A 141,207-nucleotide genomic window follows, 5' to 3' on the forward strand; every position below is an offset into this window, starting at 1 on the left:
TGCATGTGCTTTACGTTGTTTGCATGCGACTTAATTGCATTCAGGTCGTGTTCCTTTGGTATGATGGATTTGGAGAAGAGTATTGATGACTGCTTCTCAACAATCATTTTTCAACAAGTGTACTGGTACGTAATAGTATCAACAAGTGTCGTATCCACGAGAATTTAGCAAGTACATTGGTAGTTTGATTTTTGAGTTTTTGATTTATGATAGAGGGTGCAAGTAAAAATATATATTAGTTATTAGATAGATTGAGTGGAGTAGGGGCTATGAAATGATTTATCTCATCTTCTTCTACTACACCACTACTATCTTGTTTACTTTGGAAATCATTCAATGTCATGGGAGTACTCTTTCTATGTAGATCTAGGTTCATCCCTGATACACTAGAACCTAAGGACAAGGACTCCAAATCCAGTGTGATTCCTCAACTCCTGGTAGAATGAGTCCTTGATTTAATGTGCAAGACTTTCTCCTCCAGCATCCACTCTGGTATGCCATGGAGCATCCAGTACATGTATGATGATTTGATTGGACCACATATTGAGATTGGTTTCCCAACTCAATCCAAGCAAGTTAAATAGATGATTGATCAAGTCATTATTAAGCATAAATCAAACCATAAACAATTGAATGAAAGCAAATATAAATACCCAAAAAGTATAAGTGAATAGAATCAAAATTGATTACATCAAACCTGGACACGAGGGAGTTCAGCTACTCATAGAATATTACAATGCAATTCCAGTAACATCTACACATAAGATCTATACTAAGAGCACCTCCCTCGTGCCTCACAGACCCTATTCTACACTACTGCTACATTGTGGAGTCTCCACTCAATGCCTGAAATGAGGACCCAAGCTATTTATTTATAGGAATTTTTAGGCGATGCTCAACCACATGGATTATTTCACAAGTGGGTTTCCTTCTCATCTCAGCCCCTTGTCTCGGTGCTTAGCATGTGACCTTTTCTTCTTGGAAGGGTTCTTTTGGCTCCTTAGCTTCATGGATTTGGAAGGGTTTCCTCACGAGGCTTAGGTCCATTTCTTGTGTCAAGTCAGAAAGTCCAAATATGGTGTCCTGTCTTTTCTACTTCCATGGCTCAACTACAGTACTGTGGTTCAACTGCATACTTGATATTTTCTTTTATTTTTACTGCAAAACAACTAAATATCATTATAATTCATAAAGCTCCAATTCTATATACATCATTTTGTATCTTAAGCTAAGGAGATTTGTTTTATACTCAAATAGCACCATTTGATACATGATAAGTTTCAATTTCAAATAGAAAAATTACTTATTCTTGACACTTATCAAGTGTGAAGATGAATTTGTGTTGATTTGAGGGAATGAATATGTGTATTTTTTGAGTAGATTTAAAGGGTAAAGTGGATGGATCAGGAGATGAATTTTGTAAAAGTTAATGAGTGATTTGATTGATGTGATAAATTAAAATAAGTTTTAACAGATAGAATTTTAAAATTACCCTTATGATAAAAATAAAACCAAATAATTTTTAAATAAGTTAAAAATATTAAATTTTAATAATATTTTAATTATTATATATATATATATATATATATATTATTAAATATTATATACATATTATTAATAATACATATTATTATTAATTATTAATTATTATATTATATATATTTTTATTATATATTATTATTAATTATTATATTGTATATATTTATTATTATTACACACACAACACTGGTTACCGGAGCACACACACTCACACACATAACATCAATTACCTAATCGGTGCACACACACCATACATTATTCATTCACGCACACAAGCACTAGCGCACACACACAACACCTTCTTTCACACACACACACACACACACAAAATATCCTTGCAATAGATGAACACACACCCCTGCAACACACACTCAACAATACACTCAATCACACACCGCTGCCACACACACTCTGAATAATCAGGGTTGAACTCGCCAAATGCTAAGCAACACCCTCAAATCTTTGCATGCATGTCGTGATCAGATAGTGGATGTATCCCGCTTTTCTGCGCTCGAGTATCCGTGCAAATCAACCCAAGAGAAAACACGAAGTTATTACTATCCGTCTTCATAAATTCTCTTGAACACATGCTCAAGGTGAATTTATACTTGCTTAAAATTGTTAAGATGTGCTAAGATTATTAATTTGAATTATTAGTGTACATATATTACATTCTCTTATAGTGAAAAGCTATTAGAGCTATTTTATAGTCATGAAAGTAAATAAAACTACTTTAGCTATGATAATATTATAGGTTGGAGCATTTGAATTTAGAAGTGGAGTGGTCATAGATTGTTGGATTTTATGACGGTTTGATATGTTTGATTTAATTTGATATGTTTTAACTTGAGTGTTGTGTGATATGTTGAGTGTCTTCAATACTCTAATTTTTGGTTAACTAGGTTAAATTGGTTGAGGTTAATATTATTTAAAAAGTCTCTTATTATGTAAAATTGTTTAAAAATATGAAGGAACTTTCTTATATGTTAATGGATCGTATTGTGCCACATTATCATACATGTAGCATACAAATTAAAATGAAATGAATGGAATTTTACTTGCAAGTACCACTTACCATTTTATGTGTATATAACGAAAATAATAAGATAAAGACTTTTGTAAAAATCAATACGATATATTACTCATAATTTATGTTTATTTGTGTATTACAATAACATAATATTATTTTTAATAACCTTAATTCGACACATTCTTTAAAAAAGTATAATCGGACATGACAATTTTGTAAACAAGAATTCACCTTGAAACACATTATCACGATCATGTGGCAAATAAAAAGTTAATTATTAAAAAAATCTTAAACATAAACAAACCGAGGAATTAATAGGTTTTTCCCTTAATATATCAAGTGCGTGAGGTCGGGTGTTTGAATAAAAAGGGTATGGTGTGTGTGAGAGGAATAGGAAAATTAAATAATATTAATAAAACTTAAATTGTTTAACGTTAAAAACTAAAGCACCCAATTTATAATTATAATTTTACAATCGCACTTATGAAATTTAACCCTAGATAAAGAAAAACGAAGATAGCCTTTTAAACCTAATAGTTTAACAAAAAAACATAATATTACAAAATATAGTTATCACATTAGTGTATATATCATGAGTATATATTAAAGTCCTGCTGCATTTTCAACGATGAAAAAAAATGAGCATTTACTATTTATGGTTAATGAACTGGGGTAGGTGTACCTTGGTAAAAGAAAGCACAACGCTACCATTGTCACTGTCAACGCGTCGGTTACAGAGCGCAAGAACCTGGGTTGAGTTGAAGTCGTGCGCTTTGAGTTCTGAATTCTGAATCTGACCACCAAAGTACACAGTCTTTAGGATCCGAAGGACAACCACAAGATCCTCACTTTTGTATCCTTTGATTTTGTTCAGACAGCGACATGTTCCCTTCTTCTTCGTAAGCTCTAGTAGTTAGATTATAAATCTTAAATACATAATAAGAAACATAAAATCATTCGTACAATAAGTTATTCCCAAATATTAAGAACGGTTCCTAATAACAATAGCTAATAACAATAGTAGAATGTGAAAGCGTACCTATAATTAGAAATAATATAGATGAAAGAGTGGTGGTACCTGATCTTCTAAATAGAATCAATGAAAGATTAGAAATTGTTTACTTGTGAGACTATACTGCTCTCTTTTTGGTAGGTTTTTTTAGAGCGCATCTTTCAAATGTATTTTGATGTCGTCTCGTTTAAAATTGACTAATGGAATATCAATTTTATATCCTTACCAGCAGAGATCAGGGACCTCTCAACAAGTTCCTGAATACTTAAGTCTATCATAGATCATTCATTCAACAATGCAACCCATCACAGATCATTCATCATAAACCTAATATATATTATCCATAAATTAATAACAATTGTGCAATATAATTGATATTTATAAATAATATAATTTATTAATTAATGTCAATCCACAATAATAATATAGAGTAATAATTTTATATAATAAAATTATATAAAATACAACAATCTCCCACTTGGATAACATTAATAAATAAATTAATTATATCAATTACAACATAAGCACAAATACCAATTAAGAAATATAAGCATGAATCACAAAGATAATATCCGATAGGGATACATATCATATGCTTAGATTTAAAAAATAATGGATAATAAATAAAATAAAAACAAACATAATAAATATGTGATCCCAAAATGGTTCATACATTTTATATGCCAAAAGAGATATAATAAACCTGACGTCATTTATAAATTTACATCTCATGAAAACCATGATAATATAAAGGGTACATTTCAGACTCCCACTAACCCAGTACATCAAAAGACTTAACCACAACCATATGAGTTACATGATTTTGAAAAAACTCCATTAGCTAAGCCTTTAGTTAGTGGATATGCTAACATATCTTATGTAGCAATATGTTCAATCCGAGTTCGAAAATCTAAAATTTTCTCTCTAACAAACATAAATTTTATATGAAGATGCTTTGAGCATTAGAACGTATGTTGTTTTGAGAGAAATCCTAGGCAGTAGTATTTCCACAATATATTACAAGTAGCCTAGAAATACTTTCAACAATTTGAAAGTCAAAAAAACAAATTTTAGGCCACATAGTTTGACAAGTGCTTCATAACAAGCAACATACTGCCTTCAGGAGTAGCTATATAAGTTCGTTTAACCCTCTTCCAAGAAATAGCTTCTCCTTTCATCATAAAACCAAAGCCAGAAATAGTCTTTCGGTCGTCAGGGCAACCAGTAAAATCAGAATCAGAATAACCAATGACCTGAAGTTGATCAAACTTCTTATAGGTCAACATGTGATCCTTGGTTCCCTGCAAATATCTAAAAACCTTTTTTTAACGGCTTTACAATGACCCAAACTTGAGTCACTCAAGTATCTCCCTACAATACTAAAGCAAAAGATTTAAAGGGACGAATACAAAACTTGAGCATACATTAAACTATCAACAACGGAAGTAATTATGGAACTTTTTCAAATTCAACTCTATCATTGTATCAATTTTGAGGACATTGACATTTAGAGAGCTTGTCACTTTATTGAATAGGTGCTACACATGAGGAGTAAGAATGCATGTTAAACCTTGAGGATCAATATATCCTCCTTGAGACCATCCAAGAATGCCACATGACCTGTCACAAAAAACTGAATGCCTAAAACAACAAAGGCATTGCCAAGGTCCATCATAACAAAGTGGCTATTTAACATAAATTTTTTTGTCTCAGTTAAGTTCAACCCTTTTACTAGAAAGAACAATATCATTAACATATAAGACAACAATGACGAATTGACTCCCACTAGCCTTCAAGTAAAGGCATTGATTTGTGGTATTTTTCTTGAAGCCAAAAGAAGTGACCATCCGGCCAAATATCAAATGTCATTGTCTAGAAGCTTGTTTAAGTCATAAATAGACTTCTTCAACTTGCAAACTAAATGCTCTTTGCCTTATTTAGCAAGAGCTATTAGGTTGAACCATATAGACTTGCTCATGGTGTGTTTCAACACCGTCAAAGACCCTTTGTTTAAGTGTTCCAATTTCTTACAAGAAGCTTTCTAGACAGTAGTGGATTGAGGAGTATGAGCTGGAGGCTCTTCTTCTCTCAAAGAAGAGTCCATGTCGGTATTTGCCAAATATAAGTCCAAAGATTCTTTCCAGTCCTCAATATTTGTCTTATTCAAAGTTTTTACCGAATTCAATTACATAGGAAAGAAGCCAGTAACAACAAATAAACATCTAATATGCACAATTATTGTGCAATAAAATGTAATGTTTCTAAATACACAGTCAAACATGCCTATAATACCAAATTTCTCATCCACTATGATCCCGCCTGAGGGTCCCGAATCATAATAAATAAGAAATATAATTAAGAAATAAAAGACAATGTGCAACTCATGTCATAAAGAAATCTAATACCGATAAGGTACAAGACAAATAATTGACATAAGATAAAATTCAAAGTACATCATATCACCTGAATCAAAATAACATACGAGCATGATTGACATTAATGTAATATAAAATTAATTAATGGGATAATTAAAATATCTAATTAGCACAAAATTTCATATAATTGTACTCACGATAGGTGAGTTCACAATCATATAAAATTATATCACCCATGCTTAACAAAATATAATAAAATTATATTATGCATGAACAATCCCTTAAATAATAACATTTCCAAATAAGGGTCAAAATTAATTCAAGTATAGTCATGTTAACTGGAGAGCAGAGTATACTAACACGTCACCAAAATAGTAGAGAACTTGTACAAAACATTTCATACCCAAAAGTCGAGAGAATGATATATAAAATTAAGTTGTATTCATGAAATAATTAAGATTAAATTATTTCATTCACACAAAATTTTATATAATTGTGCCCACGATAGGTGAGATCACAATCATATAAAATTATATTATTTTCACATGCAACTTATATATATCATAAATACATAATTTTCTTCCTCTAAATCCATCACGGATTTCACTATACAAAATGACATTCAAGTGAAAGTAAAAGGAAAACATTTTATAGTCCAAAACCAAATGAAACTTGGAACAAAACTTTCTCGTAAAAGTTGAAAAAACTTTCCATAGAAAAAAAAAAGCTTTATGAATTTTCCAATCACTTGACAAGGTATTAAACTTTCAAATCACATAACAACAAAAAAAAAAATTTTTCCCAAGATAGGTTCGTGTTGATCATAACTCTTAGATAAACGAAATATCACTATCATTACGACTTGTCCAATTTTTACTGAGTATTTAATTAAATAATTCTTGAAAACAAGGTCATTGAATATGAATGCCCACAGACCTTTTCAACCTTTTTACACAATGTGAAAGTAATGTAAACAGAAAACTTAAGAAAAGCCCACATATATGTCATGGCTAATATTGATTTGAAATTGAATCTGTCATCAATTGAAAATAAAACCATTTAAATGGTTTTAACCAATCCTCTCCATTATGATCACGATTTCAATCTAACCTTTTATATGGTGAAATGAAAATAGTTCAAAATGAGTCTACTCACACATGGCTTAACAAGAGAGATTCTAATAATAGTACATAAGGGTATCATGTTAATTGATTTCTCTCTGATGCTAAATCACAATCAAGTGAAACCTTCAGGTTTGTGATTATTAATTTAAAAAGTCAAGAAATGCACCTCACCATTGTAGGATTTCATAAAGTCAAACAAACACACTCTGGTGGACAGAGAAAGGTTACTTCCATGACTAACCAATGACCATAAGTCGTATAACAAGAAACTTATCATTGAGGCAAGCCTCGTGCTCCTCGATTTCACCAGTAACCACTAAATATTACACAAAAGTTTCACAGACCAAAGGTTTGCTGAAGATACCAAGAGGATGCAACAAGACGTATGATGTAATTACAACACCCAAAGCAGCCACAATAACAGATTGTTACAATCATGGTTCCCAAGAGCTCAACATCACAGTAACATTATAATGGCTATTTAACAACATAGAGCAATGCATTATGGTAACAATTCAGGCCACCATTGGAATAGAAAAGACCATCAAGCAACCACATTGCAGAAACACCACAACCAATCTTATGGAAAACACAAATCGCGAAACGAAAAAAAAACTTCTCAAACCATATCACGAACCATCACCCTGAAATAACATAGGGACGCCAACAGATCCACCGCCGGTCCCCATTGTGACAAAGATGGAGACCACCGCAGCAAACCAAACGAAAATCGCCCCTACTGCAGAATGTGCCTCATCTTTGAGACCGCAATAACAGATCAGGGAAAACATCTTGCCGTCGTCGGTGACGAACCAAATCTGCAAGAGCGCCTCTCAGCAGCCACTGCAAATTGCGAAGCATCACAGGCGACGAACTAAAATGTCACTATCGTTAATCACCGCACCACCGTGAACCTTGGACGATGAAGTTAGCGCATCAATGTCGCGAGTCGCAGATCCTCCTTGCGCCACCACTACAGGAGATTAAACCACCACTGGTGATGTCACGATTTCGCCGCCGGAACGAACACTGGACGAACCGTGCACACCACCACACGCAAGAAGCGAGATTCACAAAACGAGTGTGGAAAGTCGCCGCGAACCAACCTTGATTGGCACTGCGAACATTGACGAAGGGGGTTCAAAACCGCGCCGCTGCTGGAATGCGAGAATGCAAGGAGAAGGTCCGAAACTAGATTGGCCACAAAACGCTCTGGATTGGAGATAAAACCAGGAGAACACATCGCGAGAAAGAGATCGAAGATATAAAAGACCCGCGAGGAAGATGAACAAGGTCGTGTGCAAAAGGTTTTCCAAAATTAGGGTTTGAAACCTTTTAATCAGGGATTTCCACGAAAAAAAAAACATTCGAAGAGAAATCCCTAAACCTGATTGTGAGAGAACAGTTCGAGAAACTGCTAAATTTTCTATTAGGGTTCGTCATAAAATTGGGAAAAACAAATTAAGGTTTATGCAGAAAAAGAACAAAATCTTAATCATAAATCTAAATCTAACATTGCTATGATACCAATTGTTAGATTATAAATCTTAAATAGATAATAAGAAATATCAAACCATTCATACAATAAGTTATTTCCAAATATTAAGAACGGTTTCTAATAACAATAGTAGAATGTGAGAGCGTACCTATAATTAGGAATAATATATATGAAAGAGTGGTGGTACCTGATCTTTCAAATAGAATCAATGAAAGATTAGAAATTGTTTACTTGTGAGACTATACTGCTCTCTTTCTGGTAGGTTTTTCTAGAGCACATCTTTCAAATGTATTTTGATGTCGTCTCTTTTAAAACTGACTAATGAGATATCAATTTTATATCCTTACCAACAGAGATCAGAGACCTCTCAACAAGTTCCTGAATACTTAAGTTTATCATAAACCATTCATTCAACAATCCAATCTATTACGGATCGTTCATCAGAAACTTAATATATATTATCCATAAATTAATAACAATTGTACAATATAATTAATATTTATAAATAATATAATTTATTAATTAATGTCAATCCACAGTAATAATAGAGAATAGAGAGTAATAATTTTATATAATAAAATTATATAAAATAACACTAGCATCATCTTCATGTCTATTCTGTGTCTCCCTGCAGAGTGAGAAACCCAAATGGCAATTGTAGTTGAAGACTTCTTCAAGGAGAGGAAATACCCTTTCATTTTCACTCTCTTAATCTTGTTCATTTGTGTCGCGTTCTTCCTCTTCAGCTTCTCCAACACCACCTCAAATCCTGTTGCTTTCTATTCTGTTATCCAACACCAAGCACCTCCTCATCATGCTTCAAAACCGAAAGAGCAAGAGCTTCCTCTAAAGGTGACCAATGTCACAGCTGATGAAGACCAAGGTTTGCCCCCAGAGGAGGATGCTGTGACCATTGATTGGAAGCTGTGTGAGGACCCGCAGAATGTTGATTTTATACCATGTTTGGATAATTTTGTGGCCATTAAGGCTCTTAAGTCGAGGAGGCACATGGAGCACAGGGAAAGACATTGCCCTGAGACCAGTCTTCACTGCTTGTTGCCTCTCCCCAAAGGGTATAAAGCCCCGGTTCCGTGGCCTAAGAGCAGGGATAAGGTGAGATTCATAGAAGTTGAATGAATTGTTATTGTGATACTCTTTAGTCATTTACATATTGTTATGCAGGTTGTTGAAGAAATTGTTGTACTCTTAGCTTTACTTGTATTCTGAACGGGTTTTGCTTTATGATTTGTCACATACCAATTTATTCTAATGAAGTAATGAAAATAGTGTTGAGTTGTTATTTGTTAAGTACCATTTGAGTCTTTTAACTAGTCTTGAAGTCAATGGAGAAGGAATTTTATATTTTCTTTATTTTCAGATTTGGTATGATAACGTTCCTCATCCAAAGCTGGTGGAGTACAAGAAAGATCAGCACTGGGTAGTAAAGTCTGGAGAATATCTGGTTTTTCCAGGTGGTGGTACTCAATTCAAAGATGGAGTAGATCATTACATTGAGTTCATACAGAAGGTATTTTTGCCATGTGGATTCACATGATTAACCATGATTATGATATATATGTGACTTTTATATACACTGATGAACTTTAATCAATTATTGAAAAGAAGAACCTAAAAATTGGGAGGACTCGGAGAGTGACTGAGAAGAAACTTACTACTTTTGGATCTTGCTTGGTCTACATATTGATATCAAATGAACACATCAAAAAGCTCAGAGCTTATTTGATTAGGAATTTTAGATGCAATGCTTTGTTGCTTCTTTCTAGTAGGATTGATGGAAATGTCTAAGATTTCATATAAAGAGTTGGCATTCATATATTGTTTTATCCAATAAAATCGATGACATTTTCTTGTAATGAGGGCATAGCAATGTTTCGTTTTGATTTATGAATGACTTCAAGAAGTACATTTATGGTGGTAGCACTAGTTTGCTAATTTTTTGGTTATATACTAGACATTACCAGCAATTAAATGGGGAAAGCATACCAGGGTTGTTCTAGATGTTGGCTGTGGTGTTGCTAGCTTTGGTGGCTATTTGCTGGACAAAAATGTTATTACTATGTCATTTGCCCCAAAGGATGAACATGAAGCTCAGATACAGTTTGCCTTGGAACGAGGAATCCCTGCAACTCTTTCAGTCATTGGAACACAAAAGTTGACTTTTCCTGATAATGGCTTTGATTTGATCCATTGTGCACGGTGTAGGGTTCACTGGGATGCAGATGGTACTTATCTTTTTTTCTTGCTTCCACTTTCCATATCAGGACTTCCTTCTATGTTCCGTTTATACCAATATATGATAATGATGTTTATTCACAAATACTGTCACAAATTTAGGTGGGAAGCCCTTGTATGAGCTCAATAGGATTCTTAGACCTGGTGGTTTCTTTGCATGGTCTGCAACACCAGTCTACCGAGATGATGAAAGAGATCAGAAAGTATGGAATGGTTTGTCTTTCTCTTTTTCTCTCACCTTCATCCTCTTTCTCTGTGTCATTGTCTTTCCTTCCTCTTTAGTTATAATTTTTTCATCTGTGTTGAGAATGTATCTTATTTAATACACAGAGAAGTTGAATTTTTGTATGAGCTGACCTTGATGTCCCAAATGAATTTGTTCTGTCTTCTCAGCTTTTATGTTTAAGAATTTTATTTTTTTGTCAAACTGCAGCCATGGTGGATATAACAAAAGCCATGTGCTGGAAGGTTGTGGCTAAGGCTCATGATTCTTCTGGAATTGGACTTGTTATATACCAGAAGCCCACCTCATCTTCTTGCTATGAGAAACGTAAAGAGAACAATCCACCTCTATGTGAAAATGGAGATGGGAAGAACAGCTCATGGTAGTTTCTCCTTTCTTGGGATCTTATTTCTATTATGCTTATGTTTCTATCAATTTATACTTCATTATTCCAACACAAAATAAATGAATATTACCTCTAAGAAAAAGGTCAGAGAGACTATTGCGAGCAATGCTAGATGTTAGTACCCTGTTCTCGTTTGAGTAAAGATCACCCTTTTTTCTTGAATATAAGCAAATTTGCCAACTTTTGTTTTATTTAAGGATATTTTTCCTAAAATCCCTTAACTTTAATTAATGTGTAACTTTATATTAAGATACTAATCAAAATTTAATGTAGTAAACTGATTTTCTTAATTTGTTTGGAACTAGTTTCTGTTTAGTTTCTATCTTTGCTAATTTCCTCTTCATGCTTGTGATTATGTTTAGGTATGCGAGGCTCAATAATTGTCTTACTCCTCTTCCGGTCGATGATAAGGGTAAACTGCAGAGCTGGCCCAAGTCTTGGCCCCAGAGGCTTACCAGTAAGCCACCTAGCTTACCTACTGATTCAGTTTCCAAAGACAAGTTCTTCAAGGACAGCAAACGCTGGTCTGAATTAGTTTCAGATGTTTATGTGAAAGCTCTTCCTATAAATTGGTCAAGTGTTCGAAATGTAATGGACATGAATGCTGGTTATGCAGGGTAAAGTAACATTTTTTTCTCAAATTCTAGCTCTTTTGCCCATACATTCTTGAGGGCATTGGTAGTAATAACCGATATCCTTGATTTTCTATCAGACCTACTCATGATGTAACAATGGCATGTTATTGACAGTTTCCTCCAAGTTTCTTTGAGACTGATAGCACGTCTGTTATATTTTGCAGATTTGCTGCTGCTCTCGTTGATCTTCCAGTGTGGGTGATGAATGTAGTACCTATTGATGTGCCTGATACTCTTAGTATTATAATGGACAGAGGGTTTATAGGAATGTATCATGATTGGTGCGAGTCCTTTAGTACCTATCCTCGCACATACGATCTTCTTCACTCTAGCTTTCTGTTCAAATATCTTGAGCCAAGGTATGGTTCTTGAAGAAACTAATATCTATAACATCATGTTATTCTAGGACTCTGTCACTTATGCACAACACAGGTAAGTGTATATGATTCTGATAATGAACAATTTTTGTCAGATGTGACATTTTAGATGTGGCTGTGGAGATTGATCGCATACTGAGACCAAATGGATATCTCGTGGTTCACGATTCAATGGAGATACTTAACAAGCTCACTCCAATTTTTAGTTCACTTCACTGGTCTGTAACGTTGCATCAGGATCAGTTTCTTGTAGCTAGGAAGGGTTTCTGGCGACCTACGAGCTCTTCAGACTGAATGTACATTGGGTTATGAACATGAAGAAATCTTCAATCACCATGGATTATATATATCAGTATATTCTGGATAAAAGGTTGGTGCAAAATGAATGAATTTCAAGAAAGGAATATTGTATCCGACAAGTAATCTTGTCCGAGTGTGAAATTTGTTAGCCATACATTTATTTATAGTAATAGTAATACGGAGGACTTTTGTTTTTCTGATATATTTTCTTTTCCGGATACTCATGCTGTGATACGAGTTTACCATAACTTTGGCATGCACAGTTATGTGCAAGCTGTACTCTGTCAGGAATCATATACTAATGCTATGATCCTTCTGTGTCTAGATCCAGGCACGGTGGCTGAATGCAAGCAATACATACATACATGCAGATTCAAAAGACACTACACATTCCTCTTCCTAGAAAAAATAAAACTAAAACCCTATGCAGGAAACTACATAATACATGTACGAGAAAAGAAACTACAAAGAATCTTCACAATTCACAAACAAACGTTGAATTGTCCAAGACAATCCTTCCATTAGACGCAGCAACATTCCGGGAGTAGCACATGAACCCATCAACATAACTATAATTCTGCGTGGTGCTTGCCTGACCTGACACAACAGAGTGACCCTTCACATCGATCCAGCCCTTGGAATTCTGGGCATTGGTAATGGATTTCGAGAAGCACCCACTTACATGCTTCTCATTGAGAATATGAGAAAGCTCGGTGACAAGCCGGTATGTGCCATCGAGAAACTCCTTAGTGGTGGTGACAACCCTTAAAGGGTACCTTCGTCTAACCTTCAACCTGGTGATAGATTCACCTTTTCCATCGATCACCTTAACTTTTTTCTTTGCCTTGAACTTCTGCTTAACGGTCTTGATACTCCCATTGTGTTGGAACTTTATGAAGTTCTTGAACGAGAATCCCTGAGAAACCGTGGTGGTGATGTTGCCGGCACTGGTCATGACCCACCCTGTGATGTGCGTTTCCTGCTCCGCGTCCACGTCAAACGACCCATCAAGCCCTCGAAACCCCTCTTGCCGTTCGATCGAAGTTTCAGGACTGTGATGAACCACGGGATTAGCATGAACCACCTTTGATTCGTGGTCCAACCAAAGATGCAAGTTTGCGTTCACCAGCCAGTAAGATATTCCCTTCACCACTCCTATTCCGAACACGTGCTCCTTCCCATCCAGAACTTTCCCCAAAAACGGCGTCAAATCGATGTCGTATGAGGGAAGGTTAAAAGCCCCGATCGCCACCATGGGCTCCCAGAACAAAGGGTTGATCCCGCCGGTGAATATCACCGGAAACGGAACCTCCGACCCGACAACCTGCCCGTCGATCGTCGCGTAAACTTCCCTGTACGCGCCGTTCCCACGCTCCGTCGCCAAACCGTTCGCCGTGATGTACGAAGTCGGCGGGTTCGAGTACCAGAACTCGTCGTTTCCGTGAAAAGAAACGTATAATTCAAGCACCGCGCGATAGGTGTTTCTCGGAATTCGAACTTTCCGGGAGAAGGAACTTTTCTCCTCCTCCAACTTGAACCAAAACCCTCGCCGCCCATCATCGGATATCGGAATAATCAAATCCGCCGGCGACTCATTCACGCCTCTGGAGCCGGGATCCTGGATAAGAGATCGAGATGTAGGCAGAGAAATTGGATTGAAAGTAAGCTCCTCGGGGCAGGGGACAAACGGAACCCTGACGGGGGCCTTAACGGCGTACTCGTTGTAGTAGAGGAGAGTGACGGTAACGTGGTAGACGCCTGTGAACTCTGTGTTCACGATGTTTTCTAGCATCATGGTAAGGTCGAGGTTGGATTTGGCGAAGAGGGAGGAGTATCTCGTGACGTCCTTGCGGACGTTCCAGAAGATGCCGTCGGCGGTGGGCTCGGCGGTGCTGGTGCGGAGGATCTCGGCGCCGGAGATCCAGATGGCGGCGATGCGGTCGTACTGCTCGCCCTTGCAGCGGGCGTGGAAATGGAGCACGACGCGGGACCACGGGGCGGGGCAGCGCGGGGGAGGGCTGTAGGAGGTGGTGTACGGAGGAGAGTCGATGGTGTGGGCGAAGGAGTGGTGGAGGACACGGTGGCTGCAGGACGGAGTGGGTTCGTGTGACGGCGGCGGGTAACCCACCTCGAAGTATTCACTGTTACTCCCACGAAGGGGTCTCATGAAACGGTCTGGTTGGGAGTTTGACAACGTTGTCATGAAGAGAAGCAGAAAGAAACAGAGGAACGTAACAAACCTCTCGCTCGCAGTATTCATGGCCAGGAAGTAGAAATCATACGTGAAATGAAGATGATTCAGGTTAAAAATTAAAACTTTGGAGAACTTTGGATACCTGTGAATTACCTTTGCTTCATTTTCAATCCACAAAAATGGCACTGTATATATATAATAGCGTTGGGTACTACTGTCTCAGGAAATTTCTTCCTCCTGTTTTTCTTATCACCATCCTACACAACACTAAACTCCGCGTTCATTCATTCAGTACTTCTTTTATTTTTCATTCCATTGCAAACTGTTGCCATGTCCAAAACAAGAAACTAAACTTCAATCATGAACTTTTTTATTGTATTGACCCTGTTTAGTTTTCTTTTGATAGTAATAGTTAGTGAAAAATTCGGGACTACCACTGTTTATGAGGTATAATCTTTGATCTTTCTCTGTTTCGTACTTTTCCTTGTCATATTTTCTTAGCTTCTCTAGTATTGCTTCATCAACATGAACGTTATGAGACAACTTAGTGGAATAATTGCAAGTAGGCAATTTGAGGCACTATTAACATTATGAAAGAGTATTTCATAACAACACCTGAAAAAACTTATAATGCAGGACTACGGTGAATTTTTGACAAAAGTAGACATTTTTTTATTTTATTAACTTTAATATACCTCCATAAATATTATTTATCCATAAAGACCATTTTATTCTACATGAAAGGGATTCGTTTCCCTGGCAAACCAAAATGCAAGGTGTTTTTTTATTTCTGTTTTGCAAAACCCCTCTTAGGATTCAGGTTCCCTTAGAAGACGAATTCTAAAAAGGTGTTTTTTTAAAAGAAAAAATTAAATAATTTTTAAGAACTCTTTTTTTATTAAAAATTAAAAAATTTTGATTTATTAAAAATAGTTTATTATACATTTAAAATTTTGTTAGTTTGATGTGTATTTGAAATTAAAAAGATATATTTATTTTGATTTTTATAAATAAGTAAGGAATAAATAAATTAAAGAATAAAAATAATAATTAAGATAATTTAAATATATATATATATATGGTAATTATGATAATAGTAAAATTATGATAATAATATATTATAATGATGGTTGTTTTATGTAAAATTAAATGTGAGAGATGTATATTTATTTGATTAAAATAATTTATGTAATAAAAATTTGGTGTAATGAGTTAGAAAAATAAAATAAAATAATAATATTATTGTAAGTAAAATTATTTAAAAAGAAAATTAATGTAGAGTAAAAATTAGGTATATAAATATGTAAAACATATAGGTTTATTTATAAAAAATATTTACAACAACAATAAAATTTAAATATATATAGTAAAAAAATATTTTTTATATATTTTAAATATAGAAATTTTTAATAGAATTTTAAAAAAATAGAGAAAGTATAAAAATTGTCAAAAAAAGTTATTTTAGACAAAAATATGATAAAGTATAAGTTGAAGATGAATACAAAAAATATGATAAAGTTATTTATGAACATGCATGCATTAAATACATTAAGTAAAGGTACATGGAATACATTTTTCTAAATAAAACATAAATCAATGGTGAGAACATTTTATGTCCTGATGTTTAATAGTATGAACATTTTATTGATCGACCATGTTGTTCCCTTATGTCCATCTTTGTTCTTATCCTACTTAACTTAGGAATTGTGGTGTGCATATTTGCATGCAGCAAGCATATGTGAACATGGTAAGTGTAGTTTTTTGAATTTATCATAGTTATACCACAATTCATCTAAGTGGCAAAACAAACGCCCACCGTGGGGCTCGAACCCACGACCACAAGGTTAAGAGCCTTGCGCTCTACCAACTGAGCTAGACGGGCTAGATGAAAATTTGATGTGCAACCCAACAAACCTAGACATGAATCAAGTAAAAAGTGTTTTAAGAGAAAAACAAAAACGCCCACCGTGGGGCTCGAACCCACGACCACAAGGTTAAGAGCCTTGCGCTCTACCAACTGAGCTAGACGGGCTCAATGGCTTTCCAAATAATATTACACATTATTATGTGTATAACAAATTTCTCTCTAGTAATAAAAAGATCAAAGGAAATGTTTAGCTCGTCCATAACACGACCATTAAATTTTAGGATAAATGAATATGAATGTCAAAATAGGTTATACTCGTTCGCTTAAACTCGACCTATTTTTGATTCATCAAAATTCGGTCAGATCGAGTCAACCTAACATTCGAAAATGAGTTAGAAGCTTGAACCCGACCCGCAATGAGCGAGCTAGCCTGCCCTATTTTGTGACGTTGCATCCTCCATGATGTTGTTCAAGATGGGAAAAGTTATCATGCAAGTGGAAAGGAAAATGTTATTGAATCGAGTAATAAGGTTGCATTATTTGTATCTCAAGTTATTTTCTACGAACAAGTTCGAAAACTACAGACATCTCCATAATGGTGCATAGGTTAGCAAAATTGATAAATAAAACCAACATTAATTAGTGCAATGAATACGCTGTAAAACTTGTACATTTAGCCTTTGACTTCAATAATAGACAACACTAACCTCAAAATCAAAAGGAAATTACAGATACAATGGAATTTGAAAAACAAGGTTTAAACTTTCAGAACCCAAATTTTTAGAAAAAGAAAAAGGGGATCTTAGAACTTGCAATTTCATATATTTCCTATTCAATGGATCGGACAAAACATGTTATAAATAATAATAACAATGATATATATATATATATATATATATATATATATATATATATATATATATATATATATATATATATATTGAGAATAAAATACATATTTCAGGAAATGTGTACTTAAAAGTAAAAATTAAGTATTTGGTATATTGTTATATCATTTTGGTTTCCTTGTCACAAAATTAAAACCTGTTAGTTTGATGAAATAAAATAAAATAAAATAGAAGTGTATTCTGTAACCCGTTTCAAACCTTCACAGTATATTAGAAACTAATGATTGAAGTATATATAAAAAAAAAAAAAACATGTTCATGAATCATAGTTTATTTATTTTTAGATACTTATAATCTATTTATTTTATCCTCTTATTTTTGTTCTTACTCTAATTATAATGTACATATAAAACATATTGTTTTTATTAGATTAATTGACCATTCTTTTTATCCTCTATTCCAAACTCATTTTTTGTCACCATCATTTTGTCACGTATCCTCTAGTTAGAGACCTTCTTCTACCATCCGCACCTTCCTTCTTATTGTCAAAAAAAGTGAATTTAAATTTTCTAGATTGTAAATCAATTATTTACGATAAAAAGAATTACCACAATTGTACCATAGTCAGCAATAAAAGGTGAAATTAAGAAGAAAAAAAACACACACACGCACACCAATAAATAGAAAGAAAACTTATTTAAAAGAAATACGTAATTCTAAAGAAAAAAGATATCGAATAAAACATTTAGAAACTTAATTAATTAGATATATAAAGTCTCAATGTTTTGAAAAAATCACAAAATTTTTGTAGAAGTCCTTATAAAGATAAATAAAGTGAGAGACAATAATTTTTTGACCCATTCTTAATCCATCACTCTAATTACTTTTAAATTATTACATCATATTGTCAAAAAATAAAAATAAAAATAAAAAATTTAAAATTAATTAAAATAATGAATTAAAAGTCGTTCATTTCCTAAAAACAAGACATGTTAGATAATAGACAAAATACTGAATTATTGTTTTTTTTTTTTCACAACTTCTCCTTCGACATGTCTCACACCTTCTTCTTCTTTCGACATGTCAGGTGCTGCTAAAACTATGAGCCGTAACGGAGCTCCTCCGTGAAACTGAAACATGATCCAACTTATTACAGGAAAATAGTTCGCCATTACTAGAAAAAAAAATGATTTAAAAAAAAAACTGTTATTATTTAGATATTGTTACCTGAGATATTAAAATATAACATTATTAATCTCACCGTAATTTGTTAGTAAGGTAACTTATGTGCGTGGGACTCTTCTAAAACGATACCCTCCAATGCACTAGTAGGCACCATTTCCGTGTAACAGTCCAAGCTTGAATGAACGCGTCGCTTTCACACACTTCAAAATCCCATATGCTATAGCAGAACCCAAAGAAAATAAAAGTTTAGATCTCACACATTGTTTCCCTCTATCTATTCTCCACTGTAGACAAACAGAAACAAGAAGAACAAACAAAGAATTCAAGATGGAGGACCTAGCGCAGGTTCTAGGGTTGAGCGCGACGAGGGTGGCGAGCGCGGTGATATCAGCGGCGCATAACGCCAGTGCGCACCGCCGGAACTGCGAGCGCATGGTGGAGCAGGTGAGGATGATAGGGAACCTGCTGGTGACGCTGGAATCGACGGAGGTGGCGCGGCTGCCGGCGACAAAGGAACCGTTGGACGGTCTTCAAGAGGCTCTGCGGAAAGCGTTGGAGTTGGTGGAAAGTTGCAAAGACAAGAGTTACCTTTACATGCTTGCTATGGGTTGGAGCGTAGTGAATCAGTTCCGCCACGTTCAGACGCAGATCGATCGCCACCTCCAACTCGTGCCCCTCATCTCCGCTGTTCACGATTTTCGTATGCAGGTTCTTCACTGGTTAACAGTTTTTTCTATTATTATTTCTATATTTTTAGATTTATTATAATTAATCACATCACACTATTAATCATTTTTTTTTATATTTCTCTTGCGTTCAGTTACACTTGCTTCGTTAGGAAAGTTCACTAGACATACTTGTTAAATTAATAATTATCCTTGCATTTGATTTACATTTTCATCGCCTAATTTATTTTTTAAGATGATATCGTTCGCGCCTAACATGCTTATTGTTCACTTTAGATCTTTAATAAAATTTATTGGAGAAAATCATTTCTCGATTCTCTTTTTTCATTTATTTTTATTTTGATCTTAGCTAGCTTCAACGGTTTTAAAAATAAAATCAGCTCGAACAATACTGTGTTTTCCTCACATTTGGTGAAAAGATTGTCGGTGGAGATAAAGTATAATATCAATACCAGTATTTCTACTTTTTATTAATTAATGAATGAACGTAATTAACATCCACTGTTTTCTGTTGTTTTGTTTTACCACGTCATTTATTATTATTATTATTATTTTTTTTTTTTTTTTTTTCTCTATTAAATTTGGTCAAAATTTTCAAAAGTTATAAAATGTCAGACTTTACTGTTAACTTTTTGAAAAGGTGGACGAAAACGAAGACTCTAGAGTCTAGAGTAAGGAGTGTAATGTAAATTGCTCTGTACTCTTCTCTGTGTTCTGGGCTACCACCGGGAATAACATGGATCTCCTCCCGAAAACGGTGGCAACTTTGAGCTATTATTGGGGTATATTAATTAATTTTTAAAGTTATACAAATATTATTAATTGATAATTAATAATTTAGAAAAAAAATATATTGAACTTTGTTGTTAAAAAATGACCTTGTCGCCTTTGAGACATGGGTGGATATGTGTATAAGAACATTCTTTTAAATAGTAGCAAATCTTTCCTGTTTTTAGAGGAAATTTTCCTGTGTAAAATACATTTCAAATTAAAAAAGACAAGTACGATGAAACAAGTCACTTTTGACTCTTGCGAGTTAAGAAGCTTCCAAAATTCCAAACATAAGAACTCCACACATACACTGTGTTGTTCTTAATACTTTTTCAGTGCATCAATTATCAACCCTTAAGCTAAGCGGTAAAGTTTAATACACATTTAAGTTACGTATGTAGTTTAAGAGTGATGCCTTTCAGAAGTCACAGAGCAGTTAGTCACAGAGCTATATATTATTTGCAATGTTTTTAGTCACGATAGATTTGGACGTAAAATGAAGAGAAAAAAAGAAAACTTAATTTGATTTCTTAGTTTTCTAAGATTTTCTTGAGTTACATGTATAGCCCAACCCTTAGATATTAAATGTTACACTTCCAAATTCATGAACAAGTAATTAATCAAGTTTAATTATTTGTTTCAATTTCAATCAATAGATTTTTGTCATCTATCTTTCCCATTCCATTGAAACGCATCTACCTCTGACAAGATTCGGTATTTGAAATGCAGCATCTCGGAGAAGAGGATCAAACGGAATACACCCTGGATGAAGAAGAAATGGAGACCCAAAATGTGATACTAAAGACTAATCGATCTAAGAAGGATGCAGGTATATTGGAGAAATCCTTATCTCGTAGGTACCCTGATCTGGGGTTCCACGAGGCCCTCAAAGAGGAGAAAGAAAAACTGCATATTGAACTACATAGATCAAGAACCAATAATGACCCAGACCAATGCAGGGTAATTGAACATCTTATTGAAGTCACAGAAAATGTTGTCAGCGTGACACCTAACGAAAAGGTTGCAAAAGTTATTTTCAACGAACCAACTGATTTGATATCAAGGTAGTTTTATGATACCATTAAATGATTTTATCAGGTAACCATCTTATTACTGAATTGTTAATTATTTATACATATATCTTGGTCTAGGAATATAACTAACAATGCAATAGCATTCGAGGACCTCGAGTTGGAATCTGGAGATAAAAGTCAATCAGAATGGGAGACTGATCTCTTTGGTTGCTTCAGTGAGCCTTGCTTATGTAAATATCTGAACCCCTCGTATAGATTCTACATACATTTTTCAAAAAAGGTAAATGGTAAACTTGTTCAGTGGTGGCATGCAAACTGCAATTCAACAATCATTACCCCTGTTCTTTTACTTGTCTAGTAAAACCTTTTCAATCAAATGATAGCTGCATATAATGCAACACATGCAAGACCTCGATAAATAAAGGTGCTTGGTTCATACAAAAATGTATGGAGCGAGAAGCAACAAGTATTAGAACTTCGAAGTGTATGAATTTTTCTTAAAGTCTATGAGGAAATTTTTCTTCCTACTTTTTTTGTGTAAGATGCAAGGGTGTTTCTTGTTTACGATTTCCTTTTAAGAAAATAATAGTATTGTTCATTACAGGCCTAAAGACCTGCTTCTTCCCATGCGGAACATTTTCTTGGATAGTTAATGTGGTTACCGGGGGAGAAACTTGTAAGTAAATTGTGAGTAATGCGATTTTAATGGATATGATTTACCTAAACAGTTGACGATAACATGCATCATGAAGTTCTGAAATCAACTCTAACTGGTACACAATAGTCCAAACTCTCTGACTTGAAATTGTTACAGCTCGAACACGTGCAATGACTAATCTTATGGCTTACTCCATGTTCTGTGTTTGCTGCTGTTATTCCTGTTGCATAAGAGGGAAATTGCGTAGCAAATTTAACATTGAGGTTGGTTTCCATTTCACCCTGTCCACTTAAGTTTCATTTCATTATTAACCGTTTTTGTTTTTTTCGTAGGGAGGTCTGTGTGATGACTAATTGACACATCTAATGTGTTGCTGTTGTGCAATGGTTCAAGAATGGCGTGAACTTCAGCTCAGGGGTTTTGGAGGTAGGTTCATCAAAACTTACCCAACAAAACTCAATTTGATTCTAAATAATTTTACTTACTCCAAATAGATACAAAGTTGTTTGGTTAAAAACTCCAATTTTTTTCTTGGAAATCATTAATGAAACTGATTCTAAACAAGTATGTCGGCCAGAATGACTGATAAGATAATCAACCACTGCTGCAGATTGCAGAGAAAGAAGGATGTTTCCTCCTCCGAACCAGCACATGGAGTCATGAATTTTCCTAATTTCTCTTTTTTCCTAAAGATATAGTCAATTTCTGCTGTCAGGAAATCAAACGATTTACTCAGTCGCTTGAAGTCATTACATGAAATTAGAAGACTCAGTTTTCTTCACGGCAAATCAAGCTCAAATACTTATTTATCTTATTTGATTTATATTTTTAAAAATATTTTTGTCTCAATTATCACTTTAGAGTATTTTTCTGATAATATTCTTAGAAAAATGATATTTTAACCTACTTTTTTTATCCACTTTTAACTCACCATTCTTATCACCCTTAGATCATTTATTTTAATTTTTTGTAGTGATGTGATGTGATGATCTAAAAGTAATGAGAGTAGTGGATTAAGAGTGAGTCAAAAAAAGTGGATTAAAGTATCATTATCCATATTCTTAATATCTTATCTTGCAATACACTTTATTACTCTTTTCGTTATTATCTTAGTATGAAAATAATATTATGAATCTTATTATATATATTCTCATCTTTTATTTTTTCTATGTAAAATTTAATGTAGACTATTAACTAATGTAGCATTGTCTTTTTTTTAAAAATTAATGATTTACATTAAATTATGTCAAAGATTTAAATTTAAAGATAAAATTAAAAAAATAAGAGTCTTAATATCTTTTTTCAAGTAGATATTTAGTATTTTTTTTAATACTCATTCTGTTTTTGATGCGAGAAAGAGAATTATAAAAGGTAAATAAAAAAATGACAAGCCATACCTCTATTCGGTACATACTTACATCTCCATCTTCGCTTTTGACATTTATTTATTTTTAACCAATTGGTTAAACTAATATAATGTTTTCATTATTTTAGTATAATTGGTGGTTAAATTTATGTCTGTACCAAACTCTCAATTGTAATATATTTAAACACTACATAACTATAAATTCGTATGAAACTTTTATAATTATCATTAACTTTAAAAATCAACTATCAATATATATATATATATATATATATATATATATATATATACTAGCGTAAACAAAGGCGCTATCGCGTTTGTGCGTATACATTTTTTAAATATGTGTGTTATTATATTAGTAGGTGATAATATTGTAATGTTATTAAGTTAATATATAAATTAAAATTAAGTAATGATCAATTTTCAAAATTTTAATAAATTATTATATTTAAAAGATAAAATTGATATTTTGAAATGTTGACATAAAAAGAAAATCTTCTTTATATATATATATATATATATATATATATGTGAATCAAACATAATTAACTTAACTTGAATAAACATTTGGTCCATATTTTCATTATAATATTTATTTAATTTGATCTTCATTTTCGTTTTATATTTAATTAGATTTTTATTTTGATCAATTTGATTTTTTTTGTTAACTACATTTAAAAAATTAACCATGCATGTTACGTGTCAGTTGATTTATATATTTTATTTTATTTTAATTTTTTTAAATTTATGATTTTCTAATTTTTAGGTTTCAAGCATGGAGAAAAATAGTTTATTAAATTAAAAATTTGCCGTAATCATTTAAAGTATCACTAAGAAATAGTTTATTTAATTAAAATGTTAAGATATATAATTTATCAAGATATATCGAATTTAAAACTAGATAAAATTATATTTAAAAGTATGTAAAAATTTAAATAAAAACAAGGCCTCGAAAAGTATTTATATATTTTATAAAATTTATTAATAAAATTTTTTTGTAAAATTTCATGCAAAATTATTAGTAGAAAAAAATATATTTATAAATTCATTTTCATAGGAAAAACTACTTACGATATTTTTTCAAAAACTTATTTATGAATTTAAAATATACAAGAAAATTATTTGCGAAAATTTAAATTTGCAGTTAAAAGTATATGTTGTTTTTTAAATTTATATTTTCACATAAAAGTTGTTGTAAATTTTTTATAAGAAAAAATGCTATGAATAATTTTCTTAAAATTTTTTAAATTTCACAGTAAGTAAGTACTCACGAAAGTATTATTAGTAAGAAAAATGATAGCAAAATCTTCATAAAATATAAAAAATTTTAGTAACGAAATAACACTAAAACCAAAATAATTATTTTCCTTAATCGTGAAAGTTAGTATTTTATTTATTATAAATAAAATAATTACAAATCTTTTTTATTTTAAAAAATAGTAAAATATTTTGATTACAAGACTAATAATAAAATATAAAGATTAAAATAAAAATTACAAAGATAATAACAGAAAATAAAGATACAAAGATAATGCATACATATCTAATCTTCCTTATAACTATATATAAAATCTATCATTTTCTTAATAAGGTTTAAACTAAATATAAGATGTATTTAGGCTCAATTCCTAAACTCTTTTAGACCAACTTTTAGATATCTTGACTGTCTTAAAAATAAAAAAAGTAAAATAATGAGTTATTATTCTAATGTAGGAAAATGTTAATATTTCATTAAATAAAAAACTTATATTTTAAATGTGTAAGTGTTTCTTAATCTATATATAACATTTTACAAAAATGTAAAGAAAATAAGAGGACAAAGATTTTTGAAGAAATAAAGAAGAAAAAATGCGCACAACTCATATTTATTTATATATTATTTCTAACAACTTTATTTTCATACATTGTTTAAAAAAATTATATCTTGCTGCGACATTTTTGTAAACAAGAGTTTATATCAGCGGTCACAACAGCTCGATCACCTGATACACAAAAGTAAGTTATTAAAACGATGTAAACATGTAACAAAATTGAATCATAAATAATACATATAAAAGATTAAAATAAAGAATAATGTTGTAAGAAAGTAAATACCTATTGTAGATTTGGTCATGCCGCATCCATTAATGCATTCATAGTAAACACCGGGAAGAGACCTATGATTACATTTTTCCTTGCAATCATGATAACATGATAGATCTTTTGATGTTATACATTCAAAGAAACATTTCACACTACATACTTTGTCCGGAGTTCCTGTGCAACCCAACATAATCATCATCATCATAATCACAACTCAAATACTTTGCATCTTCTATTTGTCATTACTTTTCTTTCCATTTCTAAAACTATCTTAGAATTTTGTGCATATGTTAAATCTTGTTATAAGTTCCAAGAAAAACTCGATACGAAGAAGTCTCCACTGATATTAGTGATTTAAATCATATCTATAATATTTCAAGAGTTGAACCCAAATTAATAATATAAAAAAAATATTCTCGCATTAATCAAATCAAATTAATAACTCTCAAATCTATATAAAATCAAACTAATAACTCTCATATCTATGATATCATATAACATTACATAATAAAATATCACAAAATACTAACTAACATAATATATATGTATAAGAGATTGATGTTATAAAAAATTGAATACCTGTTTCACTGAAAGTAGATGTTTTCTCAGGTGTAATGGGAATGGCTTGTGTGCAACCCAAGATAACCATCATCATAATCATAACTCCAATAATCTTCATCATTTTATTTTGTATAGCTCTCTAAAATCTGTTTTTGTGTTTCAAGAAAAAAAAAATACCAATTTATAGAAGAAAATTACAATATAATGAATTTAAATATTCTCTAGTCCATGATATGAGTCATTCTTTTTTTAGTAAATTTGACAAAAATATTTTAAAGTTCTAATATATTTAATTGTTCTTCTTTTATGTCTTTTATATGTAGTTAAAAATAGAAAGAATTGAACTAAAAGTTAGTAATTAATGAATTATTCTAGTTATTGGACTCCTCATCTTTTCAGCATATTGGTAAACTTTGTATATTATTTCCTTTTAATTGTCGTACTTTTAAAAATCATAAGTGTATTACAATTAAGTAAGTAGAACAATATGTATTAGCAAGAGTATAAGATTAGTAAAAACAAGTCTGATCTGATAAGGTAATTAGATTTATTGGTATGTGTATTAAAAAATGTTTTAATAGTTATGATGGCGGTCAACGAAACTTTTAGTCAACATTAAATTAAAGGTTTCTATATAAACTAATTAATAATTATTTTGTTATCATTAATTAAACTTTCATTATTTATTTAATGAGTAAAACTTTTAGTCAACATTAAGATTAAAAGTTTTACAAATTAATTAAGAATTATTTATTATCATTTACTAAATTTATATTGTTTATTTAATGAGTTATTAAAGTTTTACAACACATGAAAATAGGATTTTTTTGAATATCTAAAAATAGACTATTTAAAAATGTAATGAAAAATCAACAGTACAATAATATTAAGGCATCCTAATTTTATGCTCATATATCTAAAATCATGTAAAATAATGTAGTGTATAAAATGATTATAAATAACAGTTACCGAATGAAATTACATAATAAATATTTTAAAATACAGTTTAAAGAAAGAATGCATAAACAATCACATATAAACTTAGTATTCTCTTTATTGATATAATAAAACATAATCAGTCAATTTTACATATTGAGACTATTATATAAATGATTCATAATTTTAGTTTTGGTGTACGTATTTATTCTTCATTTTTATCTTTTAAATAATTATTTTTTATAAATAAAATAATTACTTCGTAACCGATCACTTTTTAAAATTTATATTTTTATTTAATACTTTTAAAATTTATCTATTTTTATATTAAAATTGTATAAATTATTTATATTTGCTTTTATTATTATAATAACAATTATTTTAATCATAAATATATATATATATATACATATATATATATACATATATATATATATATGTATACATATATATATATATACATATATATATATATATGTATACATATATATATATATATGTATATATATATATATATATGTATACATATATATATGTATATATATATATATATATATATATATATACATATATATATATATATATATACATATATATATATATATATATATATATATATATATATATATATATGTATATATATACATATATATATATATATATATATATACCACGTATATGTTCTCTAGCCTATATATCTATACTTATATATTAAGATATTTATCTTTTTGATGTCCATGTTTGTTTTGCAAAATTATCCTTTAAATAAATGTTTTTTAAATTATAATAATTATTTTATTAATCTTGCATTTTTAGTGACCGTTTCTTAAAAGTTAACCCGTTTGTTTTTTAATTTAACTGTGTTTTAAACTAAACTATTTTTTAGTTATACAACTACCTACAAAATAAATAAAGTTATTTACAATAAAATTATTAAATTATATATTTTTTATAATTATAATAATAGCAATAATAATAATAATAATTTTACTATTCTTTGTTATTAAAAAGTGAACACATATTTATAGCTAAGAAGTCGTGATTTAAAAAAAAAACTTAATTATTTTTTAAATTAAAATAATTATTTTACATATTATCCTTTTAAATTATTATTTAAAAAAATTTAGTTATTTTTTAAAATTAAATTAAATTTTCTACCATATAAAAGGACACACTCCATATTTTTTAAATAATTATATTATTTATTTCATCTTGCTATAAAAATATGAGTTAGAAAATCATGTGTTTTACACTTATAATTAAATTCATATAAAAAGAATATTTCATATTTATCTAGATGCATTGAAAAATAAATAAAGTAATTTTAAGAAATATTATAACAACGTGAAATAAAAATAAAAGTAAAAATTGGTAAGAAAACAAAAAAAAAATAAAAAAAAATATATATATATATATATATATATATAAATATAAATATATGGGTAACATATGGTTATTGTATATAACCTTTGACACGAAATTAAAATTTGTTTTTATATAAAACTTTGACACATCTTGATCTCCACTTCAGACTTTAAGAATGAATAAATATAATCTTTTTAACTTAATTACAAAAAAAAAATATGTGTTAACGTGTTTCATACTAACATTTAAATTGTTTACATCATTTGACACGTTTTTACTTTAATGTCAATTATAAAAAATACATTTGTTAAAAGCATTATTTATTTATTTTTAAGAAAAGATATAAGAAGAAAAAACAAAATAAAGATTTTGAAATAAGAAGAAACAATGTTGCATTTAATGCATATATAATGATTATTTGGAATTTTTGACTTATGATTAGGTGAATTGGATGACAAGGTGCATAACATATAGAAGAAAAGTTAAAAAGAGGAAGAGAAAGCCAAAGAGATGGGATTTGAAGCAAAATAATAGAAGAAATATTTGTCTTCTAAAAGAATTTATAATGTATCACTCAAGTGAATGAGGTAAAGGGAGAGTGTGTGAATCCTAAAAATGTTAATAATTAAAAAAAAAAGTTTAAATAGTGATTTGGTCATAATTTTTGTTATTTTTTTTAATTTGGTCCATTTTAGGATTTTTCTTTTTAATTTGGTCTTAAATTTCGAAAATATCATTCAATTAAATTCTTTTACCTAGCATCGTCTCAACTAGGGATGGCAACGGGGCGGGGCGGGTACGGGTATCATGATCCCATCCCCATCCCCATAATAAAAATTCATCCCCATCCTCATCCCCAAACCCAACGGGTATACAACTTTTGACCCATCCCCATCCCCACCGGGTAACGAGTATTTTCTTATACCCATACCCATTTTTTTATTGTTCCATATATCAATTAAATACTTTTTATAAAAAGAATTTAAAAATCACACCAACGGAATCATGATACTATCAAAATATTCAATATTAAAATAACATACTCTTTTTGATTTTCATGATGTCAAATATTAAGAAAAATATTATAATAGTATAAATCTCAAATTAAAGTATCAAATAACAACTAAATAAAATTCAAATAATTATATAAAAGCTAAAAAATTACACATTACTAAAATTTTATAATAACCAAAATATTTATTAATTTTACAAATGATCAGTGGTTTCATTTGCATTCGATCCACCTACACATAGAAAAAAATGAAAAATTAGATATGATATAATAATTGAAATTGAAAATTTTAATTACTAGAATATAATGTACCTTCTTCATCAGATTCATTTTCACTCATGAGAACATCTTTTCCTTTTAATTTTTTAACACCTACAAACACCAAATGTAGAATATTAGATGAGAATTCACAAAAAATACTAACAAAAAATATTAATAAATTTGAGTAACTTACCTAGATGGTTTGAGTTCCATATCCAACTTCTTGTACACATCAAAGCCTCTATAGTAATATGATGAAGTCGACTACGGTGAGAAGTTAATATCTGACCACCAGTACTAAAAGCAGATTCAAAAGCTACAGTTGTTATTGGAATAGCTAAAACATCCCTTGCAATTGCTTGAAGGGTTGGAAACTTTAACCCATTTGTTTTCCACCATGATAGGATATCAAATTCTTGTGTAACCGGCAAATTATCTTCTTCCAAGTAATAATCCAACTCTGTTTTCATAACTGTAGTTCTAGATTTTTTCTTTTTTGCCATAAACTCTAAAACTTCATTCGCATCATTATCAACATCCTTTCCCAACTCCAATGATGTAGCTCTATTAGAAGAAGTTTCATTCTTTTTTGATTGATATTCCAAAACCAAATCATAGCACATTTGACGAATCCTACTAAGTTTCAGATCAAAATCATTACCATACAATTTATAAAAATAATATTCTAACATGTCCATCTTGTACCTTGGATCTAAAACTGAAGCAATTGCCAATATATCATGAATAACACTCCAGTAACTTTCAAATTTCTTTAACATTTGTATTGCCATATTTTGAATGGTTATCTCAGGAGATTTAACCCAATCATTTATTGCAATTTTGATCTCACAAATCTTTGGGAAAAAGATGTTGGCAGTTGGGTATTTGGAGCCAGAAATGATTTCTGTGATGTCATTAAATAATTTTAGCCTTCGACAAACATCCTTTGCAAATTCCCACTGCATATCAGTTGGCAAAGAAGTGTATTGAGCTTCACGTTGCTTTAACCTAAAAAACACATCCTTATAACATATGGCAATATCAAGCATCTTGTAAGTAGAATTCCATCTAGTTGGGCAATCCAAACTTAACTTTTTAGTGAAAGAAATTCGCAATTGTCTAGCTGTTTCCTCAAATTTTTCCATTCTTTTAGGAGTTGCTGTCCAATATGCTACACTTTCTCGAATTTTTTCCACCCCTTCTTTTAGGACGGCTAACCCTTCTTTCACAATCAAATTAAGGATATGTGCTGAACAACGCATATGAAGCAAAGACCCTTTCTTAATGAGTGTGTCCAACTTCAACTTATCCTTAATTTTTTCAATCATGCTATCATTTGTGCTGCAGTTGTCTAAAGTGATAGTAGACAATTTTGTATCAATATTCCAATCGAACAAACAATCAACTAATACATTGCAAAGTCGATCAGCTGTGTGAGGTGCGGGAACATAAATGAACCTATAAATTAAGCAATATTTTGTAAGACATATAATCTTTCTAGAGGTGCATAAAAAAATTACTGGAAAATTTATAAATTAAAAAAGGTGTACCTCAAAATTATATTTTGCAATGTCCAATTGTCATCAATATAGTGAGCTGTGATAGACATATACCCTTTCTTTTGATTGCTTGCAGTCCACATATCCGATGTAATTGCTATTCTTCCTTTATTTGTATCTATCAACTTCATAACAACTTGTTTTTCATGTTCATAGATGCCGAGTATCTCTTTCTTTATCGTATTTCGTGAAGGAAGTTGAAATAATGGTTGAATTGTTGTCACGAATCTAATAAAACCAATATGGTCCACTATTGACAATGGATATTCATGCAATATAATCATTGTTGCAAGTTCCCTCTTGGCATTTTCTTCATTATAAGCTCCACAAGCCAATTCTTTTTTGCCACTTGAAATCTTAGAAAAAAGTGTTTTTTGTCCCCCTTTTCCTTTTGCTAAAGCCTTCTTTTGAATACATATGTTTGTATGATGGTGCAAGTGCTTTGTTCCATTCTTTGTTTCTCCACCAAGCAGTTTCTTGCAATAGTTACATTTAGCTTTGTATTTTCCATCAACTTTTATCTTTTCAAAGTGTTCCCACACAACACTTTTCAATTTCCCTTTCTCAGGCTCTACTTGTGTTGTTGAATGTATTTCATCATGAACTTCTGAAGGTGTTTGCGTAGATGGATTCAATGGAGATTGACTGTCATTATTGGAACTTTGAAAGGGAGTTAGTTGTTGTGAACACTGTGGTGGACTTGGTACCTGCAAATCTTGATCTCCTGTGCTCATTTTCTCTAGAAACTAACATACGTAACAAAAAAAAATCAAACAAAGTAAAAAAGTTAATTTCTTTTTTAACAAAATATAAAAGGAAAACCAATAATCAAGTTTAAAAATATTTCAAATATTTTTTATACTATTAAAAATTTATATTATACCACTTAAACGAAATAGCACAAATAACAAAATTAAATTAATAATAATTCAAATTTAAACATAGATTCTTCATCTTTTGATCTTGAATTAAATTAAGGATTTATGCAATTGAGCACTTAAAATTGAGAATTAAACATTATCATGAAACAAAAAATAAATAATAAATAAAATTATCATAAAGGAGTAAAGATAATTAAATGTGTGACCCAAATTTGAGAATATCCATTTGAACATAACATAACGGAAAAAAAATGTATAATTAAGATTATGATAAAAGGAAAAGTACCTTGAAGATCTGCTTAAACCTTAAAGAACAAGCCAAACAATTAAAAGAGAGTAAAAAAGTGTATAACCAAAGTAACAAAAAGAAGAGCTACAAAATAAGAGTCAAACATTTTCATGAAAATAAATAAATAAATAAAGATAATCAAATGTGTAACCTAAAAATTATTTCATAGAATGAAATTGAGGAACACCTATTTGAACATAACCATGTACAGAGAGTAAAAATTATGTAATAAGAAGAAGAAAAATTACCTTCAAAATTAAATCTTGAAAAACAAACCAGACAATTGAGAGAGTAAACAAAGTGTATAACAAAAAACAAAGAGAATGAGAAATATGTTATATATATATATATATATATATATATATATTATATTATATTATATTATATTATATATTATATTATATTATATATTATATTACTATGTATATATATATATATATATATATTATATGTGTGGATATCTTATGTTTATATATATATATAATTATTTATATATATTATATTATATTATATATTATATTATTATTACTATGTATATATATTATATGTGTGGATATCTTATGTTTATATATATATATATATATATATATATATATATATATATATATATATATTTATAGATATATATTTATTTTAAGTATATATTATATTATATTATATAATAATATAAATATAATAATATATATTATATTATTATGTATATATATTATATGTATATGCGTAGATATTTTATGCTTATATATATATATATATATATATATATATATATATATATATATATTTCTTTTAAATTTTTATAAATTTGTAATGTTATAAATTTGTTTATAAAAGATCCCACTAGTTAAATGATTAATTTGTTTTATACGTATATATTATATATATTATATTATATTATTATGTATATATATTATATGTATATTATATTATATTATATTACATGTATATGTGTAAATATATATATATATATATATATATATATATATATATATATATAAGTATATTTTATTTATATGTATATATACTATATTATATTATATTATATTATATTATATTATATTTTATGTGTAAATATATTATTTATTTATATATATTTTTTAGATTATTTAATAAATTATAAATAGTTTAGTAATTTAAGCGGGGACGGGTATTTGGGCGGGTATATATATATCTCCATCCCCATCCCCATCCCCAGTTGAAAACCTTTCAATCCAATTTCGTCCCACCAATGAACCTTCTCCAAATTTCCTGCCAGCAATGAATCCTGATTCCATTTTTCTCTCATTCGTAAACCTAATTCACTTCCAATTAAACACCATGATAATTGTGTCACAGTAAATAAACAAGATCATGTCACTATAGAGTGTTCCAGGTCAGTGGAGCAGTGACACGTATACACTATTATGTTAACAATTGTAACGGTGTTAATTAAAAGAACTTAATTGAATGATACTTTCAAAATTTATGACCAAATTGAAAACAAAAATCCTAAAGTAAAAACAAATTGAAAAATCCTAACCAAAATTATGACCAAATGACTATTTAAATCTTAAAAAATTATACAAATATGGTTAAATATCTATTATATAATCTATTATCTGTTATAATTTATTATAATATAAAAAAATAAGATACTAGAAAATTACTTTATTATCTATTTTATTTTGTTTCCGCTTGTTTATAACTATTGCACATGGAGTAAAAAAACAAATATAGATAAAAAATTTTAAAAATAGAATAAATGGTTTAAAAGCTAAAATAACTTCGATTGCATGTGTAATAACAAATAAGTATAAATAAAAAAATAAAAATGTCAAAAGAATTAAAAAAAAACTAACTTTTAGGACATAAATAAAATGTATAATAAAATAAATTTATATTTATTAAAATTAAAGTAAAATAATGAAGAAAAAAATAGAAAATAACATTAATGAATAAAATAACTGTTAGAATAATTTTATAAAAAACATGTAAATATAATTTTACTTTTTTAAAAATAAATAAATAATTACATTATAAAAAATAAAAGAAATAAGTTTATGCAGAAATAAAAGAAAATTTTTTATATATAGTTATAGATAGTATAACAAAATAATATATTACATAATTTATTTTATTACTCATTTCATTTTATTATCACGGGAGTTATTTTACCTTCTATCTATTTATTCTATTTTTACATTTTTTTATTTATATTTATTTTGGGTTGTATGTCTATTGAATTTATTTTATTACTTTTCATCCATTAATATTATTTTTAAATTAATTTTCCTATTCCATTTTTTAATTCTTAATTTTATCCTTTTGTAATTTATAATTAATTGGTCATTTAATAAATTATTAAAAAATAACTTATATTTAAATTGTAATTTTTTTATACTATTTTTTCATTTTTAATTTTGTTAATAAGTGTCATAAAAATTGAATTTTTAGTCATTTTTTATTTTTTATTTATTTATATTATTTTGCTACCACATGTATATAAAAGTTATTTTATCTGTTTATCCATCTATTTTATTTTTTATTTTTTATTTATTTTATCATCACATGTACATATAATTTATTTTACTTTTTATCCATTTATTTTATTTTAAAACTATTTGTGTGATTTTATCCAAACAGAAACTCTGTATATACATATTCTTTGATAATTTTAATTATTTATTTGAAATCGATTATTTTTCTCTGAATTATATGTTTTCAATAAAACATCTAACTTATAATGTCAAGAAAAAACTGGTTATTAGAAAAAGAGTTGTTACTGATATGGCTGAAAATTTTATTTCAAAAAATTATAGGCCACCCTACAGAAGTAATAAAATGAGTCTTAAGACTATGATCGATAACTCTACCAAAACTTAGGGTTTTCTTTCTCGAATAGTGTCGCATCCAACTTGTGTTCAGTTTCTAAAATAATTTTGGATGAGTTACGGATAGACACGTTTTATATTTGTTTTGTTACATCTTTATATATATTTTAAAAATTTGAAAAAAAATGAGGATCGAAATAGATACAATGATGATAACCCTAGTTCCTAAAGTAGAGAATCCTATCTCTTTAGTAGGATGCATGTACAAAATAATATCAAAAATCCTAACTAATAGATTGAAGAAGGTTTTATATAAAGTAATAGACGGGTCCCAATCTGCATTTATATCAGGGAGAGGATTGCTTGATAACATACTTGTAGCCAATGAGGTGATGGAAGAGATCAAAGGGAGAAAAAAAGTGGGGTTATATTGAAGATAGATTATGAGAAAACATATGATTCGGTAAGTTGGGAGTTTCTCTATTACATGATGGAAAGATTAGGTTTTTGTAGGTAATTGATAAGTTGGATTAAGGAGTGCTTAATGTCAGCCTCTATCTCAGTCTTGGTAAATGGTAGTCCAATGAAAGAATTTAATCCATTAAGAGAACTGAGACAAGGTGACCCCATAGCACCTTTCCTGTTCCTAATAGTTTCACAAGGTCTTTCTGGAATGGTAAATCAGGCTGCTAGAACACAACTCTATACAGGCATAGAAGTAGGGTACAATAAAATCAAGGTTAACTTACTACAATTTGTTGATGACACTTTGTTTCTCTGTGAAGTGAATAATGATGATATTTTGGCAATTAAAAGTATGCTTAGATGTTTTGAGATGGCTTCAGGGCTTAGGGTTAACTTCCATAAAAGCAAGGTTGGGGTTTTGGGAGTACACAATAGTGTAACACAAGCATTTTCTGAAATATTGAATTGTAATACTACGGAAGTCCCATTATTTAAGTACTTGGGAATGATAGTGGGGGGAAATCCTACAAAGCAAGTCTTTTTGCAGCCAATTATCAATAAAATCCAAAAGAAGTTGTCCACATGGAAAGGGAGGAACTTATCATTTGAAGGACGAATATGTCTAGTAAAATCAGTGATTACAGCTGTACCCCTTTACTATTTTTCCTTTTTCAAAGCCCCTAAGGGTGTGTGTAAGACTATCAGGAAATTACAAAGAAACTTTTTGTGGGGGTGGAAGAATGAAGGTAGGAAAATAGCTTGGGTTAGGTGGGAGGAATTATGTAAATCAAAAATGGAAGGAGGAATGGGTATAAAAGACATTGAATTGTTCAATAAAACTATGTTAGGCAAATGGAAATGGAGACTAGGTAAGGAAGAGCATGGTCTTTGGAAAGATATTTTGGAATCAAAATAAGGATCTTGGAGAGGTCTCATTGGGAAAAGTAATCAATATATGTCTACATGGTGGAAAGACTTAAGGGAGGTATGCAGGGAAGGGGAAAAGGGGAGATGGTTTGACCAAAATGTAGAATGGAAAGTAGGGTCAGGTTCCATTATAAAATTTTGGGAAGATACTTGGATTGGATTAAATCCCTTGAAGCTTAGATTGCCTAGGCTATATGGAAATTCCATACTTAAGGATAAAGTTATAAAAGGAGTTTGGGAAATGGGAAAACAACAAATGGGAATGGGGAGTAAAATGGAGAAGGAAATGGTTTCAGTGGGAGTTGCCTCAAGTAGATGAAGTTGAGAACCTTATACAACAAGTAACAGTAAATAAAGAGAGTGTGGATTCTTGGTTTTGGAAAGATGAGGAAGGTAAATATACTGTTAAATCTGGGTATTCAAAAATACAAAACTTTCCTAGTGGGAAAAACTCAAATTTATACCGTATGTTATGGACTGTAAAGGTAGCTCCCTCTGCACAATTTTTGGCTTGGAGGGTAATCATGAATAAGGTGCCTAAAAGGATAAATCTGAGGAGGAGAGGAGTACAATTAACTGATGTTTCTTGTGTATTTTGTGGGTTAGAAGAAGAGACTAATACACACTTATTCTTCACTTGCAATGTAATAAAAAAGATTTGGAACATGTGTAACAGGTGGGTGGAAGTGAGTACGACGCATCATAATCAACTTAAAGCTCATTTTCAACAATTTGATATATTGACCCTTAATAGTAATGGAAATATGTTATGGAAGGGTGTTTGGGTTTCAATTATAAGAAACATATGGGATCATAAAGAATAAATTTGTGTTAAGGCAAGGGAAAGTAGATGTAGAAGAAATATTTACTATGGCACAATTAAATGCTTAGGCTTGGATAAAGTATAAAATTGATAAGGTTAATTTCTCTTATTCAGACTGGATTCTTTGTCCAATTCAGTGCCTCTATTATGTTACTTAGAAACATAATCACAATCATAGTGCCTATGAGGAAACAAGAAATATGATTTAGGTGCTTCGTCTTTTCTCAAGACATCCTAACCATGTCAGGCTTTTAGTCTGGTGCTCGTTTTGTCTGTGCAGGAAATCAGGGAAGATTTGTCTCATGCAACCTTTATCATATTTAGAGGCAACTTGGAAATACCAAGATCAAATGCAGAACAAAGGTGTATCATTAAATGGATATCAAGGACTGAACAATGTATTATGGATTTGTTAGAGTACGATGTTTGACTACAAACCCAAACTTTGGATCAGATGTAGCTTTGTAGTCACTCTATATAAATGTCTAAAGGGAGAGTTAGCTGAATTTTGTTAAATTTAAATGTATGATGTCTACAATAAATAAATACTTTTGTAATAGAAAAATACAGTAAAAAAATCTATAATCTTTTATATTATTTATATATATAATTTTTTGTTGATAAAAAAATGTAGATGATACAAATAGATAGAGATTTATCTTGATATAAACAAATTTACGTATATTAATATTAATATTTTAATTAATATAAAAACTCTTCGTATAAAGACAGATAAATTTGAATTATACTCGTAATAACGACTTTATTTATCATTCTAAATAAATAGTTAAATGTCAAATAAAAAAATTCTAGTATCCTAAAATTATTTGAGTTACTAAAATAATGTTTTCATGCATAATTTTTGCATTAACAGTTCCCAAAATTAATATGTTTAATACGATAATGGACTGTTTTTAGAATGAGAAATTAAAAAAAAAATTTATTGAATATTTCACATGTATATATTTCATAGGTTTAATTATGTTTAGATCTCTAATAAAATTTAATTTTTTATTAAGTCTTTAATCAATTTTGATGGCTTATTAATCATTCTTTCGATTGAGTTTATTAAATTTGTTTAACCAAATGACGTTAAGTGACTTAAGTGGTTAGTGTTTTGTTATTTTACATTTACAAAGTGTGGATACATAAAATTTTATTTTATTATTTAAAATTTTTATATATTATAATATTATAATTTATAATTTTATGATTTTAGAATTCTATAATTTTATACATATCAATAATAAATATTGTCTAATATATATATATATATATATATATATATATATATATATATATATATATATTTATACGAATTAAATTCAAATTAAATTTTGTAAAAATAATTTTATATGCTTAAATTTTGTTAAAGTCAAATTAAATTTCATTTCATAATATATTATATTTTGTACACTTAAATTCAATTAATTACAATTCGACTCAAATAAAATCTAAGATATAAAATTAGAGCCAAATAAAATCTAAGATATAAAATTAGAGCGTACAAAATCTCGAAACATACAAAATTATGATATATTTCTTAATTTAGGATTAAAATCATAATTTAATGTTCGCATTGTCACTTTGTTAATAGAAAAGTCTAACCGCTCAATTGAAACCAATATTTTTTTGTAATACTCAATCTACCGTAAAAATGGATTAGAAACTTAGTTCAAATTTATAAATTTATTAGATAATTAAAATATAATTAAGTCTATATTTTATTATGCATATCAAATTTTGATTATTGAAACAAATTTTAGTATTTTATAGAATATGAAGTGACAATATTTATAATTTAAATATATAAACAAATATTAGTATGATGAATTATTAATTAGCATTTTTATTTGCATAATGTATAATGTTTTATAATGGTGGGTTAATTTCTTTCTTACCCCAATACTAATTATTTGAGTCTGCTTATTAGTTGATAAATCCTGAACAAAAATATTTTTTCTGAAAATCAATTTTAGATAATCGATTTTAACTATCAGTTATATCTATTTATATATAAATAAAGAATTTTTTTAGTACTTATTTATTTTATAATTTTATTCTTTAAATAAATATTTTTTAAATTAAAATAATTAGTTATTTTATATTAAATTTTTTAATAATTATTTTTATAAATTTGATTATTTTTTTATAATTTGATCCTTCTTTTAAATTTAATTATTTTTTAAATAAAAAATTAAGTACACAATAAATAAAAAATATTTACTAAACATACTAAAAATTATTTATATTTAATTTTATAATTATAATAACAATAATAATAATTTTAGTTTTCATTATCTTAAACAAAAGTAAATAAAGCTGATATAATTACTTTGTTTTCTCAATGTTACACCTTGAGAATAAAACATATCTCATAATTATCAATTAAATTTGATCCTATTATTATGGTATTATGGGTCTAGATAAAATTTTAGGTTAACATCCGTAGAATAAGATTTTTATTTTTCTAAATACATATAGACTAATTTATAAAAGAAATTGTAAAGACAAATATTAGTTTAAACAATTTTTTTGATTGTGCTTATATATTTTTTTTCAAATAAATACTGTGTATATATACATATTTTGTATGATATGATCCCCTCAATTATAACATCAACATCAAGAAAAAACATAATGTTATGAAAGAGTTATTATTAGAACATTTCATTTAAAAAAATACGGGCCCATTCTAAAAAATAATAATATGGGCCTCAAGCCCATGGTCCAAAACTCCACCACAAATTAGGGTTTGATGTAAAACCCTCTTCATAAGTGCGGCAGCTGCGTGTTGAGTTTCTTCAGTTTAGTGTCGTAGCAGTGGAGCACTGGTTTCGTTTGCAATTCCAAAATGGTTGGTATCCTCTTTCTGCTTTTCTCTTTCTGCTCTTCTTTATGATGTTGATGCATTCTCATCTCCATGATTTTGATGCATTCTCATCTCCATGATTTTGATGCATTCTCATCTCCATATTAGGTTTCGATCTGTTCCATACTTTTCTATGTTTTCTGTTTGTATTAAAGGGCGATAGTATTTTAACTAATTGGGTTCGTATTGATTTCTGTATACCGAGTCTGTCTAGGTTTAGGTTTTATTCTGTGCCTGCAACGGAGGAAGATAAGGTTTTAATATGATATTTTATTGGAGGATCCATTGATATAACCCTAACTTTTATTTATTAAGTTTAGGTGTGCTCAAATTTAGGTTATTAAGTTTAGGTTTGCTCAAATTTAGGTTTGCTGTTTGAATCTCTCTTAGATTGTGTTTTGATTTTTGTGTGTATTTGTTATTGATACAGGCTAGGGGATTGAAGAAACATTTGAAGAGGCTCAATGCTCCTAAGCATTGGATGCTTGACAAACTGGGCGGTGCATTTGTAAGTGGAGTTTTCTTTATTGTCTGATCACGTTTAAAGGAATTATTTTTATAGACTAACGTGTAATTTTTTTTTTCTTGCACAGGCACCCAAACCCTCATCTGGACCCCACAAGTCGAGGGAGTGCCTTCCCCTCATACTCATCCTGCGAAACCGGTTGAAGTATGCTCTGACATACCGTGAGGTCATTGCTATTCTGATGCAACGACATGTTCTTGTTGATGGCAAAGTCAGGACAGACAAGACATACCCCTCTGGTTTCATGGGTACGTTTGTGGCACGCTAATTGGTAGAATACTTGTTTGAATGATTTTATAAGGCAAAATTTATGCGGTATTGTATTTTGGGTTGAAGCTGTAGTGGTTAATAACATGCTATATTGTTTATGTATGTGTTTTTTATGTTTTCTGAATTTGAATTATTTAAAGAAATCTCTGTAACAGGTTGTTGAAACCTATAAAATTATATTCATGTTGTTGAATAGGAATAAAATTATGTTTTTGTCGTTGAAAACTAAGTATTTAGTGAACTAACGAGATTCATGCCCATAATATGGACGCTGAATATACTCTCACTCTCTGTGACATTCATAAATATTTTAAATGTTTGCCAGAGTTTCTTGAGTCGTCATGTTTTTTGATTTTATTATGCTAAACCGTGATCTTGAATTTGATGATAATATTAGTCCATTCTCGAGTCATTGAAATTTTATTTCTCTTTGCAGATGTTGTATCCATCCCCAAAACAAATGAGAACTTCCGCCTGCTTTATGACACCAAAGGTCGCTTCCGTCTTCATTCTATCAGGGATGATGAGGCAAAGGTACTTTATACACTATTATTTTGAACATATTTATTATGTTTGCCATTTTTTCTGAAGTACTTATTACGGTTATGTTGAATATTTTTTATTCATTAACCAACCTTTTTTGCCATATACTGTTCCCATAAAGTAATTAATATAGAAGACTGGCTTCACAGTGTTAAGGTGTTGCATAGGCAGGCTAAGAAATTTTGAGGCTAATGAACTTTTAAGAAGTCAATTTCTGAACTTGCATAGTTAGTTGTATGCGTCTTCTTGGTTCGAATTTTCCTACATATTAATGGTTTAATGTGTATTTCTTCTTGTCTTGTGTGTATATGACAGTTTAAGCTCTGCAAGGTTAGGTCAGTGCAATTTGGGCAGAAAGGTATTCCATACCTGAACACCTATGATGGTCGTACCATCCGTTACCCAGATCCTCTGATCAGAGCCAATGACACCATTAAGCTGGATCTGGAGGAAAACAAGATCGTTGATTTTATCAAGTTTGATGTTGGGAATGTTGTTATGGTTACTGGAGGAAGAAACAGGGGGCGTGTTGGAGTTATTAAGAACAGGGAGAAGCATAAGGGTAGCTTTGAGACAATTCACGTTCAGGATGCCACTGGACATGAATTTGCCACTCGTTTGGGAAATGTGTTCACCATTGGTAAGGGCACAAAGCCATGGGTATCACTTCCCAAGGGTAAGGGTATTAAGCTATCCATCATTGAGGAAGCTAGAAAAAGGATTGCTGCTCAGCAAGCAACTGCTGCTTAAATATTCCCCTTCTGAATTAAAAGACTTTTTGAGTGTTTCTTAGTTTAATTCAATGTTTTTGATTTTAATTTCTTTTGTCCAAGAGATTTTAATCGTTGAATTTTGACTCTTGCTCTATACAATTTTATTGTGGATGTTATATTCATGGTGCAATCGTTTCATTCCTTAGTATTTTTCTTGGTTTCTGGATGCACAAAATCGTTGAATCCATTTTATCTAAGCAGAAGAATGGTGTAGTTGTTGGATTATTAGCGTGCTATATATTTGATGAATCAATTCTTTATGTTAAAGGAAAATGATTTAAAATGTATCTATGTTCATTTTGATAATTATTTATATAGTATTTAGGGTTTAGGGTTTAGGGTTTCATTTAAAACATTGAAGGTCATTTTTGGTATAGTAGTTTTCATTTAAGAATTTGTTTCAAATATCGAATCAGAAACAATTTCTTAGAGATATTGTTAAAACATTGAGACAAAGTAGGTCATCTTGTTTACTGAAGTTCTTTTTATATAATAATAGTAAAATTTAACGTAATTATGAATTTACTATTCGGTAATGTTACTGTTGAAATATTGACTTAATGTTTTTCTATTTAGATTAGTTTTAGGAAATGTTTTTATTTTTAAAGTTATTTTTTAATTTTAAAAGATTTTGGAAATTTGAGATTGTGTAAATAATTTATATCTTATTATACATTTTGTCTTATAGGAAATTGGAAAGAGAACAGGATGGTTAGGGTTTGCCTATCATATCTCTTTTTCTTTATAAATTTTATTTCTATCCTAACAGATAATTAGTTTGATATTTCTTTTTCATCCCTATCTTCGTCCATGAAATAATATTATGAAATATTTGATACTCAAATGATATTTTTTTCATTAATATCAAATATTAAGAAAACAACTATAATTATATAAAAATATCAAAATAAATATTAAATGATAATTGTTAAATCAAATTTAACATGAAAAGATTACAAAAGTGCAAACTAAATAAACATCTTTTTACCATGCTGAATAATAAAAAGGTGGTAATACACAAACACGTATATTTTCCTCGACCTCTAATCTAAAACCTATAAAATAATACTTTTATTGAAATATAAAATGATTTAAATTTCAAAACCCTATCATTTTCTTGTTGGATCATTTTATTTAATTGTACTTTTGTTCTAGAGAGTCTTATTTGAAACTTATCTATGAAGGAACACTGTTTCCGAACTAGAAAATTATTATTCTAGAATGTTAAATTCGAAAGTGATTACAAAGAATGAATTCCGTGAAAAAAGTATAATTATATTCCAAAAAGGTAAATCCCAAAACCCTGCATGTTTTAATGCAATATGAAACTTTCCGAATTATAAATTCAAGATTCTTTTCTCTTAAATTTGTTTTCAATAATTGGAGTTCTGGGTAAGCATTATTGAATGTTGACATTTGTTTTTTTGCAAATAAAAGTGATATTGAAGGGATGGATGTTTATAGTTTTCTTCACATGGTTAAAGGTTATACTGACGAGAAAGAAGAAACTGATACTTGTTTGGGTGAAGAAAACAATCACTAACCAACTTCTTCAGTGTTGAAAACAGACACCCAAGCCGCACGCCGCCGCAATGGTCTTTTTCAATAAAAAATAATGTGTTGGTGAAGGAAAAAATGCTTGATGAAGTCCAGAGAAGACTGGATGGGGGATGCATAGAGGAGGAAGAACCGTTTAGGTCAACTTAAATTAGGTCAATGTCATTTTTGACAATTTACAATTTCGATGAAGTGCAGAATGAAATTATAGGTGCAGGACGCAAAAGCCATAAAGTTCCATGACTTGGCCCGAAGCTCAAAATGCCGGAAATATTGCCCCATTTTTTGAAAATAATGGCAACAAAACTACCCAACAAAAACATACTCAACTCAATAAAATGAACAAGGAAACATTGCATCAATTATAAAATATAAATTGCGTTGAAAAAGCTATATCTAATCTTCATCATCACATGGTACGATTTATTATATACTTCAATTATTGTTACAACACTCTGTTTTTAAATGTATAACTAGAAGTAAAGGTGAAAGAAATAAATTAAAAGCTGATTTCCATTTGATTATAGAAGGACCGGATATCCCCGCTTATAACGTGATATTGAAATTGAGACAATTTAATCTCGCATCGGTGAATTCATGGATATTAGTTTAGGGAGCATATTTTGAGAAAAAAAGTTTTTTTCCCTGATCAAAAGTAAACAAACTACAAAACATTTATTCATCCGTAGTTTCAGTTTCACCTTCTCTAGCACAAGACTCAAACATCACATAGACGAGAAAGATACAAATAATAGAAAGGGGAAACAGTAACCATCAAGCTAAGTGCCCTCCTTCGTGGAGTAGCATCTGATCAAAGTGCCACACACCTGAAAGTTCATCAAGGAAGACAAATAAGATACAACGATACCTTTCTTTGATCGTCGAAACAAAAAATGCAAATACCAGAGTTTGAAATTCTTACCATGTCCTTTGCCAACTCTTCTGAGCTGAGCAACATACTCAGATATTCTTTTGATGGATTCCACCTAAGAAAGAAACCATTTAAGATTAGACTTATTTTGCCAAATGCAATGCATAAAACACAAATAAATATGCACAATATCTCACTCTTGAAAAATGGTTGCAACACCAAATTTACATTGCATTTATACCTGTTCACCCAGAAATTCGCTTTCGACGAAGTCTGCCAACTGCACGTCACCGTTCTTCGTGGCAACCTGCCAAAACATGCATCAAGTTCAAAATAAGGAACTTCCATTTTAACAAATCATTATCAACGTACACAAGACCAATGAAACAAAGCAGCAAAACCAGAACTAAGATCCAATACAAGGCGATCCAATAAAGGCGGCTTACACTGTGCAAGTGAAGGAGCTTTTCGTTCGTTAGCTTCTCTAATGACAGAGCGAGTTCCATTGCTGAAATAAGAAAAAGAAAACATGTTTAACCCTGTCAAATAATGAACCCAGTGGAGAAATTCAAGAGGAAAAGCCGAAAGAAGTTCAAAAATATTGAACAAGTTGAAGTGTTCATTTGTATTTATCATTTTCGTAATAAATATTGCATCTCTACATAGTAATAGTAGAGCAATGATATACAAATGTAACATCAATCACGATTTTATTTAATTAAAATAACATTAGTGGCCAGCAAACTGGCGCGTGATTAAATTTATCTGTAAATACCTTTTAGAAAATAAAAATAAATTATCTAAGATAACTTCTATAAATTAATTTAATTAGAACAAATTAATTAAACATTTTAAATTGCAGAAAATCACATTTCGTTATTTCTTCTTATTTTTATTTCATTTCATTTAATTTTTTCTCCTAATTGGAAGGGTTTATTATATAGTATAAATAAATATTTTTTGGTATATAAAAAATATTTTTAATATATTTTAATACGTCAAAATTAAATTAACATAATTGTATTTTAAAGAACACAACAGCAAAAATCTAAATTCGCACAACCATAGACGTAAAAAAGGATAAAATAGAGACCAATACAAATAGTGAAGATAAAATCGTAGTTTCATGCAAAAGAAAAACAGAGGTCTGTGTCTAGTAGTGCTCCTTAAATTCCTTCCCATACAAAAACCCATTCCTATAACTTTTCGATGGCAATAATTTATGAGGGTAAATAAAAAAAAAGGTCTCACAACAATGTCTTGCATAATTTCAAATCATTAATTATTCATCATAAGATGCTAACAATAGTATCAAATTGAGGAAGTATTATATTAAATAAGAATTTCAAATCTAGAGACGATGTTAAAACTTAAGATTTCAACTATCAAAACCACATACCACACATGTCACACTTCAGATGGGTATAAACAGAGAACAAGTGAAAAAAAGAAATCTAATTACAACATACGATCTGGACCGAAAACACTAAAAAGAGAAATTATAAGGCCAGAACACTAACCGTGCAGTGCATCCCCTTTATCTGCATGATCAAACTCAGAAAGCGGCATCACAATTGACTGCAACTTCACTTTGCCACCTCGCCTGTTCTGAAAATGAATAAAACAAATACATCGAAACAACACAATCGAAATTCAGAGTTCAACATCAACGTCAGTCTATCGGCCGAAATATGTAAAATAAGTCAAAGTAAAAAAAAACCTGATACTCCATCAATTTCTCAGCATGCTCTCGTTCTTCTTCACTCGATTCCTTGAAAAACCTTTTTCAAGACAATAATCATCAATTATAGAAAATCACTCCTGATTAGTATCAGTATCAAATAAAACGACAGATTAAAAGATTAACGAAACCGTTACTTACTTAGCAAGACCTCTTAGCGCAACGTTATCCCTATCGAAGTAGGCAAACAGAGCATGATAAACATACGAAACATTATACTCCACACTGCATCCAAAAACAACAATCAGAACGATACAATAACAAAGTGAGATGAAACCGATGAGAAAGAGAGAGAAGAGCAACTTGATTTGTTCGTTAACGGCGGCTTCAGATTCGTCAACGTATTTTTGGCGCGCGAGAGAAGCTTGCGGAACGGTGGGAACGAGATCGAGCTCCTTCTTCACCTCCTCGAAAGGTTCAAAAATCACGCCAGTTAGGGCGCGGTGGTTCGTGGATCCTTTCGCGGCGCGAACCACCAAGCGGCTGGCGTTGTTCGCCAGAACGGGAACCGAACGCGAAGGTTCAGCGTTGGGGTTGAAGAGGGAGAGTGACGAAGCAGCAGCGGTTCGGAGAAGCATGGTTTTGGTTCGGAATTCCGCGAAAAGGGGATTTGAAAAGCAGAGGAAGACGGAACGGAAAGGGTTTGTTTTGTTGGAATGGTGACAATGCGTTGATATTGTGAGTGTGCGGATAGAGATGGGTGTGTGAGAGTAAATGGAGAAGTTGGTGAAGTGAGAACCGTTGGATGTCACTGAACGTGGAGGGCTGAGATGTAAAAGTAGGATTGGGCGCGTGGTATACTCGTGGTCTAGCTGGGTATCATTATCGTGTTGTCCCCTCGAAATATCTAGAACGAGAATCAATAGTTAACTCTTATCATTTTGGGTCCATTACACTTTTTTATTTGGAATTTCTTTCGGGTTTGCCTTTTTTCCAGTTGTATTTTTGTGTGAACATGACATGTATATCAAATTATAATGAAAACATATATGCCGACTAATATATTATGAATTATTATACTCATAAAATTATTGAAACAGCTTAACATGTAATTTATTCTAATGTAAATTTCAGGAAGTGTTTAATATAAGATTATTTTCATATAAACAATTATCAATTTTCAAAATATAATTATAACTATTGAGAATAACTAAAGTATATTTAATGGAACAATTTATATATACATTTTAGAATTAAAATAATAAAACTTGATTTAATTTGTATAAAATAGAAGTAGATTACGTATGAGTATGAGTATTGTATTATTGATGTTACAAAAATTATGAATAAGAAAATCAATTATTAAATCTTTTGTCTTTTATTTCATAAAGATGATTGTCTTCTGAAATTTTTGTTTATATATTTTATTTTTAGATTTGTAAAATAGCTGATTATTCCTTTATCTTAAAATTTTGGCGGATAATTCAATACTTTTGATGAAAAGTTAATTTTAGTAAGTTATATATATATATATATATATATATATATATATATATATATATATATATATATATATATATATATATATATATATGTTTGGTGCTTTTATAAAAAAGGCTTGCGAGTTAGGTCTTTGTAGGTTAAGTTTTTGAAACAGAGATGAATTTATATTAAGTTACAAAGAAATATTTAAATTGTTAAGGAAATTTTATTAATTAAAAAAGTTGTTTGTAAAACGAATTTTATTGTGATTTTAGGAATTTATATTACTAACAAATATTTTTATTAATAACGATTTTTTTAGTAAAGTAAAAAACTTATTATTAACATATATTTTGTTTGATAATATTTGTAGGTAAAATTAATTAAAAATACATAATTTTTATTGTCGACATATATTTTGTCAATAATGAATGTGACTGTAAAGTTCGTCAATAGTTGAATGTTTTAAGAATTTGTTGATAAAGTAGGCCTCAAAAAGAGTGATATGAAATAGACAAAAAAAAGATGGTAGAATCATAATAAGCAATAGTGATATGAAATAGACTAAAAAGAGTACAGTGTTTAACTAAAACTTTTTGATTTGTACTTTTAATCCTGCACCATTTTTAACCCAATGCCAATGTAAAGCCAACAAAACTACTAGATTATTCCTTGTTTGCGTAAAAGCATTGCATAATATGAATTCTTTATGATTAAGGAGAGAAACAAAGATAAGGAACAATAAGCCAGAAAAATAAAGACGAGAAATAACATCAAAGAAATTAACCAAAATATTAATTAAATCCTAATTTACATAGATGAGATAATGAAATATATTAACTTTATCATACAAGAATTTATCTATGTTCAATCAGAAAAGAGTAGTGTGCTAACATAGATTTTCAAAATTAATAGATCGATGGTTTGTTGAAATTGGAATGTTAGAGATAAATGAAAACAAGAGTAGGCATCACAGATTGAGAAAAATAACAAAAAAAGTTAGAAACCATAGAACGAGAGAAAAGGTGAAGTTAGAAACTCCACTTACCAAGGAGACAGAAGAGAGAAACACAACAATGAGAGGTGTTGAAGATGAAAATGGGAGACGCACCAATGAGCGATGAAGAAGACCTAACGATGAGTGGTGAGGCAGACACATAGTGGGCGATGAGGAAGACACAACAATGAATTGTGAATGAACAACGAGCCATATTACCATGGAGACGAAACAATAAGCCACAAAATAGATGGGAGATGGAACACAAAGGAGATGCAAGGAGACTACTTCGTAGTGGACACGAGGTTTAGTAGGTGACACATCTTTTTCAATCAAAATTAGGGAGGGAATGAAAAAAATTATTTCTCACAATTGTTTTGCTAGGTTTAGGTCACGTTTATGAAAGACAACACTTGTAAAACTGTGGGCTTTAATACTTTTTATCCCACATTTATGAAAATGTTGTTTTTATTGTCTTTAGGCAACACTTATTTACATGTGGTTTAGTTTAACATGACCTAAAGTGTAAAATGGTGCAGTGAGTAGTGGGAAACCAATTTTTTCACTAAATGAAATTTATTTATTTGAAAACCTGAGTGATGTAGTCATTGATCAACCATTTGTTTGTTAAGTGAAATTCATTTATATGAAAATCCAAGAGGATTAGTCGTTGGGGACCATTTGATCAATGGACAAAATTTAATTCAATGGACAAACAAATCTTTAGCTAACTATGATGACTACATTTTGACACATGAAGAAATGTCAATGCTTGTGTAAAACATACCAATAACAACGATTATAGATGTATTACTAAGCTACCTTATGGAAATATGTAATTTTCAAATTGTTTCTTGTATATTATTATTGAATGGGTTAAATTATTCACCAACAACTAAATACATATTATCACAGAACAAATGTTCAGATAAACTCAACTCGATTCTTCAACCTAGGTTGACTCAGTTTTACCTTTGGCCCTAAGTGACTTGGTTTGACCTTCGTCGCAAGTCAATTGGACTAAATTTTATGGCTAGGGTCATCTTAGCCTAATCTTTTGGCACATGTTGATTGGTTTGACCTTCAACCTGGTTGACTCAAATTGACCTTTAACACAGGATAATTTGGCTAGACGACATACTTGACTCTATCTAGATAAATTTGACTCAATTGTCATCTTGGGATGACTCGACTCAACCTTCGATTTGATCTAACTTTATTCAATATTTGACTCGAACTAACTTGATTTGATATTGTCGTCAACCGTTTTAGCTAAACTTAATGTACATTAGTTTTTGATTTTCAAAATCTTATTCAATCTAAATTTGATCCAATTTGAAATCCAAAGATATAGATGTTAGAAGTCCCACATCGATTATAGATAAGGCCATTTCATAGTATATAAGTGAAGTGCAAACCTCACTTTACAAGTCGGTTTTGTGGGGTTGACTTAGGCTTAAAGTCCATTTTTAACAATAGATTTAAATTTTAAAAAATACATTTAAATAGATTTAAAATAATATATATATATATATATATATATATATATATATATATATATATATATATATATATATATATCATTCATTTTATTCGAATATAAAAGTAAGTTATCAACTAAAATCCTTATATTTCATTAAAATTATTTTAGAATAACCTGATTTTTTTCATCTATATGCAAATGTATTAAAATAAAAATAAAACGATATCTATAACTACTAGCAAATGAATAAAAAAAACCCGAAAAAAAAAAGAACTGGGCACTTTGCCAGCTCAATACTGTAAATATTTAATAAGAATAATCAAAATTAATATTTACTTGTCGGCATTATATACAAAATAACATATTATTAGTAAACTTATAAATTATTAAAAGTAAGAAAGAATCGTAAAAGTTAAATAATTGCATAGGATCTATGCTTATCCCGATCAGTGTCACCGTAAAAGCTAAATCAGGAAGTATCAAAAGAGAAATCAAATCAAATCATTATCACTTCCTATTTCTGGCCTTGACAGTGAGATGCATCTGTATGATATGAGATAAAGCACGAGATTTTTTTTTTTCAATTTCATTTTTTATGCATATATTTTGAGGAAAATAAATTATATTTTGGTTGTATGTTCCATTTGTTTATTAAAATTGTAATAATAGACATAAAAAAAAGTGAAAAAGGATAAATTATTCATTTATCTTTTGAATGTATAAACAGATGATGGGTGGGATATGGGATACAACCCAAGACTTTGATTGGGCTTTCTTGTACGAAAGTTTGGGTCAGAAATGATACCAAGGTTAAATTATCGAAACTATAGATGTTTTAAGATTGGCGTAAGAAACGGTGACAAGGGATGTGAAATTAGTACCACGATAGATTAAGTTAAATTAAAATTCACTTTTTGAAGTGAAGAGTAATATATTATTGTTTGATTATTATTTCTAATTAAAATTTTGGATTCGTTTTTTTTCTGTGGCTATTAGAATTTAGAATAAATAAACTTAGAGCTTAAAGTCTATGATCTTAAGATAAACTATTAAATAGATTTCCTCATTACAAGTTTTAAATTATTATATTTTTTAAAATTATATTTGATTATTAAATTTAAATGAAAATTATGACAAAAAGTATTAAACGTTTTATAAAATTTTGTTAATAAGTTAGCACACAAATTTAACCCAATTCAATGTCACATTTCAAATTAAGTTTACTCGAAAATTTCAACTCATAAAATCGGTTAGAGCTAAAACTAATTTATTTTTGGAGAAACTAAGTATAGATCGGTAACTAAAAGAAAGCAAGAACGTTAAAATTATAAATTTTAGCAGTTAAAAATCGTCAATGAAATTTTTGATAATTAAAATAATTGTTACAATTATACATGTAAAAAATGGTTTGTGACAAAAATATTTTAACTATTGTTATTATTGTAAAAAAAAAAGAAAAAAAAATAATAGCAGTAAAAACTACTACAAAATGTATTCTAATTTGATAATATTTTATTATATTTTGACGGTTAAAAACTGTCACAAAATATATAATATTTTAACGGTTAAAAATCGTCACAAAATATATCATATTTTGATGGTTAAAAATCGTTATAAAATATATCATATTTTGACGATTAAAAACCACCACAAAATATATTATTTTTTATGGTTAAAAATCACCATAAAATATATAATATTTTCACAATTAAAAATGAAAAAAGATTGAAATATTTTTAAAATTTCAAAAAATATTTATTAATTAAGTCTGGTAGGAGGACACCTTGGGCCTGAAGCATCAAATCTAGGACCAAACCCTGGGCATTGATAGGCCTAATCCCTGAAGCAAACTAAACATAATTTTAAAAATTTCTTCTTCATTTGAATCATAACAAATCTAAAAGCCACACGGAAAATAGAAACTTATATTTTACATCAGCATACAACAACTCATTCATATTGTATGCACACATGTCAAGAATATTCTTATGTCTAAGCTCCTTATATAATATAATTCAAGTACAGAATAAAAGAAAAATTCCTTCTCGGCAAGTTGAGGAACAAAAGGTAAACAAGTGTCAAGGAAGAGTGAACTTCCAAGTGAAAAACACAAGGAACATGGAAAAAATTTTATTTATAAATTTTAAGTGTAAGACACAAGAAACAAGGAAGAATGAACTTCCAAGTGTGAAACAAGTGTCAAATTTGTTAACCGGTTAACAAATTTGATGTTTATATATATATATATATATATATATATAAATTATAGGGTGTAATCTTATTTTATAAATTCATTTTATAAAATTAAGTTAGACATTTTTCCTTTAAGATTAAATTTCAACATTAGAAAATTTTATAGAATTGCAATCAATTGAAACGAACCAAGGCATTCAATATGTATACAAAAAATATAGACTCTAACTAAGGACTATGTCTGAGTACTTCATACTTCAAAATAAGTGTACAACCCATATGAATCGAGATCATCCCACATTTGATGATCGATATCATTATGATATGCATTTATTATATAATAATAGGTATGATATGAAAATTAATGTAATGTCTATGTCTCTAAACATTCCTAAAATAGAGGATGTATCTAAATCAGACTCATCCACATAAAAACCCAGTAGAAAATATTATTTATTAATGTAAGACTTTCTTTGATATAAATATATAACATATTGTACCATTCACCAACTTAAGCGTCATAATATATTTATAGACACCACCACCTAATTTGGAAAGGAAACATCTTGGACAGAGGAGCAAGAAGAGAGCATTGCAAATAATAAGGTAACAATGTTAAGGTCTTGTGAGAACATCTCGATCTTACATAAGAATAAATAAAATTAGTTATTGGGTTGAGATGAAAAATAATACAATACAATTACAACATCTCATATAAATAATAGTATTCATGCATATTTTAATAATGAATAAAAAACATTTAGTCATATGTTGTATTTTCTTGGTTTTGTGAGAATTTATATGTTTGTGCTTAATTTATTCTTAACATATTGTTATCTAGAGTTTGTGTACAAGGAACATTTCTGAATGACATATCAACCTTATTGGTGAGTTGAAGGAATGATGTGAGTGCACTTCCTTAACTATGCAAGTATTATACTATGATGCACCAATACTCTAATTTGGATCACTTATCTGTATTTTACATGTATGTGTCCGATACTTTAGGATAATTTACCGATACTTATTAATGAAATATCTATCTATAAAGTATTAGTACTTTTATAATGACAATAATTTATAATTTTTTATATTGACAACTTTCATACATATGTTTTTAATTTGGATTCATACAATAACAATCATATATTTATCACGTTTTTAAGAATTATTGTATACTTTTCAATATGCATATATCACATATCATATCTTATTATTTTCGAAATAAATGTATCGGCGTATCAGATAGTGTCATATCCGATATAGTCACTAACACAAAAAAGTCTTTTAACGTCCGATATTTTCGATCCTTGACGTCTGCCCAAACACCGACGTCGTACTGGGTGACGTTAAAATAACGTCGGAAAACAAAACAGACGTCACTTAACGTCGGGGCAAAAGGGGTCCGACGTTATCTAACGTCGGGGCCAAAAGCAGCAGACGTCAATTTTTGCGCTAAATGGAACCAAAAAACAGAGCAATTTGACTTCTGTTGGGCTCTGACAGACGTTAAATAACGTCGGCCACAGTAAGCTCAGACGTTAAATAACGTCTGTCAGAGCACCACCAGACGTCAATCTGCTCTGTTTCTTTTTAATTTGGTTGTTTTTACAACATTCCCACACCTGAAAATCAGCAAATTCCCATAACAGTTTCATAATAATTTCAGCACAATTATGGAGTTACAGTTATATCTAATAACACTTAAGTTTCAACATATATTCTAAACTAATATACACAATTCCCATTAATCTTCTTGCTTGTTACACTAAACATTACAAATAAAATAAACACATATCAAAGTCATAAGTTGACATACAAAAATTAATAACTTTAAACTAAATGAGTTCTAATCTTTGAATATAATACTTTAAGTTGTTGGCCTCTAGGCTTACTCACAATTCTAATGAAATTTTGGAAACATAAAACATATGTTAGTTTTTATAACTAAGTAGATACATAAGTTATTGAAAAAAATTAATACTTATACTTGTAACATGTTTTTCAAAGCATATGGAATCTTCCTATGGCATAAATAAAACCATACAACCGTGCATTGTCTTGGAATGATGACACATAGTTGCCAATGATACCTACCGTCAATCACAAGTACTTAGCAAAAATAATTAATAATACTTCATAAAATATTACTAGAAAAAAAAACATACGCATCAATGTATGGCGCAAAGTAGATCTCTCTATTTGACTCAACCATCCATGTTTGCAAATAAAGTTTGATGTGGTCATGTGAGTTTCCCGAAGGTTGAATGGTTTGAGGTTCAATGAATCCATATACGGCAGATCGACCTTGGTCCACAATGAATCTATAATAAATCTACATACATAAAATAAAAATTAATGCAACAACAATATTAAAAAATCAAATACAATTAGTCCAATTTTACAAATAACAATAAATATAATTTTATTTCGTAATTTTACAAATATTATTATAAAAATTCAATTAAAAAAAGAAATAGGCCAAAAAAACTAAAAAAAAATAGTCTAAGATAAAAATTATAATTGCAAATAAAAAAATACAAGCAATTACATACATACAATGAAAAAGAGATAACAAGCAAAATAATCTCAAAACAATGCAAATGGGGATGAAAACGCATAATATTCGATTGAAAACGCCTAAAATCAATCCACAATCAAATACCAACTAGTTTGGTGGTGAAAAATGTTCGAAACTCACCTAGAGGAGGTCGGAATAATGGTCACCGACGGGAAGGATCGCGAAACACTGCAAATGAGGATGAAAACGGAAAATATTCGGTTCAAAACGCCTAAAATCAATCCATAATCAAATCCCAACAAGTTTGGTGGTGAAAAACGTTCAAAAATTACCTGGAGGAGCTCAGAATGGTGGTTGCCGACGAAGAAGTTTCGCGAAAAATTGGTGGCGCGACGAAACAATTAGGGTTTATGCGTTTCGCGTAGAGAAAACCCAAAAATTGACGTCGGGGCTGCGTGGTCAGACGTTACTTAACGTCGGTGTAGAGGGGGTCAGACGTTAAATTAAGTCGGGGCAGAGTGGGTCAGACGTTAAATTAAGTCGGGGCAGAGTGAGTCAGACGTTAAATTAAGTCGGGGGCAGAGAGCTCAGACGTTAATTTTTACATAACGTTGGGGTACTGTGGGTCAGACGTTAAATTACGTCTGTGTTGGAATGGGCAGACGTTAAAAAAGTCAAATAATTTACAAAAATGCCACCGGTCATTTTTAACGTGGGACTTTTTCTAGACAGACGTTATATGGGTGACGTTATAGGGCTTTTTTGTGTTAGTGAGTATCGTATTCGTGCATCATATATTATATTTATGAATCTCCTTAATTCACTGGAAAAAAAATGTGGATTGATGCAAGAAGATGGATGTTATTATTGGGTTTCAAGAACCTCCCTAGACTACCTCAAAAGAACAAAAGGAAACATAAAAGGAGAACAAGAGATTGGACTACAAAGCTTAAGTTTAATTGCATTAGTTTGTTTTTACATTCATTTTTGAAATAAAAATAAAATCAAGAGTCATATTATCAAAGCAAGTGCAAATATTCTAAAACAAGCTTATGTAAAGCTACAATATCTTTGAAGTCAATGTGAACTACTATCCATGATTGAACAAGACTCTATTATAAACTATTTCAACAGAATCCAAGTTGTGGCTAATTCATGCGAGTTTGTGATAATAAGGTGATTTATTCCAAGATCGTTGAAAAATGTACTTAGAATCCAAATTTCTCTATTTAACCATATTGTTGTTATAAAGGGTGCTAAAGGAATTTTATTTAGAAAAAGGATGCAATGATATAACTATGATAATTTTGGCCATAACTCTTGTGAGTTATGGCAAGGTAGTAACAACAATGCCAATATCAAAGACAAGAAAACAAGTTAGTGGCTGCCTCTTTCACATCTTAACTTATGGTGCCTAGTGATACTAAGACGGCACTGAGCAATAGTGGTGTTGAGATATGAAATACAAGTATTTAATCATGCTATCTACAAGAGTTTTCATTCACTTCTCATCTTGCACGATAGAGAATTGCCTAGGGTGCTTGGGAAAGGCCTTTGGAGGCTGCTGGGTGTTGGGAAGCTCTTCCTTCTCCTCATTGGGTCTCCTTCTTCATCCATAGAGGTTTTTCCCCTTTGTAACCTATAACTGAAACTAAGTACCTAATGGAGTTTGTATCTAGGAATAAAACATGATTCATTAGTAATCTTAAGGCTTTGACCTCATGTTTTGCTTGTTGAGGATTAATTGGAACTTAATGAGTAGTGATAGTTTCAAAGTTGTTAAGGATAGAGTTTGAGTATATTTGTGAGCTGATTTTAACTTGAATATGAGATTGAGATATTTGGATATGCATGAGAGTGAACTGGATGAAATATAGACTTGACAATTATAAATACTTTATGTTAAATTTCAGTTGCACGCCGACTGTTTGATAAAATATCAAATATAGTTTTTATTATGTTTTTGGTGAACATTATTATCTAATTGAATTATGAATTACAAAAGTTGTCATGTGTTGCACAAGTTTCTTGAAAGAGAATGATTACTTGTTATGTGTAGTCAGTACACTTATCATCTCGTGCTATAAGTGAACATGCTGAAATTGAGCAATACAAAAGAAGGATTAGGTCAAAATTTGAAATGTTTGTCTTGACAAATTCTCAAATACCTTCTTAACATTAAGTTTATGGACATCAATAATGGAATATTGAAGTATTTGTACATTATAAGATATATACTAATAAACTATACGAAAAGTTTAGAAATAAAAAATTATAATAAAACACCTACTATTGTGATAGCAAATTTAAAGTTGACTAGATTATTAGATTCTTTAAATTATTTAAGAAAATTATTAGATTCTTTAAATTACTATCTAATATAACAAGCTTGACATTATGGAGTTCATTGGTTAGTAAATTTATGAGTGATGTGTGAGATAGACATGTCTAAGCCTATAGTTTTGAAACACTGATGAAAAAACTAAAATTAGAGTGTGAAAAATTAGTGTAATTATTTTCTTTCCAACAAATCAGTTATATGTTTTTCTAGAAATCATATATGTAAAATGTAAAAATCAAACGTATAAAAAATAAATTTAATTTTCTAAGGGTTTGAATAATCCAGGGAAGACAAGAATTGGTCTAGAATAATACAGGTTGAGAATTTAAAAAATGTAAAATCCTTTTTCCGATAAATAGATAAATTCACTAATAAACAACAACAAAGCAGTAATCTATATCTCTCTAAGATTGATAACTTTAGTACTTCTTTACTTATAAACACAAATGAAAATTAATAAAGATAATTTTTAGAAAGATATATAAAAATTCTGAATGGGTGAGTAACTTAATAGAACGAAGAATATAAAGGTTTCATACTTCCCACATAGAACAAATTTCACTCAAACTTAGAATTATATTTCTCTTGTTTGATTTTTTTTCAATGATGAACTCTTTAAATCTCTAATCAATATAAACTTCAAGAGTATGATTATTCTTTCGTATAATCTTGAATAATGGTTTCTCTTTATACTTGATAACATTTATACTTAATAACATGATTGCAATCTTTTCATAAAGTTACATTTTCTTCTAAAATATTGTATATATAAACAAACAAATAAATAATAAATAAATATCTTCAGAATAATCTTCAAACAAAAATAACAAACAAAAATAATCATGTTCATTTATAATAATTTGTTTTCAAATGTAATATTTTGTGTTTTATAAAAATTGTTAATGCCTTTCTATGTTAAAATAATAAAACACTACATTATTTATATTATTTTTATGTAGAAATAGTAGTTAGGTTGTGATTACGGTCTTGTGAGATAATCATTGTAACTATTTATAAAGATGAAATAAACTTTAAAACAATCATTTTATAAATCCATAGAATTAATTATTGTGTTGAAATGTAAAAATAGTAGAAAGAAAAATTCATTTACAACCTTTTGTATAAATAATTGTACTCATGTATCTTTAAAGAATGAATGAGTAAACTCTTATTTTCATTCTATTATATTCTCTCTCCATCTATTTTATGTGCATATATGTGCATGTATGTTATTTGTATTTAGTTTATTTCAAATATTATACATTGAGATGGAACCCATTTTTCGAATAAGGACATACACTGAAGATGATAAATTTAGAAGATTAGTAAATAAAATTCAAGGAAATGCGCGATTAATTAAACGTTTCGATTCTAACGCTAGCTTACTAATGATATTTTTATATGAAAATTCATTTTAATAATAATAAAAAAACATGACTTGCACTATTTACATATAAGTAAATCCTATATGAAATATTGTTTTCATTAAAATGTTCTGAATATATTGTTTGACTATTCTGTGTAAAAGGAAATTGAAGAATTTTGATAAAGTTGATTTTTTTATTTTAAGGTGGTGTTTACCTTTTATATATTTATTTATAAATCTTTGACTTTACTCCAACACATTTTTTTAATAATTTTTTTTATCATTGATTAAAATTTAAAATGTTAAATTTTGTATAATAATTCATTATATGCAAGAATTGATTTTTTTAAATAAATTTAAGACAATAAATAAGATTTATTAAAATTGCATTTGATATTATTACAAACATGCTTCAAATTTTGTATAAGGTTTGTGACAAAAGGAATGCTACTATGCAAAAAACATTTTCTTTTTCATTTAATTGGTTTAGTTTAAAAGTCATTCTATTTATAAATCTTACTACCTTGATTTTGATTATAATCAAATCAAAATTATATTCATTAAGAATAATAATTAAGTTCATTTAATACTTTTATTTCATATAATAAAAATGTATTTCTTCTAAATTATTCTCATACTTGAGCATAACATAACCTTATGATTAAGATAATATATATAAAATAATAACTTTAAATACTATTTGAGGAATTAAAATATATTTATATTTAAGTATATTAAATATCACTTCTTCTTTATATTAAAATCCAAATGAGTAATTCATATTAAAAAAAATTATTCAAAATTTTGTAATTTTTGGTATATATTTTAATCAATAATAATTAATATGTTAAAAAGTTTGTCCATATTTGTAGTGTAATGGTCATTAATGTTTTGTTCGATCTTCTTTTAGTAAGTTGAGTTTTTATGTAACTTTTGAACAAGTTCTTGCTAAACACACTTCCTTTTTATGTTACCAATATTCTTCTACTCTAGAATTATTCTTGAAAATTAGAAAAAACATGCATCTCGAAAATGAATCTTCATGGGAACTATGCTCATCTAATGTTGCGTAGGAGGTCTCATGTTTTTTCTTATAACGTGGTAAGATGTCTGTTCCTTCTGTTCCTTTAACAATAGTATTTTATTGTATTCAAAGTCTTTGATTTGAACAAACCAAACGACAGGTTTCTCAGCTTCAGTTTCCACTTCCACGGTCTCTTCTTCCGAGGGTTGAAGTTGTTTAATTAAACCCTATCTCCAACAATTAGTTACTAATTTATCTACCTCTGCACTCACATTTTAAAATAAAATTAGTTTTAAAGTGACATTGAGCAATTAGAGCTATTTATAAATTATAATTGAATAATATAAATAAAATTTAATTATATTTAGTTCATTAAACTTTTTTTTTAAATTATTTCACCTCACTCCTTAGACATTAATTTGTGATAATAAAAGGCTCACACATTTGGAAAGAGAAGATATATAGGAGACAGTCACACCATGGAAAAGAGGTATTTGCAAACTTTGAATGATGTGAGGCAATTAATGCAAGAAAAGTTTAGGGTTTCTACCATACTAGCTAGACCACTACGCTTTCAATAGTAATCTCCATTGAAATGAGCTTCATTTATAATAATTCCTACAACTTAATTACATGTCAGGAATCTCATTAATAGCTTTCTGGGGGTTCTGTGTTTTCTTTGCTCTCCAACTAATTAACATTCACATTTCTGCCATCCTTTCTTTATTCAAAATTGATTATTATTAAACAAAGTGATTATACTTCTATAATACAATATATGACACACACAGCAAGATATGAGCTGTGCACATTTTCTCGATGAATTATATTTATTGATTTTATAGCACATTGCAGAAAAGTTATTTAACTATATAGTAAATGAATTCGATTGTTAACCTATATACATACACATCCATAAATTCACATTATAAGAATAGCTTATTGAATTCAAAATTTGAAATTAATTAATTGACTATAAATCTGATACATGTATTTGTCACAGATAGATAGATATTGGATTATATTCTTGATTTGTCACTAGAGAAACGGTTCACGAGACGAATCTCTTCCACCCAATTTGTGATATGAAAAAAATGTGTTATATCATGGTTGCTGATATATATATATATATATATATATATATATATATATATATATATATATATATATATATATATATATATATATATATATATATATATATATATATATATATATATATATATATATATATATACATCTTACTTTCAAAGATGTTTGTGTGATCTTTCACAGTAAACGTTCAACGATCATCATTATATGTTATGATTTGGGTCCCATGTATATTCAAAGGAGAAAAAAAAACATTACCATATATATATATATATATATATATATATATATATATATATATTTTCATTGCATTGCATGGTGTTGTGAATAACAGTGGTATTGATAAGATAAGATTAGTATGGTAGTGATTGATAAAGGGTGCGTGTGAATTCACGTGAATTGATGTTTTTTTTTATGTGTTAACAAACATTCATGTGATGAAAAGCTTCACATATGTTAGCAAAGACTAGGTGGTGTGTTTTTGACTGAAATATGAAATATGTGTGAGCGATATTGTCAAGTTGGTGGTCACAATCCACAACTTTTATTTGGCAGGGTCTCAATGATAGTTGTTGATTTTGTTCCCTTTTCCCTCCATAGGGACCCAAATCACCTTAGCATATATTCACCATTTTGTTTCCTAGCTTGGCTGCTACAATATCCATATCATAATTATAATTTAAATATATTTTGTTTCTTTGAACAAAAAATTTTAGAATAAAACTGATAAAAATTTCAAATTCAAAAAAAAGATAACAGTAATTATTAAAGTTATTTTATGTAAAAGTTAATTTTTAATAAATTATTTTATTTTTAGGTAAGTGTATAGGAAGAAACCTGTCTAAACATCATAAAAGTAAGTACGAGCAAGAAACTATTTTTGCTAAGATTTGCTTGATCTGTCACACATAAACTACTACGAGCAAGGTGTTTTAAATGGAATTCATGATTACAATTTTGTTACTGTTGCTCTATTATGGAATGTTATAGATAAATACAATGGATATATCTATAATTGCATTTCACAAAGTAAACACTTGTAAGAGTGGCTAAAATCGTTGTAATTAAGGTGAAGGGCAATTATGTCATACGGTTAAAATGATGTGATACTAATCGAGGTTTTAATCAAGGTTTTCTTGGTATATTTAACACATAAAATTATAACTTATTTTCTCAAGTAAAAATTATAACTTATTTTCTTGAGAAAAATTTCTCATTCAATCAAATGAGAGTTTCCTCACAGTAGAGTTTTTGTGGTTAAGAAAGTATTTTTTATTTTATAGTTGACATATTTTAGAGTTTAGTAGTGCTTATATTTACATATATTAGACGAAAATATTTAAAGGGGATATTTTATTAAAGTAGGCATTGATATGGTGTTAAGATATTATGTAGTGAAGTCCTAATATAGGTTTTATATAGAAGACACTAATACTCAATTACATGTCAGAAGATATTAATACTTAAGTAAAAGTATAAATATATCAATTGTAATTATTCAAGAGTAAGAGAAATTGTCGGACTTCTAAATTTCTCCACAAGTATATGTGTATTCAAATCTAATAATATTTTGAAAACAATACATCTTTATTCAATTCATGTAATGTTTAATGTAACTTAAAATTAAAACTTTTTAATATTATTTATATAATTAATTAATTATTTTTTGTGTAACAGAAACATTAATTTACCATTTTGTTTTATTTTATTATTGTAATCTTATTGTTACAATGCTGAAAAAAAAAGTTTAATAGAAGAATCTATTAAATTTAAAGAAATAATGAATAGCTATTTAATCACCCATTAAATAAATGTGTAGATATGATTTAATTGTTTTATTTTTCTATTTTGTGATTATAAAATTTGATGGATTTATTTATATACAGAAGGAACGGATAATAAATAACAATTTGTGAAATAAAATAATGATGATTATGATGCCTCTTTTCCTCTGATTGCTTTCCGCCACACATTTTCATTTTGATGAACTTATCAATTATGGACTAGTTTTTTTTTCTTTCAAAAACTTAGTATTACTGAAATATACAATATCAAACCAAAATTTAAAATTTTGCATCAAATCCACATTCTGACTATTTTACATGTGTAACTATAAAAATATTTTGATGCTCAATAATCATATTTATTAGGAATTAAGAAGTCTAATAATTATGATTCTTACATTAGTGTCTAAATTGTTATTTAATCTGTTATTAGGTTACATGATCTAAAAAGAGTAATATAATATTATTTTCATAAAAATTATTTAAATTTGAAAAATTTAGATTGACACCCTCTTTAAGAAAATGTTTTTATGAATAATTTGATAAACTGTATTTTTAGAAAATATTAGTTTCTAAGGAAGTTAATTTTAAGAATAGACTAAACATGAGGACATATTTTTCAGTTTTGAAATTTTAAAAATTTAAAAGTTTAAAGATGGGATAAATAAAACTCTTATATATTTTTAGTAAATTACAATTTTGTCCATTGATGATGCAAAGACAATTATTATATTAGAAAAAAAGGGAGATTAGTCACTCTTAACTGGCTGGCAGCAGCATTTCTATGATAAGACAACTTTTTTGTTCAATTAATTACAATCAAGTCACTGAGAAAATAAGTTTCAAATCATAAAGTTATATATTACCTGTGTTTTAATAGTATAAATCAAACAAGATAATTCACTTCATTGTAAAAATCTGTTTAGATAAATCTATCATCAATAAAAAATATCTTTTTATAAATTACCACTAATTTATGTATAAATTAGTTTATAAATTGTGAAAAATTATTTTATATTTTATATAAATGCTTACCCAAAAAAAGCTATACCAAATTGAAATATAGTATCACAAGCTTCCCAAATTTCAAAATATGAATTCTTCTCAGAATATTGATAAATTTGTTAAGGTACGAAATCAACTAAATGAAAAAGATAGGAGCGGAAAAATTTCTGGTTATACTTTTCTTTTACTACAAGTGCTTCATATATTTATTTGAATGTCTAAATTTACAATTGTATTATATTTAAAAATTTTAAAATAAAAAAATTTGGTGAATCACTTACTCTTTATTTAATTATAAAATAAAAAAATTTAGTAATTGATCGTAATTGATACTTTTGATACTTTATATAATTATACAACACTGTAGCAGATTTAGTTAGCAGGTCTTTGCTATCCTCAACCCCTGTATCCATTATAAATACACCAATATTTTCATTCTCAGTCTCATTATATGCAACTTTTTTATCTGTGCTCCATTGTCTTCCTCTGTCTTCATTCTTTTTTCTTCTTCTTGTTCAAACACAACTAATTCCCTCTTTTCTTAGTTTTTGTGTAAAAGATGGGTGGAAGTTCTCCTTGCGCCTCTTGCAAATTGTTGAGACGCAGGTGCTCAAAAGATTGCATCTTCGCTCCGTATTTTCCCTCTGATGAACCTCAAAAGTTTGCCATTGTTCACAAGGTTTTTGGTGCTAGCAATGTTAGCAAAATGTTGCAGGTATTTCTTTCTCACTCTTCTTTTTGCATTCCTTTAGTACTGAAATAAAAACCCTTTTTAGATATGAGAGATTCAAGTACTATTTGCTAATATAAGTGAAAAAAAATACAACCTTTAGCATTTAACTGTATCTGTTCTTCAGAGTTATCAGAGTTATCAGTGGTGAAAAAGGTTTTTCAGAAGATTCGCAGAGAGTTCTAAATGGTTGTTTCTTATGCAATGTTTCAGGAACTTCCTGTTCATCAAAGAGCAGATGCAGTGAGTAGTTTAGTGTATGAAGCAAGTGCAAGAGTGAGAGATCCTGTGTATGGTTGCGTTGGAGCCATTTCCTATCTGCAAAATCAAGTTGCTGATCTTCAAATGCAGCTTGCAGTTGCTCAAGCAGAGATACTCTGCATTCAGATGAAAAATGAATCACTGATACCACCCTCAGAAACTGATCTACACCAGAAGTCTTATCTTCTTCAGAATAATTTCCCTCACTTACTAGATTTTAACACTTCCAACAGTGTAGTTCACTGTTCCCCTAATCATGTTACACAATGAAATTATTTCTGGAATGAAAATTGTTCAAATGTTTGTTTGTTTCTTTGTCTTTTCTGTGTATTTTGGAGACAGATTTTTAAGGACCAAAGTTGACTCTAGTACTTAATTAAGGTGTTTTTATATTAAGTTGTTAATGCACCAAGTAAAGACAAAGTGCGTGGTGGCTTGTAGAATTGGCAGACATTCTTATCATTTTATATACAGAAGCTACCTTACTATCTGGAAACAAAAACAAAGTTCTCATATACATTACAACCTTTTGTTTTTCTCATTAGAAGCATTTAGGTTTCTTTAGATGGAACAAGTATTGCACAGGAATCATTTTAACAGGAAGAATCTTTGATTATTTAATTCCTTTTTAATATATATATATATATATATATATATATATATATATATATATATATATTTAATTCTTCATGTATATAGTAATTTATGTTTTGTCATACTGAAGTAGAAGAAAGAAGATGGAAGGAGAGATAGAAGGAAGGACAGTGATCTATTAGGTTTAGGGGTAGAGAAGTGTTCTACCTGATTTTTTTTTCCCCATAAGAATAGAATGAAAAGACTTGGAAATATATTATTAAAAAATAATCTATAAATAGTGCATATAATAATATATTTTTTATAAAATATTTGATATTTTTAAACTTTAATTTTATTATAAAAGATTCATATTTTTTGTTTATTTTAGTTTTAAATAAAAAATTCAAAATATTTTTTATTTTATTTTATTTAATCATACTTTATTTTATTATTTAATTTTTATTCAAAACATAGTTAAACATAAAAATGTTTATATTTTACATCATTATATGGGTTGGGTTCAGGATATGTTTCATAATTTTTTTAAGTTAAGTTAAATTATTATTTATTTATTTCTTAATTAGTTATATAAACAAGAGAATTTTTACTTCATAATTTCATTAACATTTGAATATTTTTAATTAATATTAAATATAAAAATATTTGTAAATTAGTGTGATTTATATATAACAGATTAATTTTATTATCACTAAAATATTTTTTTTTCAAATTAATTAATTTTATATAATATTTAAAATTTCATTTATATAATTTTGTAAAACATAATTATGCATTATATAATTATTTACAAGTTCACACATCTTATGATAACACTTAAGTTGTTTATACTGTTTGACACATATTTTTGCTCTGATGTCGATTGAAAAAACAGTTTTGACAATAAAAATATTAACGTAATTAGATTAAAAAGAATATATATTTTAAGTTTGAGAACCAAATATATTATAGTATTAAAAAATGAAAAAATTTAATTTTGCTTCAAAATTTAAGGAATAAAAGCATTAATTTTATAATTTTATCTTTGTACATTTGTTTTCTTAAGATATTTTTTAATTGGGTAATCTGGATTTTAGTTTTGTACAACATTTTTTTGTATTAAATTTTTTTATTTTTTATATGATAACATCTTATTGTGTTATAACACGGCAATCTAATTCATTGTTAAACTTGATAGTAAATGTTTAACAAAAGTTTATTAAAATAGAATTAATTAAGATTTTGAAATTAATTAAACCTGGTTGTAGCTGAGTGAGTTTTATTTCTGGTTGGGGTTCACTAGACAAGAAAGAAATTCGTTGGATGAGTGTGTGATGGTTGAATGATATGTTATAATGAAAATATATATTTCATTAGTGATTATGATGTTAATTGATTATAGTATGACTTAAATGTTGATGTAGTACAGAAGGAAGATGATTTAGTATTAGTGAAGAATGTAGATTGCATAGAGAATGGATTTTTATGCCATGCAACTATTGGATTGATTGTTTTATTTTATGAATGGACATGTTGTATGAATGAGAAGGGAAAAATTGTTTCACTGATGATGATGATAATTTTCTGTTTGTTGAAAGTTTCACATTAACTAAAGATAAGACCAATTCACAATATATAAGTGAGTATAATTTTCACCTTATAAAATCGGTTTTGTGTTGAATTATATATATATAATTCATATATTACTACTCAATACATAAATTCAATCAATTGTTTACCTATCATCACTTCAAATTTCATGTATTTCATTAATGATGTCATTTAAATCATAAAAAATATATTGAAAAGATTAACAATTCATCATTTATCCCATTATAATAGTATTTCAATATAATAGATTGCTAAAATATAACAATTAATTGAAATGTAAACTATCATTCAGAGACAGTTGAATATATGCCATTTAAAGTCTAGATGATATTGTCACTGCTCAACCACCCTCTCTTCAGGTTGTACAAATTATTTAACCACAAAAATTAATACATCATCGTGCATAAATGTATAGATTGTGCCAAAACTTAATATTCTATGTGATTTCAAATACTTAACTTCATTAAACTACAACTTAATATTATAAACATTGATCATATAAAATATGATTTACACTTCAAAACAAAATAATGAGTTCTGAGCCTATAACACCAAGGTTCAGTTGATATTATACAATATTATATTCATCCAATTATAAATCTTATAACAAATAAAAGCACGATTCCCACCATTTTCTTTCCTCCAACATAATTTTTCAATAAATTCAAAAATTTCATCAAAATTATCTCAACCTTAAGTTTTGTAAGTTCAAAGAGTTCAAACAAAACACATGACTCAGCTTTATCATCAAATTCAACTATCTGAGATTCTTTGTTCAAACTTAATCTACCATTTATTTCAAATTCCACAATCAGACAATATGCAATTAATTATTCCACCTTTTCAAACCACTTTAAACACAATTCTTAGGACTAAATTATCATTTAAATCTTACAATACTAAAATAAGGCATTTTCCCGTTACTTAGAGAATCGTTTGAGCTACAAAGAAACATCATCAATAAAAATTTCAACGTTCTGCATATCTAAATTACATAATCAAATACAACTAAATTTCAATAAAAAAACAAGTTAATAGATTCACTTTATTATATTAAGCAAACCAAGATAGATATCTATCCTAAGTAAAAAAGATGAATACTAGATTCTTAGAGCAATATGATTTGAAAGTTAATAACATGGTAACATAGACACCATTCTCACTCACCAACTACTACGATGTGGAGTTGTAACTAAAAAAAGATAAGAACTAGAATGATCATTTAAGAGAGATGTTAGAGAGAAGAAAAACTTAGAAAGAGAGAAAAATTACATGCACAAAGGAGAGATAATATGAGAGGGATTTACAAAGGTTTTTCACATAGTTGGGAAGTTTTAACCTCCAATATTTTTGGATATTTAATTTGTTTCCAATTTTGTCAATTATAACGAGAAGTTGTAAAAAATGTATAGTGTGGTATGATGAAAGAGAGGGGAACAAATTGAAAACTAAGAATACTAGTTTTTCATACTCAATTATAAAAGAAAATATTGATTTTGGATTAAATAATTGTAAGCCCCTTTTTCAGTGTTATAAAGTTTTGGGCCTGGCCTTTTCGGAGGCCCAAGGCCAGCCCTACAGTAGGACCCCTATACCCTATTCTGTTTACTCATTTTGCTCTGGTCTCTCTTACAGAAGTAGCTCTCTTCTTCCTCTCAAATCCCCAGCAAAGTGCTCTGCTAGGGCACAACTCTCGTTCATCTTCGAGCTAGCAGGTCCTTCTCACCTTCAACCTTCTGCTCTAGCCCCTGGAGCTGACGTACTTCCTAGTTGCGAGTCTATTGTGTTTTAGCACCTAAACAAGGTAAGGGGAGCTAGATCTGTGGTCTTTGTTGCATGCATTGGATTTCTTCTCTATTTTTCGCTTGAAATGGATTAAATGTGCTTGGGCTCGTATCTGAATGTTTGGTATGGTTATGTTTGGCTGATTTTTGGTTTTGCATGCGTGGAGCAGCGACGAGAGCTGATATTCTCGCCCAAGCGAACTTGTTTCGCCTAGGCGAGAATAGCAGAAACTCGCCCTGGTTCTGCTTGAGCTCCTCGCCCAGGCGACCAAATATGGTTTTTGAGCGATGCACGTCTCGCTCAGGCGAGAACGGCTCGCCTAGGCGAGTCCTCGAGGAGACCAGTGGTGCTCTCTTTGGAAACTCTCGTTCAGGCGAGAGGTTTTAACTTTGGGCGAAGAGTGACCTCGCCCAGGCGAGAGCTCGCAGAGGCCCCTGTTGCAGAGCTCGCTCAGGCGACCTTGCCTAGCTTAGGCGAGACTGTTGTGTAGCTTGAGCGAAGGCATTTAGCCTAAGCGAGAAAAAGGGTCAGATTTTGGATCTATTTCCCTTGTTTATCTGTGGTTTGGCTATATGATTAAATATGCATGTTTACCTGATATATATATACACGGTAGTTGGTCTGTTTGGTATGAGTGATGGCATGGAATTGTACATGATGGTTGGGTGAAATGAAAATTTAATGTATGAGATGAAAATGGTGGTTGCGGTATGGGAAACATGAAATTTGTATGTGATAGGCGTAATTCCATGAGTCTCGTGGGGAGATCTCATGGTGGTGTGTAGTGTATATATTAAGATATGGATTCAAGTAAGGATTGCATCCTGAAACTCTAAAGGGCCAGTGAGTCTCAAGTAGAGCAAACTGATCCAAGTGGTGAGAGTAGCGGTAGGCCCTAGTCTCTGGCAGGATAATGGCCCTAGACATTTAAAGGCTAACCGTGTGCGTGGTAGGGTGAAACCCATTGGCAATGGCTCTGCAGAGCAGTAGAGGCCACCACAAGTGCAAGCGTCCAGTGAATCCGATCTTAGTATATTTATCCGGATAATTGAGTCATAGTGTCCTGCTTGTTTGCTATAACATGATGTTCTGTGCCTGTTGGGTTGCATGTTAAGGAATGTTTAAGTACTTGTCGGTTGTATCATGATAAGATTAAATTACACTAGCTTACCCTTGCATTTCTGTTTATGTTCCTGTTGTGTTTTCTCTTTTGCGATGATCACCCTTGGTGGGAGCAGATGGAGGAAATTCTGGGAGTAGACCCGGTGGTAGCAGTGGTGCAGCTTAGGGGATCTGTCTGTGTGACTCTCAGAATCAGTCTATGGCCCTAAGTGCCTTTTTGTAATCTCATGCTCTAGAGGAGCATCACCTTTTGTGAAACTGTTAACTTTCTCTTAGGTTGTTTATAGCATGGTGGTATGCCTAAATTTGTTTTCACAATATACTTCTGGATGACTGTAACAGTTACCTTTTCTACGTTTATGTTCATCTGAGTGCTTCTCGTTACTATAATTTTGTGATGCTTTATTTAATAGTTTAATCTATTGATAATGGGATGTCACAATAATAATTTATGATATTGACATAATTTTTTTTCAAGACTATAATTTATTAGATGTCCTTTATAATATATTAAAATTAAATATTTATATTATTTTAATTATTATAACAATAAATAAAATATTAATATTGCTCTTAACATTAATAATAATTTGTTCTGTCTTAGATTTTTTATTAATTTAAAATCATAATACATTATAAAACAACAAAAACAATAAAATGTAATTAATAATACTATAAAATAATAGTATTATCAACAAATTTGTCATGACATAATAAATTTTGTTAAAATATATGATCTACCTATGGATTTTTATTGATGGTTGTTATAGGTAATTTTAATATTACATTTTTACTCACAGAATTATAATAGTAATTAATTTTATATTACTGACAAATAGTTTTGTTAATAATAATATCTACATTATAAGCATTCATCAGTAACATCGTATATATTTATATATTATATTTTTGACGAATATCTCGATCAATAAGGTTTAAGTCAAACAAATTTATTGGTAAATTTGTTGGAAATACCGAATAACATTTTATACTTTTACTAATTTGGTACTAGTGACATAAATGTTTATTATGGTGAGACATGCATTTTTTAACATCAAGAAAAAAAAAAGCTTAATAGAAGAAAAAAAATGAACATTTAAAAATGTAAAAAGTTAAATTTAAAATAAGCTTGCATAGAGTATACAAAAAAAATGTTCTACAAAACAAAAGCAGTAATAAATTTATTTGATGAAATTCAAATATTGGCGGATTTAAATTAAAATAATATTATAAATGAATAATTAATGAAAAAATAATGTCGATTATTCTAGTGTTGGTTCTTGGTTGCACATGTACAGAAGACATTTAGGTCGGTGACTATATAAAATATTTATATGTGAATGTTTAGATGTTTATGTATGGTTTAGTTATTTAATAAGGTAATTTAAAAAGGTTCAATTAAAAAAATAAACCAGTAAGTAGTGGGATTTACTTAACTTTTGGTGCTTAAAGATGAAACGGAAAACACATGGATAATACTTCCTTTTTAAAAGTAAAACGTTAGTTGAGTTACTTTTGATTTTAAAAGATAAAGAAGGTTAAGGCAAGTAAGAGGGCATGTAATTGTTATTGTACATTATTATAGTACATAAAATATTTCTTTAAATAAATTGTTTTACTATTAATATAAAATAGTTCAAACACTTATATTTTAAAGAAAGTATTAAAGTAAAACTAAGTTGAAAAACTCGAAATACAACCTCAAATTGACTTAAAATATCCATCAAATTTTATTTTAAATTTAAACACGTCAACATCAACTTTAGTTTGGGTAACTGAAATTGATCGTTGTCACCCCCAATTTCTTAATTTATTTATTAAAATATTTTTATACTAAATAATTTAAATTTATTTCAATTTTAATACACTACGAGTGTACACATTTTTACAAATTTGTTATAATATAAATTTTAAAATACTTATAATGGAATTTTTTTTATCAAACATCATATTACTGCATTTAAACACCTCAATAGTAGAAAATTAATATTTTATGAACATTTTTATATCTTAATTCAATAAAATGTTTTTATAGAAAAAATGTTTATAGAAAATAAAGTTTTTGTAATGTTGTTAAGGAGGGGACTTTATTTTTATATCTTAATTCAATAAAATGTTTTTATAGAAAAAATATTAATAAAAAATAAATATACTTTGTAATGTTATTAAGAATATAATTTTAGATATAATTCAACTTTATGCGGTCCCACATTAAGTGATACGATAGATTCTATTGTGGGTGATATAATAGATTTAAAATAATATATTTCAATAGAATAAGTTTAAATTTATGACTCTTATATCATGTTAAAAAATAAACTTTAATATATTATTGTTATATAATAAATAGTAAGATATTTTTATGAATATGAAAATTTTGGTGTAGGATTAGAATTTGAACTCTTCGTTGATTTTTTTATTATTATTCATTGTATTTTCAAAATGTATTGAACTGATTTTGAAATTTTAAAATATATTAAAAGAATTAAAACATTAATATAATGTATTTTTAGTACTACCAAAAATTTCAATAAAAAATATAGATTTGTAGGATTATATTTTAATAGTTTCTTCTTCTTTTTTACCTTCATACTCTATTATTTCAATGAAACAAAAACATTAAATTTTAATAGTCAGTGATTCACTATTTTTTTCTTTTCTTTCATCTATAACTTATTTATTTTTTTCATAAGATGCAAATATATAAGCTCAAAACTCATGATAGAATACCTAAAGTAAAATAAGAATGCCATAAATAAAAAAATAAAAATTAGAACATACAATGACTTTACACCTTTTATTAAAAGTTAGATATCATTTAGTTCCCACTTTTCTTTTAAACTTTACCGTACCATTTAGGTAAGCTGACGAACACAAGCAATCACAGACACAGTGGAAGCTGGTGCGAAGTTTAAAATTAGATTAACTAATATTTCAGCGTGAGTTCCAGAAAATAATGTGAATTCAAGCGAACACTAATATAATAATTTAAGTATTAACTACTTGATTATAAAAAGGCGAATGCTTGATTCAATGATTGAGCTACTGATTAAAGGTTAAACACATGATTTTGGTTAAAACACGTTATTAAGTGCCAACAGCTTTAAATTAAAACCAGTTGGTTTTGGGACCCTTAAGGATCTTAATTAAGATTCAATTATTTGTGACGCATGTGAAAATAAAGCTTTACTGTAGAGAAAATAAAACCTAATTCTTGCTTCAAATAGTTCTGTTCCACCACCAAAATAATGAATTTTTTTTTTTTTGAAAACGGATTTGTTTTAAGTTTCAGTAAAATTTGAAATTAGTCTCTCTTAAAATTTTTTAATCAATTTAGTTATTCATCTTTAAAAATGCGTGAATTTAGTCCTTTTAACCAAATTTTGTTAAGTTCTTTCAAACGCATTTCATGATAGTATTTGAATTGTTTACACCATTTGACACATTTTCGCTTTAATGTTAATTCAAATATTATCATAAAATGCGTTTAAAATGTCAAATAAAATTAACAAAATTTGATAAAAAGGATTACATTCACGTATTTCTAAAGATAAAAGACTAAATTAGTATAAAGTTTCGAAAAATGATTTAATTCCAAAATTTACTGAAACTTGAGGAATTAAAAACATATTTAACCCTTGTTTTAAATACGTAGACAATGTAAACATAAAAATTATGCAGCTACTTAATTATTTCTTTTAAAATAAATCTTATATATTATGAAAATTTTAAATATGAAGCCTCACAATAAGACTACATAAGAGAAAATGCAAACTCTAGTTGTTGACCTTGTTTTTTGGACTTTTCATTATTCATGGAATTAGACGGAGAAATTTGTAGTAAGAGTTAAAAGATACTGAATTATATATGACAGAAGTTGAATGCAACACCATGAAAAGAAATTTAAAATACACAGTAAATGACAAATATGTATAAATATGAAATTCTTTCTCTTTGTGGAGACAAAGAAAGTGATGCTGAACTCATAAAAAAAAAATAACAGTGGGAACCACATTTATATTTTGAGGGCTCGAGGACAATACTTCCAAAACAAGTTTTTGTTTTAGACTTCAGATGCCACTAACCTACCACCCTCTTCCCCAGTTACCTTATCTTTGACTTTCTTTTTTATTCTTACACTAATTTAAAGTCAAAGTAAGATTTTATGGAACTGTTTCATCACCAAACAAATTACCATTATGCAAAGAAAAGGCTACACTATATTGAACTCCAAGCTATTCTCATACCTATTAATTTTTTTTTTTGTGGGGTCGCCATATGTTGTGAAAATTCAAATGTTTAAAGTTGTGCAGCTTGGAGCATTGAACCTCATGGTTGCTGTTTTCTAGTCTTTGGGAAACCATTGTTACCCTAATTCTGATGTGTATTATGCTATGTTAACAAAGTTGAAAATTGTAGGATAATAGTGTTTTGAGTCTTGTTAAGATTGACCTAGGTTCTGGTTAATTAATTACTAATTGGAAAGTTTCTTATCTTGTAACAACTATCCTTGGAACACTAATTCGTGATTGTCATTCTTTTATAACTGGAAAATGCACACAATATCCGACTAATCTACTAGATTAAATAAATAAACAAGCACTCGGCATCATAAACAGTTTCATTGACTTCAAAGGTATCACTTAAGTATACTCTATATTGTGTTGACCGGTTGGAGGGTTGGGTCATGATTAGACCTACCTTGATCAAAGTCTCATGAATCCACCGATCAGTTGACGAACAAGAACATTGAATAAGGAGCAATACAGGAAGGATAATTGACTTTCGTATCATGTTGAGAAATGAATTTTAAGTCTAATTCGATCTAACAAAACTAGCTTGTAAGGTACGATTTGTACTTTTTTATATATTATAAATTGACCTTATCTCTAGTCGACGTACAAGACCAATAAACTTTGGATGACTTTAATATCATCTTAAGAAGTGAACTTAAACCTAACCTAACCTTACAAACCTACTTGTGAGATGATTTTTGAATTCACTTTTTATCTTTGGTGGGATTTCCAACCATTTGTACAAAAATTATGAACTTGAAAGTAGCAACTTATGCAATGCCAAATCCAAAATACAAGATGTATAATTCCTTGATGACAATTTGTTGACCTTTTATCTCTTATTCTGGCATGTCCGAAATACAAGATGTATACTTCCTTAATGACAATTTAGGGACCTTTTACCTCCAATTGATAAAATGGAGACTCTGCTAAATTTTGATTTGTGCCATCAAAACCGAAGACTTGTATGATAAATTTGAGACTAGAAACGCTAGGAGGAACTTTGAGCTCAGAAACATAGAAACAGTTTACATGTGCTACCCCAAGATACTCCTGCACATGTTCTGATGCTGTGCTTTGATTACCATCTGCTACCTTTGGCAGTTTCTGCACATACACATTGTAGTGTTGAAATACAAACTTTTTTCCTTCTTTCAGCTTCCATGAAATTTTAACACTGAGGATCCTTGAATCCTGAGGAGGATGAGAAGTCCAATTGATGAATTCACCATCAACTAGCCATAAGGAAGAAACTGGAAAATCTGGCTTATAGTTGGAAGTCTTGACTGTGACATGACCAAGAACAGCAAAATAATCAGTTGAGGAAGCCACAGCAGCATGATCAGGACCTAATGGTCTTGATTTCAGTCCCATTTCTCTGGGTGGAACCTTTGGCCTGTAGCACAAAGCATGGATTTCTGTCAGAACGTATCCCTTCATTTCAATGGCACCTTCATTTATAACCCATCCAGGGGCCTTTCCCTTGTGTTCATTTGTTGTGACTACTTTGGTAAATGCACTTGACACATCATCCATTATTCCTTGTGAAGTGAGTAGCACAGACATTGATTTGTTCACAGTAGAGGTGAACTTGAGCACGATTCCCAGAGAAGAATTGCTATCAGATTTCACCTGCATTTGCCACAGACTTCATCTGTCAACTTGAATTCAAAGCAAGCAAGTTATATTTCTTTGTGTTAATCTTATTTCTCTGTTAATAAACTGATTCTTGAGAGTAAAAACGGTAATGTTTTTAATTAATAATACGTTTTTTCTAACAAATTCAAAGATAGATTGAGGAGCAGTTTGTTCAACAACAGGTGAAAGATGGCTTACAGAATAAAAGAAGTGGATGAGCGATTCGCTTAAAATGAACTCTCCTTCATAGATTCTCCTCATGAATTTAGTATCCTTTTCAAGAGATCCTTTGAATGTAATGTTTCCCCCTCCACTATATGATGCTTCTTTCAAGCTACATTATAAGCATCACAACAAATACTTGAGATGGTGTCTTAGTCTTTTGTATGGTTTGCCAATGACTCGTTAGTGTTCAATCTCCAATAGAAAACTCGACATTAATTATATGAAATATTCAATATACAACTGGGATTTCTAGCTAAAGAAAATTATAAAACATCACTTACTCTACAAGAAGTTGAATAGGATTTGTACTAGAATCAGCAAACTCAAGGAGTGGCTGCACACAAATTTGTGAGTTAGGGTATAACTAAAGTAAGTAGTACTATAATAGTATAAGAAATGAACCCAATGAAGCATCATGGTTAACAAAAATGGCTGATATATTGTATGTCATTACAGGAAAACAAATTTGTCATTCAATCATGCATTTCAAATGTAATGTTTAGAGCCAACAAGAAGAAAATGTCTTAATGAAATGTATACCTGAATGCCTTGGGAAGAAATATTACACCAAGTAGCCTCTGATATTTGATCTCCATCAACTGAAATATGAAAACCGCGTCCCTGAAAGTAAAGAATGGCAAAATAAGCTACAGCCATTGTCTACTCAGTTAAGCTAAAGCCAAAAAGGTGAAAAATAAAGAAAGCTCCCTTTTTTATGATGTTAAAATCACCATATTCATTCATCATCTGCCTCTGAGAGTTCACATTTTACTCTTAGAATTCTTTCTAATGAAATCAAATAACAAGGAAATCCGAGCAACTATTACAGTTCTTAACCTGATCAAAATTTGTGTAGAAGGGTAATGTTCTAAGATACTTTCGCACTATGCCCCAAGATTTTTCCACGAGACTCCACCAACTGCAATGCCAAATGCATGGCCATGATTATGGTGTCAATACTTTACCATTGACATAAAAGAAAATTAGCCTATATGAAACAGAAAGAAAACTACTTGATTTGTTTCTTAGTAATGCCTGAGTTTTGGTGAATCCTGTAAAGAAAGGGAAACAATGTTGGCAAATTTATATTACCGATTCTGTGCAGTTTCAAAATCTGGTGCTTGCTTAGTCTCGTAGACCCATCCAGGAGCAAATATTGCAGCAGAAACATCACCTTTTCTTACTACATCAAGAGCTCGGTTTGTCTGTCATGTCCGTAATATAAAAAATTGAGTTCCAAAGAAGTTTCAAACTAGGACAATGAAACATAACTCGCAGCTATGAAATAAAAATGTATCATACATTCCACTGTCCACCACCATATGTTCCCCTTCCAAATACATCAATCCCCATGTACACATCAAACTTTCTATCACCAGCAACAGAACCAGATCGACTTGGATAGTTTTCCTGCATGGTATTCATATAATAATAATAACAAAATTAACACCAGAAAGCATTAATCGACTAAATAAACAACAGTAGTGCATTATCATGCCAGGGGAATATAAGCAATACCTCCCATTCATAGTTTGCAAATAGCCCATCACATAGATCAAAGAAAGGTCTATTAAGTTCATTTAGTTCATTTTGATAATATAGATCACCTTCGATAGTGACACTGTCATACCTGCATGATCAAGCAAGTACATAATAAAAGTCAATTTCTTGAACCTTCCATTTCAGTAAAAAAAGAAAATCCGCAAGAATTGTTTTGTGTCTTCATATTCTCACCATATCACTAGCGATCCAGGCACTGAAGAATGTGTTGTTAATGATAAATGGCTGATAAACTCTTTCAAATTAGGAATCTGTTTTGGTTGCAATTCTACCTCCATATTCAACTGCAATTGAGTAGTAGTATTTGAATCGTTGAAAAGAACAACAGAAAAAAAACATTGCTGCAAGGTAGCAGACAGACTAATTATGTATCTATCTTTAGTGTGTATAAAAAGTAAGTTATTACAAGCTTTATTTACAGCACAAACACTATATTTCGTTGCAGCAAAATTCATGTATTGTGTTCCAAATTCATAAATATTAAAACCTAGGCAAGAAAAAAATAGTCAATAGATGTTTATACAAACTCAAATAGTACCCAACAGAGATGAAAACTTGTTTACCAGCCACCCATCAAAGCCTAACTTAAAAGCCAGCTCTGCCAAGCGTTCTGCATACATTCGAGCAGACTCCTTTGTTGAAAGCAGTTTTTCACAGATAGCACTTCCCTTCTCTGACTCAGTGATAAAACTCCCCAACACCTAAGAGATTAAGGGTACAATTACAACAAACAAAGTTCATAACTCTGATATCATGTTAAGAAGTAGATTTCAAGTCTAACTCAACTTTATGAATTCAATTTATAAAGTGAAGTTTGCAACTAGTTATATATTATGAAATTATTTTATGTTTAATCGATACAAGATTTTCAACTATTGTACCTTAACACCATGACGATGAGCTGCATTAGTCCAAGAAGGAGGAGGGAGTGTGACAAGGTTGTGAGAGAAGTAGACGAACACATCTATCAAATGCCAATGCCATATGGCATATGCATCTGCATTGGTTCCTCCTTGGACCCATTTATCATCCAAGTACCCTCCAGCCATATCATGGCACACAAGTATTCTTCTTCGATCAGGTAATGGTGCAGAATAGCCAGTTTCGATGGGAACTGAAGCTTTGTTAAAAGGGTAGTGAAAGGATTGATAGTAGGAGCCTGATTCCAGGTCCTGGAGTTCATGGATTGGATATGATATGGGCAATGAGGGCTGCTTAGGATCAAACTTGGACTTAGACATTGTTAGATAATGGTATGTTGTTTGTAGAAGAACGGAGTGTGTTTGGACTAAGAATGTGGACAAGTTATGTATGGAGTCGAAGAACTAAGTTATCAACACGGCAACACCAAGTCAGTCACCGTTTACTTGCATTGACTCCATGTGTCATGATGTTGATAACATTTATAGTCAATCTACAAACTTCAAAAGTTGCCTAATAATTTCCATATACCAATCTTCATAGCAATCACTACTTAGTACTTAGTAGTACGCTTCTTAAATTTTCCTACTTTTAATAATAATAATAATAATTAAAAAGGAACTGGGTTGATTTATTCCTTGGCATCCGAACAACACACCCCTTTTGTCGGACCTTACCTTTTAAGTACAAGGGGTTAGAGTTACAGATACAGAGAATTTTAAAAAAGAATCGCTTACCTAGTAAAGCACAATCCGATAATATATTTATAACTATTAATTTATTTCATATGACAATAATAAATACATAAAAATGTATATTTTATACGTTTATAAGACATTGTATAATTGAATGGGATTATAATTTTCTTCCATTCAAACAACTCCACTCTTCATTCTATTGTTTCTCATTTCCTTCCCTTTAACAGAATGGAAATTAAATTTGGGAGTGATGCAAACATTCTAAAACAAAATATCAAATTTCTATATGATCGTAAACCTGATGCATTAGCTATATATTTTAAAGTAATTATGATTAAATAATAAAATGACAAATATTGTCATCTACCAAGCAAGATTAGAAAGCAAAAGATAAATAATGGTGATTCTTCTTTTAAAAGGCAAAAAGATAAAGGAGAAAGCAAAAGATAAATAACAGTGATTCATCTTTTAAAAGGGAAAAATAAATAAAGGATTAATTATACATGTATATTTTACTTTAAAAACTTTATGTTAAAGTGACAAATATTGCACATGTTTATTAATAATAAAAAGAAGAAGAAAACTATTGTGAGCAACTCAACTTAATTTTACATATTTTACACAATTTAAGTGTTTGATTTCATATTTAAAATATGAGATTTAAAATTTACATATTTTACAATAATTAGATTTCGCGTTTAAAGTCTTGAATTTAAACTTGAGACATAAAGAGTAAAAATCATTGAATCAACTAGAAAAGGAAATAAAGGAATGAAAAGAAAAAGATTGTGAAATAAAAAGTTAAGAATAACTAAACCCAACCATATCATTAGGAAACAGAAAAAGTTAATAAATAATCTTAGTAAAAGAAAACGACAAGAATATAGTTAAAGTTATCATAGATTTTTTTTTCTTTTTTCTACTAATTTGTTTATTTGGAGAAAGATACAGACACCATATTCAAGCATGCACTAAAATTGGAAATTACAAAAGTTCCTTTAATTACAAGGGACGTAATTAACATGTACAATATTTAAGAAACAAATTAATTATCTCTGACAATTGATAAGGAACATGAACATAAAGGGTGGAAGTTGGAGTTGTAATCAGTTATTATTTTAATTAATATTTTAGCTGAGAGCAAGATCAAAACAAATTGTATTTGCATTCTTTGATGGAATTTTATCTTAGTTGAAGTAAAATAATTAAAATAAATTTTAATTAATTAATTTTAAAAATATCATGATAATAAAGTAGGTTAGTTTAGTGAGTGGGCCAGGTGAACAACAAACGTTTAGTACAACAAAATGGGTAAGCTTACAGATATATCTCTATATTTTGGTCCTGCAATCCCATAAATAAGGAAGTTCGTATTTTGCTACTTTTAATTTAAAAGTTAGAAGAGATTCTCATTATATGAAAAAAAAAATCGATCATATAATTCACAAGCTATTTAAAAGAAATATTTTAATCATACAATTTTAAAATATAAAATAACTTTCAAATTATATAATCTCATAGTCATATATAGATTGGAAAATTCCAAAAAGACAACACAAATTTTCACATTGATGGGGAGTGCGAGACTAAAATATGGACGTGTAATAAAACATTACCCTTTAATTTTTTCAATTTATCTTTTTTAGTGGGCTACGCATTTTTTTTTTTACTCTCTCTCAAACCCAATTAATTGTTGGGTCATGAATTTGCAGCAGATAGAGAGAAATGGACTGGGTCATCATTGATGTTGGGGGGCTTCTCCCTGCACCCCAAACCCTTTCTCCTGTACCCCCAAAACTTTATATATTTCCAGCTTTGCCTACAGTAAAAAGGTAACGAAGAAAGAGAAAACACAGTAAAATGTCTTGCACCCCAGGGAAAACCACCTGACGCTCTGCACCCCCAAAACAAACCCCAGCAAGAATCTGATTCCCTCCACCCCATCAGGAATCTTTGACCTAGCGCATCATCTCTTCTCCCTCATTCTCCTCTTCTCCCACACAGCCTCCACACAATTCTTCTCTGGAGCGTCCACACAGTATTCATTTGTGGCCTCCCTTTTCTCGTTTTCTCGCGCAACTCCATTTGGCCAATTAAGTAATATTTTTTAATTTGTAATTCATTTTAGGAATGGTTGTGTGTGTATTTTAATTGATTTTAGTAATACATCCCAAGATCCATTTCATCAAAATTGAGAAACGTTTTTCGTTTTAAGAGTGCACCGAAACAACGGTATGTGAAATCCGTTTTCCTGAATGCTGAAATAGAATACACATTCTGTTTTTTTTTTAATTTTAGTAAAACGGATTGTGGAATCCGTGGCGGTGGACGATGAAACGGAATACACATTCCGTTTTTACTTCTTTTTTTTTTGAATTTTAGTGAAACGGATTGTGAAATCCGTTTCGTTTTTTTTTTCTGATTTTTACAGAAACGGATTATGGAATCCGTGTAGGACGCTGAAACGGATTTTAGAATCCATTTTGAGATGTGAAGGGGGAGCCATGTGACTCCAGAGTAACAGTGCTTCCGTCCCTTAGTGCAGTCCTAAATCACAAGTTTGAAATTCCGAGCTTAAAGCTACAGCTAAGAACCAAAAGGGGTTTGTATGTGTAAGTTGCAATGATTCCATTCAACAAACTTGCATTTGGTTGTTGGCAGCTTCAATTGGTTGTTTAATAAAAAAAACATGTGGTATTCTACATGCACTCCTTTTAAAAAAATATAAGATATGATAAGTGTTTTATAAAATAATTTTTTTAAAATAGATATCTAATTTATTTTTAAATTTGTAAAATTCTATAACTAACTTTATACAACCTTTTAATCATGTACTCTGATAGTAAGTGCCATATATTGCTTATTTGTATTTATTTAGTTTTGCATGGTACGAGTATCTATCAAGCTTTTTTTTTCTGACAGATTAATGGTCCATGAACAACCCCGTAAATTTGCACTACTACTATACAGCTAGTTATTATTATTATTTTTTTAATATTTTAGTATACATTTTAATTAAATAATTTAATTTTACATTTTATTGCTATTTAAAGTTATTGAAAGGTTGGTGAAGCATAAGACATGGAACGGGAAGAGGAACTACATGAAGCCTTCTTGAGCTCAAGCCATGATGATGAATCATCACACGTAACAAAATCCCGTCTGGAAGAGGTGCTATCGGACACCACCATAGCCTTCTCCAAGCGCATCCTCTCAGCCACATGGATCGAATTCGACCTCCTATTTCTCCTTGCAGGACCTGCAATCATCGTTTATGTCATCAACAACCTCATGTCCCTCGTCACTCAAGCCTTCGCCTTCACACGGATCACCATTTACAAACTTTCTCTTTTCTACTCATAAATAGTTGTGATTATGTATTTCTTTTTGTGTGTGTAATTGATTTAGCTGGGTATGGGAAGTGCTGTTGAAACTTTATGTGGACAAGCGTACAGAGCTAATAAGCATGAGATGCTGGGCGTGTACATGCAGAGAGCAATTATTGTTTTAGTTGTGACTGGGATTCCATTAACGGTGGCATATATCTTCTGCGAGCCTATTCTTCTGTTGTTGGGTGAACCTCCTGAGCTTGCTTCAGTTGCGGCGGTCTTTGTGTACGGTTTGATCCCGCAGATCTTCGGTTATGCGGTGAACTTCCCATACAGAAGTTTCTGCAGGCGCAGAGTGTGGTGGTGCCAAGCACTTACATATGAAACGGATTTTAGAATCCGTGTAGAATGCTGGAAACGGATTTTAGAATCCATTAACACACAAAATCTAAGTATGAAATTCTGATCCGTTTTACAAACATATTAAATGGATCTCAGAACCCGTATGCAAAAAAAATATGTAAAAATTAGACATTTTTGGAAAACGGAATACGAATTCCGTTTCCTGCAAAAGTGAAACGGAATTTGAAAACCATTTTTTACTTGGTAGATCACTTGAGAAAGTGACAAACAATAACAAACTCTTCAAACTCTACCTATTATTATATTTAAATCACTAATGAAAAGGTTCAAACGTATTTTGATGAATGATCATGCCTTATATCAGGTTCTCCTAAACAGTATCTATATTCCATACATGAAAAGCATACGCTTAATTAACAGTGGGTCGATGTGAACGTACGCTTCAGAACTTGTATGTTTTATGTTGTTAGATATGTTTGGTTTCTATTTTATGTTTTGGCTATCTTATTCACAACTTATTTTCTTTGCACATTGTGTTGTCGGAACTGGAAATGGAATCAAAAACAAAGAAAACTGACTGTAAAAAAGATTAAAGTGATGAATATGCATAATCGAAGAGATTATGATGCAAAGTTTATTTACCAAGAGGGTGAAAAGAGTAAGGTTTAAAAGTAATGGGGTGGGGTGATTGGAATTTAAGTTGTTTCGTGTTAAAATGTATGGGAAACAGATTACAGAATCCGTTTCACAATTTTATGAAACGGATTCTGTAATCCGTTTCAAAAAAAATTGATTTTTTTTTTGAAATGGATTACAGAATCCGTTTCATAAAATTGTGAAACAGATTTTGTAATCCGTTTCAAAAAAAAATTGTAATTTTTTTTTGAAACGGATTACAGAATCCGTTTCATAAAATTGTGAAACGCATTCTGTAATCCGTTTCCACCAGAGACAATGAAAGAATGAAGGATAGAAAATTTAAAGCTCATGAAAGACAACCACGAATGAAACTGAGAAAATTTTAAATGAAGGAGGGAGAAGAGACCGGAAAAGATGAAATAGTAATCGTATGTTTTGGGGGTGCAGGAAAGTTGACGACGCAGTAAATTTCATTTATTGCGTCCCAAACCACTTTTGCCAACTTTCACCTGTATGTTAAATAAGGGCAAAATAGTAAATTTTGGGGGTACAGAAGAAGTGTTGGAAGTGCAGGGAGAAGTACCCTTGATGTTGAAGAAGAAAAAGCCTCTGTCGGGCTGTGATTTCGCTGGGCCTTATACAAGACCATAATAAAATAAAATGAAGTTTCAACAATGGTATATTTGTAGTATGGATTTTATAAATTTTTGAAATGTATTTAAAAATTTTATATTTTAAAATACACATTTTTAGAAATATCTTTAAAATATATATTGCAATATATATTTTTTAAAATATATCCTGGATTATCTAATTTAGAAAATATTTTTGAATCTAAAAATATCATACAGATTATACAATTTAAAATAAATTTAAAAATAGAAATGCCAAGATGATTTGTACCTTTTCATTATAATTTTAATAACAAGTAATTTAAGATTTATAAACTTATGGGAGTAGAATAAGGAAAAAGGAAGGTATTGTAGGAAACAGCCGTACCTAATTTGGGAAGAAAAAAAAATTCTAAACATGTATAATACACACGGTAATAATAGTTGTAATAATAATAATAAAATATAAGTAATTCCAATGTTTTGTAGGTTAAAAGATTTTGATCATGTAACATCCCAATTTCAGCAGTTTAAAACTAATAAAAATAAGGAGTTTCATCATAGTTCCAAAACAGATAATCCAGTGTATACAATATATTAATACAGTCTTACAAAAGGTATGACTATAAAAATATATCACTTATACACTTAAACTAAACTAATAAACTTTGTACTATTGACCACTGCTAAATCTCCCACTGGAAACCTCTCCTCTTCAACACTAACACGATGGCTCTTTATCCTCCAGAAGTGCCTTTGACACTGCAACCACATCTGCTCCCACTGAATAGGTGATCATCGCAAAAGTAAACATACAACACAAGACAGGAACACAAAAAGCAAGGGTAAGCTAATTTGATTAAGGAATCATGCAGTTCAATTATAAACAGAAACCATGCAATCTTTCTCATTATCACCAAAATCATATAGACCACCACAACACATATACATGACTCTAGACTCAATATCCGGATTATGTAAGCGACATCGGATCTCTTGGTGGCTTGCACCTGTGACGGTTCCCAAACTCTGCAGAGTTTGGACACAAGGGGTTATCACCCAACCACTCCCAAGGTAAGTCCCATCATATCTATGACGGATCGGGTCCATAGACCAGGACCTCCTGCTACTCCCCCCGACGTAATCCATCATACTCTACATGAGTCTTAATGGTTACTAGGAGCGTCAGGATACCAACCAAAACTGAGTCCTTATGTCCTTACATACACTAAAACATTCCTCTTAGAATTTTCCTTGAAATCCTAGTTCAACCACTTCTTCTCATATTCCAACTTCATGCAATTTCACCACACATATTACTAGTCATAACAATTCATGCATATCATAACTAAGTTCATATTTTAACATTCAAACATAGCTTCATCCATTAGAAACAAAGAAATAACACTCAATTGCAGGGGTTCTCGCCCAAGCTAGAAGGTCTCGCCTAGGAAAAAAAGCTCTCTCGCTTAGGCAAGTCATTCTCGCCTGAGCGAGGCTCAAAACAGAGAACAACCCAAACTCTGGGCAAATTCTTGCTCAGGCTAAGCTGTCTCGCTTAGACGAGAGTGACTCTCGCTCAAGCGAGACTGGCTCGCCTAGGCGAGATCTCGCGCAGAGACAAGGGATGAGTTTCTGGTGTTTTCGCTCAGGCGAGAGCTGCTCACTTAGACAGAAATACCAAATTCACAATTTATTCTCACATGCAACAGTAAAGAAATCTAGCACAATCCAAACATACACTCAATTACACAATTCAAGCACTCATACAACAATCAATCATGCAATTCAAAGTCATCAGAATGATTTCTAAGTGAAATTCAAGTAAAACAGTTAGCTTCCCTTACCTGTTATCCTGTTTAGACAACTTTATAAATGTCAACGCCTTAAAAACGTCAACACCTCTAACTCCATAGGATGCTCTATCTACACATAGAAACATCACAAGAACGATCAGGACATACCGTTATGATCACTGATCAGCAGAGACTCATACTGATGATTAAAACGTCGCATGCAAGCGGAAGAGGGCTTGCATGCAACAGAAAACAAAAAAAGACTAAAAAAAAAAGCGGAAACTCAACTTACGCGAACGGAGAAACTGATCGGTCGATCCAATTTGAAGAGCTCGCCGAGAGAATCAATCCTACGGTCTCAGTTCTTCAATCAGACGATCAGAGAGACAGAACCTCAGAGAACTCTAGAAAAGTGGTTTCTAGAGAGATGGTGTGTTTTAAAATAATGAAACTCGTTTATAACAATTCTATTTATACTAAAACCTTTTAATATTAAAATAATCGAGTCTCACTATTTTTAAACCACTATCACTTTTAAAACGTCATTTTCTAGGATCTTACAAATTAAATGAATTTATACACCATAAAACTTAAATTGCAAAAAAAAAAAAAAACTTACATATATTGAAATCATTTTTCACTGCCGATTAAGATATAGATTATATAAAATGTGAAAATTCCTTACATTGAGTATTAAACTGATTTGAAAGTTATATTTTGTGTTCAGATACACCCAATAAATTTTACATCGCTTAAAAAGTTGAGATCAAACAAAGTTTAAATACTTCTGTCTCCTTTCATCTTTTGAGATATTTTTTAAAGACAAAACCATTATAGAGTTTAAATGTCTAAATGTTTAAATGTTTCATGTTTCAAAGTGATCAATATTTCATATCGTAAAGGTAATTACATGTCAAAATTGGAACATTTTGCATTGGTCATATAAAACGTGATTTTGAAAAATATGTTCATTTTCTTTATTTTACTTTCCATAATTCGAAAGCAAACACATAAAAGTATTCTAAGCATACATCCTAAAATAAAAACAAACGTATAATGTCTTCTAGCCTATCAACATTCTAAAGAAAGTAAAAAAGGTTTAGTAATTGCACTTTTGAAAGATAATGTTGTCCAACAATGCCAATGTCTTAATATCCCTCTTAGATAATGGATCCACGTTCAAATAGCGTAGCATAAAACATTAGCAGATAAACTAAAATAAGATATTAATAACTTGCTAAAATAATTCATGCCATTAGTTCCAAAACTATTAAAGTATGTTTTATTTTAAATATTGATTCTTACTCAAACATCGATCATGTATAAACAAGTATATATTAAAAATATTACAGACACTTACGTATTAACTTCTTAATTACAATAATTACGATTAAATATGTTTTCAATTTTTAAACTTTAACGTGAAATTAAAATATGTTTTTATTTAAAATTTTAGTTTATTTTGGTTCCTAAATTGTAAATTGAAAAAAGTGAACGAATATAATTTTTTTAACCTAATTAAATTAAATTTGTTTGATTTCATATTTTTTATCGATACTAAAATAAAAATATATCAAACAACGTAAACAATTCAAACGTTAATATGAAATATATTTGATATGTAAAAAAATACTAACATATTTTGATTAAAAAAATTAAATTTATGTATTATTTAAAATTTGGAGATTAAAATATATCAAAATTTCGTATGAAAATAAATTTTAATTATGTATTAAAGTTCAAGTAGTAAAAAAATATTTAATCAATGATACAGGTTACATCCATTTTCCTGTTGTACTTTGCTTTTCTTTTGTGCTTAGGTGATCCATCGTTCTAAATCTTTTCTTAATGTCCAACAAATGAAGGCAGGTCCATAATGTGTACCTGCAACTTCGAAATTTCTTTGTTTTGGTGAGAATGAGAGCGACGACGCAAGCAAGTTCCAAATGATTGTAAAATGTGACCTAATATATACCTAATCACACACACTCCACCCATAATGTCCAAAACCAAATTAATAAACAAAAAGAAAAAGCATATTTTGTACTTTTTTTTTGTGTGTGTGTAATTGGGTACAATCATTTTATGTAGAAAAATGAAGTGAAGAGGGTATAATTTTCAATCTTCCATGCGCCCTTAGCTTTGAAGGCAAGCAATGTTTACAATCTCCAAACTTAGTCTCTTCTCACTTTTGCACCACATGGATCCCACACAACCCACCATATATTTTTTCAAATGTTTCTTAATTTATATTATCTATTTTTGTTTCTTGTTACACCATTTGTCACATCTATAAATTTATCTGTTTTTTCTTTATTTTTCTCTCACACCTTCAAAATAAGCCAATCTCTTTTTTTCCTCAATGACATTAAAGATTTTTATTCCTTAATCTTATAAAGTTTGGAATTAATGTCAATGTCCTGATTTATGTATAAAATTAGCGTCAAAATATGGCAATCAGCTTTTATCATAATAAATTGGACTTAACCTCCTTCAAAGCAAAGCAAAATCAGATAGAAGATGGAGTAAAATCATGGTCACGGATTTATTTAATTTTAGTATACAAGAATCATTAATGATGCTTCTAATTTAGGAAGTAAAAGAATTTAATATTAACAAAACATATTTTTTTCCACTATCGGTTGGAAAGAAAATGAACAAGTCGTCGCAATCACCCTATTACAGTATTGCCATGTGGTGTGGTATAGCTTTCACCTACTACTGGGACACTATTAAAGTATAATTTACTATCCTATAATTGTGTATTAATTTTAAGAAAAAAATATATATATAACTTTTGACACGTTTCTTCCGTGTGTCATTAAAATATATTAATAGTCACTAAAATTTTAAAATATATTAAAATTATTTTTAAAATATTAATATAGTGTGTTTTTAATTATCGATCAAAAACAAAAGACAACACAATAATAATGTGATAAAAATTTAAAATTTCAGTTGAATTTTTTTTATTGTACATTCAAAATATATTAAAGAACACTTATTTCGATGTTTTAAAAGATGTTATAAAGAATTTTAAAATATCAATATCAAGATATTTTAAATGGTCAACAAAGACAACATCAAAATTTCAACAAGAAAATATAGACTCATTTAATAAAAGCTTAATAGCAAGCAACATGATAATTAATTAAATAATCTCACTTAAGAAATCAACATTAAATCTAACATAATTATACAAAACCTACTTTTAAGGTAAAATTTATAATGACTTATATTTAGTCAACATTTGAGTCTTTTGATTCACAAATTTCATATCTCTCAATTATATATTTACTAATTTCTACTTGCATTCTATTATGTTGACTCATGATATTAAAATAATCTAATTTCTTAAGTTTAGTATTACTTTGTAACTATAATTTGAGTTTAATCTTTCTCTTTTACGTAAAATCATCAGTTGTACAAATAACATTTTTTATTCTGCATGATACGGACACTTAATCATTAACAACAAATATACAACCTTTGTACTAATCTGTATATATATATATATATATATATATATATATATATATATATATATATATATATATATATATATATATATATATATATATATATATATAAGACACAAATTCAGGTTCCTTCGTTCACACATTTCCCCTTTTATGTTTTCTTAGTTTTCTGTTGTGATGTTGTTCAGGGAAAGAAAAAATCGTTGGCTATATTAACGTAAAAAACATCGAAAGAAAGAGATTTAGGTTGAGTGTGGTGAAGGTGTTGGTTACAGATGAAGGCACCATTATCAGCTTCTTCTTCCCTTCTGAGAGGAAAGGGTCGTCTCTCTCCATATCTCTTCACACTCATAGCTTTCATTCTCTTCGTTGCCATTCTCTATGGCCAAGACTTCATGTGTGTCTTCGACGAACACCTCCAAAGCTACTCTTATTCCGACAAACTCTCCTCCACAACTCGTGAGTTCTTCACACTTTTTTTTCTTCACTTTTTGATGTTTCATCGCAAATTTAGTTCATAGAATATTGGACAGATTTTTTCTTTCTTTTATATGTGTTTGTTTGATGTTTAAATCGAGAGGAATGTTTAGTGAAAAAGTTCCTGAACATATCTCCAAACTTCCTCTGTTAATGTCAATTCAAACTGTTTTCGATATATATGAAAGTTGATTTAATTATCAGAAATTGTATTTATAAATATTTTTAATTATCAAAATTTACAATTTAAATATTCATAGAAGTTGTGCTTTTTTATAGTGAGTCATTTATTGGATTAATGATATTTATAAAATAAGATATTTTTTAATAATAGATTAATTATTTGGCTTTAGATAATCTTGACAACTTAAATATTTTATATAATCAGTGTATGGAAATTTGATCATAAATAAACTGAATTAGCTTTATATTAATGGTTTTTCAATGATAAGACTTAATTATATTAATGGTTTTTCGATATATTCATTTTAGTCTCTATTTTCTTTTGATGTTTTCTTTTTGTAATATAAAATTTTATTAACATATGTATGATGTCCGGTGATATGCATTAGGACACAATATTTTATCTTTTATAGGTTATATCGTGATTTAAAACTAAAGACCGAGGAAAATACTAAATTAGTAAAATTAGTTTTATATAGAAATAAAAAAATTGAGACTTTATTTAAAAAGGACAAACATAATAAAATAGTATATATTACAAAAGTAATCGGAAAATATTTTTACAAACTAATAATTAATACTTTTATGATACTTTTGAAATACTAGGTCATTTATGCTTAATTTATTAAAAATTATATATTTTAAAATTTATACCTAATCTTGCATTCATTAAGAATGTTAGTATGAGTTTGTTTGTTTTTTTATTTATTTCATGAAATCAATAATTGAAATCATGGGAACTTTCTACCTATTTATAGATTTATAAGTAAGGATATTTTTAAATAATAATATTAAATAAAGTATTTACGGAAACACGAATATTTATTTTTCAATTTATATGTTAAAGTTTGCATTAAATTTACAAAAAAAAAATGTTATGTATCTTTAAATCGATTTTGATTAGACATGTTAAAGTGAGTCAATCCAGTTCATACTGATTGGCTCACCATAAGCTGGGTTGTAAATGAATGAATCCAATCTGACTCATCTTATGGTGAGTCAGAAATTTTGTAACCCAACTCAATCCACCATGGATTGGTGTTAAGTGGGTTGGCTCACTAACACACATAAAAAAATTTATTTATATATTTATTTTTAAGTATTTAAATATTTAAATATTTTTTTAAGCAATCCATGAGATGATATTCACAATAAAATCAAGAACCAATGTCTTCATTATGCTCACCACTAATATATGATGAATTGTTTCGAAGAAAGTGTCCATATAGTTCAAGAAAACATGGCTAATATTATACATTTTCTGTCATGCTATTCAAAAAAATATAAATAAAAAACTACACATTTTTGTCATACTAATTCATACTAATTTAGAATAAATTGTTTAGAAGACGGTTTCTTGAGTAATTTACTATAAAGATTAGAGTTAAAGATGAAAGTATCAATGTATATAACTTGACAATAAAATTAAGTAAACATTCAAACTATTCAAATATTATTGAGCAACATTCTAACATTTAAAAACATGAAATTGTGAACCAATATAATTAGGAGTAATAAATAATTATTAAAAAAAACATTGTAAGAAAATATTGGTGGGTTAAGTGGGTCAACCCACCCTCAACCCAGTTCAGACCTGTTTAACCCGTGGGCTAAGTGAGCCGGGTTGAGTTCAATCCACTTTTAAAAAATAAATTTTCTCAACCCAATCCCGCTCAAACCCGTGATGAATCGGTTTAGTTCATGACTTGAAATCCATTTTAACCTCTCTAGTTTCGATTTTACTTTTATATAGCTTAATAATTGAAGTAACGTATATGATTGTTTTTTTTTTTTCAATTATGAAAAAAAGAAAGAGTGAAACAACATAAGGTGCCATTTGCGGTGGGAAAAACAGAGGAAGGATGTGACATCTTCAGTGGAAGTTGGGTTCGAGATGAGTTGAATCGACCATTGTACGAGGAATCAGAATGTCCATACATTCAACCACAATTAACTTGCCAAGAACATGGACGACCCGACAAGGATTATCAACACTGGAGATGGCAGCCCCATCATTGTGATCTTCCTAAGTAAGCTCTTTTTTTTTTCTTTTGTGTTTTTAAGTCATGAATATACAAACAAATTAATGATTCATATGTTTCATTGAAGACAAGTTGAGAATTAAATTTCATTTATTTTACTAAATGATTGAACCCAAATTTATTGTAGATTCAATGCTAGTTTGGTGCTCGAAACACTTCGAGGGAAAAGGATGATGTTTGTTGGTGATTCTCTTAATCGTGGTCAATATGTCTCTTTCGTGTGTCTTCTCCATAAACTCATTCCTGAGGATGAAAAATCAATGGAAACCTTTGATTCACTTACAGTGTTCACTGCAAAGGTAAAACACACTTAAACTTGAACACTTTGAAATATTTCTAATTCTAGTTTTATATTCATGCCTCTTATTTCTTTTTATTGATTTTGTGTGTTCAATTAGGAATACAATGCCACAATTGAGTTTTATTGGGCACCTTTTCTTCTTGAATCAAACTCAGACAATGCAGTCATTCACAGAATATCTGATAGGATTGTTAGAAAAGGTTCGATCAATAAGCATGGTAAGAATTGGAAAGGTGTTGACATTGTAGTATTCAACACCTATCTTTGGTGGATGACTGGCTTGAAGATGAAAGTACTGTAAGTTTTTTTGCTCTATTCAAACAATCTTTTTTTTATGAAGTTTTAGAATAATACTTTATTTGTTCGTGTAATCTTCAGACTTGGATCTTTCGATGATGAAGTAAAAGATATTGTTGAGCTCTCAACAGAAGATGCATATCGTATGGCTATGAAAAGTATGCTTAGATGGGTTAGGTTGAACATGGATCCAAAGAAAACTAGAGTGTTCTTCACAAGCATGTCACCTTCCCATGGAAAGTGAGTATTATTTTTAGTATTATTGTTACCTCTGAACGAAATTTAAACATGTAAATAACATGATGTTTTGCAAATAAATGACAGGAGCATAGATTGGGGAGATGAAGAAGGAGGAAATTGTTACAATGAAACAAGTTTAATTGATGATCCAAACTATTGGGGCTCAGATTGCAGAAAGAGTATAATGGAAGTAATTGGAGAAGTGTTTAGCAAATCTAAAGTGCCTATTACATTTTTGAACATCACACAATTGTCAAGTTATCGTAGAGATGCACACACTTCAATATATAAGAAACAATGGAGTCCATTGACTCCAGAGCAATTAGCTAACCCAGTTAGTTATGCTGATTGTGTACATTGGTGTTTACCTGGCCTTCAAGATACTTGGAATGAGCTTTTGTTTGCCAAGTTATTTTATCCCTGAAAACATTTCAAATATAAGAGATATTTTTTCATTCTTTCATGTCTTTGTTTATATTTTACACTTCAAATGAAATTTGAAAGACATAACAAGTTTATGACAATCATCCCTCGTTTATTTCAAGTGATGTTCAAAATGATACATACCATAATCAAAGAAATGAAAAATGGATTTTATATATAGTATTAATCATTGTTTATAAAATATGACAACAATAAAATAAAGAGAACTCCTTTCATTCCTTTTTTGAAGCACTAGAATGAGAGAAAATGATGAGCCTCAATCATATAAAATTATGCTAAATATTGGGCCTGATTTCAGCTTTCAAATTATTCACTTTTAAGTGGGCCGTTCTACTATGTGTAATTGAATATTTCTTTTACACTCTTTTTTGCTTATAATAAAAGAACCCTGGATCATGAATTTTACAAGACGTGTTCTTGTGTAATGTGAACAAACTATGATTAGGCCCAAGATAAATTCCAGCCTAAGTTTGGGCTCGTTCATGCTGTTATTCCTTAAAAAACAAAAACTATTTTAAGCCCATGATATGATATTTATTCAAAGCCTTCCCCTCTTACCTATTCTACCCGTTCTATGCATTTTAGTTCCTTCTTCTCTCCTACAATGATATGATGTGATTTTATTTTTTGAATTTTAAAAATACAAAATTTAAATTTAATTTTCAATTTTATATATGTTTTAGTTTTTAACATTAGTCTAATTGTGTTCTCGACATAACATATTTATTTTAAGACACCGTACAATTAATTTTATTAATTCAAATATGAAATAAAAATCACATGTAAGAATTATACTAGATTTCATATATTTTAAAATTTATAAACTAAAATTAAAAAAATAAGAATCGTGAATCATTAATTAAGAAAGGATCAAAATTACAATTTAGTTAAAAATAATTTTGTTCGTGCAGATACACAATAGGAAAATTCTCTTTTGCTGAATAAGATTTTAAAAATATATATAAAAAAACAGTCGATTAAATATAATAAATATTGGCATGTTTTGTTTTTAGTTTAATAAAAAAGCTTTACAATTTTAGTGTAAATTTTTTTACTTCATTAATTTGTATTTAGTTTCTAATCATTGTTATATATGTTTATTATTTGAAAATTATTGTTATTACGTAACTAATTAAAAAATACTTATAATTTCAAATTTATAAAGAAAAGAGTATACATTCCTTCAATATGGTTAATAGCATTATAATATTTTTTAACAAATATATGTAATAATTACTAAATACTAAAAATATATTTAAATATTTTAACTATTAACTGAATTCAAATAAAATTAATAACATTAAATTTTTTGTAATAATTATTTTTTATGCAAGACCCACTATCAAAAGTATATTTTTATCTAAGAAATAAAAAGTAAATAACTGTGGGGAAGATGAACAAGTCAATATCATGTAACTGTTTATGCATGAACAAAAACAACACAACACATGGCCAAAAGGAGGTGCATGATTATGATGTTAATTTTTAAAATTTAAGTTTGAATGAAAATTCTTAAATAACATTGGTTATTCTAAAAAATGTATATTTTCCCACATATCAACATTTTTATAGCAAATATAAAGTTACATTTTATTCATTTAATAAATAGTGGACATGAAATTGTTAACTTTTTTTTTTATTTAAACATGTCCATGGAAAAGTGTAAGTTGAAGTGAAAAGGTAGTGTTTAGTGGGAAACAAAGAGAAACAAATACCCAACAAAATGGGATAAGAATGGCCTCTTCACTCTTTTTGGCACATTAGTGTCTCGGGGGAACAAACACATAACACACAAGGGGGGAAAGGATGGGACTGAACTTTTTCATATTTATAATATTTGTTTATAAATAAAATAGTATTTCATATTTTATTATATTATATTATATTTTAATAAACTCCATTTTTTATTTTATTTCAAATAATATCTAAATTTGAAAATGCATTTGTGACAACATACTTATTTGTATAATAATGTCAATATGACACTTATAGGCAAGAAAATAATATACTGCTAATTTCTCTTTGGTTTAATTTTATTAATAAATGTTAATTTTAAAATTAAAAATGACATTTAATTCAAGGATAATTTTTCTTATAAATGTCAAATGTATATTAATTAGTGAGCTTCATATGCAAATAGTTAATAAACTTTAATTTGGTGAGAAATTAATTATTTCACCAAAGTCGGAAAAAAAAAATTACCGTCAGAAATCTTTTTCAGAAAAGTAAAAAATTTTGTAATTCAAATTCGATTAGGTTAAGTGTGTTTTTTTCTCGCAATTTATTTTATTTATTTAGAGTGAATTGATTTAACTTGTTTATTTATATTAAAATAATTAAATTATTTATTTATTTCACCCTTTTTTAGATCAACATATGGTTTATTCGACTGTTAGAGGGAGATGAAGTTACTAATTACATTTCTTGGAGTGCTTAATTTAACATATCTTGAGAAATTGCAATCCAACTATTTTAACATTTTTTATCAAAGGTGGTTTGGAGTATTAGAGGGAGATTATGTAAGTGTTGGAGTCTTAGAGAAAGATGATTGAATGTTTGTATTTCTATGTAATTTAAAGTTTCTCATATTTTTTGTAAATGAAATTATTGGGTTGATAAGTTAACTAATTTAGCTTTCATTCATAAAGAACACTATAAGTGGTTTAATATTTTATTTTTATGTATTTATTTAATTTTTTTTGTAACAGGTATAATTTGTCTATGCTTCATGCAGTATAAATTTTATCATGTATTTGATGTGGTCCTCCATCTTTGTATTTTATTTATTTATTTTTTAAAAAATTTCATGTAATACCAAATGAATGATAGACTTTGAGGTGTTAGTATAGTTGAGATGTCAAAGTTTATGATGTTGTTTGATATAATCTTATTTAAAAAAAGAAAAAGAAATTATTGTCCCACATAATTGAAAATAATAAATAAAAAGTGATGAAAAACTAATAATAAAAATAATAAAAATTATTTGTTATAAGTTATAAATCAATTTATCATAATTTTGTATGAACTTCTTTAACATGTGGATTAACTAAGCCGAATTTATATCCATTCAAATATAAAAAACAAATTCATTGAATTCAAATCGATCCAATTCTAAAAAAAAAAAAAGTCATCATTGAAACTTCAACCTCTCAACCCGTATAACTAAAATGACTTACTAGTTGAATCTATTCTAACTCGTCCTCTATTATTACAAATCCTTGAAACACTTACCAAAAATAAGATTTTGAATATTGGTTTGGTAAGGAATTGTTGAGATATGGTATTCTCTATACATAAATCTTTCCTTTGATTGAAATTGTGGTAGGAAAGGTTGGTTATAGTGTTTTTAAAATTGGTATTCTTTACATGTGTGATATCCGAATATCTCATTTCACTTTTATAGTGTCCTGTGCAATTATGAACCATGATGTTGTAATTGCGAATGTAATTTAAATGCTTTTTATGTTAATTATTTCAACCATGCCTTGCAAGTATACTAACAGTTGATATTTAATAACATTAACTTGATTGTTTTTCGCTTAGTACAATGTACAAATTTATATTTATAAGAAAATCTCTAATAAATAATTTGTATATAATTTCTAATCATTTTTTTGTGAATTTTATTTCCAAGAACAAAACTATAACTAACATTTTTCTTTGAATTTTGAAATTTTTGATAATATAATCTTACAAGTGGAAAAATTTTCATAAAAAAGTCACGGGTATTTCCTGTAGAAGATGTTTGACATAATTTCTGCCGAAATTTTTCAAAAAGAAAATGCGGCTAATAAATGTTTTTGTAGTACACAATGATATCATGTAGCTTTTAGTGACATCAGCCACATGCTATAAAACAGAAAAAAGTATTTAAAAAAAAGGTTTAAATATTTTTTTATCTTCATTTTCGTAGTGTTTGTTGCGAATGATCCTCATTTTCACAAAATGTTTAAAATGTTCTTCATTTTTACCGAATGTTTTAAATGGTCCTCATTTTTACCGAATGTTTAGAATGGTTCTCATTTTCGCAATTCGTGCTTTATTTGGTCCTTTTCTGTAACGCCGTTTAAATCATTAACGGAGCATTGTACATGTGGCACGATTTGTATTAGGGTGTATTGTACTATACAGGTGGCTTAATTAGATATTTGGGGATAAATAAGTGAACTAGGATTTTGGTAGGGAATGTTTGGACAGTTGGTGAGTTTTGGCAATCTTGTTCCTCCATTCCCAATTGGTATTGCTGCAATCTTCTTCTTCCTGCAATCCCATTATATAGGTATGTTACGGTCCCAATCTTCTTCCTTTACCTCTGGTTGTAATCGTTGGAGACAACCGTGTTGTATCACTTCGTGCACTATTGGTGGTTCAACGAGAAACGAATTAACTCCGATTTGTAGTTGCAGAGAGATGACTGCTTTGAGGATGACAAGAACTCTATTGGTAGAAAATTTTGGATACAATCTATTTTTATTTTTGTGTTAATAATAAATTGGTTTTAATTTTTAGTTTATTGATTTACAGAGTGGTGGTTCCAATAATGTGGGCTGCAACTTTTTCAAATGGTGGTGTTGATGAAAAGGATGTCGTCATCATGACACAAATGAGGCATATTAATGATTTGGAGAAGTCATTGAAGGTTGCTGGGAAGAGGCTGCAATTAGTAATAGGGTTCACTTGAGTTGTTATTGTATTATTCGTACTGCTATTGTGTGTAATCTTTTAAAGTCCAATCTATTTTGTACTATTGTTAGATGAAGAAATGAATTAGTTTGATTATGTTGATATTAGTCCCAACATGTTCAAAATGACATCTTAATCTGAGTATTGAAGTAAGTGAAATTGATTTAAGTTTGGGAAAAATTAAATTGATATCTGGAAGAAGTTAAATTCATAACATTAATTCATCCTCATCAAAATGCACTACATCAATGTTTGGCAAAAGTGAAACTAAACGAAGTTTAAGGAAAGTCAAAATGCAGTACATCAATAATGAATTCTACATCAGAAATTCTAAAAAATAACTAAGACGTTTGTAGCTGCTATCATGGCCTCCTCCTAATCTGTAATTTCATCTTAAACTGCTGAAATGGTTCTTATGGTGTTGGTAGTGATGTTGCTTGACTCTCCACTTCATTCCTTGGTGGTTGAGTTGTTTGAGTTTCAGCAGTTGGTGCATTCTCAACAGTTTCAGGCATAGTTTCCACTTCAATTTCACCTTCCACTTCAACATCACTATTCAGACCATTGGCATCCCCAATCTCTACTTCAACAGCCTCTTCATGGGTCTCTACTTCACCACCGTGGTGGACAATAACATTGAAACTATCATCACTCATTGCCCTAAAGTAAATTAAACAGATAAAAAGATGTATTATTAAGCCTACTTTAACGCAATGGGGGACCACTGCTACAATCAATTACAAATAAAATAATGGGAACCATTACACCAACATCGACAACCGACAAACAAACCAACTAAAATAATACCCCACTGAACCCCACCTACAGACACAAACTACATAAAATCATGGAAGTAGTTTAGAAACCATGCAGAACATCACAACAATCGAAAGACAAACAACCCAAAAATAGAATTACGAAAACCCTAACCCACGAGCAAACACAACCCAGAAAACCCTGAACCCACTTACCTTGTTGATGATTAACTAGAAAATTGAAATGAAGAGTGCAACTGCAATCTAATGATGAAATGACAAGTATTAGCTGCTTCCTTGGCAAATCTGAACTCAAGAAAGACGAAGATAAAGAAATTTTCCTAATTGCAAAATTTCCCCTAAATTGAAAAATTAACGTTAATTAGCCACCTGTACAGTACACGTAACACACCCTAATACAAACCGTTTCACATGTACAATGTTCCGTTAATGATTTAAACGGCGTTACAGAAAAGGACCAAATAAAACACAAATTGCGAAAATGAGGATCATTCTAAACATTCAATAAAAAATGAGGACCATTTTAAACATTATGTGAAAATGAGGACCATCCGCAACAAACACTACGAAAATGAGAACCAAAAAGGTATTTAAGCCTTAACAAAAAACATTATCAGTAATTTATGCATGTTTCAAAACAAAATTGTAATCTCTCTTTAATCTTTGTTCATAGCACCCGTATGTAATTACTAAAAATATCGACGTAGGTAAAACATGTGGTTGATAATGAACACAAAAATTGGTTCATGGTACTCTGTTACACACGACAATTCTTGTCATGCATTTTTTTTTATTGTGGTGCAAAACAAAGTCTAAAGATAAGAAATCTTAGAAGAAATTGTTGGTCATGTGTTCGTGATCTCATCACTCTCCCCTCAATGTAATATATTTTAAAGATTTTTAATTTGTAAAAGAAAAAATATCGTATTCTTTGTCACACATTCTAATTCCAACAATTGTGAATATTAGAAGATATTTTCACCTCCAAAATGAAACAAATTAAAATATGTAGCAAAACAATAACTTAAGATTGTTGTCATAACTAAATGTCACATTAAAACTATAAGAAAAGACGAGGTCTAGTGACCGAATACTGATTTAAATTTATAAGATATTATATGGCAGTTATATTTCGTATATAACACAAAAATTTACACCACTCAATAGTTATTATTCATAAATTTTACTATCAACTAATTTTTATTCATTCTTCCGTCATGTTTATACCTTTTAGATATTCTTCTATTTTATTTTATTTTTCTTCTCAATTTTACACATTTTATCATCTTGTGAGCAATGAACGGATGATATTTACCTTACTTATAGGGTATGCAAACACTTTGTTGTACATTTAACAGAATGTACAATATCTTATGATGGTAAAATACATAAGCAAAAACTTTAGTGTTATAAGATTAACAAATTAACGATAATTAAATAATAAAATACATGGTTAATTATTATGCATTATATTAATTAGTGATATGGAAATATCTGATTAAGTCTTGTATAGCATGTCAATGGTCGGTTGTATTGAGAACTTTAGTAACTGAATCTATAAAACCGTATCAAAGATAATTTTGGAAGTATTTAAAAAAGTAAATTATATTATTTAAACTATAATAGAAAGGATTAAATTTTAGTTTTCTCTTAATAAACTGTAATATGCAACTCATATATAAATAGAAGATATAAATAGAAGAGTCCACATCTTTAGACACTTTAAATAATCTAACTTGAATTTACTATTACTTTAAACCAAAACAAATTCAAAACAGATTTTTAATTTAACTTAAATTGATTGCTTTAGTTTCATTTCATGATTAACTCAGTTTTACATTATTTTAGAATTACTCATGATTACTACAAATAGTGATGTTAAAGAAATATTATTAGACCCTTTACTCGCATCTTTCATTAGAAGAGTTTCGTTGGGGACTTTTTGAAAGTTTGTCGTTTTTGTTATTCTAAATGATGGTGAAGAATTTTATAATCTAAAAAAAGAAAAAAAAATGTTTTGACTAGATATAAGATTTGTCCTTAAAAGATTTTCAAAAGATGAAAAAATAATGAGTATTTAAATTGTATTTGATCTCGACTTCTAAATAATATGAGACGCAGTAAGTGTAGTGAAATAATAAATGAGGTGAATAAATTTTCAAGATACTATGAATTAATTAAATGTCTCAAGTTTAATCTCATAATTTCTAAAGAATTGTGACATTGGAAAGCAAGAAGAGCAACAACCCTTGAAAAAGTGACTCTCCAACCACACAGAGAGATAGGAATATTTCTTTGGGATTAACGAGGTTAATCGGATTAAGAGATGGAAGAAAAATGTTGTGCTGTAAAACGACCCAATGGGACATTTCTCTTATAATTGTAAAGTACAGACAAACTAAAGTTATGAATAAACAAATTATGAAACCCACTTGCAACCCAACTTGCCATTGCAACGATAGTTTCCACCTTACAGCTCACGTTTTTATAATCATATATAATAATAATAATACTAACAAAAAAAAAAGAATATTACGAAGGAGGCAAAGATTTGCAACTTGACGTTTTTTACGCACCAAGTTGAGTTCAACAAAGCCAAGTTGCTCTTCAGAGGTTGGTTCGTATCCACCATACAAAAATTAAAACTAATATAACGTCGTAATCGAAACACATAGTACAGAACAATCCTTATTATACGCCAAAAGTCCAAGTCACGTTCCCTTTTTTCGATTTTATTAATGTACGCATCGGGGTTTCAATTCTGATGTTCTTTCTTGACTAATACGGAGTTAAGTACTGTGTATATGTTTTAGCTAATTATAGTTATAGGGGGATATCAAAAATGATTAAGAGAAGCTTCAACGAAACTTAACCAACAGTGCGCACCGTCACACACCGACTCAGAATACGGATAAACTCAAAAATATTATATTATATATGTTCCAGGTTTATAAAACTTCAGGATAATCAGGTTTCGGTTTTTACTTAATAACGTGCTTTTGTTGTGTCTTCAATGTGACTTTTCCTTCATGTGTAAGATTCAAACAGGAATCTTATTTGAAAAAAATGAGGTTAATTTGATTGGTATAATAAATCTCAAAGTATTTTCTTTCAGTTATTAGTTACTGCTCAAACTTCACAACGCTATTTTCGGCTGGGATAAATATATGAACGAAAAATAATGTTTGCTTGGGCGATGGAATAGTCAAAGACAATTAGTCTAATTGGAATGGCTATTTATTTATTTATTCAATTTCTTAATCTCCAATAGGTCACGTCCCTATGGGAAAAGAATTTTTCTTTATTCAGAAGGAGACTAAAACTTTTTTTATTTTATTTTAACATAATATGTAATTTAATTATTTCTTCGTTTCAAAACAATAGTATTTTAAATTTATGACACGTTGATTAAGAATCATTAATTGATATAAATTTATGTTTCAATTTTTTTTTTCTGAATTATTCTTGTTTCTTTCTTTTTGATTTATGTGGTTAACTATTCTTAATTACATGTACGGAAATTTGGAAAAATAAATTAAAAATGGAAATAAAAAATAAAATTAGGAGTTTGTATGAAAAAAGTATTTCAAAACATTGACTACAAATATAACTAATATATGAAATTGAATTTCACTGAGCTTAGTCTACGAAATTATAAAATATTTTAAACTCTAAATTAAAGGATTGATTGGCTTGGCTCTACCACAAAAAGGGTTAGTGATTGACAAATGGTGGATAAGTTTATCGAAAGAAATGTCAATATTTGGTGTTTGATTACATTTTAAGCACAATTATTTTCGAAGAAATATACAATCATGGAAATCAAAATAATTTATTTGGCCAAAATTAATTGTTTTATTAAAAAAATTGAATACATTTAATAAAATATATTAAATATTGTTCAACGATCAATTTGTTTTCTTCAAATCGCCAATCAATTTTCTTAGTTAAAAAATACTACTTCTTACAAGCAATAATTTCTCAAATATATGTCGAAATTATGTCCGTGAGCGTAAATGTTCCTTTAAATTTCACTCTAGTGATCACAATATAAAATAGATAATAAGAAAAAACAAAAATTAATAATCTAAGATCAGAAATTTGATTTTGTTTAGTAAATATTTAGAAATACATTTGTTGTATAGTGAATCTTCGTAAATTTGGTTGTGCACTCTGATCAACGAGTATTTTAAACTAAACAGTGTATTTTTAATCTAGTAATAATGATTGAATATTTGTGAACTTCCTAACATGTTAAACTGTCGTATACTTATTTTGAATTAGGTTATATTTGAAATCAAAGGTAAATAAATAACCACATGTGTATGACATAATCTCAAATTCAACTAGAACCATTCTCTTCTACTACATGAAAAAGAGAAAAAAAAAGGATTTACATTACAGAAAGAAGATGAAAATTGAATACAAATTGAGCACACCATAGATTCGGTGCAAAAGAAGCACTCGCAGTCCTCGATCAGAAAAAAGAGGTAGTAGAATGAAGAATGAATAAAAGAAGAGATGGAAAGAACGAAGGAACCATATAATATATGTATATCATATATTATATATGTCACATTCATTTCAACCATCGCAGTCTGATCTTGAGTTCTCCAAAAACAAATCTTAACGGTGTCGGTTTCCACCAATTTCAAACACGGAACGGAACGTGATTCGAAGCCGTGTTCGAAACAAAAATAAACGATGAAAGAAAAAGAAAGAAAAATGTTTGTTTGTTCAGTGTTGTTGACTTGCCATGTTTTCAGCGATCTGAGCGAGGGACTGCAGATTGCACCGTACGATTGTGTCCACGAAGACGCAGGTTTCCTCCTTGGTGTTACCGGGAGGTACGTCAACCACGTACGACTCGATCACAACCGTGCCTCCGTTGCCGTCACCGTGGAGCGTCGTCACCGACCGGTAGTTTCTCAGGCGGTGGTCGCCGCCGATCACGCTGAAGCTCATCACGTGCCTTTCGTCGTCAAGGATCTCGAGCCGCTCGGTGCTCGAAACGGCGGGGAGGCCGGAGACCACGCGCACCTCGCGGAGTGCGCCCACGCGAATGCCGTCGCCGGCGACCACGTGGCAGCTCTTCACGAAGTGCTTGTACCCCTGCGGATTGTCGAAGCGCCGCACCACGGGCCACACGGCGGAGACCGGCGCCTCGATCGCCTGGATCACGACGGAGCAGCACTGGCTTGGCCCCACCGCGTGCGTGTGGTGTCGAGCCGCCGCCTCCGGCACGCTTCCTTTGGGCAATAGACGTCGCGTTGACGGCGCCGTCTGCGGCGGTTTGGGACAGTTAACGCCGTTTGCTATGGCGGTGGATGCGTCGGTTGTAGGGTTGAATCGGTGGAGTTGAATAGGGCAAGTCATTTGTAGTTCATGTAATAGATATATGTTTCCCTGATTTCTCTTCTCCCACTCCACCAAACAAAGATCTTTGCTTTTTGATGTTATGTTAAAAGGGTTTTTGCACAAATGGTTGTTGTTGCAAGAGCAAGAATATATATTTAGAAGATGTAGGAAGATGAGAGACTAGTCTTGCTTTGTGAGGTTTTGGGTTAATTAATACTTTTGTAGTTCAAGTTGGAGTATTTTTTGTTTCTTTTTCTTAAATCATTAATCTTCCTAAATATTTAAAACTCCTAATCACATACACTGAAAGAAATATTAAAGTATTAATCACATAGTTAGATGAGAAATTATGATCTTGTTAACAATAATGACGCCATATTAATGAAATTGGAGTGGTTAGAGAAAGAGAAAGAGAAAAGGGGGTTACCTTTCTCTTTTTATGGTTGTTTTTGGTGACAAAGAAAGAAAGAGAATAGAAAAATGGTAGTATTGAATAGTAGGAGGCAAGGGTGTGCAAGTGGATCCTCAACTTGCAACTGTCCTTGAGACTAGGTTTTGTCAATTGTCTAATTTCTTTATCCAAAACTCCAACTTTCCCACTTCATCTATTATTATTTTTTCTTAACTTGCTAAAAATTATTGTTTCTTAAACAATCAAACTTTTCCTTGGCCTCATCGTCTTCTTAAAAGTTAAAACATTCTTATTCAAATACCAACTTTGCATTTTTATTGCCATTTTCGTTATCCTTTCTTCTTCATGTGTTTTTTTTTTTTTGGTTAATTTTCCCTTTGTTTATAAATCAAAAGGCGTGCACGAATTTCTTAGGGTATCTTTGGAAATAGAAGGAAGAGTCTAGAAGCTCCGGCGTATGAACAAGTTGATAGCGATATTGTTCAAGTGGTGATATATTTTTTTTGGTGCCGATAATTTTAAAATGGGATGATATTTTTCTCGTGTTTAGTTTTGACGTAAAGAAGCTACTTGGCGTGATCGCGAAATACATAAAATATTCCATGTTGTAAATGTGGTTATAATTGTCTTTTAAAAGAGTTGAACTGAGATTTCATTATTTTCGGAAGAACTAACTCTTTTTACCACAGTTACATCTCAATAACAGTAAAAGTGTCCAAGGTAAACTCAAGTTAGTAGACACTATTTGAATTTTAAAAGTTAATTTTATATATACTACTATTAATAGAAACAAGAGATTCATTCTATATACACTTTTGTTTCCAATTTTAACATTTTTTTTAATTTAAATAATTATTCATAATAAAAAAAATATTTTTAGTTTCACTCTTTTAGTAATTTGTTTAAATTTAAATAATTAATAATAATCTAAAAACCATTTTAAAAATAAAAATATGACTTATAATAAATTGTAAAAGTTATTTAATTTTATAATCATTTTTTCATACAACTTATGCTATAATTTATTAATATTTTTATTTCTATAATTAAAATCATTTTTGTAAATTAATCAAAAAATTCTATAATAAAAGAAAAGTAAACACTAATATTTATGAAAGTAAAGTTATGTTAGAGATGACAAAACGAGTCAGTCTAACTCGTTTTGGGTTGGAAACTCGTAAAAAATGGATTGAATTAGGTTAGTCCGTTGCACATAAAAAATGAGTCAAAAGTTACAACTCACCTTATCGTTCTTTTTTTAATTTTTTAGCCTTTTTTATTTTATTAAAATTTTTTATTTTTAAAATTTATTTATTTATATACTTGTATTAAAACATATTTAATCCTATGAATATTTTTTAAGCTTTTAATTCATTAATTAATATTTTAAATTGTATAAATTAAAATAATTATTATATTTACATGTTAAATTAATTATTACAATGAATGATTATAATTTAATATGTAAGTGTTAATGAATTAAATTATAATAGTATTCATATTTATAATTTTACAAAAATATAATATAAAAACTTTAATATTTTAAATTATTTTTGTTTTAATTTTTTATTTTAAATAATAAAAAATAAAAAGGACTAATGAACTAGTTGCCTTTAACCCGTCAACTTAAAATGTTGGTCCACAGATCACGATCCATTTTGCCATCCTTAGTTTATGTCATACTTTTTTAGTTATTCTTTTATTTAAATATCTTATAAAGTTTTGAAACCTATAAAAGTTGTTTTATATGAATATAATTATAATTTTAGTTTCTTTAACTACGTACAATATACTTATACTTATGAGTTTAATATACTTGTGGTTTTTTCACTGTGTCGTTGCATGATTGTAATTTTGTTGTACATTATTTTATCCTTCTTTTTTTTTTATAAAACTCTTCATATATATTTTAAGGTTGATCATTATTAGAGATAAAGGGATAACACAGATTGGATCGAGCACAAATAATGTCTATTCATTATTTGACCCACAAAAAAATTATCAATTATCAATTATCCACAACTTAAATGATTAATATTTGGATAATGAAAATATGATATTGCAGCTACAAGTGAGAACTAAAAATATAGTTTGCTTGAAAAAAAAAAATATATCAATCTCGACCATAGACGTCAAATATTCTTATTGGACACTGGAATATCATGGGAAAGAGTTGTGAAAAGATAGTGAAATTTTCTTTGAACAAAATGAACTTATTGAAGATAAATTTTGATTGTAATAGCGAGATACTTTGTAGTTTTTTCTCTTACACTTAAAGTCAATGAATACTTTAAAATAATAAAAATGTAATAATAAAAGAAATTAAAACTTCTACTTATATTAAACATTATATTTGATTCAATTTCGATAGTCATACAATATTTTGCTAATTGAAACATTTCAAAAGTGAGTAAATACATTTCTAAAGTAATAATACTTGTATAGTAAATTCTAAAAATAACTTCAAGATATACAGATAAACCATTTGGTACAAAATGCAATATATATTTTTCAATTTATGTTCCGCTTGGTGGGATCATTCTGATCTTTTCTTAAGAAAAAGTATATGATTTTCAAGTTAACCAATAAAGAGAGAAAATAATATTTTTATACTATACTTGGATATGGAATTTTCGATTTTATAAAGATGTATTGTTTAGATAAAAAAGAGTTAAAAAAGTGAAAATTTTAAAATTTTTGTAAGAGTAATTGAATTATTTAAAACTAAATAATTTCACATTTTATTTAAAAGATAACAAATTACATACTCTCATATTTACGTGTCGTTGTATTCTCTCGTAAATATTTATTTATTTTATTTAAATTGTTAGAAATATTTTTATTGCTTGTTACTTGATTTTCACAGTTAATATCGAGAAGATTTGTTTCAGTGAATTTAAACTAGAATATTTTGATTGACTTAGCCGATGTTTATTAAAATAGTTACTATTTATATCATGAAACAGATTATATCTTTTGAAAAATATTAACTAGAAAAATTGATATGTGAACTTAAATAAAAATTTACCAACACCTACGTCACTCAATTCGCCCCACTCGCATCTTTGGGATTGGGGTCACAATCACGTTGGAGTTTGATTCTCCACCACACTACCTATCCCTTAGTAGAATCAAACCTCCAATTTATCAAATTAAATAAAAAAAAAAACTACAGTCTGCCCAATTGAAGAAAATTAAAAAAAAAATAAAATTGGGCTTTCCAGAAAGAAGCTTGTTGATATGTGGGCTTGGGCTCTTATTCCTCCGGCCTCCAATTGTCCTGTGTCGATAAAGGAAAGTGAGAAAGAATAGTGTTAACCAATAAGCATAAATAAGTTATTTCTTCATGCACCCCCTATACCTACACTCCTATAAAATTTTGTATTTCGAAATACAAAATAAAACAAAAAATTCATTCTTAATGGAATAATTCGAAATATAAATGTATCTCAGATTCTACACTCCAATCCATAATACAAATTTTATATTTCGATTTCTACATCCTAAAATATAAAATAAAATATGCATTTCAAATTGTAGATTCTAAAATAAAAAAATAATATTTCATATTGTATAATAAGAATGTAAAAATTTATGAAAGTGCAAATAGAAATTACCAGCATAATAATACTTTGAGATCCAATAAATTTGTACGTTTATCTTGTATTTATTATTTTACCCTTTATTCTTTCTTAATATAAAATTAATTTTTTTTAATAATTATATTACCCATAAAAATAGGTTTCAAATGTTTGGTAGAGCGTAAAAATATTATTTCTCTAATTTGAACTTATAGTTTCTATTCTTTGAAGAAAAAAAAAATACAAGAATGAGAGAATTAAGGCACATTCAATAGCTATTTGAACTAAAAACTTCTTTAACTCATTTTCAATCATACACACTTTTTACCTTTTCACTTACTTTCTCATTGTAAAATATATACAAAAATAATGATATTTTGACTACTAAATTTTGACAATTTTTTTATAATATAAAGTGACATCTTCTAAATGATTTTGAAATATTGAGAATGAAAAAATAAAAAAATAAAAATCACTTAAAAGATGTATCTAAAATAGTAAAATAGTAAGAAATAGTCGTAAAAAAAAAAATTCTGAATATATAAATCAAGAATCATGTTTGCATGAATATCAATCAGTTGGCAAAAACATTGTAAAGATGAGGAAGTAGAGAGAGAATTTACCTTTTATTTGTTGGTGGAAGAAGCTTTTTCATTCTTCATGATCATGTGGAATGATTTAGACTTATCTTCAGCAACCATTTCTCTGAGTATATCATCTTCAATCTTCTCAGCTTGCCACTGAGAAGGGTCTTCCACAAAGGCCTCACTGAAGATCATGCTTGACACCCACTCTTTCCAAGTGGTTCTTCTGTACTTATCTTCCTCCAATGAACCTGTCACCAAAAGCTGATACACATACACAACTTTCTGCTGACCAGGTCGAAAAGCCCTAGCAATGGCTTGCTTCGTTTTTGAAGGATTCCACTCTGAATCCAACATAATAACTCTTGAAGCTGCTGTCAAACTAATACCTTCAGCACAAGCTGTTATAGAAGCAAGAAGTATCTTTGCTACTCCACCAGCTTCCTCAAACTTATCCATTACTCTCCCTCTTTCAAACAGTTCTAATTCCCCAGTTAGCACCAACACTTCTTTTCCTCTCATCCACCCAAAGTACTTCTCAAAATATTCCACAAATAGCTTCACCGGTGCAATGTTGTGGCAAAATATCAGAACCTTCTCGTTTTTCACAACACGGTAGATAAGGCTCAACACAAATCTTACCTTGGACCCTATTTTCAGGTCAAATTTGCATTTTTCTAGCTCCATCAGTTGCTCAGAAGTGAAAAACTTCTCAGCACACACTGCTGTTTTCACCAGCCATGGATGTATCGAACCAAGAGTTATCATAAGTTCTAATTCCAGAGGGTAACCATTGCACTTGGCCATTTTCTTGTGTAGTTTAAGCAAAATCTCATGCTGTGTATCAGATGAATTCATTAACAATGTGTAAATTTGTAAACCTGGTAGACCGTCAGAGCTTCCTCCTTCATAAACATCTATGAATCCGTTTGTCACATTTCTCAACATCTTCAGACCCTGCTGCCTCTCCCTACCTTTATCAGAGTCAATTTTCTTAGCAATTTTGTCTAAGAAGAATTTTCTAGCTCGTGATTCTAATAAATGACTTGCCTTTTTTGCTACTTTTCCTTTCCTTCTGTATTTGGAGTCCAATGCTTTCAGTACTTCATGAATGAACTTTGGTCTTGCCAAGCACAAAGTGTTGAAGTATTCACAGAAATTGTTCTGAAACAATGTACCAGAAAGCAGTATTCTCAGTTTTGTTTGAACTTTCATCAGAACCTTTCTCAGCCTTGATTTAGTGCTTCTGGGGTTGTGCCCTTCGTCCAGAACCATGATCCCCGGGCTTTCCCTCAGCACTTTAGCCATGTATTTTCTGTGTGCAAACTTTGAATCCTCACGCATCAGTGTTAAAAATGAAGTATAACCCATTATCAGAACACTGGGGTGTGAGTGCCATTTTTGTATCTTCTCAAGGCAATCCAAAACATGCTTGACATCATCAGTGGGCTTGGGAACTCCAGGAAGAACAACCGGTGATTTCTGCTTGAAAACCCGGTATGTTCTACGTCCATGAATCAGATACACTGGTATAGGAATATCCCACTTGATAAATTCTTTGTACCAAGTATAGAGGGTTGTTTTTGGAGCAAGAACAAGAGGTCTCTTCCCTGGGAATAACTTCAAGTAGCTCACAAGAAAAGCAATGATGAGAAAAGTTTTTCCAGCACCAGGAGTATGAGATACCACACAGCCACCTATTTTTTTGGATGCTGCTTCCATCAGTGTTGGTTCCATGGACCCTGCAATGTTTTGCCAAAGAAACTCAAAGGCTTTCTTCTGATGAGCATGCAACTTTACTCTAAGTTCGGGAATCAATGCCCAAACGTTATCATTTTCTTGAGACACAGGTCCCTCAGGAGATTCTATGGTGGGGAAAAGATCCAAGTCATCATCCTCATCAACCTTTGTTCGTGAATCTTCTTCAGCACTGTGCTTCTCCTCTTGGTGCCATGAAGAATGTTGAATCTACCAATAACAAAAAGGTTATCAGCCACAGAATGGGAAAATAGACAAATCATCCAACCAAAATAGGTGAATGAGGTTAACATCAGCAACTAATTTACTCTTTCTAAAAAGCACACTTCTTTATACAAATTCCATGAATGCAAACATAGAAAATATCTTCCTAATTTGTTATGCATGAAAATGCAGAGGTAATAGCCTTTTAACAGCTTCAACCCTTTTGGAAAAGAAAGCTGGGTACTGCAATAGAAGAAAATTGCATACAAATTCACATCCAAGTTAAACATCACTTACAAATGGTGGAGTAATATATTTGATCTCAGTTTTCACAAAGCCACATCTATAGCAGTAAATTCCAATTTGTTCATTCATTCTGAACTCATGTGGACAGCCTTGGTTCGGTTTTTCCTCAGTTTCATTGATAATAGCAGCATTTGAATCCTGATTAAACAGTTGAAATGAATTAGTCTTAGGAAAACTAAAAGAAATAGGGGAAAGCAAAGTTCAAATGGTCACACACCTCTTCTAGATAGGAAGACGCCAATGACACTTCCAATTCTCTCCACAACATATCCATTTCAGATTCTTCTTCTGCATCTTCTTCATCAGGATTTTCTGTTTCTGTCTTTTGCCCAATGCTACTAGTTGTGTTGATTTCCTTCCACTGGTCAGTTATAGATGGTTCTTCTTGAGTAGATATTGTATTAATATTCTTTAAGTACGAATTTATGAGATCCTTGTAGGCAGCTGCATTTAAGGTTCTGTCTTTATAGTTGTACCTTTTTTCTTCTCCATGATCTCTACTTCTTGAATAAGATGCATGGAATTTTTTCTTTTGAGCTTCTTTATTGGATCTAATCCCTTCCCATTTATTTCCAAGATCCACTATATCATCTAAACCACTTAAATTCTTCCTCTTTGACTTGGGGACACCATAACTATAATGATATCTCAATGACAAATCATCAGCCTTTTCTACATCATCAGACTCTGCAGGATGGTTTTGAGTCTCAAAAGCTAACAAATTATCATCTTTCTTCTTTGATTTCTTGGGGGCACTAGTTAGATCATAATATTTGGAATAATGTTCAGGGGATTCATGACCATAACTTCTAGTAACCTTGTCATCTAAATCATCACAATGCTCAACAAGTAACGGATCAACTTGATCAGGAAGAGGAACAATAGCAAGCCGATTTTGATCTTCATTCTGATAATTTTCTCCTGACTTTATCTCCTGGTTAGTGTTCATTCTCCTCTTATACATCACAAGCTCCCGGCATGTGCTTGCCTTCTTTTCATGATTTTCATTAACCCCTTCTGGAGAGTTCTTCACCAAACCAAACAGACATGCCAGTGGTATATGCAGTTCTTCATCGTCCTGTTCTTTCCATGTGTCTATCTTCACTGGTGGTCTGTTTCTGAAAGAACCAACATCAATCTCGGAAGATACATTAACACTACCAATGTAACGCTCTGGTTGTACATTCCTACGCTTAGAACGCCGCAAGCCCTCAACATTATAAGGTAGTAGTAACAGCTGATCTTCATGGCATTCATGTACGTTATCAATCTGCTTAGTTATAACTGTAGGAACTTGAGAAACAAAGGGTACTAACACGCCACTTTCTGTTTTGAAATTCACAACATCAATGTAAGAATCTTGATTCAATGAAGTGCTATCAGTATCTCTTCCCAAAATTTGATACACTAGCTTTTCTTCTAGACATCTTACGCAAAATGAAATCCTCTTTACAACTGAGGTGACAACTAACCATGAAAGATCACATAGCACTTTGCCCAAAAGTAATTTAGTGTGTGATATCATGGAACAGTCCTCTGATGATGCCCACCGGTAGTGCTGATCTTCACAGTAAATGTTGTCAAGTTTCTGGAGAATGGATATTTGTTTGAGTCCAATTACTTTAATCTCCTTGCTAAGAGTTCTTAGCTCTGCACCAAGTGAACCTTGATGAACATAGAAATTGACATAAAACTGACAGGAGCACTCAGAGTCATGTGGTTTTCTTTGTACAGAGCTTATTTTAGCATCAATCCAAACCTGTAGTTCAAGAAAGAAAGAAAATGCAACTCATACTTGCCATTTTGGAAACTAAATAAAATTCTCAAATTAAACACATGCAGTAACAACAACAATAATAAACACATGCAAGGTCATGTTGCAAGAAAAGAAAATAATCAAGAAAAAGGAATCAGCCACAGTGACTATCTAATAAAGTGATCTAACTGTTGCTTCTGTGATACCATGAAATTTAATTGATTTTTCTTTATCCACAGTTTCCCCAAATACATACAGATAAACAGTTATATTGCATTGTTGTAAACTCCTAATAGATGTCTAGAAGATTCTGACAAAACTTTCATGATTTATGTAACTCTATTACCTCAGATTAAAGAGGTAAAATGCATAAAATTCAGAGGACAATGAACACTTACAGGGTCAACAACTGTTGCATCTGAATCATTAGATCGTTGAGGGGTAGAGAGCACACATATATCAATTCCAGGACGCAGAAAACGGGAACAATCAGATAAAGTAGCCTTTCTAGACCTTATCCGAATGTCTGACAAGGGTCCTTTCTCCATTGGCATATAATGATTATCAACAAAATGAATATACATGGTTCCTGCCTCAATCTTTATGAACTCCACAGCTTGCCATGATCCAGAGGAAACTGCTTCAAAAGCTGCTTACACAAAACAAATTGAAAATTGATTTTAATTTTTTGTCAAGGAATGTAAAACTGAGAAAATAGTACACAATATCCAGGTCACACTGAAACTTGGTCAATCAAGTTTAAATTTGTTTGGTAAATTAAAATTCACTTTATCTTTGATCAAGAAATTATAACTGTTCCATATTCAATATGTTCACTGTATTTTTTTCTGTGTTGTCCTGCACAGTAGCAAGATCAACAGAACCAAGAAAATAAGAAGAAAGGCTTACGGTGAGAGTTGAATGGATGCTTGATTTGATCTAATCGTCTTTTTCTGTTCACCATGATTGTGACAGCCAACAACAGCCAACAACCTAATGTTGTTAACTTCTGCACCAATACTAGGAACACAAACTTTCACTTATAAACCTTCATTTCATATCTGTTTACAGAATAAACAAGTTAATCATTGACAAACAAATGAAAATGATTCATATGCATTATGCCATTGTACATATTGTACATATCTTTCATAAGTACAAAGAAAAAAATTTCATTTTTCTAATGGTATTGTAGCCCTTCAGTAAATAAGACAAATTGAAGAAGGAGAAGAAAATGCAGTGTCTATAAATATGTACAAACATAGTTACCAAGAGAAGTGCAAGAAGACAGGCTAAAACTCGGTTAAACCCTGTCATGTTTTTTCTCCTCCTTAAAACCAACTCCCCAACAAGGATAAAACACTTTTGTGTAAAAATGATACTATGTTGGTTTGAAGAAGTAGAGACATTAGACATGTGAGAGTTCTTAAGCTTCAGCAGGGAATTATATACTGAAATGACAAATAAAAACATCATTATCTGTGATACCCACTTGTGCATACACAGAAATGGCATGGGTGTTCTGCCCCTCCAAAGACAAAGCGAAAGATGTTATCTTGTTTTGCAACAAAAAAAAAAATGATTGCTTCTGATAAGCAAGTCTAAAAGTATCCAAATATTGAGCAGATTAAGATCATGATCAACACAACATAGACTTCAAATTGACTTGAAAAAACGAATGTAACCATGTCGTCACGGGCATTTAGATTTTCTGGGGAAGGCAGAGAAAGCACAGTGAGAAAAATCTATCCTTACCAAAGGAGAAAAGCTGGTTCTGAAAAGAATCTAAACACAGTTTCAAGCATAACTGAGGAGAGAGAGAAAAAAGAAAAAACAGAGAAGAGAGAGAGAAGACTGAAGTGAAATTGAGGCCGGCAATATCTAGGTATATAAAACAACAAATTCTGATGTGAAATATTTTCAACAAATGTCTTTTTTTTAATTTTTAATATATTTTCATTTTGATTCAATTTAAGTGAATAAATTTATTGTATATAATAAATACTAATCAAATAATGTTAAAAGAATTAAATGTCCATTAAAAAGCTTATTTATTTATTATTTATGATAAGAGTACTTTGCTTAACTTACTAAGATATTTTTCTATTTTAATTTGTATATTGTATAATGAAGTATATTTCTCTATAAATAATTAATTGCATTAACTGTGAATCACTATTTTGTGTGTATTAAGATGATTTATTAAAAGAGTTCATTGCAAGTATGAATTGAGTATTTACATATTAAATAGATGGAATGAAATTCATAATCATGACAACCAAAATTATTCAATTGTAATTAATAATTTCATGTTTCATTTAATTATTTAATTATAAGTTACACTTGGGAGATTTGTAATTAAATAAATTGTTTAAATTTTGTATTTACTCTTTTGAATAATTGTTATATTTATATGAAGTATATATTTTTTGAGATTTTTGCTAATAGTTTTAGTGTATCTCAATATTCAATAAATATTTGTACTATTTTAAAAATATTTAACTGATATATTGTTTAAAGAGACAATAAATATTTTTATTCACATTAGTAAAATGTTGATATTTTTTAAGATTTCATGATTTTTATTAATATTATGTTTTTATGATCAAAATATTTTAAAATAATCACAACTTTAAAATTCATGAATACTTTTAAGATGAAAAATTAATTTTATTGAAAAAATAATTATTAAAATTATTTAATAAGTATACAAGATATATGTATGTGAATCTGTTCATGTGTGTGCAGCATAATTTAAGAAAAAAAAAGAAATAAAACTATTATAAGAAATAAATTTATATTTTTTTTGGAAGACATATACTTAAAAATGAAGATGTAAAATTATTTGTAATAAATTAACTTATATTTTTAATAATGAAGTAATTGATAATAAAGTGAACTCTTTTTATAAAGAAAAAAAATTAGAAAAGATCATGCATTTATATGGAAAGAAAAAATTGAAATATTTTTCAAAATATCAAATGGATATTTTTATACCAAAAAAAATAAAAATAAGATCAATTTTAAAATCTCTTATTTATAACAATATACATTTTTTTTTGTCTCCACATCCCATTATTCCAGTATTATTCTTAATTTTTAAAAATTATTTATTTTATTTTATAAATATTTTATCTTTAAACTCTTATTTTAACAATTTTTTCTATTTTTAACAATCATTTTCTAAAAATTATATATATATATATATATTAGATTTTTCTAAATTTATATTTGACAACTATTTTATGAAAATAATAAAAATATATGAACACATAGGTGTAATAATGTATGTGTTTTTGCTAATATTAAATAAATACTTTGACTGATTACATATTTATTATAGACAGAAAAAGTTATCACATTAATTTGTTTCTAAACAGGAAGAAATGATTAATAAGCATGAAATTTATATCGGAAATATAACGGTCAAACTAAGAAAACAGAGGTTTCTTTAAAAAAGAAAAACAAAAACAGTTACTTGTAGTAAATTAGTATTATTTAGGATAATAATGTTTTAATTCATTTTTTTAATTCACTTTTAATTTATTTATTATTTTAATTATTATTAAGTCATTTATTTTATTTTTTTATAATGGTATAATATGATAATCTAACTATAATTAGAATGATGAAATAAAAGTAGATAAAAAAATCAAAATATCCTACTATTTATTAAGCAAATACCTAATTCTATAATTTTGTTTTGTATAAAAAAATGCAATTAACATATGTAGTAGTAAAAATGACATTTGAGGAAGTGAAATAAAGAGTGAAAATGGGTGTTTTTTTTACTCTGAATGGAAGGTAATGATGGTGCTGAAATAGAGTAGTTGAGCATAAAGTGTGTACAGAGGAGAGTAAAGTAACGCGTGAAAAGGTGTGAGCCGTGAAGTTAAATAACAGCGCAGCAGCGGAGAAATCTATGAAAAAAAGGAACACGAAAGCCTTGAACTTCGCAGAGTAGCATGAGAGAGAACGCTGTTTATTCGCGGTTAAGGGCGGGCAGAAAAGGTATCTAGTACCAACATTTGTTAGTCGTCGGAACCAAACAAATTACACTCAAAAACCTGACATGTAAGAAACTATTTTCATACACTCAATGCATGTCACACATGTCGATGTTTCTCGTTTATTTCCAACAATAATTTAAAAGGTAATAAATACTTGTATTAATGTGCAACGGTACCTTCTTTTGAAATAATATGACTTGGATTAGTAGATCTATAATTCAGGTTTAAATATATTATTATCTTTTAACTGTCAACAAATATGAAATTAGTTCATTTTAAAATTTTAGATTAATTTTAATATTTTATACTTGTTTTGCTTTTTTTTATCATTAATGTGTTTGTTTAAAATGATTTGAGAGACTCAATAGATGAATTTCAACGAGGAGAGAAATGTGAGATTATATGTAAATATGAGGTTATTTGGTTTTAAGAGATAGAAATGTTAAAGTAAAGAGATTTGAAGGTAAAATAGTTCCTAAGACTTGGTAGGATGACAATGTGGCCTGGCCCGGTCCATTTAGGCCCGTCCCGCACAACGTGGGCTGGCCCGTCCCGTCCCGCACACTTTGTACGGGCTATAAATATTGGCTCGTTCCGTCCCGCACACTTTGTGCGGGCAGCAAACACTGGCCCGTCCCGCCCCGTACTTGGCTTGCGGGCTGGCCTGCTTTTTTTTATATATTTTTTTAATTTTTATGATAAAATTTTCAATGTTTAAAAATTGAGAAACTTTAAGAAGTTCACAAAATTAAGTAAAGACTTTGGAGAGTTTGATGATAAATTAATAATTCAACATTTTTATCATAATTCATATTCATACTATGACATACACAATGTATTATTTAAATTTTAGCATATTAAAAAAATACATAATACTTGTCTTTTCCAGTTATACAAGGATTTGAAACATTAATGCAAGAGTCCATAAAAAAAATAATTAATATACACAAGTACAAGTCTTTTTTTTAATTTTTATGCAAGCTTGCGGACTGGCCCACGTGGGTCGCGAGCTTATGCAGGCATGCGGGCTCACTATCCTGGCCCGTCCCGTGTTTTTCGCGGGCCTGCTGGCCGGCCCAACGGGCCTGACCCTGATTGCCACCCCTATTAACAAGTGTGATACATGAATAAAAAAGTCTTAGTAGATAAAATTATTATATTACAATTTTATCTTCATAGTTAAAATAATATAACTAAATGTAGTTATTATTATTATTATTATAACAATTATAGTTATTATTATTATTATTATTATTTATTTTTCATGTTTTTTTAATTTCATAATTAACGGTAGTACTTTTACATTATCATTGTTATTATTATCACTAAAATAATTATTATTAACAATAAAATTTATATTATTATGATTACTATTATTAATAATAAAATTTATTAGTTATTAATAAATTTATATTATTATTACTGTTAATTGTTATTATTAGTTATTAAAATTAATTATTAAAAATTATTATTATTATTGTATGAAAAATAGTTAAACTTTATGTTTATACTAATTTAATTTATAACTTGTAAATATTGAAATATTTAATATATTTTATAATTTAAATGCGTAAATGATATTATAATAACAAAATGGACCGATACTTAAATGTGGGTAAATTGGTAAACTAATATGTGATGATATGATTTTTTCTGCAAATTTTTTCTACTATGAGGAGATGAATTTCATTCTCTCTCTTCTAAATTCATCCTCACAATTTTTTGCAAATCCCTTAAAACAAACTAAAGATATTTTCTCTTTTCTTTCCTTTTGAATAAATATATCCTTGGAAACAAAGATAACTTATGTTGTATTCGGACGAAAGAGTGGATTGGAAATAGTGAAAATAAGTAGATTTGAGAAGAAAGAGAAGATGATTCGATTAAGAGAAATATTATGAGAAATAAAAGAAGTTGAGATAAAAGTTTATGGAAATAGGTGAATGATGTAATAGATTTAATAAATTAAAAAAATATTTTAATAGATAAAATGTAAGATTTATTATTATTAAATTTATATTATTGTTATTATTTATATTTATTATTATTATTTATAATACATTTTGTATTATTTAATTTATTATTTATTATTTGTTTTTAATAAATTAAATTTATTTTTAATAGTTATTAATTTATTTTTTAATATTTTAACAAAAGCATGCTTCCCTACAAATCATTGCACGAGAGAAGTGAAAGGATTTTTTCTTATTTTTTTGTGAAATGCTGAATTAATTTTCTCACTTTCATTATATTTCACCGTTTGCCATATTTCTATCGAGGAACCAAACATAGGCTTAAGGGTGTGTTTGGATTGGAGAGAAGATTTGATGCAGAATGGATGGATTTGAGGAGATGAAGACATTGTGATATTGTTTGTATTAAGAGAAATATTGTATGATTCAAGTAAATGTTAGATGAAAGTTTGTGTATGACTAATATGTATGATAAATTAAAAAAAAAAGTTTTAATGGATAAAACTAGACGATTACTATTTTACCTTTGTAGATTAATGTGATATAAATTTAAATGTAAATGTGAAAATTATGTTAAAATAGAATTAAAGTTGTTATTTAAAATTATAAAATTATTATTATTATTATCATTATCATTATTATAATAATAATAATAATAATAATAATAATAATAATAATTTTACTATATTAGATGATAGCATTTTATCCTTGTGGATAAATGTGATATAAATTTAAATGTAAATAGTGAAAATAATGTTAAAATAAAATTAAAGTTGTTATTTAAAATTATAAAATTATATTAGTAAGACCCATTTTCTATTTTAAAAAGTTTTTGGGCCTAACTTTATTGGAGGGTCCAGGGTCAGCTCACTTGTTACCCCTAGGACCCCCTTCCAACCACTCCCTGCTTTCATTATGTCTCCTTTTCCAAAAACAATTTACCTTCCTTTTCCTCTTCTAAGCAAAACCCGAGCTAGGACATTGTGAGTTTTTCTTTGAGAAAACAAAAATGTTCCTCCTCCAAGTAAGTTGAGCACCAAACCTTCAAGTATTACTTCCCTTCTCAGTTTGGTTGTGTTGGTTCTGTCTAGGGTTCATCCTCACAACCCTATTCTTGTTCTTGTGTGCATATTTGTTTTTCAGCTCATTAATATATTCTTGGAGTTGTGGTGTTGTTCCTTAGAACTCTCTTCCTACAAGTCTGTTTTATAGTTTCGAGGTAAGGGAAGCTAAGATTTTTCAAGTTTTTAAGTATTTGCATGTTTTTAGTTCTGTTTCATTCTTATAATGCTCACTTGCTTGTCGTTGCAGTTGTCTGGAAATGTTGAAATGTTGTTTGGTCTTGAATGTCTGATGTTGCATGTGTGAGCAAGGGAGGAACCTGTTGTTTTCGCCCAAGCGAACAACCCTCGCCTAAGCGAGAACAGTAGAAAACTCTCCAGGTTTCTTCTCAAGTTGTCGCTTAGGCGACGTGCCTCAGTTCTGAGCGAAGAGAAATCACACCCAGGTGAGAAGGTTTCGCTTAAGCGAGAACTCACGAAACCTCACAATGCTCCCTGTTTGCAATCTCGCCCAGACGAGAGCTTTTAGCTTGAGCAAGAGGCTCATGTTGCCTGAGCGAGAGCTCTTTAGTTTGAGCGAGATTGACAGCAGACAGCAGAATTGCCTTAATTACTTGGTTGCTTTCATGATTGACTGATTTACTCCTTAAAGCTTAAAGTTTGATATTATGTATGTTTAATGTTATGCATTGACATGAGATTATAATGGTTGAGGTGACATGTGAATTTGGTGTGGAAACATGGTTTTGGTTGGTACGGGTTAGACGTAATTCCACGAGTCTCTTGACGAGATTTCATGGTGGTGTTGTAGTGTATATCATCAGATAAGGATTCAAGCAAGGTTGCATCCTGAAGCTCTAAAGAATCGGTCAGACTCACCTCGAGTAGACTGAGATTCAAGTTGTGAGAGTAATAAGAGGTCATAGTCTTTGGCAGGATAATAGTCCTAGATGATTATGGATTAACCTTGTGCGTGGTAGAGTGAAACCCATTGGCAATGATTCTGCATTGTAAACCACAAGTGCAAGCATCCAATGAATCCGATCTTTTTATATTTATCCGGATAATTAAGTTTGAGGGTCTTGCATTGTTTGCCTTCACATGCCTTGTGTGCTACTGAAATGCATGTTTAAAGATCCGCTTTTATACATATATGATGAAAATTATTTTTATCTCTAGCTTACCCTTTCTATATGTGTCTGTGTTTTCTTTTTACGATGATCACCAAATCTTTGGTGTGAACATATGTGGAGACTATTGGTAATTGTGATGTTGGCGGGGAAACTGCTGATTAGTTAGACTTCCTGAATCTTTTATTGATGATTATTGAGTCTTTCTCCTTGTGAGTTGTTTTATTTTAATTTCATGTTTAGTCTATGTTTAAGGCATTATGTTGTGCTTTTGGATATTTCTTTCAGTATATTATGTATAACGATAATGGTTGATTCTTATATACTTTCTGTCGGTCTCTATTATGATATAAATCTGTGATATTTTATTGATTAGAATTATTCTATTAAATTGGAACGTTACAATATTATTTTCATTATAATTATAATAATACTAATAATAATTATTATTATTCATATTGTATATATAATAAAAAATAAAAAATAATTATATATATTATATAAAATTAATAATATTAGTTTTTTTTTCATCATTATAATATATTTATATTTAAATAATATTATTTTTACTTGAAAAAAAGTCAGGAGACTAACACCACATAACATCTTTATATGCATGAACAATTTTGGAATACAAAATAAAAAAGTAAGGACAAATTTATAATTTTACTGTCCATATGCATTAAATCCGTATCAATCTTCTTTTCATACAAAGATGAATATATCTTCTCACAGATACAGTTCCATACAAATAAGAACAAATGTAGTGATGCAAATAATTTAGTCACTCACTCTCTTCTTACCAATAATAAATTGGCTGAAACATACACTCTTTAAGTGAGTAATTTTTGAAGTGTACAAATACAGAAAAGATAATTACATTATCAAAATCGAGTAATTTTATTTTTATTTTATAAATAGGACATTGAAGAAGCTTGGGTATTGTAAATAGTGGGGTATGGTGACAACTACCTATATCATCATGAGTTAAAACCAAAGACTCTGATGACTCCATGGTGGGCACCACAAATCATAACTCATGATTTTATGATTTTATTGCTGTTGTATATAAGGAGACATCAAATATAAGAATTTTATGTTGCTAAAAACAAAAATTTTAGGATTTTAAATATGAGTAAAATTGGTAAGAATTAAATATGGTCGTTTTAATGATTTAACGTAAAAAGAAAAAGAAAAAACAGAATGATTATGATGTAAAGAAAATTAAGGTGACAGTACAAGGATTTCTTTCTTGAAAGAAAAAACAGACTGACTATGTTGTTTTCTCCAAAATGCCCTTTGTTGACATTACTATACCATTGCAGATATGAATTAGGAATCAGAACTAAGTGAGTTATGGAATCCAGAAATGTATTTTAAGAAAATCCAAGATCCTAAAACATATAGTAAACACTGTTGAGGTTCACAATAATAGTTGGTTTACTTCTTTTTTTTCAAGTCATATAAATACATATTACCAATTATATTTAATAATATAGATTTTTTTAGAAATGACATTGAGGTTGGGTTACGTAGACCTGTAAGATTGAGTATTTTAATTCGCTAATCTACTTAAATACATAACATCTCATACACTATCACTATAACGTAGGTTAGTGAAGAGTTAATCTGCATTGAATTCTCACAGTTGGATTGATTTAAATTCTTAAAATCCAACAACATCACTTCAACATGTTGTGTGTGTCTTTCCAACCAACTTATTCATTCATGTTTATTCTCTTGTCCAACGAAGAGTAGTTCGTTCACCCATATTAATCCAAAAGTAATTCTCTTTCTTTCCTTGTTTCGGTATAATTCAAAATCATTACTATTTTCAATAGATTTGTATTTAAAAATTATGAATATTATTTATTTTAAAAAATGATTTATAAAAATTATTATTCCTAGTAATTTAATTAAATAAAAATAAAGTTATTAAAATCTTTCACCCTAGTATTTTGTAGAAAAAAAATAAAAAATAATTTTTTTTATGTGAGTCGACCACAAATTTACGAACCAAAAGTTATACAAGGAGGACTAGAAAAATTAGTCCTATGTGAAATAGATTGACCTAACATACTTTTAACAAGCTAAATATTAAATGAGCCGAAACAAAATGACACAACCTGTAATGACATTTATAATTTCTTTATCAAATATATTTAATAGGATATAATAATCATGGCTAATTATAATTATAATTAATTATATTATGAATATAAAGTTAATGAAAATATGATTTTAAGGGAGGTAACTTTTGTTTCCATGATGATGTTTAAAATAGGTAAAGATATTCTTTTTATTTTCAATTCAGTCTTATAATTTTATAAAAAGTTTTTACTTACAATTTTATTCTTTTTATAATTTTTTTTTCAAATTGATCTTCTTACAAAAAAAATTATATTTACCTATAGAAATCATCAGTAATTAAAAAATATATTGATAAAGTAAAATTATTAATAACTCATCAACGATGAAAAAAAAATACATCAATAAAATGTTTGTTGATAAATTTTATTGAAAAATAACAAAATTTAAATATAGTAACCTATAGTTGAAAATCTGTAAAAAATTGTTTGTTACTGACGATCTCTGCTGACACGGATTAATTGTTGCCAGTGCAGGGTTCACCATCTTCGACTTCTTCTCCTCCTCTGTCATTGTCACAACCATTGTTATAGTTATTTGTTACCGTCTCTTCCTCTTTCTCATGCTCCTTGTCTTCTTTATTATTTCCTCATTGATCTTCATGTCAATAAATTTTATTCATGTTATCATTGAATTTGAAAAAAAAAATTCCTTACGATTCTATCAACAATTTAAAAAGATAATATTTTAATATTAACTCATAATTAAGTTGTGTTATGCAAAACTACTACCATCATATTTTATTCAATAACAAATGATATTACAAGTAAAATAAATTGTACCAAACAAAACTAAATAATGATTATTTGTTTGTAACTTTTTTAATATTTATTTATATATTTTAGGAACTTAAAGTTCCAAAGAGTATTATACATAAATAGTACTATAAACTTTGTTTCCTATAATTATCACACTACTTCTATATAGTTATTGAGATGTTACATGTTGACTACTAATAAGTAGTTAAATTTAATTCTTAGTTCTTAATTCCTTATAATTAAACTTCTTAATTATCAAATATATCAGATTTGCCCTTTTGTCATGATTTAGGTACTATTAGTTAGCTTTGAAGATTATGAATAGTTTTAAATTGGTGCTGCAGAATGAACCCCGACTTACAGTGAAAATTAATATTTATTTTTAATCAATAAAATATAATATAAATGATTAAGAATTGTTAAATAAATAAAATAATTTTATATGATGGTTGTTTTAACTTGCTACAAATTTATAATTTTAAAAATATATTAATAATTTATTTAATTTAATATAAAAATTACAATTCAAAATTCACTTAATTAAAACTTATTTAATCAAAGTTAAGAGATTAAATTTAACTAAAATAATTTTTTTTATTTTCATAAAATAATTTTACGAAATTCTTCAAATATTATTTATGGAATATATTTAAGATTTAAATATTAAAAAATATTCTTGATATTTAAAATACTCTTCCTTGAAATTTAACTCAATTTTTTGTAGTTAATATTATAAGTGAACTTAAAGTTTTCACCATTTTCCCCCCAATTATATTTACTTTGATATGAAACGCAATCTGATAAATTTTCAGTTCGTTCTCGAAAACAATTTAAAATATTCATATGGTGTTTGAGAATTTGAAGACAACTATACATTTCGAAATTCTCAAATTCGTTTTACATTTTTAAATATATTTTTCTAAATAATTTAAAATAAAAATTGATGAAAAAAAATCAAGATGTTATAAAGCTTTTTTTGGTCTCTATTAACTTGGACCAAAGAGGAATTGTTTTTAACATAGTTAGAAATTTAATTTGTTTTATTACTCTCAAGGTTTAATTTTCGACCCTTCTAATGTGAATATTATATTGTCTACTGCGAGTTGATGAAGAAAGAAATAGAGGTCACAAAATTATTAATTTCTCTAATTGAAGGAAATTCAGAAACCATTGTTACAACTTTATATCTATTAAAGATAACCAGATTAATTAAGAGTGATAAGATAGATTAACTCCCTTGATTTTGAAATATATAAATGGATGAAAATTGAAAATACAAACTTTTTGGACCTCTATGAGCCCATATTAACTAGACTTATCGCGTAACCTCCGTATTGTAAGTGCATAAATTTGAGGTTGTTTCGTTTTGCAACCCCACCAAATTTCTCCTACACCCCATTATTTCGGATTTTACTTTTCTAAAAGCACTAAATAAATCCTGAAAACATTTTTTCAGAAGACACACACCCACTTTTGTTCTGAAAAAAAAAAAGTCCAAAAGATTTGATGGGTGCAGAATTTTTTTTTTGATAAAGATGCAGGAAGAAACAATCTAAATTTGATACAACGATCCCAGTATCTTCTTACCTGGATCTACCACCAAGTTTGTTTTAATTGTTAAAATGATTTCTAGTAAAAAAATATTTATTTTAATTATTCACCATCATGTTTAGTAGCTCATTGTTAGGTTGAGTTAAACCATAAACTCTTATATCATTAAGGAGAAGTTCAAACAATTACATATATTTAAACTAAAATTTTAAGACATCATATTTATTCATCTTTCTCAATTTTATAATTTTATATGTTTGATGCATATCAATAGTTATAATATTTTACTTCCGTTAATTATATAGATTTGAAAAAACTTATTATTTAATACCAATTCTCTGTAATCTTTCTCAAACATGCCAATTTTTTTTAGGTGATGGTACAATACCCTAGTCTCTCTTTTAAAGATGTCAATTTCCCAGTCTTAAGGATAAAAAAAAATGTAAATAAGCTCTTCATACACTTCTAAATTTATTTTTCATATTTCATCTGAAAGTTTCTTAAATTATAATTACATATTTCTTATCAAAAAAACATAAGTGTAGCGCAGTTTAAGAAATATATATATATATATATATATATATATATATATATATATATATATATATATATATATAGGTAAAATAGGTAACAATGTAACCTTTTTTTCTAAAAAAACAAAACAAAATATAGTTACAACATTTCTAAAACTTAAAAAAAAAAACAAAACATATACCAACAAAAGCTTTTAATATTAAATTAGATAACTAATAATGAGAATACATTTTTTCCATCAGCAAATAATGAGATCAGTGTTATTTTGCTATTTTCGTGCTATATTGTTAATTTCAGATATCAGTGTAACCAGTTCTTACTATTTTTTTGTAACCACAACCAATAGAATCCCCAAGGACCAAACCAGTAAATAAAGAACACAGTAAAGACAGCAACAAAATTCAGAATAATTTCCAATATATACATTCGCCTACTTGTTCCGTTGTTATACACAAAAAGTAAGCAATACAGACATATACTAGTTCTCCCTCGTACATAACAAGAAATCTTCTGTCATGTCAGTGCTCAAGATACTACAGTTGACAACAACAACATGCGACTTCAAACACCCTACTCCTCAGCTCCACCTACGAAGTTAAAGGCAGTCCAATTTGAATCCAAAAACAAAACATGTAAATGAAAGAATTAACAAATTTTGTCAGCTAAATTCTCCATTTTAAAAAATCCTACAGAGAATCAGCATATTTAAAAGAACATAAAGATATCAAATTTCTTGTATATTAGTTGTATAACTGTATTCGTCTAAGGCACCTATATATTTGCTAAAAGGGGACAACAACTCTGGAGACAGATTACTTGTGATGCTTGAACCAGTTGAAAATGAGGTAGACTTCAGACAAAAACAACATCCTCATTATAGGGACAAAAACATCATTCCTTGCTTGCTACCATTTCCTTTGAATCATGGTTCAGAACATCGTCCAAATTAAGGAACTGCGGTTCTTCCCCTCCACCATCATAGTCCTCTGGCACAACTGTTTTCATGAAATCTAATCCATAATCAAAACCAGATGGTGTCTGTTCCATATGGGGCAAACTTCCCAACAACTTGGCATCTGGATTTTGCAACTGATAAAAAAAGCTTGATGACGTATCATCAACCTGAGGATTACTTTCTCCAGGAAATCCTGTTTGTCCAAAATCCAAACCTTGCATCAATCCAGAATCATCAACTGGGTTGTTCTCTATTAGCCCCAAAAGTTCATCCACCTGAAATAACTCATCATTGGAAAAGCTCTTGGAGTAATCATCATTGAAATCCAAAGCATCAATCCATGAAAAGTCCATCTGGTCTTCATTTACATTTTCTGCCTGCTCAGCATGATGTATTATTCCTTCTCCAGCCTCATCATCCTTCGGCTCTAGCTTCATTCTGCTAGTTGGTGAGGCATATTCATAAGCCTTGTGACAATCACTATGGTTGCCCTTATCAAGGGCAGGTAGAACATTCTCCTTAGCATCCTCAGCCGCACAGACCTCTGATCGGTTTGATGTAGTAGTAGTAGTAGTGTCTGATGTTGTCGAAGAACATGAAGATGAAGCAGCCAAGAAAGAGTCCTTAAACGATTCCTTAACAGAAGCATAATCTGAGATGTTGGGGAAGTTGAGGCGTGCACATGGACCATACATGGCTCTAGCAGCTTCATCATAGGCAAGAGCAGCTTCTTGAGCAGTAGAAAAGGTTCCTAACCAAAGCCTACTCCCTCTATTCGGCTCCCTAATCTCACCCACCCATTTCCCCCAAGTTCTCTGCCTAACTCCTCTGTAGTTACACTCATAGTTCTGAGGTCCTCCTTTCCCTTTCATGCATCCTTTCTTTGAACCTTTAGCTGGTGCCTTCCGAGTTGATCTACCATCATCTTTGCCTGAATAAAGATGCTCATTGTATTCCTTCCACTTTGCAATGGTCTCAGCCACAGATCTAGAACCATCCCCTCTGCTCCTACTTTTCCTCTTTCTAGAAGAATCCAAAGGCCGCACAGAAACTTGATCATAAGCACCCATGTCCACAAAACTTCACTGCTAAGTCCTCAGCAAAACTCGATAACTTAATTCACAATCTGAAGTTCAAAACAAATAAATAAACAATTCAGTAACCAGCAACTCAAAAGAACAAAAGCAGCACACGAAGGTGGACAATAACAAAAAGGATTTCGCAACAACACGCTCCTTTTGACTACAGTAGCCACAATAAATTCAACCAAGAAACGAATTTTCGTAACCCCCAAGTAATAGATAAAGCTAAAGCCAAAATATAAAAATGTAAAAAAAAAAAAAAAAAACTTGCCCAGAAAGTTTTTTCCTTTTCAAAAAAAAAAACACGGAATTACGACACAGACAGATAAATAACCAAAAAGGAAACCTAAAAACAACAATGAAAAAACAAAATCGCACACAAGAATTTGCAGTGAAAAAATTAAAAAGCGTGCACTAAAAACAGAGAGGTATTAAAACATGAGGAAGAATCCAATGCTACTAACCTAGTAGAGAAAACGCGGTGTATTTAATTTTAGGCTTATCCTTTTCTTTTTCCTGGGTAGTGTGTTTGTGTTTTGGTTGTGAGTGAAGAGAGGTTTTTTTTGTGTAACGAGGTTTGTGTTGGTTTGATATGGCTATAGCGGATTCAGAAAATCTCTGGGCTGCACCCTGTAATCTTTATTTATAGCCTTCTCTAGATTTTTCTGATATTTTTAAATTGCCCCCCAAAGTGGTGACGTGGCGTTTTCTTAGTCGCGTTATCATGCTTCGGACTCCCGAACCAGCTGGCACGTGGCCCTCGAACCTTCCCGAGCCACTAAAACACTCGCTCGTTTTCTTTCTTCTCAAGTACCTGCTCTTTTTAATCTCCTCTGTCTTTTCCATTATGTCCCTATCTTTTCGGTATATTCTCCATTATGCCATTGTAACTTAAATATCTTGCCCTTTTACTGAATAAAATATCTCCTGATGTTAATCTTTATTCTGATTATTATATATACTTATATTGCTGTTTCATCCCTGTTGCTGACGCCTGGAAAGCGGGCCTTACTGTAATGAAACTGGGCCCACGGCCCGATTGTACGAGATCTGCTTGTTTACACTAGTAGCTTTCTAGCTTCTACGTTCATGAATCTTATTCTAATTTCTTCTTACAATTTTCTTGCATTAAAATATAGAAAAAAAAGAAATTAAATCAAATCAACTAAAAAGTCTTCGTAAAATTTAAGGAAGTCAGATAATTTTCCTGCTTTTTATTAATTTAATATAAAAAAAGTCAGTTTTTACTCCAAACTAGTTCTTGCTTCTTCTTTTTTCACTTAAATTATTGTTAGTAAAATAATACAGTTTTTTTCTTAACGAAGATAATGGATAAAATGATAATGATAAATAATCATAAAAAATAAGTTTTATTCTCTTTTTATATTTTACTTTTTTTTTTGGTAAAAGTGATTAACACATCGTCCATTGATCTTAGAAAGAATAATAATAATAATCAGAAAAGAATCAGTAGAATGGTCCAAAGAGGTAGATACCGAATCAGGATTTTTAAATTTTGAAGCGATATAATTAGCTCAACCGTGTAAAATAAACTGGTTTTAATTTTAAAAAAATTAAAATCATACAAAAATAAACTAAAATTAAAAAAATACATATTTAAATTTAAAAAAAATCTAAAAAAAATATTACAATTTGCCTTTGAAAAGTTGAGATAATAAAATGAATATGTGATATGCAAGTAAAGTGGTCACATGCCATCTGCAGACTCGGTTTTTATAATGAAAAAAAAGTGTTTATTAATTAAGAAATTACTATAAATAGATAATATTGAAGATTTGAACAGAAAAAAAAAAGAGTTAATTCGAGTGTTATAGTCCCAATGTCCAATCCAAGTAATGAGGATGAGCAAAATCGTGATTTTTTTTAAGAAGTGACCCATGCACGTGGGACACGTGGCCCGTCACGTACATGCCACTTGTACTTGAGGCAATGGTACACGTGGTTCATGACTTGCGGTTCGACCATATCCACTATTATTTAAACGACCAAACCTAACCATATTTTTTATGAATGGTGGTTCTAACTTATGCAAGAGTGAAAAATAAACTTCCTTTTCTACGAACAAGACACTATTAGATGATTCCATATATTATCCATTTAGATGTCTCCAACCTTGAATATAAAGAAAAAACAAAAAACTATAGAGATGGGTTTGAATAAAATTACACCTTCTAACTCAACCTACAAAACAAATTTATGAAATAAGAATGCATTTTTTCCTAATATATTTTAATATGTTTAAATATCACTTATTGATTTGAGATTTATAAAGAAATGAATTTCTTTATATTATTGAAGAATCTAATAATTTCTAGAGGAATTGATGAGAAAAGAAAATGTGAATTATTGAGTTGTATTTGGTGAAACAGAGTGAGAGTGGTGTTTGATACGTGGTGTGAGGAAACTTTGTCAACTAGCGTGTATTAAATGATTCATTTGGCCCAAATTGGTATGTTGGAATCTTTAACCCTTTCCTTCTCATGCTAAAACAATATCGCACACTATTTCTAGATTATTTTTCCCTCTTAGTCGTTATCCAAAATATGATTACGATGTGCTTTTCCAAAAAAAAAAATTAAATAAATATAGCGTCTTTCGCAATAGACTGTAGTTAAATAGCAAAATTCAACCTTTGTTCTAAAGTTTTCCTATCTCCTATGGTATCTAATATACATTGCAAAGTAAAGTATATATTCGTTTTAAAAATGTTGAGTAACAGCTAGGATCGTTATTATATTTTAGGTTTATATATCATGTAATAATCAATTTATTTAAATATGATTTTATTCCTTATAAAATTAATATATGCTAGTTTCAGTGTTTATAAATTTTTAACTTTTCTATAAGATATGTATACATTATAATAAATTAACGAGTTTCGTATAAAATATAGAGACAGATTAAATAGTGTGTAGATTTAATTAAATTATGTATGAAATCATACATGAGTTAATATTCAATTTTATGTTAAAATGTAAGAAATCGCATGAATTATTATTGATGTAAATTCATATTATACATAATTTCACTCTCTTTTTTATGTTTAACAAGCAAAATAAATATGAACAGAGAGAAGAAAAATATCCTTTTTGACAAAAGTTTTTCCTGATGAGAAAAACATTTATTGTTTTTTTTTTCTATACTTTTGAAAAGATCAAAATTAAGAATTTGTTTCCTGTATTTTAAATATATTTTTTTAGTAATGCAATGATAAGATGTTAAAATGTTTGAAATGATATTTTCTACAAGAAAATAAATAATTATTAACGGATACAATTTATTAATAATAGTAAAAATATGTTGATAATTTAAATTTATCGACAATTATTAATGATAAAAATTCGTTGATAAATAACATTTATCAATAAATTTTATCAACAAATTACAAAATATGTCATTAATTATCGATGTTCAAAAATTTATAAGTAATTATTAACAACAAAAAATTTATTAATAAATATTTATATGTAATTATCGACCAATTTTAATTGCCAACCAAATTTATTACAAAATAGCACAATTGAGTTTTTTTTTTTTTCATTTCATTTTCTTCTTCCTCTCTTTTTCCTTTTATCTCTTGATTATGTCATGCATCTCACACAATTTATATCTTGGTTTATATCGATGATATTCTCATTACACTTTTAACGATCGTTTGCATTGTCTGTTATAAAAACAATATAATCAGATTGCACTTTAGAGCATCAACAAAATACTAAATACGAATATTTGATAATATGAATTGAAACGATAAAATATAATTATTAACCAAAACATTTACAATATAATGAGGATTTTTTTTTTTTTCAAATTATGACGAAAATGGTAAGGCGCCTTCCATAATTTTTTACATATTATTGTTATAAAATAATAATAATAATGTTATTATTATGTTATAAATAATGCCCTTTAGAATATTCCTAGATATTAAACTAAGAAGGGAGAATACCATCTATTTCAATTTATGCATAAACTAACAAAGATTTAGATTTATGATAAGAATTGTAATGTTAGATAAAAAAATTGCATTTCAAAGCATTCATAAAAGTAAACTAGGAAAACATCCATTTTCGCAAGTCTCAAATTTAAGAGATCAATGAAGAAGTGGGAGACTATGTACGAGTGATTAATTGAAAATAAATTTGACAATCAGAGGTTAATTGAATATTAAAGTGATATAATAAGAAGTAAAGTCATCGAGAATTATATTACTTGTGATTTTGTGCATTCCTCAATTCCTGAATTTGTTGGCAAAAGTAAAGAGTTGGAGACCATAATGTTTTTGGTCTTAATCATCAACATTACTTGTGCAAAATGAACTCTTCTTATGTTACTTTCATCTCAGTCCAATGCTGTTGCACCCACATTGACCTTTCCCACAACGTAACACTTCGACATCATATTTGGTCGTCTACCGCATACCACAATGTTCCACTTCATCAATGCTAATTATTCTATGCACTGCTCTTATTTCATAAACTGTGTCGTGTTTTAATTTGCTAAAACCATTGAATTCTGCTATGGAACACACACGTAGAAGAAGCACAATAAACTATTGAATAAGAAAAGTGAGGGATCAAAACTCATCTTTGTTGATAGATAACATAAACCACAAGGGGAAGAAAACTGCTATAACATCAGTTTAATGAATCGGGCTTATGAGCGTATAAGATGGAATGTTGTGTTGAAATCACATCACCATCTCTTTTAATCCCTGGTTATCTCTATATGAAAAAACGACAAAAAACAGAGCAAAAGAAGAAATACCCCTAATACAGGGAAACAACAATGAACTAGGAAAAATTACGAACTACAGATACAAATTCAATAATTTCTGCTTTTGATTATTCTAACACAGAGGCAGATCCTCTGGAGGAGCCTCTATGGATTCCAACAGCCCAACTCCATTATCCACCAAGAGCACAGTGGCCAAACCCCACCCGATGTGAACATCCAAGTGACAGTGCATAATCCAAGCTCCTACAAATATCACATCACACAATTAAATTTCATTAAAAAAACCAAACTTTAAGTAAATTCTTGCATTAACAACATCATGAGAACTGAGGGTATGAAAAAAATTCATACTTTCAGTATATTAACAGGTGTTGAGTAATCTCGGATCATGGAGTGTTCATTGAGTAATATCTACGTGACATGATTACATATTGTCATCATGTGATAATTTTTTTTTCCTCGGTGCATGTACTGTTTTCATTTGGACTAAATTAACTTTACCTGGGTTGTCGGCAACAAATCGGATAACTGCCCATCCATTCACAGGTACTGCAACGGTGTTCCTCATAGGTGGATCAACGAGGTTGAACTTGGAAGTGTCTTTCTTGGGGTCAAAATTTCCGAACCCTTCAGCGACTATGTAGAAATCATACCCATGAAGGTGAATCGGGTGGTTCTCAGGGGTCACGATGCTAGTGTCCTGCAGCACAATCTGCACTCTGGATCCAAACTTCAACTTGGTGACCTTAGTCCCGGGAACGGGTTGCCACAGTGAGCGACTCACATTACCAGTGTAATCGAATTTCAGAGGTGGCTGTGTGGGAAAGTCAGTGGTGAACACTCCTTGGACTCCGAGGTGATGAGCCTGCAAGATGGAGACGTTGTTGGGGAGAACGAAAGAGACGTTGTTCATGCTGGCAGTGAAGCGTGTTCCATTTGGACCCTGGCATTGGTTTGGGCTGAAATTGGGAGGGCAATTGTTGAGGCCAAGGCCAATGGTGAAGAAAAGGTCGTCATCGATTTCTGCAGGGACTTCAACTTGTCTGGGGCTTCTGAAGCTTTTACTGAAGGCGGTGACTGTGTTGGTGTCGTTGTAAGCTGGGAGAGAGGGCATAATGGGTTTGATGGAGACACCCTTTGCAGGACACGGTGCAGATTTGTAGTTGAGAATGGCTGTGGTTGTGGTGTTGTCAAAAGGGGCGTTTTGTGCGGATTGGTAGGCACGTGCGGCCATGTAGTAGCGTGAGGGTGGTTGGTCACCTTGGATGAGAACATCGGTGGTTTGGCCTGGACCCAGCATGATGACTGAGGTGGTGAAGGGTTTAACGTAGGAGGCATCGGCACCAACCACTGTGAGTTTGTGGTTGGCCACAGTGAAGAAAAGTGGTTGGTTCAGTGCAGCATTGATGACTCGAAGGAGGTTGGTCTCACCAGAATCTATTGGAACAACAGTGGTGTCTACATTGCCAATCATCAACAAAATATACGTCAGATTTATACAATCATTGGACAATGTTTCTTTTAATGTTTGTGTCGTTTTTAATGAGTTGAATGAAAACTAAGCAATAATAATCATATATCAGACCTTGGCTAGAACACTTGTAAAGATCGCCAGGTTGACCGTTGATGGTGTATGCATCAGAAATATTCGGAGCTGCTCCTGTTTGTGTGGCTTGTCTCAGAACATCGATCGGATTTGCGTCCCACCATTCCCCTAATAAATGATCATTATTGTTTTCACCGTTAAACCATCTTCATCAAGTGCATAGCATTTGTCAAAAGAAAAAGAAAATGGCAAATCCCATAATATCATTTTCTTGATCATCATTACCAATAATTATTATACCCATGTGTGTGAATTAGTAAAATTATAATTATAATTATAATTATAATGATGATTACCTAGAAGAATTGGTGTCTCGCGCTTTGGCTTAGCGAAAGGGTATGCCTCTCCCTCTCTGGGGTGAATGATTAAAGCACCATAAACAGTGGCTCTTAGCCATGAGCTATGAGCATGCCACCAAAGTGTGCCTTCTTGTCCTTGAATGGTGAAACGATAGGTGTAACTCTCTCCAGGGCGAATGGGACACTGAGTCACAAATTCTGGTCCATCAGCCCAACCTGTTCTCATTTGCCGAATTCCATGCCTAAGCAAATACACAAAATCAATTAACTTCAAGAGCAACAAAAACTATAAAGCCACTTAAATATTTTCTTCTAAAAGTTCCATTCCATGCATGAACTGATGAACGTGTCATCATGCAGTGTAAATAAATACTGATATAACTGCATTTAAGTGAAAAAGAGACAGTTTCTAATATATGCGATGGACCACGAGCACATGTTAAGAATACAAAGATAAAGACGTTTTTGTTAAAAAAATAGTGTAGAAGTTATTTAATGCTTGTTTTTGATAGAGTTTTTCTCTAGGCACAAAAATTTCTTGCCTAGTGTCATGTGGGTAGAATAAGATGATTAATCTAACGGGAAAAGATTAAAAAATTGTTGAGTGAATATGCGATTGTTTAAAATAACCAAAATGAAAGAGTGAAGCCATTGATATGATACCAGTGAATGGTGACATTGTAACGAGCTTTGTTAGTGACTTTGACGACTAAGGTGTCTCCATTGTTGACTTCCAACGTTGGGCCAGGGAATTGTCCATTCACAGTGATGGTGCTGTGAGTGCTGCACAGCCTCTTCACTGGTGTTGCTTGAATCTGTCCCGTCACAAATGGCAACAAGTTAATAATTATCTTACAAGAAACAGAAAGAGAGAAGAAAAAAAAAACTAAGTGAGGGAAAGGAGAACTTACAACAAACTCATGTTCCTGGATCTTGGCATTGGCCGAATACAATGCTGAAGCTAAGACAACAAAAAGAGACAAGAAAATGGTTTTGAGAGCTTCCATTGTTGTAGTGTGGTGGCGAAAAACACTACAATGGTTAAGGTTGGAAATTGCAATGGAAGAGATAGTGGAAGAGGGTGGTTTTATAGGAGAGATGGAAGGACAGAGATAGGGTCATTGAGTTTGGCAGATTAGGTAATTTTGTTACGGCAAATTGGTCAGAGGCACTTAAGAAACTTAGTTCAACCCCATAAAAGTTGTTGCACCCACTAGTTAATTACGTTCCTGAATGCTTGCTTCTCAAGTCTTCATTAGGAGGTTGAATTTTCTCCAAGCATAATTACTCCCAGACAGTTCAGGAATAATTTATACTTAAGATGGGTTTAGAATAATTTACTCCTTTTTCTTTTAATTGGCATTTAACGCGGTGCAATTGCAATCACTCCTTTTATTATTATTGTAAAAGTATGCCACATTTCAAAGGGACCACAACCAAAAAGCACAGCAAAAAGGTTTTTACTTTTTTTATCTTTTGCTGTCCAAGTCAAGCTTGTCCTATGCACATCTTTATGTTCTGAAATGGTTTGGCTGTAGCAAACTACCGTGTTATTCAGTGCAAGTAACATTGCTTCGTCAAAATGTTTAGATTCTTGTTATTTGGGATTGATTGGGTATTGTTTAATTGTAAGCCAAGTTTGGAAAGTGAAGAAAAGTGAAAATTAATTTTGGGTTAGTCCAATTTGACTTTTTTCTTGTTCCGGTGGTTGGAGAAAATAAATCACTTGTTAAAAAGATTGGTAATCCTTTTTGATGGAAAAGTAATGCACATTAAAAACAACTATGACTTTTGAAAACACACTTGGCCCTTTGTTTAGACTAAACACTCTGTTTTACAACGTTATTGCTACTTGAATATTATTTTCTTGATCTATAGTTAACCAACAAATGATTAAATGTTAAAGGCTTGTTGTTAAGCCTCTGATCTTATGTCAGGTTAATTGATTTTCTTTTAGGGTATACCCTGACCCTCTTTTCTTCTATAACCTGTAAAATGGCTAGTTTTTGTTTAAGATATTTAGGCCAATAGTTTTGTTATGATTCTACTGATAGGAAAAGAAACTAGGTTATTTAAAACTAGAGAATGGTATGTCATTAGGTACGTAGCAAATAAAATATAGGGTGGATTATTAACACGATTTGATTGAGTTCAACAAGAATTTAGTTATAGATACTGATGAAAAATGCAACTTGAGATCGAGTATTAAATTAGGTGGCCTATCTCACGATATTTCAAACGTGGATGAATGATCAACGAGAATTAATTATAACACAGCACAAGCCTGTCATACTCAAGAATACGTACTTCAATTAGATGTATAATTATGAGCAATAATAATAATAATCACTTTCACGAACATTTTCAGGGTTTGATCACCACAGTGCCACATGTTAAAGCATACTGATCAAGACACTTTCTCAGATGTTTGACCATATGATGGAGGATTTTGTTTCCCTAATGATCTGTTTGTTATTATATAACGTATTATGATCATTAGTACCCAATTCAAGAATTCAAAAAAACAAAACATTAACTAAGAAAACCAGTTTCTTTCACATAATGGTGAAGAAATTCACTAGAACGTGGCAACTGCATGTATATCATCAGAACATATGCGTGTTACTGCTTCTCTTCCATAAGTTACATAACTGATACAGTAACTCTGCACCCTCTTAAAGGAAGAGAACCTTTTATACGTTCAAAGATTCAAATGTGAGTCTATTCCTATCATATTTAACGGTGTTACGTTACTTAGAAATTGAGACCTCATTAATACGGTTTAAATATTTCTAAATGAAACATTTTTAAGAACAAAATCGTGACGGAACATTATTCCGATGGAGAAATCTGAGATAACCATGTTCCCTCACACATTTGAAACCTGTTAAAGGTTTGACAAGTCTATTTTAGAATCCGTCGTGATGCAAATTATTAAAACCTTAGATCTGAAGGAAGATATAATTTTCCTCTATTGACCTAGTATTCTCACAGTATTTTGATGATAACAACATGCATCTAGAGAAGGAGAATCCAAAGATTGTTCTGGTATGTGAGAACAAAAACAAAACCGTTAGATGCAGAGAATGAAAGCATGTCAACGTGTGACAAAGCTTAACTCGAGATGGGAAAGCAAGGACCAATCGGATAGGTGAACAAGAAATAAAGAAAGAACATGATATATGAAAGTTGGTAGAGTTTGTTACTGACTTTCTCAAATTCTTGTGTTGGGGAAAAAAAAGGGAAGTACTTGAAAAGTCGTTACACACAGTGTGAAAGAAAGCTGAGAATTGACACAAGAGCAGAAACCAATTCCTTGTCAAAATTTTCTGGTGCTTGGTCTCTCTCGCAAGAGCTTTTCGTTTGTCTGGTAAAATAGTTGTTCCTAGCTAGTCACTTTATATTAATTTTTTGTTAGGGTTTTGATTTCTAGGGTTTTCCTTTTCATGGTGGTTAGTTATAAGTGGGTGCGAACTTTAGCAATTTATTTAACTCCACCGTCACCGTTTTCTCTAATCCAGAATAATTGAAATTAAACCGAACAGCAAAGTAATACATCATTTGTGAGAAACGTGTCTTTACCAGAAGTGGGGTCTTGTCTTCTTAAAAACCACGCTGAAAGTGGCATGTTTCCTTTGTTGTAAAATGCACATGTTACTGTAATCCTTGCAAGTTCATCGAACTCACTTATGTTGTATGAACTTTTATGTGCATGTTCCATGTGTGACGCATCCGATTTATGTCACAAGGTCGCAAAATTTTTTATATATGATGATTATTGGTGTACTAAGGACAAATTATATTATACAACTATTTTTTTTATTACACGAATGAGGCTGCAAATAATGGGAAATAATGGTGTGAGATAAAACAATAAAAGAAAAATACGAGTGTTAATCACGTTAAATAATCTTGATAATAACTTTACTTTTGAATCATTGTGAACTGTGGCTGAAATTTTATGAAATGACTTTGTGTTAACTTTTTATTTGTTTGCGTGTAGTCACAACCATCCCGTGTAAACTGTTTAATTAGTCCACATCAAAGAACTAATTGGGAAGTTTTGCATAGATTCTATCACACCTTAAGGAGTTAAAGTAAATTGTTGATACTTTATGCATGAATATTATGAATGAGAGAGTAAAAGCAGAAAAGTGAAGTCCTTATTAAACACTATTTTACATGAAAAGCAAATCGCCAATACGCACTTAGCAAAAGATAATCAACTTTTATGGTAATTGTAAAAAAAAAAAGGAAAGAAGTAAAAATTATAATAAAGGGTTGAAATATGATCGAGGAATTTGCACACATGCGACCCACCATAAGAAATGGTGCAAGAGCCATAACCACTAGTCCACACTAATGACCTCTAATTTGTTTTTGGCACAAACAAATCTAAATTTTGTTTTCTTATTAAGTTAATTAGAAATTTAGTTTTTCTATTTAAATTTTTTATTCATTTCAGCTTTTATGTCCCATTTATTAAAAAAAGTTTGTACAAGATTTAATGCGGTATCTTCCAATAAATTGGTGTTAACACTTGTTTAGAAGAATCACATATCAAAACTGTGTTTATCAGGGTCAAAATTTAGGTCATGGGTTAGGTAGGAGATGATTTATATTTTGATAAGTGACAAACATAATTTGACACATGATAAACATAGATTTCAACACAATACTTCCAAATGATGTTACTCTTAATTTAAAGGAAATGGCTACATTAATTCTTTATACAAATTTAATTGAATAAAAAATAAATATAAGAATCAAAATGAATAAAGTATAAATATAAAAGTCAAATTATTAATTAAGTCATCTTATTACTATTCATTAGGAAAAGTTCATCTTTTTTTTATCCCTATTAAATGTAATTTATTATTATGTTAGAAATTTAAGAATGATATAGAAAATCTCACATCAAATGTAATGGGTGAACTAAATAATATATAAGCCAAATTTAAATTCTTTATTTTTAAGTTTTGAATTAGAGGTAATGATATATATATATATATATATATATATATATATATATATATATATATATATATATATTAAAAGCTAGTTAGATCCATGTATTTTTTTGCTAGTTACAAACTCTCTTCTACCTTAATAATTTAACATTTGTGAATTCAAATATGCAAAATAATTATTTATGCAAACATAACACACTTGTAACGAAGAAAACAACATGTGTAAACAATGCATATGCCAGAGTCGAGTGTCGTTTGTAGTAACCCTATTTTTCAAATCATCTTAAATAGTAATAATAAAATTAGTATAATTCAAAAGTAGCACGAATAATTACAATTACACAACATCTCAGTTTTCAAACTATAATACATTGTATCTAAAAGATATAATTAACACAACTCATAAATACTCCAAAGTATGATTAAGAACTTAACACAAATCCTCAAAAAGACTAAGGCACATCATCATCAACATTACTATATTACTTCTTCAATTACTAACTAGCTCTAGTGCTAGTATCACTTTCAACTTTTATATATATATATATATATATATATATATATATATATATATATATATATATATATATATATATATATATATATAATCATAGCAAAGAAAAGAGAAGAAAATAAAAGACACACCAAATATAAGAATAAGTTAATATTTACAAAAATAAATCTCAAACTATTTTATTTGATGCATACAAAAAAAAATATAAAATAATTAAATAAAAAAATAATTTTTTGAAGATGCCAATTCTAATCTTTGTGTTATAGTTAATAATAGACTAAAAATATATATTTAATTTTTTTTATTTTAAAATTTTGGATTAAAGGTACCGACATATCTTTTATATACGAATTGACTCATATTTCAAAACTAGTTAATGACATACTCTCTTCTCTTCTAGTAATTTAACATTTGTTCATTTAAATATGCAAAATAATTATTTGTATTATAATTTAAATAAAATTGAATTATAGAATGGTTTAAGAAAACTAAATTAAATTAAAACATTATACATTATTTTTAAATTGCATGAAATATTTTAATTGTTTAAATTATTGCCAATCAATATCTTATTTTAGAATATTTTTAATAATTCATGAGATTATTCCACTTTTATATTCATGATATCAATTTGAAAATGGGATGTGTTTCTTCCATGAAAAAATAAAAATAAAAGAATAGCCGCTGCTACAATATGATATCCCAAACTTGTTTTTCTTAAAACATAAACATGCACTAAACATTATCACTTGCCAAAGACAAAGGTAGTTAAGGAGATCCTTTTCACTGCTAACAAAAAGACAAGTGTTTCATTTCAAATTGGCATTAATTAAAGCTAAACATCTTCACATGTTAATTGTCCATGATAAATGTAGTGCCAATTTTCTTTCTAGGATTCTCTAATGAAAATGCCATACCCTAATTATTACAATCATTAAGAAGAACACACCAGCACAATCATCAGAAATAACACCATCAATAAATATAATAAATATAGCAGAATGAAGAGTAAAAAACATGAATAAAATAGATTGGAATGAGATTATGGAAAAATGCATTATAGTAATTTATTTACCCTTTAATAGGCCGA

The 141,207-nt window shown here is 29.7% G+C and overlaps 14 protein-coding genes and 2 non-coding genes across 21 annotated transcripts; 6 read left to right on the top strand and 10 right to left on the bottom strand.

Moving 5' to 3' along the window:
• Nucleotides 1-3,199: 3,199 nt before the first annotated feature.
• Nucleotides 3,200-13,096, top strand: LOC114195276 (probable methyltransferase PMT23). Its single transcript, XM_028085692.1, has 9 exons — nucleotides 3,200-3,475; nucleotides 9,174-9,691; nucleotides 9,957-10,106; nucleotides 10,551-10,821; nucleotides 10,934-11,044; nucleotides 11,265-11,436; nucleotides 11,823-12,077; nucleotides 12,260-12,454; nucleotides 12,568-13,096. Exons 2-9 carry the CDS (start codon nucleotides 9,227-9,229, stop codon nucleotides 12,764-12,766), a joined length of 1,818 nt encoding a protein of 605 aa, XP_027941493.1. The 5' UTR covers nucleotides 3,200-3,475; nucleotides 9,174-9,226; the 3' UTR covers nucleotides 12,767-13,096.
• A 17-nt stretch (nucleotides 13,097-13,113) lies between these two features.
• Nucleotides 13,114-15,345, bottom strand: LOC114195277 (peptide-N4-(N-acetyl-beta-glucosaminyl)asparagine amidase A). Its single transcript, XM_028085693.1, has one exon. The coding sequence runs from the start codon at nucleotides 15,030-15,032 to the stop codon at nucleotides 13,248-13,250; it is 1,785 nt and encodes a 594-aa protein (XP_027941494.1). The 5' UTR covers nucleotides 15,033-15,345; the 3' UTR covers nucleotides 13,114-13,247.
• Nucleotides 15,346-16,775: 1,430 nt separating this feature from the next.
• TRNAK-CUU lies at nucleotides 16,776-16,848 on the bottom strand. The gene has a single exon. It is a non-coding gene; the product is annotated as a tRNA-Lys (tRNA).
• A 77-nt stretch (nucleotides 16,849-16,925) lies between these two features.
• TRNAK-CUU lies at nucleotides 16,926-16,998 on the bottom strand. The gene has a single exon. It is a non-coding gene; the product is annotated as a tRNA-Lys (tRNA).
• A 1,948-nt stretch (nucleotides 16,999-18,946) lies between these two features.
• LOC114195278 (protein MID1-COMPLEMENTING ACTIVITY 2-like) lies at nucleotides 18,947-22,850 on the top strand. 3 transcript variants are annotated; one of them, XM_028085695.1, is made up of 7 exons: nucleotides 18,949-19,574; nucleotides 21,053-21,387; nucleotides 21,475-21,587; nucleotides 21,962-22,033; nucleotides 22,172-22,278; nucleotides 22,348-22,441; nucleotides 22,626-22,850. In XM_028085695.1, exons 1-6 carry the CDS (start codon nucleotides 19,194-19,196, stop codon nucleotides 22,366-22,368), a joined length of 1,029 nt encoding a protein of 342 aa, XP_027941496.1. In that variant the 5' UTR covers nucleotides 18,949-19,193; the 3' UTR covers nucleotides 22,369-22,441; nucleotides 22,626-22,850. The 3 variants fall into 3 exon arrangements, with proteins under 3 accessions (XP_027941495.1, XP_027941497.1, XP_027941496.1); XM_028085694.1 differs by having other exon boundaries at nucleotides 18,947-19,574; nucleotides 22,172-22,441; XM_028085696.1 differs by lacking the exon at nucleotides 22,626-22,850 and having other exon boundaries at nucleotides 18,947-19,574; nucleotides 21,475-21,637; nucleotides 22,348-22,426.
• A 2,429-nt stretch (nucleotides 22,851-25,279) lies between these two features.
• LOC114193310 lies at nucleotides 25,280-26,179 on the bottom strand. The gene is made up of 3 exons (XM_028083045.1): nucleotides 26,043-26,179; nucleotides 25,476-25,637; nucleotides 25,280-25,363 (listed from the first exon to the last, which is right to left on the bottom strand). Exons 1-3 carry the CDS (start codon nucleotides 26,143-26,145, stop codon nucleotides 25,299-25,301), a joined length of 330 nt encoding a protein of 109 aa, XP_027938846.1. The 5' UTR covers nucleotides 26,146-26,179; the 3' UTR covers nucleotides 25,280-25,298.
• Nucleotides 26,180-40,084: 13,905 nt separating this feature from the next.
• Nucleotides 40,085-42,481, top strand: LOC114195275 (40S ribosomal protein S4-1). The gene is made up of 5 exons (XM_028085691.1): nucleotides 40,085-40,206; nucleotides 40,652-40,729; nucleotides 40,815-40,995; nucleotides 41,454-41,551; nucleotides 41,876-42,481. The coding sequence occupies exons 1-5, from the start codon at nucleotides 40,204-40,206 to the stop codon at nucleotides 42,308-42,310; spliced, it is 795 nt and encodes a 264-aa protein (XP_027941492.1). The 5' UTR covers nucleotides 40,085-40,203; the 3' UTR covers nucleotides 42,311-42,481.
• A 1,966-nt stretch (nucleotides 42,482-44,447) lies between these two features.
• LOC114194273 (ferritin-2, chloroplastic) lies at nucleotides 44,448-47,201 on the bottom strand. The gene is made up of 8 exons (XM_028084398.1): nucleotides 46,806-47,201; nucleotides 46,644-46,727; nucleotides 46,482-46,542; nucleotides 46,282-46,369; nucleotides 45,208-45,269; nucleotides 45,003-45,068; nucleotides 44,813-44,876; nucleotides 44,448-44,717 (listed from the first exon to the last, which is right to left on the bottom strand). Exons 1-8 carry the CDS (start codon nucleotides 47,078-47,080, stop codon nucleotides 44,665-44,667), a joined length of 753 nt encoding a protein of 250 aa, XP_027940199.1. The 5' UTR covers nucleotides 47,081-47,201; the 3' UTR covers nucleotides 44,448-44,664.
• Nucleotides 47,202-64,193: 16,992 nt separating this feature from the next.
• On the top strand, nucleotides 64,194-65,142 carry LOC114194274 (LOB domain-containing protein 12-like). The gene is made up of 2 exons (XM_028084399.1): nucleotides 64,194-64,445; nucleotides 64,674-65,142. The coding sequence occupies exons 1-2, from the start codon at nucleotides 64,290-64,292 to the stop codon at nucleotides 64,989-64,991; spliced, it is 474 nt and encodes a 157-aa protein (XP_027940200.1). The 5' UTR covers nucleotides 64,194-64,289; the 3' UTR covers nucleotides 64,992-65,142.
• Nucleotides 65,143-74,913: 9,771 nt separating this feature from the next.
• Nucleotides 74,914-78,907, bottom strand: LOC114194272 (cytosolic endo-beta-N-acetylglucosaminidase 1-like). Its single transcript, XM_028084397.1, has 11 exons — nucleotides 78,412-78,907; nucleotides 78,094-78,231; nucleotides 77,705-77,814; nucleotides 77,489-77,600; nucleotides 77,273-77,380; nucleotides 77,063-77,175; nucleotides 76,808-76,889; nucleotides 76,511-76,591; nucleotides 76,252-76,304; nucleotides 75,944-76,079; nucleotides 74,914-75,739 (listed from the first exon to the last, which is right to left on the bottom strand). The coding sequence occupies exons 1-11, from the start codon at nucleotides 78,769-78,771 to the stop codon at nucleotides 74,996-74,998; spliced, it is 2,037 nt and encodes a 678-aa protein (XP_027940198.1). The 5' UTR covers nucleotides 78,772-78,907; the 3' UTR covers nucleotides 74,914-74,995.
• A 3,323-nt stretch (nucleotides 78,908-82,230) lies between these two features.
• LOC114195140 (protein DETOXIFICATION 36-like) lies at nucleotides 82,231-82,944 on the top strand. The gene is made up of 2 exons (XM_028085529.1): nucleotides 82,231-82,449; nucleotides 82,558-82,944. Exons 1-2 carry the CDS (start codon nucleotides 82,231-82,233, stop codon nucleotides 82,942-82,944), a joined length of 606 nt encoding a protein of 201 aa, XP_027941330.1.
• Nucleotides 82,945-89,502: 6,558 nt separating this feature from the next.
• Nucleotides 89,503-93,369, top strand: LOC114193682 (protein trichome birefringence-like 33). The gene is made up of 6 exons (XM_028083572.1): nucleotides 89,503-89,825; nucleotides 91,837-92,056; nucleotides 92,196-92,367; nucleotides 92,467-92,666; nucleotides 92,748-92,906; nucleotides 92,991-93,369. Exons 1-6 carry the CDS (start codon nucleotides 89,642-89,644, stop codon nucleotides 93,328-93,330), a joined length of 1,275 nt encoding a protein of 424 aa, XP_027939373.1. The 5' UTR covers nucleotides 89,503-89,641; the 3' UTR covers nucleotides 93,331-93,369.
• Nucleotides 93,370-103,117: 9,748 nt separating this feature from the next.
• On the bottom strand, nucleotides 103,118-104,368 carry LOC114193574 (abscisic acid receptor PYL4-like). The gene has a single exon (XM_028083428.1). It carries the CDS (start codon nucleotides 104,183-104,185, stop codon nucleotides 103,547-103,549), a length of 639 nt encoding a protein of 212 aa, XP_027939229.1. The 5' UTR covers nucleotides 104,186-104,368; the 3' UTR covers nucleotides 103,118-103,546.
• A 3,195-nt stretch (nucleotides 104,369-107,563) lies between these two features.
• LOC114195273 (SNF2 domain-containing protein CLASSY 2-like) lies at nucleotides 107,564-114,615 on the bottom strand. Of its 2 annotated transcripts, none has more exons than XM_028085685.1 (7): nucleotides 114,524-114,615; nucleotides 113,678-113,829; nucleotides 113,167-113,417; nucleotides 111,230-112,771; nucleotides 111,004-111,150; nucleotides 108,784-110,712; nucleotides 107,564-107,859 (listed from the first exon to the last, which is right to left on the bottom strand). In XM_028085685.1, the coding sequence occupies exons 2-6, from the start codon at nucleotides 113,730-113,732 to the stop codon at nucleotides 108,787-108,789; spliced, it is 3,921 nt and encodes a 1,306-aa protein (XP_027941486.1). In that variant the 5' UTR covers nucleotides 113,733-113,829; nucleotides 114,524-114,615; the 3' UTR covers nucleotides 107,564-107,859; nucleotides 108,784-108,786. The 2 variants fall into 2 exon arrangements, with proteins under 2 accessions (XP_027941486.1, XP_027941487.1); XM_028085686.1 differs by lacking the exon at nucleotides 114,524-114,615 and adding an exon at nucleotides 114,261-114,506.
• An 11,709-nt stretch (nucleotides 114,616-126,324) lies between these two features.
• On the bottom strand, nucleotides 126,325-128,612 carry LOC114193153 (dehydration-responsive element-binding protein 2C-like). 3 transcript variants are annotated; one of them, XR_003606232.1, is made up of 3 exons: nucleotides 128,435-128,612; nucleotides 126,750-128,014; nucleotides 126,325-126,520 (listed from the first exon to the last, which is right to left on the bottom strand). XR_003606232.1 is itself a non-coding variant. In XM_028082859.1 (2 exons), the coding sequence occupies exon 2, from the start codon at nucleotides 127,956-127,958 to the stop codon at nucleotides 126,825-126,827; it is 1,134 nt and encodes a 377-aa protein (XP_027938660.1). In that variant the 5' UTR covers nucleotides 127,959-128,014; nucleotides 128,435-128,612; the 3' UTR covers nucleotides 126,325-126,824. The 3 variants fall into 3 exon arrangements, 1 of the variants encoding a protein (XP_027938660.1); XR_003606231.1 differs by having other exon boundaries at nucleotides 126,705-128,014; XM_028082859.1 differs by having other exon boundaries at nucleotides 126,325-128,014.
• A 3,948-nt stretch (nucleotides 128,613-132,560) lies between these two features.
• LOC114193158 (laccase-5-like) lies at nucleotides 132,561-135,816 on the bottom strand. The gene is made up of 6 exons (XM_028082865.1): nucleotides 135,545-135,816; nucleotides 135,297-135,448; nucleotides 134,631-134,875; nucleotides 134,314-134,442; nucleotides 133,230-134,186; nucleotides 132,561-132,971 (listed from the first exon to the last, which is right to left on the bottom strand). Exons 1-6 carry the CDS (start codon nucleotides 135,638-135,640, stop codon nucleotides 132,841-132,843), a joined length of 1,710 nt encoding a protein of 569 aa, XP_027938666.1. The 5' UTR covers nucleotides 135,641-135,816; the 3' UTR covers nucleotides 132,561-132,840.
• Between the last annotated feature and the right edge of the window lie 5,391 nt (nucleotides 135,817-141,207).

Source organism: Vigna unguiculata, chromosome 8 (genome assembly GCF_004118075.2).
Source record: "Vigna unguiculata cultivar IT97K-499-35 chromosome 8, ASM411807v1, whole genome shotgun sequence".
Taxonomy (NCBI): domain Eukaryota; kingdom Viridiplantae; phylum Streptophyta; class Magnoliopsida; order Fabales; family Fabaceae; genus Vigna; species Vigna unguiculata.

What these genes read in the sequence shown, in the direction of transcription:
- LOC114194274 (XM_028084399.1), top strand. Translation starts at nt 64,290, where the DNA reads ATGGGTGGAAGTTCTCCTTGCGCCTCTTGCAAATTGTTGAGACGCAGG. An exon ending in ATGTTAGCAAAATGTTGCAG is followed by an intron (nt 64,446 to 64,673) that starts GTATTTCTTTCT and finishes GCAATGTTTCAG; the next exon opens with GAACTTCCTGTTCATCAAAG.
- LOC114193158 (XM_028082865.1), bottom strand. Translation starts at nt 135,640, where the DNA reads ATGGAAGCTCTCAAAACCATTTTCTTGTCTCTTTTTGTTGTCTTAGCT. An exon ending in TCCAGGAACATGAGTTTGTT is followed by an intron (nt 135,449 to 135,544) that starts GTAAGTTCTCCT and finishes GTGACGGGACAG; the next exon opens with ATTCAAGCAACACCAGTGAA. An exon ending in ATTTGTTGCCGACAACCCAG is followed by an intron (nt 132,972 to 133,229) that starts GTAAAGTTAATT and finishes TGATATTTGTAG; the next exon opens with GAGCTTGGATTATGCACTGT.
- LOC114195275 (XM_028085691.1), top strand. An exon ending in ACAAACTGGGCGGTGCATTT is followed by an intron (nt 40,730 to 40,814) that starts GTAAGTGGAGTT and finishes TTTCTTGCACAG; the next exon opens with GCACCCAAACCCTCATCTGG. An exon ending in TCAGGGATGATGAGGCAAAG is followed by an intron (nt 41,552 to 41,875) that starts GTACTTTATACA and finishes TGTATATGACAG; the next exon opens with TTTAAGCTCTGCAAGGTTAG.
- LOC114194273 (XM_028084398.1), bottom strand. Translation starts at nt 47,080, where the DNA reads ATGCTTCTCCGAACCGCTGCTGCTTCGTCACTCTCCCTCTTCAACCCC. An exon ending in GCCGTTAACGAACAAATCAA is followed by an intron (nt 46,728 to 46,805) that starts GTTGCTCTTCTC and finishes TTTTGGATGCAG; the next exon opens with TGTGGAGTATAATGTTTCGT. An exon ending in AAGAGTTGGCAAAGGACATG is followed by an intron (nt 44,718 to 44,812) that starts GTAAGAATTTCA and finishes ATGAACTTTCAG; the next exon opens with GTGTGTGGCACTTTGATCAG.
- LOC114193153 (XM_028082859.1), bottom strand. Translation starts at nt 127,958, where the DNA reads ATGGGTGCTTATGATCAAGTTTCTGTGCGGCCTTTGGATTCTTCTAGA.
- LOC114195277 (XM_028085693.1), bottom strand. Translation starts at nt 15,032, where the DNA reads ATGAATACTGCGAGCGAGAGGTTTGTTACGTTCCTCTGTTTCTTTCTG.
- LOC114194272 (XM_028084397.1), bottom strand. Translation starts at nt 78,771, where the DNA reads ATGTCTAAGTCCAAGTTTGATCCTAAGCAGCCCTCATTGCCCATATCA. An exon ending in TTTCTTCCCAAGGCATTCAG is followed by an intron (nt 76,305 to 76,510) that starts GTATACATTTCA and finishes ATTTGTGTGCAG; the next exon opens with CCACTCCTTGAGTTTGCTGA. An exon ending in CCTATTCAACTTCTTGTAGA is followed by an intron (nt 76,080 to 76,251) that starts GTAAGTGATGTT and finishes CTTATAATGTAG; the next exon opens with CTTGAAAGAAGCATCATATA.
- LOC114195278 (XM_028085694.1), top strand. Translation starts at nt 19,194, where the DNA reads ATGGAGGACCTAGCGCAGGTTCTAGGGTTGAGCGCGACGAGGGTGGCG. An exon ending in TTCACGATTTTCGTATGCAG is followed by an intron (nt 19,575 to 21,052) that starts GTTCTTCACTGG and finishes TTTGAAATGCAG; the next exon opens with CATCTCGGAGAAGAGGATCA. An exon ending in CTTCAGTGAGCCTTGCTTAT is followed by an intron (nt 21,588 to 21,961) that starts GTAAATATCTGA and finishes TGTTCATTACAG; the next exon opens with GCCTAAAGACCTGCTTCTTC.
- LOC114195140 (XM_028085529.1), top strand. Translation starts at nt 82,231, where the DNA reads ATGGAACGGGAAGAGGAACTACATGAAGCCTTCTTGAGCTCAAGCCAT. An exon ending in TCAACAACCTCATGTCCCTC is followed by an intron (nt 82,450 to 82,557) that starts GTCACTCAAGCC and finishes TAATTGATTTAG; the next exon opens with CTGGGTATGGGAAGTGCTGT.
- LOC114195276 (XM_028085692.1), top strand. Translation starts at nt 9,227, where the DNA reads ATGGCAATTGTAGTTGAAGACTTCTTCAAGGAGAGGAAATACCCTTTC. An exon ending in ACATTGAGTTCATACAGAAG is followed by an intron (nt 10,107 to 10,550) that starts GTATTTTTGCCA and finishes GTTATATACTAG; the next exon opens with ACATTACCAGCAATTAAATG. An exon ending in ATGAATGCTGGTTATGCAGG is followed by an intron (nt 12,078 to 12,259) that starts GTAAAGTAACAT and finishes TATATTTTGCAG; the next exon opens with ATTTGCTGCTGCTCTCGTTG.
- LOC114193310 (XM_028083045.1), bottom strand. Translation starts at nt 26,145, where the DNA reads ATGATGAAGATTATTGGAGTTATGATTATGATGATGGTTATCTTGGGT. An exon ending in ATCTACTTTCAGTGAAACAG is followed by an intron (nt 25,638 to 26,042) that starts GTATTCAATTTT and finishes TGGGTTGCACAG; the next exon opens with GAACTCCGGACAAAGTATGT. An exon ending in CATGACCAAATCTACAATAG is followed by an intron (nt 25,364 to 25,475) that starts GTATTTACTTTC and finishes TTTGTGTATCAG; the next exon opens with GTGATCGAGCTGTTGTGACC.
- LOC114193574 (XM_028083428.1), bottom strand. Translation starts at nt 104,185, where the DNA reads ATGACTTGCCCTATTCAACTCCACCGATTCAACCCTACAACCGACGCA.
- LOC114193682 (XM_028083572.1), top strand. Translation starts at nt 89,642, where the DNA reads ATGAAGGCACCATTATCAGCTTCTTCTTCCCTTCTGAGAGGAAAGGGT. An exon ending in TTACAGTGTTCACTGCAAAG is followed by an intron (nt 92,368 to 92,466) that starts GTAAAACACACT and finishes GTGTTCAATTAG; the next exon opens with GAATACAATGCCACAATTGA. An exon ending in GGCTTGAAGATGAAAGTACT is followed by an intron (nt 92,667 to 92,747) that starts GTAAGTTTTTTT and finishes TGTAATCTTCAG; the next exon opens with ACTTGGATCTTTCGATGATG.
- LOC114195273 (XM_028085685.1), bottom strand. Translation starts at nt 113,732, where the DNA reads ATGGTGAACAGAAAAAGACGATTAGATCAAATCAAGCATCCATTCAAC. An exon ending in ATGCAACAGTTGTTGACCCT is followed by an intron (nt 112,772 to 113,166) that starts GTAAGTGTTCAT and finishes CTTGAACTACAG; the next exon opens with GTTTGGATTGATGCTAAAAT. An exon ending in AATATATTACTCCACCATTT is followed by an intron (nt 110,713 to 111,003) that starts GTAAGTGATGTT and finishes TGTTATTGGTAG; the next exon opens with ATTCAACATTCTTCATGGCA.